The sequence below is a fragment of the Syzygium oleosum genome, unplaced genomic scaffold (assembly GCF_021117445.2).
Source record: "Syzygium oleosum isolate NSW1041296 unplaced genomic scaffold, Sole_v2.1 Sole_v2.05, whole genome shotgun sequence".
NCBI lineage: Eukaryota > Viridiplantae > Streptophyta > Magnoliopsida > Myrtales > Myrtaceae > Syzygium > Syzygium oleosum.
Genome location: NW_026607489.1, coordinates 6,982,795 through 7,120,027, shown reverse-complemented (window position 1 = coordinate 7,120,027; position 137,233 = coordinate 6,982,795). Strand labels below are relative to the sequence as shown.

The 137,233-nt window shown below is 40.4% G+C and overlaps 13 protein-coding genes, 3 long non-coding RNA genes, 1 other non-coding gene and 1 pseudogene across 23 annotated transcripts; 10 read left to right on the top strand and 8 right to left on the bottom strand.

The window, feature by feature from the left end:
- Window positions 1-1,201: 1,201 nt before the first annotated feature.
- LOC115676427 (probable calcium-binding protein CML29) lies at window positions 1,202-1,826 on the bottom strand (annotated as a pseudogene).
- A 3,525-nt stretch (window positions 1,827-5,351) lies between these two features.
- Window positions 5,352-7,918, bottom strand: LOC115676426 (uncharacterized). The gene is made up of 2 exons (XM_056311374.1): window positions 7,691-7,918; window positions 5,352-6,516 (listed from the first exon to the last, which is right to left on the bottom strand). The coding sequence occupies exon 2, from the start codon at window positions 6,494-6,496 to the stop codon at window positions 5,558-5,560; it is 939 nt and encodes a 312-aa protein (XP_056167349.1). The 5' UTR covers window positions 6,497-6,516; window positions 7,691-7,918; the 3' UTR covers window positions 5,352-5,557.
- A 9,977-nt stretch (window positions 7,919-17,895) lies between these two features.
- On the top strand, window positions 17,896-23,527 carry LOC115676459 (exosome complex component RRP41 homolog). Of its 3 annotated transcripts, none has more exons than XM_030599386.2 (11): window positions 17,899-18,259; window positions 18,397-18,443; window positions 18,557-18,617; window positions 19,063-19,101; window positions 19,225-19,292; window positions 21,870-21,948; window positions 22,032-22,068; window positions 22,534-22,650; window positions 22,780-22,865; window positions 22,961-23,050; window positions 23,213-23,527. In XM_030599386.2, the coding sequence occupies exons 1-11, from the start codon at window positions 18,206-18,208 to the stop codon at window positions 23,258-23,260; spliced, it is 726 nt and encodes a 241-aa protein (XP_030455246.2). In that variant the 5' UTR covers window positions 17,899-18,205; the 3' UTR covers window positions 23,261-23,527. The 3 variants fall into 3 exon arrangements, with proteins under 3 accessions (XP_056167350.1, XP_030455246.2, XP_030455253.2); XM_030599393.2 differs by having other exon boundaries at window positions 17,901-18,259; window positions 18,397-18,463; XM_056311375.1 differs by lacking the exon at window positions 18,397-18,443 and having other exon boundaries at window positions 17,896-18,259.
- Window positions 23,528-32,105: 8,578 nt separating this feature from the next.
- LOC115676291 (uncharacterized) lies at window positions 32,106-37,563 on the top strand. Its single transcript, XM_030599174.2, has 5 exons — window positions 32,106-33,100; window positions 33,305-34,053; window positions 34,137-34,226; window positions 35,137-35,910; window positions 37,055-37,563. Exons 1-5 carry the CDS (start codon window positions 32,998-33,000, stop codon window positions 37,190-37,192), a joined length of 1,854 nt encoding a protein of 617 aa, XP_030455034.1. The 5' UTR covers window positions 32,106-32,997; the 3' UTR covers window positions 37,193-37,563.
- Window positions 37,564-40,497: 2,934 nt separating this feature from the next.
- Window positions 40,498-44,005, bottom strand: LOC115676293 (uncharacterized). The gene is made up of 4 exons (XM_030599176.2): window positions 43,688-44,005; window positions 43,450-43,537; window positions 41,145-41,297; window positions 40,498-40,784 (listed from the first exon to the last, which is right to left on the bottom strand). The coding sequence occupies exons 1-4, from the start codon at window positions 43,818-43,820 to the stop codon at window positions 40,751-40,753; spliced, it is 408 nt and encodes a 135-aa protein (XP_030455036.1). The 5' UTR covers window positions 43,821-44,005; the 3' UTR covers window positions 40,498-40,750.
- Window positions 44,006-45,248: 1,243 nt separating this feature from the next.
- On the top strand, window positions 45,249-51,133 carry LOC115676292 (histone acetyltransferase of the MYST family 1-like). 2 transcript variants are annotated; one of them, XM_056311773.1, is made up of 10 exons: window positions 45,249-45,611; window positions 46,269-46,357; window positions 46,436-46,495; window positions 46,915-47,124; window positions 47,965-48,033; window positions 48,448-48,609; window positions 49,391-49,484; window positions 49,704-49,846; window positions 50,636-50,864; window positions 50,977-51,133. In XM_056311773.1, the coding sequence occupies exons 1-9, from the start codon at window positions 45,302-45,304 to the stop codon at window positions 50,837-50,839; spliced, it is 1,341 nt and encodes a 446-aa protein (XP_056167748.1). In that variant the 5' UTR covers window positions 45,249-45,301; the 3' UTR covers window positions 50,840-50,864; window positions 50,977-51,133. The 2 variants fall into 2 exon arrangements, with proteins under 2 accessions (XP_056167748.1, XP_030455035.1); XM_030599175.2 differs by having other exon boundaries at window positions 50,636-51,133.
- A 3,971-nt stretch (window positions 51,134-55,104) lies between these two features.
- Window positions 55,105-59,113, top strand: LOC115664656 (auxin response factor 17). The gene is made up of 3 exons (XM_056311854.1): window positions 55,105-56,338; window positions 57,313-58,058; window positions 58,810-59,113. The coding sequence occupies exons 1-2, from the start codon at window positions 55,253-55,255 to the stop codon at window positions 57,970-57,972; spliced, it is 1,746 nt and encodes a 581-aa protein (XP_056167829.1). The 5' UTR covers window positions 55,105-55,252; the 3' UTR covers window positions 57,973-58,058; window positions 58,810-59,113.
- A 1,483-nt stretch (window positions 59,114-60,596) lies between these two features.
- On the top strand, window positions 60,597-66,181 carry LOC115664655 (uncharacterized protein At4g37920). Of its 3 annotated transcripts, none has more exons than XR_004003613.2 (7): window positions 60,597-60,910; window positions 62,447-62,851; window positions 63,332-63,500; window positions 63,924-64,168; window positions 64,777-64,964; window positions 65,282-65,499; window positions 65,792-66,181. XR_004003613.2 is itself a non-coding variant. In XM_030586554.2 (6 exons), the coding sequence occupies exons 1-6, from the start codon at window positions 60,647-60,649 to the stop codon at window positions 65,439-65,441; spliced, it is 1,431 nt and encodes a 476-aa protein (XP_030442414.1). In that variant the 5' UTR covers window positions 60,597-60,646; the 3' UTR covers window positions 65,442-65,755. The 3 variants fall into 3 exon arrangements, 1 of the variants encoding a protein (XP_030442414.1); XR_004003614.2 differs by having other exon boundaries at window positions 65,654-66,181; XM_030586554.2 differs by lacking the exon at window positions 65,792-66,181 and having other exon boundaries at window positions 65,282-65,755.
- A 3,522-nt stretch (window positions 66,182-69,703) lies between these two features.
- On the bottom strand, window positions 69,704-74,820 carry LOC115676485 (phosphopantothenate--cysteine ligase 2-like). The gene is made up of 10 exons (XM_030599431.2): window positions 74,756-74,820; window positions 74,177-74,336; window positions 73,961-74,084; window positions 73,829-73,873; window positions 73,631-73,716; window positions 73,194-73,246; window positions 72,977-73,036; window positions 71,866-71,967; window positions 71,085-71,204; window positions 69,704-70,225 (listed from the first exon to the last, which is right to left on the bottom strand). The coding sequence occupies exons 2-10, from the start codon at window positions 74,325-74,327 to the stop codon at window positions 69,986-69,988; spliced, it is 981 nt and encodes a 326-aa protein (XP_030455291.1). The 5' UTR covers window positions 74,328-74,336; window positions 74,756-74,820; the 3' UTR covers window positions 69,704-69,985.
- A 2,903-nt stretch (window positions 74,821-77,723) lies between these two features.
- LOC115676448 (uncharacterized) lies at window positions 77,724-83,335 on the top strand. The gene is made up of 3 exons (XM_030599372.2): window positions 77,724-78,120; window positions 81,077-81,589; window positions 82,860-83,335. Exons 1-3 carry the CDS (start codon window positions 77,893-77,895, stop codon window positions 83,067-83,069), a joined length of 951 nt encoding a protein of 316 aa, XP_030455232.1. The 5' UTR covers window positions 77,724-77,892; the 3' UTR covers window positions 83,070-83,335.
- A 2,507-nt stretch (window positions 83,336-85,842) lies between these two features.
- Window positions 85,843-87,638, bottom strand: LOC115676290 (uncharacterized). The gene is made up of 2 exons (XM_030599173.2): window positions 86,886-87,638; window positions 85,843-86,754 (listed from the first exon to the last, which is right to left on the bottom strand). Exons 1-2 carry the CDS (start codon window positions 87,243-87,245, stop codon window positions 86,128-86,130), a joined length of 987 nt encoding a protein of 328 aa, XP_030455033.1. The 5' UTR covers window positions 87,246-87,638; the 3' UTR covers window positions 85,843-86,127.
- Window positions 87,639-92,381: 4,743 nt separating this feature from the next.
- Window positions 92,382-92,454, bottom strand: TRNAR-UCU (transfer RNA arginine (anticodon UCU)). The gene has a single exon. It is a non-coding gene; the product is annotated as a tRNA-Arg (tRNA).
- A 563-nt stretch (window positions 92,455-93,017) lies between these two features.
- On the bottom strand, window positions 93,018-96,751 carry LOC115676504 (RHOMBOID-like protein 8). Of its 2 annotated transcripts, none has more exons than XM_030599453.2 (6): window positions 96,301-96,751; window positions 94,679-94,839; window positions 94,404-94,567; window positions 94,026-94,291; window positions 93,806-93,932; window positions 93,018-93,365 (listed from the first exon to the last, which is right to left on the bottom strand). In XM_030599453.2, the coding sequence occupies exons 1-6, from the start codon at window positions 96,633-96,635 to the stop codon at window positions 93,234-93,236; spliced, it is 1,185 nt and encodes a 394-aa protein (XP_030455313.1). In that variant the 5' UTR covers window positions 96,636-96,751; the 3' UTR covers window positions 93,018-93,233. The 2 variants fall into 2 exon arrangements, 1 of the variants encoding a protein (XP_030455313.1); XR_008816648.1 differs by having other exon boundaries at window positions 93,227-93,365; window positions 93,806-93,924.
- Window positions 96,752-99,520: 2,769 nt separating this feature from the next.
- On the top strand, window positions 99,521-104,921 carry LOC115676503 (uncharacterized). The gene is made up of 7 exons (XM_030599452.2): window positions 99,521-99,888; window positions 101,052-102,546; window positions 102,673-102,728; window positions 102,824-103,057; window positions 103,148-103,439; window positions 104,065-104,261; window positions 104,514-104,921. The coding sequence occupies exons 2-7, from the start codon at window positions 101,119-101,121 to the stop codon at window positions 104,665-104,667; spliced, it is 2,361 nt and encodes a 786-aa protein (XP_030455312.1). The 5' UTR covers window positions 99,521-99,888; window positions 101,052-101,118; the 3' UTR covers window positions 104,668-104,921.
- Window positions 104,922-105,438: 517 nt separating this feature from the next.
- LOC115676307 (uncharacterized) lies at window positions 105,439-112,543 on the bottom strand. Its single transcript, XM_030599189.2, has 2 exons — window positions 112,041-112,543; window positions 105,439-105,501 (listed from the first exon to the last, which is right to left on the bottom strand). The coding sequence occupies exons 1-2, from the start codon at window positions 112,470-112,472 to the stop codon at window positions 105,439-105,441; spliced, it is 495 nt and encodes a 164-aa protein (XP_030455049.1). The 5' UTR covers window positions 112,473-112,543.
- A 361-nt stretch (window positions 112,544-112,904) lies between these two features.
- LOC130138284 (uncharacterized) lies at window positions 112,905-114,844 on the top strand. The gene is made up of 3 exons (XR_008816689.1): window positions 112,905-113,074; window positions 114,320-114,364; window positions 114,471-114,844. It is a non-coding gene; the product is annotated as an uncharacterized LOC130138284 (long non-coding RNA).
- A 2,502-nt stretch (window positions 114,845-117,346) lies between these two features.
- On the top strand, window positions 117,347-118,238 carry LOC115676505 (uncharacterized). The gene is made up of 3 exons (XR_004005151.2): window positions 117,347-117,566; window positions 117,738-117,782; window positions 117,920-118,238. It is a non-coding gene; the product is annotated as an uncharacterized LOC115676505 (long non-coding RNA).
- Window positions 118,239-133,153: 14,915 nt separating this feature from the next.
- Window positions 133,154-133,878, top strand: LOC115676484 (uncharacterized). The gene is made up of 3 exons (XR_004005147.2): window positions 133,154-133,334; window positions 133,468-133,512; window positions 133,656-133,878. It is a non-coding gene; the product is annotated as an uncharacterized LOC115676484 (long non-coding RNA).
- Window positions 133,879-137,233: the final 3,355 nt, after the last annotated feature.

Sequence of the window (137,233 nt, the reverse complement as noted above, 5' to 3'; positions counted from 1 at the left end):
CCTTTCTCTGCTGTTCATTATCGAATCGGATCTTCGAGCTTTGGATTTTTGTGAAAAGTGATCCTCTGAATTATCAAAAGAACAACCTACCAGTGTCCTTTTTATTAGGACTTTCAATGCTCATGGGGTTAGCTGATATGGACATCAGACATTTGCCGTTAGTTTTAGAATCGGCGTCCACATGGCAACCACGTAGACTTCAGGTCACGGATCTATCTATCGCCGACACTATCTCCCCCCCGTTAGACATTGCCTCCACCCTCAAAAAGATTGATCACCACCAGCGCAGCGCCGCCGCCGCTACTATCCTCACCATCCCAAGAACCAATGTTTCGAATTGCGGAATTTAATATTTGCTAGAATTTACTTTCTTTTTTTAAATAATTAAGTGATGTTCGAGTCAGCTTTCGCGTATCTCTATTAGTCCATCTTTCTGAGCGATTTTAAAGGCGCACTCTCCCACATCAACTTGGTGTATTCAAGATTTTACTTTTAAAGTGCTCACAACAAGACTTGAACCTAAGACGGGAACAAAAGAAGCAAATTCTTTTACCGTCTAAGCCAACCCATTAATGGCTTGTGCAAGTAAAAAAAAAAAGCCAACCCGTTAATGGTGAATTACTTCCTGCTTTTGGCTAAAGAAAGGAAAGTCGTTTGTCATCGTCTTGCCATTTAGGACGGAGCCGTACTTCTTGCTTTTTTCTTAGCAGGATGGACCAGAGTCTTTTGTGAAAAGATGTATATCATCTCAAAGTACATATGGTCCTCTGTTTATAAAAAAAATAAGTCCATGGGGCTATACCCAATCAATGAGTCTACCAGAGAAACCATTCAACAAGCTCTAGAAGAATACAAAATGAGTCTACCAGAACCTATGGATTTCTCTCTAGACCCTTCGTATTCATTCTTTGTTAAATTGACGAGATGAATTTGATTCAGTACTCGAACATAGACGGGTCGATGAATCGATCGAAACTTTGAAGCATGTCATTTGATTCGGTACTTGAAAGCAGTCGGGTCGATGAATTGATCGAAATTTTGTGCCGGAGGAAGCATAGATCTTAGCGTACGCTTTCTACATGGTGTAATCTCACGAGACTCGTTCTCGAAGTAATTCCTCGCGGATCTCTACAGCGTCTCTATCCGCTTCTTTTTGGACACGAAATGTTCATGTGAGCTTAGGGGAATAGTACCAAGCGTGTTAACTGCAAAACCCATTATTCATTATCATTGCCATCAAGGATGTTATTATCATCACCTATTCACCACATACGACATTTCACCTTAAGCTATATTCCCTCATAGCTGATAATATTCGCGAACGTGAGGTCCCTCGAACGTCTAAGGTCTAGGACATACCCTAAAGAGCTCGCATGGCTATTGCTTCTTCTATGGGTCTTTCGGAGCTCATTCCCGTGTCTAAAGAAGACACTGGGCTATCAATCTCAAGTCCTCAACATCGATAGCAATGTCCACATCCGCAATCGTCGTCACGGTCCCGAGGAAGCCTGCGAGCTCCCCGAGATCCATGTCCTTGGTGTTCATCTCCAGGAACTCGGCCACGCTCAGCAGCCCGTCCCTATTGGAGTCTGCCTCCCGCATCATAGCGTCGACCTCTTGCTCCGAGATGTTGTAGCCCAGCGACCTCAAGATCCCGCCGAGCTCGGCGCCGGTGATTTGCCCATCGTCGTCGCTGTCGAATGCTCTGAACGCCTCAACAAGCGTGAGGACTTGGCTTAGAGTCTCGTTTTCCAAAGGGAGAGATGATCCGGAGTGAGCCATTGTATTTTAGAGGCACAAAAATTATACTTGCAGAGTCCGGAGTCACGTCCACATCTATATATACTGAAGGCAGGACGGTGGTTTGGTTTGGTTCATTCCTTTGTGCTGTCATAAAGCAAGAAGAAGATGAAGCTAAGATTCTGGATTCTAGTTTATCCCTATACTCATCAACAGCAAAAGCATATATCCAAGTCCTGTGAAACTAGTAGCTACGCTTGGTTCTTCTGTCCTTTTCTTGACGAATCTGAATCTAAGGTAGCTACTTGAACGAATCGAATCTAAACGTCTTTGCACTTGGCCAGCTTTTATACGTGATGCTTTTGAACTCTGGTCCTGCCTCAAGATTCTACAGCTCCATTGGAGGACAATCATGAGGGGGCATATGTGCTTGATTGAGCTTCCTCTAGTTTTCTTCGGAATCTCCGATTTGTTACTCCAAATTTAAGGCTGCGGTGTCTCTGTAGTGACTCCCTCTTCATCAATTCTATGTCATCTGAGAACATTGAGGTTGCACACAATTTCCTCTTCAAAATCTCATATGTCTTACTGACAAAATAAGATGAATGAATTGCGACTTGAGAATTTCGGTGTCATGATCGCGAAACATTAAAGACAACCGATAGACAAAAGATGATTTCCTAAAATAGTTGAATTCTTCGACTAGGAAAAGATGCAGCAAAGTAAATGCAAAGACTATGCATTTTGTAGTCCCACTCGAAGTCAGTCTCACTTGATACGTGCCTCCTCTGCTTCTCTTAAACACCACCAATTGATCCTTGAGATCACACTTCATATTCCCGAATTTGGCTGCACAACGAACTGGATTATCATTGGCGGCAGGCCACAAGCCAACGCGAGGGCGTCGTCTGATTCTCCGGGGATGCGATCCCTGAGGACGCTCTTGGTGATGAACCCCAAACTGTATTGCCACCCTCCTCTGACCACCTCACGCACCACATACTACACCTTCAATCTCTCATGCCTCTTGGCCCAAGCATCAAGCTCATCCCTCAGCAAAATGTCGTCCCCGGTCTGGTTGGCGTACACCACGTACATCTTGATTTCGTCTCCAGGATCCTTCCGGATCGCCCGCATCATTTGATAGATCAGGGTGATCCCATTGCCTCCGGCTAACATCGCCAATCTCTTGGCAAATTCGAAATAAGAAGAAATAAGAAGAGAAAATGACTTAATCAAAGATAAGAGAATTTTTATGAAATAAGAACGACACCCAAAAACCAAGGTGACTCCCTGCTTCTCCTAAAGGCCATTGTCTCCTCTCTTTCCCCATTCGCCACCCCCAAGTCGTGAACTTTGTGACCCTCTCTCTCTCTCTCTCTCTCTCTCTCTCTCTCTCTCTCTCTCTCAATAGAAATCCAGATTGCGGAAGAATTAAGCTTGTGTCGTGCCTGAAGCGAGCTGCAAAACGTTTCCTCTGGAGATCCACCAACCCATATCCTCCCGCTCAAAACTCCAGGACAGAGAGGTATCTTTCCCAAAGCAACAACATAAGTCCACAGATTGAGGGAGCAACTTAGCCATCTCTTCTTGCAGTCAAAGTACAAGACTACGTGATGACGCGTGGCTGGCTCCAAAACGTCATGGATTTATAGATAAATAACTCATTCCAAACGATGTCAATCCCACCCAAATAGCAGAGAAGCTACTAGCCTCTCTCTTTCCAGTTCTTGCTGGGGAACCTTACTTGGACAAAAGCCAGATTTCAATTTGGCCCTCATGAAGTTTTTTGGACCTGTGGCTTCTAGTTCTGAGGATCACTAGATTTGCCCATATGAGTAGCATTCATTCATGTCATGATCCTGTCCGGTCGAGAGTACATAGGAGAACGAGACCGTCCGTGTTTTGTGTGTATACTGACATTACTCTTCTAGTTAGGTATTACTAAAATTTAGTCACAAACTTGATTTATAAATTGAGATGGTTGATTCCAATCGGCGAATGTACATTTTGCTCCATATAGCTTAACACAATCAATCGTCTCAAGCTCATTAATGTGGAAGCTTGCACGACATCGGGGTTTCTCTCTATCCTTTTTTCGGTTTGTGTATCGTGACCGGTGAGACCACTTCGTACATTTTCACAGACATCACTAGCTTTTTCTCGTAATCCCGTGTGTTAGACTAATCATAGAAAGCTAGTTATTCGATCTTTGTATAGTTTTAAGAGCATGCAATAGCTAGCATGCCAGATATAGGCAAATCGCAAAGACAAAAATCATTACACTTTCTATACGCCCATCAATTTTACCTTAACTAACTGATCTGATCGGCCAATGCCACCAATAGACCAACTGTACGACATAGAGAAAGCCTAATAACCTGTACTAAGAACACAACATGAGTTGGCAGACTTCGAGAACCGACCAGATCAATGTGGAACTAGTGTGCCAAAAACAAGCTTGGTATAGAGATGAGCAATCTCTCTGAGCTTTTGTTAGCACAAATTCTTCTCACACCTGCCGTTGCAATAGAACTTGAATGAAACCTGGTTCAAACAAGTAGGAAAACTATGAAGAAAGTACTTCAGAGCACATGACCGATGGCCATCCATCCAGGTTTCTTTGTTTTTTGCCTTGTCAGCTATCCTATTAAGGTGACCGTGAACGGATCTTAGAGGAAACCCTGCAGTTCCAGTTGAGAGCCAGATCACTGGTTCACTACCCCAAAGAGAAACAAGTTCACAAGCTCTTTCCGTGGATAATGCAATAATCAGCTTCGGCAATGCGATTCGATCACTCCCTTTTGCAGAGAATGAGAAGTAAGAAGCCATATGTGTGAACCAGCCCAACCAAAGAACAAGAAAAGAAAAACTAAAGTTTTAATCCAAGCATGACTACTAGCACTTGTTCCATTCAGGCAAGTACGGACTATGACTAAGCACTTTGCGCTACAATGTGCAATGTAAGCAACAAAACTTCGACAATAAACAGATTATAAACAGCCACTCATCTAAGTACAACTGTGTTGAAACCCGTCAGATCATGGCGGTTTTACATGTAAAAGGTACCGTACCATACCACGCTAGAAGGAACGTATCAACTATAAGAAAATGCCACAAAGTTATCTTGGCATAATAAATTGCCAGCATTGACCCATCTTTCTCGGTATACAGAACGAGTTCGCATTCAAGAGTTAGTCTCACAAGTCAATCATATGAACAGCATTGCTGATCATATGTTTTCCCTGCCCAATGTCTCTTCTGATTGACTTAGATACTATAACAAAGATCCTCGCAAGTACGATGTCAATATCTACCTCCAAAACAAACTTGGAGCTGTAAATTATCCAAGTCCATAGACCAAAAAAAATAGACTAATACGAAAGAACCTCTGTGTCCAAGGACCACCTATAATAAATGACCATATAGCATAAATGACCAGAATAGTTGTAGTCATCTAGCAGATCTAGGTTCCAAGGAGAAATAATTACAGCTTCAAATCACGTATTAACAATAGAATATCTCTTAGGAAGGGGAAAACACAAACCTTTTAAATAAATCTGTTAGTTGGCCACGGACTATGCAAATGAACAAGCACCACACACTATCTGTACTGATAAAAAATGGTTTTCTCCTTCAGATAAAAAAAAATTGGTTTCTTGGCTGTCCCACCTATCCAATGATATGAACAATACCAAAATGAATAAGACCCTATCCGATGGCGCAAAAAAGCATTGGCAGCAAGGAAGTAACTAGAGAAAAGCTTAGATCATGCCACTTCTCACCACTCTACTCTAATATACTTCACCTACTTCAGTTAAAACATTCTATTCCTTCGCTGCCTTCTTGATCGACTTGTCAATACTACCCCCCGGGAAATACGACCGGACCGAAAGGAAGAAATACCGTTCCCTCTCGATGAGTCATAATCATTCCCATACATTCTATGAGCTTGCGAGATATAATTTCTTCCAAAAGACTCCAAAGGAAACATATCACGATCTGAATATTCTTCTGAGTCATAATCAGAGAAAGAGTCCTGATGGTTTGGCTCCAGCACATAATCCCCAAGCATTATTGCACCTGGTGTTGATGACATAATTGTACTAATCACATCGTTCCTCTCTCTTTGCTGCTCAAGCATCTTCCACTTCTCCTTAAGTAAAGGGTCCACAGCCCGTGGTCGTGCTGATGGATGCTCCTTCTTGACATGCTTACATAGTTGCTTATAGCTGCCAAGAAACGTGCACTTATCATGCATGCAGGTCCTTTTCTTTGTGTTGAAATACATGCGTGCCTGTTCCACCACTGTCCAGCCTTTCACCTGTCCCCGGCAAAGTGGGCACAAAAGCTCAGAGATTTCTATCTTTTCATTGGTCGGCTCACAACTGAAACTAGCACATGGGGTCGATCCATTCCCCTCATGTGTGCTTGGTACTTCTGTCACTTTTGTGTAAGCCTTCTTGTATTGCTCAAGACAATTCGAATAGCGACGCCCAGTTGCACACATGTATGGTCGACAACCTTTGTCATAGGAAGAACATAGCAGTAGTACAGCATTGTGAGGGTACTCCATACACACTGAGCAGGTAGCTTGGTCCCACGCCTTCTTTTCAAATGCATTGCAATGCTGCTTCTTCTTCTTCTTAGATTGTCTAACTTGGGATGCCTTTAATGTGCCAGATCCCAATATGCACAACGAATCCTGGGTAGCCGGGAACTGGGTTCCCTCCACAGTGTTCTTGATTTTTGCCATTTTGAACCTGGACGAAAAGGCTAAGCGAGCACATGATTTAGAAATTGCTAGATACAATCTCCCATGGCATAAGTTTCACTTATTGCGCAACAATCAATTGACAGCTTTCTAAAGTAAAAATGGAGCAATTTTTATGGTATTAAAATTGTATCAAAAGCGAAAAGAGAATCCACTCCTACTAGACTATAAGCAGTAGCAGAAACGCGCCCTTAGGGAAGAAAAGATCAACTCGATGGGTATCTTAACAAGTAGCCTTTTTCAAGGAGGTTCCTTAAGGTCCTGTTTCACGTAAGAGAATGATACACGACAAGGACGTGAAACCTCATGATCACGAATAACCTATAGACCAACCCCACCGAAAGAGACCAAATAACGAAATTCGTACACGAGAACAAGGCTCAACAGTCAAGGAACTTCTACTATCAGGGGCAATTAAGGGGGTAACCAGGAGTAATTTCGTTGAAACCACTAGGGAACCCTAAAACCAAGAATAGAAAAGATCAGGATTCTAGTTAAGATCCTCTAACGCCTTGGAAGACGGGGAAAGAGCGACAAAGGATCACAGGACGTAAAGTACGGATATGCCCAATCACGTAATTCACTATTTTCAATGACACTACCCAAATATTAACCTTAAGAAGCAATCAAGATGGCTCATTGTCCCCGGTCCTCCTCTCAAACATCATAAAAGTTTAGCCTTTTACATATCTAAAACAAGAAGACATGCACTCGAGCTTAAAAACACAGAGAGATCAACCAGAGATGCCAGCACACATCGTCAGAATTCTCGCGTAACTGATCAAAGCAATCCGATCGCGCCAAAAAATCTTAACACCTCAGCCCAGCCCAAAAAAAAATGCGCATCCCGATCGCGTTCCGCACTCGGTACTCAGCAGAGACGAAGCTCTAAAAAAACAGGAAACCGAGGATCGCCCTTCACAAAAAAAATCAAAACTTCGCGCGGGAAATCACTGGGAGAAAAGAGACGAAGACGCCAAAACCAACCGCGAAGAGATTGGATCCGAAAGAAAAGAAACGGGTTACTCCGACAAAGCAAGAAAGCGGGCGGAACGAGGCCCTCGACGACGAAAAGCGAAGTGCCGACGCTCACGATCAGCATCGACCTCAATCGAAAGGCCGAACTCGAGCTTCAACATGAATCGAGCAATTAGTAAACGAGAAAGAGGAACTCACCGGGGAGGAAGCCGGCGAATTCGATCGAGACGGCGGCGGAGGAGGCGGGGGGGGGAGAGGCCGAACCAAGCGCACCGATTCGGAGGGCCTCCCGGGAATTCGAAATCCCTCCACCCGAAAATGGAGCCGAGCGATTCTGGATTTCTTGTGCCCTAGCAGCTAGCTCTGCAAATTTTTTGAAGCAGGAAGGAGGAGGAGAAGGAGGAAGACGAAGAGCTCCTTGGTTTCTTCGCCCGGTGGGGATATGTTGGGCCTTGTGGAGTTATTGGGCTTGGGCCTGATTTCGGGCGATTCGACCCATTTACATACTCGAATAGAATTTACATAATGCCTTAATTAATCAATATTAAACTTGCTAATAAGATATATCATTAGAGTGGAAATTTATCCGATTAATGGTATAAGCTATACTTGAGAGTTGTGACTATAAGTGAATGTTTCTGGTGATGACATGTATTTTTTCTTTTCTTTTTAATTTCGTGAGTTTAATTTTTGTAACCGATATGATTATAATTTATTATAATTCATGATAATCGATTCATGTAGTATATTGAGCTGTACTACGTCATTTTCCATGGTGTACGTAGAATAAATGAATTTTTAAATTAAGCGAGATTCATTGGTGTAATGGAGTAGGTTGTGCTCCAAACTGCAAATTTTATATTTATTAACGAGGCATTTTACTATTCTTTAAGTGATGTTCATTTTATAATAACCCAAGTTACATATTCAAATGACTAAGATATATCTATAAGTGGGGCATGTGCCTTCATGTCTTTGCTTGGGCATGTGCCTTCATGTCAATTTTTCTTAACACTCTCGATGTTCACGCCACCGCTGTTGTTCAAATTAATAATCGCTGCTACCTACCGGGAACTTCATTATGCCTGAATATATACACCACATGCACGACATCCGGTCCTCGCTGGCGAAGAATTAAGTCGCAGCCGAGCTCGAGCAACGCCTCACCGTGCAAGTCTCTCTCTGTCTCTCTCTCTCTCTCTCTCTCTCGGTGATGATGATGATGATCAAGTGTTGATGATGATAATAATGATGATGATGATAAAGTGTTGATAATGATAATGATCAAGTGTGGATGATGATGATGATGATCAAGTGTTGATGATGATGATTATGATGATCTAGTGTTTGAAGTTTTCTGGTTTGCTCTCAAAGATGATGCAGGGAAGTTTGTATGCAGATTTTTTTTTGTTCAATTTCTCTTTTTGGTCGGAATTTTTTTTATTCAATTGAAGTTTTTACATTGAACACATGTAATAGAATTAAAGAAATTTGGTCAGTTTCCTCTTATACCCTCACAAACTTAATAGAAGCCCAATTTTGCATGATGATAATGATGATGATAATGATAATTACGACGACGATGATGATGATGATAATGATCAAGTATTTGAAGTTTTTAGGTTTACTTTCAAAGATGATGCAAGGAAGTTTGTATGCAGATTGTTTTTATTGTTAGAATTTTTTATTTTTGATCAATTAAAGTTTTTACATTGAACACATTCAAGAGAATCAAAGAAATTTAGTCAATTTCCTCTTATGCCCTCAAAAACTTAATAAAAGCCCAATTTTGCCCATTTTAAAAAACAAACCTTACTGCTCGCTCGTCTACTCTACTCGACTGCCAAATCTCTCGACTATTCTCGCTGCCTCGCGACTGCTCCTTTGCAGGTTCAATCTCTCTCTCTTCGTGAATGACTCTAGTCCCATTTCCGTCAATGTAATATGTGTTTCGTGTGTTGGCTGGCATGTTTCTGCGTCTTGTCTGAGACCAAGAGAGCTGTGAGATTTTTAGTTCTTTGGTTTTTCATTGTTGTTTATGTCTGATTTTTGTTTAAGTCGACAATAGTCGTCTGGATTTACGACTCGGTCGACCTTTTAAAGCAAATGCCCTAATCTAACATCCCAATTTGTGTCTTCATGGTTGGAAGGAAATGGTGATGCTCTTACATTGGTAATTTCCTGGTCAGGGTTAAGAGAGCGCTTTGTTAGTTGTGTATTCCCTTTGTGACATCCCGAACTTTGGTATGGCCAAAACAATGAGGGACCCTAATGGATTAGGGCGCTCGTCAACGGAAATTAGGAAAAATGAAATTAGAAGTTTGGGTGTCGCACTAATGTTGCCTTCGTTGTTTTTTTTTCTTTTGAATAGCAAATTTAATTCTCAGGTCCATTTACACTGGATCGTTTATTTTCGACGTCACGTCATTCGCGTGAACCGACTCCTTGCCGAACCCAACACTTTCATTTTTCCTTCCCTCCTATTTTCTCTCTTACTCACCGCCGGATAACTCCACCACCATCACCAACCCTTCATCTCTCTTTATCCCTTTATTTCTTTTTTTTTTGTTTTTCCCTTTACCACTTATTGAAGAAGTGGTGCTAGGTGGCGCCCATGCATGCCCATGCATGCAGGGAAGGTGAACAGCCACCGGATTATCATTTCCCCCAGCTCGCTCTCTCTCGCTCTCCGACCAGTTCACTCTCTCACCCGCTCTCTCTCTCTCTCTCTCTCGTTCGTCTCTTCGGCGGAGCGCCGCCTGCTGCTCGAGTCCACGGCTGACCATCCACCGCTCGACGCCGTCCAATCAGTAGCTATCCATTCCGTCGTCCCGTTTCACCGGTGCCACCAGCAGTAACCACACGAGCTCGAAAAACCACCGCCGTCATGCCCTCTTCTCTCCGCCTAAGCCGCACGCCATGACCGTCGCACTCGTCGTTGAAGTAAGTGTGCTCCCTCACTCTATACTAACCATGATAATGTTTGCATGTTGATTTCGGGTATTGGATAGGGCATTGAGTTGGCTGGTTAGGGGTGGGAGAGAATGGTTTGGTCTCATAGTTGCTGTTTATAATGGTTTGAACCCCTAGGAATGAGTTTTGTGAGTATAGAACACTAGATTAAGTTGGAAACGGATGTTTCGTGTTGAATTGAACTCTTGGTTTGGTATTTTCTTGGCTAAAAAGTAGTGGACCTCAAGTTGAAAGTGTTTCCTGGAGTTTTGTCTCCATTCCAGAACTGATTTTACTGGACACTCCTGGCTTTCCATATTTAGAGGACATTTTGTGGTCTGAATCTTGCGAAATGTTCCTCATTAAAGTTGTTTAGAAGATCTTAGACTATAACATACTTAAATTTCAGATTTTTCTGAGTTCAAATGGGTTACACGAAGGTCCAACTTCTTACCGAATCAAAGCTGTTTTATACCATGGAACCCGTGACCTCTGTGCCTTCTCGAATTTTTATAAAAAATTTCACTTCGAATTTGGTCACACGTCCTTCACAAAATTTGTTAAGGAAACCCTTGTCTATAACATATAAAAATTTCAAAGTGTTTTAAAGGAGTTTGGTTTGTGAAACGAGCCTTCTTTATGACTCGGCTTTCCTGTTTCAGCGGATCAGTTTTGGTCTATTTTCGAGCCATTAAAAGTGGCCTTTACTTAAAGATTTTGGGATTGTGTTCTCATGAAAAATATTTCTTAGGGTCCTTTCTACGACATATTCAAATTTCATAGTTTTTCGAGGTCATTTACTATATTATTGGTCTTGGTTTCTCAAAATGCTCAAAACTGCCGTATTTTACTCATTGTCAGAAAATCTCGAATTTCTATTGGAAGATGATGGCTTTTGATTTCTGGTCTACTGGAGACAGTAACCACACTATCTAGCTTTTCAATTATGCCTATTTGGCCTTGATCTGATGTTAAATGCTTATGTAAATTGGGTAATATTTGAGAGCACAGAATCTGAAAATTTTGATTGTGAAAGATGTGTCGAATAAAATGAAAAGAATGTTTGTGCATGTGATTGTGAGACTAAGAAATGATTGATGCCGTCGGTCTGCGGAAGACGATGCCCCAAGGAGCCTGTCGGCAAAGTGGGATGCCATGGACAGGTGCTTCATGTTGCCTAGGAAGAGTCATGCCCTAGATGCCCTAGGAATATGAATGGGATGTCGTGGTCAGTGGACCGACGAAGCCCGCGCGAGCTGTTGAGTAATCCGGCGTACACTGCAGTAGATCGGTCTAGGCACACCAGACCCTATTAGTCGGGATGTTCTTCTATGCGTGGCCAGGGAGCACACCTAACACATGTTCTTGGAGTGGTGATTAAAGTTTGATGAATGTCACACAATGTGTACTCATGTGATGGCTATTCATTGATTGATAATCTTTTTGCCTAGTGATTACTGCCCGAATGAAAAATGGAGTTTATGTATGCTATGGCTGGTTGTGGATTAGTTTAGTTGCCTATCTAATTGACCTTGTTAAGGTGCATGATATTATCTTATTAGTATGGCATGATAGAGCTTACTTTGCTAAGTTTTCGCTCACTGTTTGTTGTTGACACATTTTTATAGATCCTTAGCTATGCCAATACTCCCCACTTCGTCCTCTATTAGCTACGAAGTGCCCATTGATTTTGAGGGCCACATGTATGAATTTGTGGATCCACATTTCCCTTAGCTTGTTTTTGTGAAATGCATCTCTATCTTGATTGTAGACATTGGGACCCATCTTTTGGGATTTGCCGCCATCTACGTTTGTGCTGGTGGACAGTTGGTGGGGCCACTCCCATACCAGGGCCAGATGGAGCTAATAATAATGCTAGTAGCGGGGTTGAGTGAGGACAATATCGAGGAGGAGGAGGAAGGAGCAAATTTTTGAAAAATACACAACTGTCATTTTTTTTATAGATAAAGTCGTATAGTGTTGGGTGATAACTTTGTTTGTTTTTGGTTAGGGCTAGTGGGTCACAGTGTTTAGCCGGGTTGGAGTAGTTATGTAGTCCCCCCGTTTTTTGAACTCACCTTTGTATTATCTATATTATTATATGAGATTGATGATATTTTCATAGCTTGCATGTCCTTACATTTATATATGTCTATATTTCTATGTCACATTCATGTTATAAATGCTGACCTTTAGAAAGAAGCATCTTCGGCCTGCGAATAATCTAATAACTATTGAGAATTAGAGGATTTATCTTGAAAAGGGGTAGGCCTAGGACGCTACAGCCCCCGAGATGGTATCAGAGCCTAAGTTATTTTGAAGTGATAAGGTGCACTAGTGATTGAAGAGTTAGGACACGCATAATGTAAAATATCTTATGCATGTGCTTATTAGTTCTGTGTTAGGGAGATATAAGTAACCTTGGTTATTCATGTGATGTCAATAACGTCTGTTAGTTACTAAATATTGTGATGGTTGATCATTTGAAATAATTGGTGAACAATGTGTAGAAAACTTGTGAGACAAAATGAGGAAGAATGGTGGACCCTCTTCTAATTCTGCACATAGAAGAGATCCTCGAGTGGATGGAATTCTCGAGGCTTTGGCTAATTCGGGGCGTTGTTTGAACAACAAGTCCAACAACAATCATCTTCAACACTTGATCATTATCATCATCATCTTCAACACTTGATCATTATCATCATCATCATCGACACTTGATCATTATCATCATCATCATCGACACTTGATCATCATCATCATCATCATCAACACTTTATCATCACCATCATCATTATCATCATCAACACTTGATCATCATCATCATCATCACCGAGAGAGAGAGAGAGAGAGAGAGAGAGAGAGAGAGAGAGAGAGAGAGAGACCTGAACGATGAGGTGTCGCTCGAGCTCAGCCGTGACTTGATGCTCTGCCGGCGAGAACTGGATGTCGTGCTTGACCCACGATTGATTTCAGATGGCGAGTGGGGCTTAAGCCGGCGACTCACTCCTCTCAGATGACAACGTATAATGAGGAGGGTTTAATGTTCGTTCTTTCTGATTGGAGGTGCTTGTTCAGTTTTGCTCGAACTTGGCTGCGACTTGATTCTCCGCCAGCGAGAACCGGATGTCGTGTTTGACCCACGATTGATTTTGGACGGCGAGTGAAGCTCAAGCCGGCGACTCGCTCCTCTCAAATGACAACATACAATAAGGATTTAGTGTTCGTTCTTTTTTATTGGAGGTGCTTGTTCATTTTTGCTTATAATAGTTTGGAAAAATATAAAAATAAATAAATAATATTGTAATTTATTACCAATGAAATGGTGAGTTGTCCTAAAAAAGTTCAATATTTTTTTTTTCAATTAAACGAAATAAGTAATCCGTTTCTTACTCGATATAGCAAGTGAATACTTTAATTTAATATTTTCATTTAAAGTAAACTAGAATTATTAGATACGATTAATCTCATTAAGTGTCGAGTTTTTAAATTCCTGCATTTGATTGGATTATCAAACTAGGCCCTAGGGTTCGCACTACATAAACAACGAGAAAAGAAAATAAAGAGCAAAAAATTTAGCCGAACATTTAAATCAATTCATAATGTCACAAAATAAGATCTTGCTAACGAGTGCCTCGAGATACTTATAAAATATAATTAATTTGAAATTATTCAAATTTTTATGGCACTAATCTTGCCTAGTTCGAGGACGGTGAATGCACTATGAACTATAAATTTTCCTTAATTGATTACTTAGTAGTATTCATGGGGCATTAATCAATAAAATCCTCTAAAATACTAGAACTTGCTTTTTTTTTAATCAAGAGTGCATCTCACCGACTTACCGAAAGTTTTTACTACTTTCGGCTGTCGCAACTTTGTTTAGTTTTTTCTTCCAAATAACAAAAGATTATAATTGATAATTTAGGTTCAATCTAGACTTGTGATATGCATGTGAAGATACTCTGGATTAAAAACAAACTAAATTGCAAGAACTCATTTTCTCCATATATTTTCATTCGGTGCATAAAAATAACTAAGCAAATGAAGAATGCCTTTATTTTAACAATTAAAAAAAACGGATAAGGACAAAGCTCACGAACTCTATGATCTGTAATACAATTTCTGCCTTTTTTTATTTATAATTTAAAAGGTTGAGTTTAAAGATAGATAAAGAAATATACCTTCAACTATATTCTCAAGCGACATAACTTATTTTAAAAGTATTACACTAGAAAAATTAAGAAATCCATTTAATTTAAAATACATGCCCCACTTATAGATATATCTTTGTCATTTGAATCTGTAACTGGGGTCATTATAGAATGAACATCACTTAAAGAATAGTAAAATGCCTCGTTAATAAATATACAATTTGCAGTTTGGAGCACAACCTACTCCATTACACAAATGAATCTCGCTTAATTTAAAAATTCATTTATTCTACATACACCATGGAAAATTGCGTAGTACAGCTCAATATACTACACGAATCGATTATCATGAATTATAATAAATTATAATCATATCAGTTACAGAAATTAAACTCACGAAATCAAAAAGAAAAGAAAAAATACATGTCATCACCAGAAACATTCGCTTATAGTCACAACTCTCAAGCATAGCTTATACCATTAACCGGATAAATTTCCGCTCTAATGATATATCTTATTAGCAAGTTTAATATTGATTAATTAAGGCATTATGTAAATTCTATTTGATTATGTAAATGGGTCGAATCGCCCGAAATCAGGCCCAAGCCCAATAACTCCACAAGGCCCAACATATCCCCACCGGGCGAAGAAACCGAAGAGCTCTTCGTCTTCCTCCTCCTTCCTGCATCAAAAAAGTTGCAGAGCTAGCAGCTAGGGCACAAGAAATCCAGAATCGCTCGGCTCGGCTCCGCTCCGCTCAATTTTCGGGTGGAGGGATTTCGAATTCTCGGGAGGCCCCCCGAATCGGAGCGCTTGGTTCGGCCTCTCGCCCCGCCTCCTCCGCCGCCGTCTCGATCGAATTCCCGCCTTCCTCCCGGTGAGTTCCTCTTTCTCGTTTACTAATTTTTACTGTCCCTTGCTCTGTAAAGATTATATCCATCTCTAATTGAACATTGGGTCGCGTTTGATCATCAAACGGGGTGTGCCACCGGACCGGCCCACCCGAAAAACAGGTTCGGGAACCGGTTCTTCTTTTTTTTTGCGAACCGGTTGGAACCGGTCCGGTTCCCGGTTCCGAGTGAAAATCCACCCGGGTACCGGACCGGTTTTAGAACCGGTTTTAAGCTAACGTAAAAAAAAACCTTAGCACCAGTTTAGTGGAGATTCGCGAGCGCCTCCTCTGTCTCTCTTGGTCTCTCTCTTCGAGTTCGCGAGTCGCCTTCTGGCCCTTCTCAGTCGCCGCAGGAACACGTCGCATCTGGTCGCCTCTCGTCGCCGCTCGTCGCCGCGGCCCGCAAGAACACAACTTTTTCCGTTTCAAGAGCTGTGGAGCAGGTAGCGTCAAGGCATTTGCGGTTCCTAGAGCTCCTCTCGAGCTCTCGCTTCCGTCAAGTTCGTTCCCCCGCCTCTTTTTCAGTCCCATCGCAGGTACTTTCGTCGTTTCTGCTGTTTCCCCTTGTTTCTTGGCTGTGTCGGAAGTGGCAAAGATGGCTTCTTTTTGAAAAGTTGGGGGGTAGAAGCATGATGGTCCTTAGAAATCCATTTAATTGGGTTGTTTCTCGTATTGTAGGGCTTCACTGAAGAAGCGTGTTGCTCTGTCCTGAGCTGAGACTTCAAGAAATGTATGTTGTTTGCTTTACCATTTCAATTCGCCGAGGCAAATTTTTCCCATTGCAGAGTCAATAGCATTTATCTTGGGTTGTGGGAATCCTGTCTTTTGCTCAAGCTGTAGATTGTAGTCTCTTGCTTTTCTCGGGTGTTGGAAATTTTGGTTATGATATTGGAATCTGGCAGATCTGTTCTGTTCTAGTGTAAATGTCTCGCCTTTCGAGTCATATATGTGTGTGTTTTTGGAAAAAATGGAACCAGAAAAAGGAAAAAAAAAAAAAGAGTTCTCGGGCAGATCCTGGAACCGGATCGGAAAAACGGGGTAGGTTTCAAAACAGGATCCGGGGAAAACAAGGTAGGTTCCAGGTTTCAAAAACTAGGAATCGGTTATAACAGGGTAAGTTCCAGCTTCCAGGCCCGGACCCTATCCACCCAGGAACCGATCACCCCTATTAATTAATCAATACTAAACTTACTCATAAAATGTATCATTAGAGTGGAAATTTATCCGGTTAATGGTATTATAAGCTATGCTTCAGAGTCAAGACTATAAGTCTATAAGTGAATGTTTTTGGTGATGACGTGTATTGTATTTTTTTTGTTCTTTTTGATTTGGCGAGTTTAATTTCCATAACTGATACGATTATAATTTATTAATTATAATCTTTTGACATTTGGAAAGAAAAAGAAAAACAGCCTGTTCATTGAACAAAGGGCAAGCCATGATTAGAAGACGGTAGGATATGATGGTACCTAAATAACCAAACAAAGTCCTGACGGCCGAAAATTGTAAGAACTTTTAGTAAGTCAGTGAGAGACTCTCTTAATTAAAAAAAAAAAAAAGCAAGCTCTAGCATTTTAGAGAATTTTATTGAGAAATGGCCCATGAATACTAATAAGTAATCAATTAAGGAAAATTTATAGTTTACGGTGCATTGACCGTCCTTGAACTAAGCACAATTAATGCTGTAAAAATTCGAATAATTTCAAATTGATTATATTTAATAAGTATCTCGAGACACTCTTTAACAAGACTTTACTTCATAATATTATGAATTGATTTAAATATTCGGTTAAATTTTTGCTCTTTATTTTCTTTTCTCTCTGTTTATGTGATGCGAACCCTAGGGCCTAGTTTGATAATTCAATCAAATGCGGGAATTTAAAAACTCGACACTTAATGAGATGAAGTGTATCTAATAATTCCAGTTTAATTTAAATGAGAATATTGAATTAAAATATCCACTTGCTCTATCAAGTAAGAAAAGGATTACTTATTTCGTTTAATTATAAAAAAAGTGAACTTTTTGCAGACAAACTCACCATTTCATTGGTAATAATTTGTAATATTATTTTTTTTCCTTTTTTTTCAAACTATTTTAGGCAAAACTGACCCCAAAATCCAATCAGAAAGAACGACGCTAAACCCTGATCATACGTTGTCGCTTGAGAGAGGAGCGAGTCGCTGGGTCTCCCCTCGCCGTCCTAAATCAACCGTGGGTCAAGCACGGCGTCCCTTCCTCGCCGGCGTCGCAGCGCAGCTCAAGCGAAGCCTCACTGTTCAGGTCTCTCTCTCTCTCTCTCTCTCTCTCTCTCGATCTCTCGATGATACTCAAGACGTTTGAAGTTTCTAGTTTGCTGTCAAGAATGATACTGGGAAGTTTGTATGCAGATTTTTTTTTGTTCGACTGAAGTTTTTGCTACCCATCTGTATGCTGTTGAAGTTTTGAGGTGCTTTCACATTTCTGTTTGAGGGCTTAGTGGAAATTGTTTAAAGTTGAAATCTTTTGTGAGTTGCATCGATTTAGGATCTGGGACTTCGTCTTTGCGTCTCCAGTGCTTGCCCAACGCTAGTTTTACCACCCTCTGTCTTACTTTGTCGATGACTGCAACTTACATTGCCTTGCTGATACTGAACCAATCAAGACATGGGCTTACCTTTGGTTGTTAAGACAGTGATTGAAGCAGCTTTTTAAGAATTCTGGTGCTTTTACAAGAGATGGAGTACGTTAGCCCTGAAGGACTCCGCATCGATGGTCGGCGGCCCATGGAAGTAATCTCTCTCTCTCTCTCTCTCTCTCATGGGCCTGTTGTGCGCCAGCATACAAGGGTTCGCGATACACAAATAAATCCATGAACCAGTTTGGGTTTTAATTTTGTTGCTTCCTTTTCCATCTCTTTTGACCTTAGATGAGGAAACTTCAAGCAGAAATTGGGGTTGTCACCAAGGCTGACGGGTATGCCAAACAATAGTTTGGTAGTAATTTTCTTCTTTACTGATTATCTCTCTATATTCAACCAAATCAACATTGGCATTCCATATGGATTGACTGAACTGACTTTGCTACAGATCTGCTGTTTTTGAGATGGGCAACACCAAAGTCATTGCTGCTGTTTATGGTCCGAGAGAGGTAGCCATCAGAAGATAATTTGTTTTTGCACGGCATTTGCCTTGAAGTTTTAAGCATGGCTTTTTTATCTGCTTCAGTCCACACATCAGAGCACTTGTGAAGCCTAAGGCATGAGTCTGTTCATTTGGATAGCGCTGACCAGCTTTAATTTTTTCGTGCACTGACTTGTTTACGGGTGCTGAAGTTAAAGCTGACAAAATATTATGTTGAGAATTATAAACGGAAATTATCTGCTGTAATTAAATGGCTTATATCTCAAGGAAGGAATTCTTGTATGTAAAATGCATGAGTGAGGATGCATGGTTCCTTTTTGTAGAGATTTTAATTAGTTCTGTTTATGCCTTGTCAACTAGAATAATGAATATATTTTATTGTTATATTAAAAAAATTTCTTAGATAATCTGAATGTAATACACAATTGAATGGATCTTCTGCTCTTATTCAGGTGCAAAACAGGAGCCAACAACTGAGTGATCAGGCTCTGGTAAAATTCATTCATTTGCGTATCTTGTGTATTCGATAGCAACTTTGGTTCATCCACCTGCTCCATGCTAAATAGCAAGGAAGAGAAGTTTTTGATTATATCGATCGTTTTTATATCTTGTAGGTACGCTGTGAGTACAGCATGGCTAATTTTAGTACTGGAGATCGAATGAGAAAACCTAAGGGTGACAGGTTGGTTCTTCTCTTGATGATTGTTGTTTTGATTAGTAGGAAAAATTTGATGCAGTTTTAATTTTGTATATTTCATGGATGTATTATCACATGCATGATCACAGGTGTCAAAAAATGTTTTTTCCTTGGGTCAAAGGGTATAAAGATAATTTTTAACATTCTGATTTGGTGAGGTGGTTTTGCTTTGCATGTAGACCTTTTCTTGAAAGTTGAACAAACCTTCATTGTAAAGGTATGAAAGGTGTATAGCCCTAGTACCACCACTCCCTTTTGTTTAGAAGTTCTGGACCATTATCCAGTTTCTGCCAATCTGTATGTCTTTCTTCGGCTACTTAAACTTAATTTGATAGAGATTTTTGTCATTTGTTCACTTGGTTGAACAATTTACAAGTGAAAAAAATCGAATGGCTAAAAGATCCTTTGGTCCATGAGTTTCTTTTCTTCTTTTTTTTTTAACTTCACTCTAATATTTGGTTGGGAAGGGGAGCCTTGGCTCGATAGTTAAGTTGTTGCGACCTGGAGGTCATGGATTTGAGTCACAGAAACGGTCTCTTGCAAAATTGCAAGTGACGCTGCGTACATTAGACCCAAAGAGGTCCAACCCTTCCGCGGACCTCACGCATATCGGGAGCATCATGCATCGGGTTGCCTTTTACTCTAATATTTGTTTGTGAGTCTCTCTTTCCTTTTCTCCCTTGTGCTAAATGTGAAATTGTGGTGGTGTTAGGATCACCTTCTTCCATACTCCACATGGATTGTGCTTGCTAGACTGATTGTGCACTGCTCTTATGCATCCAATATAGAATAAGCAGTGAAATGTGCTAAGTAGGTGCTTCTTGGGGCTCTTTCAAATGCTAGAGGCGTCTCATACCTGGATAACTAATAATTAGAGCAGTCTCCTCGGTAATTATTTATGACATCGACCAACTATATACTTAATTTAAACCATCTTAAATCACAGAACACGATAGCTCATGCACTTAGCAATGCCTCTTTTACTCTCTAGCCGGTGCTCAAAAGAAAGAAACAAGGAAGAAGGGTAATCTCCTGATTGGCTCAACAGTTAATGTGCCAATTGGTCTTCGCGATATGCGCATCAAAGAGTTGCATGATTACATAGTTAGGCGTGGGTCATTCCAATGTCTTGATGAATGCTAAATGCCTTACTACAGAAATGTGGTCGTGACTAATAACATGCCTATGAAACACATGAATATTGAGGGCCATATTTTGCTCCTGTGTCCTGCAAATCACAGATGGCTGAATGTGGGAAATTCTGGATTTTATGCCAGAGGGTTCTTTTTTTTCCCTTTGAAGTAAATAGGAAGCTAAATTCCTCTGCCAATCGCTTAAAAGATCATCCAAAGATATTTGATCTGACATAACTTGAGCTTTCAAGATATTACTTAAGTGGAATTCAGGAAAGCTTAAGAAACCCTAGAACTAGAAGTCAAGAGAATATAGTTCAGCACTGGATATACAAAATGCTACCAAGTACCAACAGAAATGTTTAGTGAAAATAGCGGTTGAAAGCTTATATTGATGCTGAGGAAATTTTCAAAAGAACAATCGTAGGTCTACTGCATCAGACTTTTTTAATTTTGGGGAGTCTAACTATGTGAACATCTTTAGGTGATTTGACATTGAAACCTGTCGCCATGGCCACAGGTTATTGTAACCCATTATAGCCAAGGCTCGAAAATCCTGCCTCGAAACTTCTCTTCCCAAACTCAGATTGTTATTCATGTTTGCAAAGTTCCAAAATTTCCTGCAATATCCTTGTGGGAGGGAGACGTGTGTCAGGATCCAGCCATAATAGTTGTTCTCTCTTTGCTTGGGCATGTGCCTTCATGTCAATTTTTCTTAAGGCACTCGATGTTCACGCCACTGCTGTTGTTCAAATTAATAATCGCTGCTACTTACTGGGAACTTCATTATGCCTGAATATATACACCACATGCGTCGTCTTTGCTCATTGATTATGAATTGTTAAGAGAAGTAAACAATCCTAGCTGGTGTATGGTATTGTTATGCCGCTATCTCCAAAGGCATGTGGGGGTAAAAATAAGCTGGTGAGAGAGACGTGTCATTTAAAACGTTGATTCTGGTCATTGAGATATGTCAAACAAGGCCAAAAATGAAAAAAGAAGATATGTCGATCACTCCCAAAGCAGGTCATGTCCTTTACTTTTCTGGTGTTTGCAATAAGTTGGTTGCCGATTTCTGTCTCTTTTCAGTGAGCCAGGCCAAGCTTTGATATTGTGGGTGCTGAGACATTTGGTTAATATATTTGGAAGTTAATCCTGAAAGTTCTACAATCTCCTTATTCATTATCTCGTGAATGTCTTAAACGAATATTATTTTGATAATGTCTGTTGTGAGCTGTGGAGCGCTATCTCTGTTCAGTGCTCTCATGATTGTAACTGGTTTCAGTTAGAGCACACATTGATTAGGTTACCTGCTTGAGAATGGGTGTTCTCTTGCCTTATTATTTCCAATATCTATGAATACGCTTTATTGTGACTAGTAATTGCTACCGATGTTTCTTGTCTGATTTCCGCCTACTTTTGTGTTCAGACGGTCAACAGAGATATCTCTTGTTATTCGACAGACAATGGAAGCATGCATATTGACTCAGCTTATGCCTCGTTCTCAGGTTACTTAACAGCATTTTCATATTCTATTTGGTATTTGAATGCTTTATTTTTTTTCTAAATGCTTTTCTTTTAAATGTCACAGATAGATATATATGTCCAAGTTCTTCAAGCAGATGGAGGTAAGTACAACCAAATAGTAAACTAGATGCATTGTCCTTCATGTTTTCTACTGTTCTCATAAGTTCTCAGATGCTTTCTTTCTTTTCTCCATGAGGCTGGTCACTGCCCCATGATGTCTTTGATTTCCTCAGTTCACTGCTAAATAATACATATGCCTTTGTCCAGATAAGTGTCAATTATTATTGATAATCCTTCGGTAAACTGATTGTAGTACACATTTCATTCATCCTCATAATCTGCATCCATCATGCCATGCCATGCCATGCAATGGCAGCTATAAGGGTCATGAAATCTTGAGAGAAGTGAGTGGCATTGGCGAGCACTCAACAGCCCTTCTCTTCTTGCTTATGGGATATGCATATTCGCACTACAGTGTTAACAATGGAACACTGAGATTGTCTTTATCTGTCATGTATTTTTTTTTACCAATAAAACTGTCATTTGACTGTGGCAGTTTTACACAGGAACTCGGTCTGCGTGCATCAATGCTGCCACTTTGGCCCTTGCCGATGCTGGGATCCCAATGCGCGATTTTGTTACATCGTGCAGTGCTGGATATCTTAATAGTACGCCACTTCTTGGTTAGTGTATATATAAGTTGTGTCGCTTCCTTAACTTCAACTGTTTGGTGAATCAAAGGACGACATAATAAGCTAATGTTGCTGATTATACTTCGGAGCTAATTTTGTCTCTTCTTGTAACCTGGATAGATTTGAATTATGTAGAAGATAGTGCAGGAGGCCCTGATGTTACAGTTGGAATTCTACCAAAACTGGACAAAGTGACTATTCTGCAGGTACCGAGTGATCATATTATTTGTCAAGCTTTTTTCATGTCTTAGCAATCTTGTGATATCTGCAATTCACTTTGGAATTGATGTTTCTGCTGCAGATGGACGCTAAATTACCTCTTGATATATTTGAAAATGTCATGCAACTTGCGGCAGAAGGCTGCAAAGCAATTGCAGATTACATTCGAGAAGTAAGATGTTACTTCACCTTTGAAATTCGAAGAAAGACTAACTTCTGATATTTTGGTTTGGGGAAATGTCAGGGTCATTGACTTTTGATGTGAAATTTCCCCATGATTTGCTTGTCTCCTAAGTCATGCTTCCTGAGCTTCACATGCACAATTTGGTTGCAGGTTTTGAGTGAGAATACCAAACAGCTAGAGTTCCGGCGGGGTGTGTAGTGTTTGCGCGTGGTCATAGTTAGATCTTCCGAGAGATGCCTGCCATGGGAGGGATGGAGATGGGCAAAGGATTGGATGTAAATTTTGGATTCGACACCTCCGAAAAAGGCGGGACGTGAACAAAGGAGAAGGAACCCTTTCGGTTTCATTGCGTAATCTGATTAACGCCATTGTCTGTGGCAACGTTTGTGCGGACTGATGGTGTACCCTAAAAAGTTGTGGGGAGGCACAATGTTGCTACAAAGTTCTGCAGAAAGTACATCAAAATTTTGTGCTAAAGCTCCCTCATTTCTGCCATGCCTGTCCATTTGCTCTCTCTGGGGACGGAGTTTAATGCCAATTTGACAATGTCATGTCACCTGTTAAAAGAATGAATCTCCATACGATTACATGCAGCTTGTAATTCTGCAGTGCAAAGAAAAGTAGGTTACGACGAGGGCCGGCAAGGGCGTTGCGGCCCTCACCCAGAGCCAGCGAGGGCTGGGATGCCCTTGCCAGTGCTGGGGAGGGTCGCCGGCCCTCAGGCCAGAGGAAAGTTCATCAAAATTTTGTGCTAAAGCTCCGCCATTTCTGCCATCCCTGTCCATTTGCTCTCTGGGGAGGGAGTTTTATGCCAATTTGACAATGTCGTGTCACCTGTTAAAAGAATGAATCTCCATACGAACATGCAGCTTGTAATTCTGCAGTGCAAAGAAAAGTAGGTTATTAGCTAGCTACTTTCGATGAGGGCCGGGATGTTCTCGCTAGTGCTGGGGAGGGTCGCCGGCCCTCAGGCCAAAGGAGAAAAAAAAGTAAAGAAAAGAAAAGGAAAGGAAAAAAGAAAAAAATTTGTTAAAAACTCAAAAAATTATTTTTAAAATGTCCATGTCAGCATCGGTCATGTCGCGTAGGATGACTGGCATTCACGTTAGCAATTTCCGGGCAAAATTGGCCGGATAAACTCAATTGGCAGAAATGTTGTTTTAGGATTTAATTAGCATAATTGAAAGATTTAGAACTAAATTGGCACAAATACAATGGGTTAACGTAGTCATGGCCACGGTTCGGAACCAGCGGTTCTGGTTCGTGGCCATGTATGAACTGGAACCGGAACCGCTTCGTGGCCATGTATGAACCGGAACCGGAACCGCCCCTGGCGGTTTCGGGCCGGTTCCGGTTCATAATTTAAAATTTTAAAAAATAAATTATGAAATAAAAAAATTATGAATTATAAAATTATGAAATAATAAATTATTCAATATAAATTGTAATCAAAATGTAAATTGTAATCAAATTTGGGGACAAAAAGAGAGAGGGGGCTTGAACTTAATAAATTACCATTAAGCGCCTTACAATTCGTTACAATGATCTATAAAAAAAAAAAAAGGAGCGCCCTAAAATGACCCCAAAACCTAAGCCTATCCGAACCCCCGCATTCCGTGCGCAGGGATCACATGTCGTCGGATTATACTTCGGTTTCCCTAAGCTCACCTGGGCGTGCCCAGTTTAAGAAACAAGGGTTCCCGAAATATTTGCCAACTCCAACAGTTCTTTTACCCTCAATCGTTGCTACCCGTTCCGGTACCGATACCGGTTCCGGTACTGGTACCGGTAGCGATGGTATCTCCGTCGTTAAAGAATTAGGATTCATTATTCCGATCTATCTCTTGTTGTCGGTATTGAGCCTTCGTCCAATTATCGACACAAGCTTGAGCCTCCACTGATTCTGGAACTAATCTTGAACGATGTTTGTCCAAAATATTACCTCCGGCACTAAATGCTTGTTCGACCTCTACTGTAGAACAAGGGGTTGCAAAAATTTGTTTTGCAATAAGAGAAAGGATTGGGTTTTGGCTCTGTACTACCTTCGGATTCAGTAAACTCAAAGGAAACGGTTAGATAAATCTCTAATTCAAAAATATTTCCTATTACTTCCTTTTGCTTTTTTTGTCTATGTAATAAAAGTTGATACCCTCTACTAATTTTATCTCTACTCTCACTTTGTGTCTCTGTAGATTGAGAAGATCCAATATCACCTAAATTATATTTAGTATAAAATTTATTATATAATTCTATTACTACGTTTTTAACATCACTTAGTATGGTTGTAACATTTACCGTATCATAATGTAAACATTGATAATACATATGCAAATAATCACTTAAACCATCTAATTTGCAACGCGGATCAAAAACACAAGCAACTAAATAAATAATGGGAATTTCGTTATAATAATGTAGCCACTTCATTTTCATTGTTACTATAGTATTTTGTAATTCAACATCATTTTCATATCCCTCAAAAACTCCAACAATATTAATACACTCTACTAAAAATAAATGCGTAGTAGGATAATAAACACCGGAAAAGTATAAGTTGCATCATTAAAAACCTTTAAAATATCTAAAAAAATTTTGCAAATATCCCACTCTTGTGGGTATAAATTAATCTGAGGTATATTATTAGAAATGAATGAACATAATAAATCTTTATATGCAAAAGATTCACTAAGCAAGTGGAAAGTAGAATTCCAACGAGTTGGAACATCTCTTGGAAATCTTTTTGGCTTTTTGTCATTTGCTTTACAAAATCTACCCCATTCTTTCATTTTTTGGGATGTTTTTCATAAAAATTGAATCGCCGTTTTTATTGGTTCAAGAAAAATATCAAGAGTTTTCAAACCATCTTGTACACATAAATTTAAAACATGACAAGCACATCTAACGTGAAAAAATTTTCCGCCAAAAGCGAGTTTACAAATATTTTCTAAATTGGCAATTGAAGCGGTATTTGCCGCGGCATTATCAAAACCAATTGAAAAAATTTTGTTAAGCAAATAATATTCTTCTAAAATTTGCCTAATTATTCTATAAATATTATTTGCCGTATGCTTACCATCGAAAACTCTAAATGCAATAACTCTTTTTTGAATATTCCAATGACATGTTATGCCCATGTAAGAATGAATTTGCCAATGATCACTCCAAATATCACTATCTATATGCACACATCCATTAAATTGCATAAAAAAGTTTTGTAAATCTTTTTTTTCCATTTTTGTAAAGATTTTTAATTACTCGTTTAAGTGAATTTCTAGGAACATATTTTGCTTGTGGAGCACATGCTTTTTGTACAAATTGATTAAAACCAAATCTTTCTCCAAAATTAAATGATAAATGCTCAACGGAAACAAATTTACCTAATTCTTCCTTATAAGTTTTTTCATTAAAACGAAATAAAGGAGAAGTGTTAGGATTGACGTACCCAAAAATTTGTTGTTGCCTGATATCGATTCCCGCTTGGGTTGGATGTTTGCTCCTAAGATGTCGTTTGAATGTTCCATATCCTTGTCCACCTGTATATTTATATATTTTCCCACAATGTTTACAAATTATATCATAACTTTTTTGACTAATATCAAACCTTTCCGTTTTCGTAAAGTGGTCCCAAATGTCATATGTAAGTTCCCGCTCCGCCTCCTTTGTTGTAGATATTTCGGCATGAGGATGAAGACTTTCTTGCGTCGGGACGCGCTCCACATCGGGAAAAATGTTGATTTCATCATCTTGAAATTCTGCATAATCACGAGGATCAAAAGAATGATGGGATTCCGTCATGATATTCTTACCTTTGCCAGTTGGCACTTGCCTTCCACCTGCCATTTTTCGAGTGGATTGAGAGAATTGAGCGGATTGATTAGGAGAATTAAGAGAGAATTGCGCGGATTAAGAAAATTGAGAGAATTTAAGAGAATTTGAGAGAATTTAGAGTATTGAGAAAGTTTGAGAGAAGAGAATTTGAGAGAATTGAGAGAATTTGAGAGAATTTATAAGAAAAAAATGAGAAGAAAATTTAGGTTAAAAAAAAAGGCTAAATAACCGTTGCAATTTGCAACGGTTATCTTTTTATTTTATTTTATTTTTTATTTTATTTTTGCCCGTTGCCAAGGCAGCCTGCTGGCAACGGGCCGCAGCAAGGCCTGCAGACATGCAGGCCGTGCTGCAGGTTTTCTGTTTTTATTTATTTATTTAAATTATTTAATTTTTTTTTTGGAACCGGGTTTCTGTTTTTATTTATTTATTTAAATTTTTTAATTTTTTTTTTGGAACCGGGCCCAGTTCCGAGCCGGTTCCAAAATTGCTGGAACCAGAACTGGGCCCATAGGCCACGGGCCGGTTCCGGTTCCGAACCGCGGGCCTGGTCAACGGACCAGGCCCGGGTTTGACCGGGCCTGTTCCGGACCGAAATCGGCCCGTGGCCATGACTAGGTTAACGACTCTTTTGACACTTTTTCCCTTTGCAATGAGTCATGGACTACCATACACCAAAGTACATAGCACCGTACACCAAAGTACATTGAAGTTGGCAAGTTGACTTTTTCTTGACCAAATACGAGAGAGAGTAGCATTTCAAGCTTCTTTAGAAAAAAAAAGAACCTTTTTTTATGCATATTTCCTTTATTTTTATTCAATTGACTAAAGACTTTTTTAATTTAATTATTCCATGACAAAATTGGATATGAGAAAATACGGGGCATTGCAGTTCACTGTATACGGTTCTACAACTTCATTTCAACCCAAAAAATTAATGGATTTCGATTTGCGTTAATTAGTATTAGTGAATTTTTACTCTTACCGGATGTACATATAATGTTAATTTCTTGATGTGTAACTAACGAAATATGTTCTATGATAATTGTATTGGTATCAAAATCATATCGGCTAATTTTATGGTTATTTTGAATTTTTCAAGTCATTTATATCTTTCCAAACTTGTCACATAAAAAATGATTTTTCTTTATGAAAAGTAGGTTATCAGCTAGCTAATTTTCGATATTGTAGATTATCATTTTAAGCAAGTGGTGTTTTCTAACTTCAATTTCGAGGTCTCGTATTTAAGAGATTTTCTTCAAAAGATTCAAGAAAACGAACGAATGCTCAATGTATATCCATTCATCTCGCCAATGGAGACAAGAAGTACGTCAAGTTTCAATAATAGGTTTTTGCAAAGTACCAAATATTTGCGGACGGATAATATAAGAATTTGATCGCATTATATATCACTCATTTTCACCATCTTAGATGCATATTTAATGATTATATATGATGCAACTGTTAATCTTAAGGAAATGTGGCTGAGATGATTTTATCACTAATTATTAAGAACTTCATAAAATTGGATAAATATATATTTTTTTGGGTCAAAATTGGATAAATATTTTATTTAAAAAGTAGTTTTTTTGTGAATTTTTTGGGAAGCACCAATTTCAAAAAAATAAATAAATCACATTCCATTGATGGGATGGTCCGAGGTCACCCCAAGCGAAACAATTTACATCATGCACCATCCACATGAAGCAATCTGTCACTCCAAGAAAAAGGGATTCCATTCGACCCGATAATACATTTTATCGCACCAAATGAGGTTTAAAGAGATAAGTGTCAATAATATATTTATGTTAGATTAGCGAACGAAAACCTCATTGAAATCGCTATAATGGTGCGAAAGTCATACTAAATTGCAAAGTTTCGTATAAGATCATATACGAACGATCACAAAATGGTCCCGAGATTAAGTTTCGCCGAATTTTACCAAAATACATATATATAGTGTCAATGGGTCGGATCGGGTCGAGTCGGGTCTTCATGATACCCGACCCAATCCAAGACCCGAATAGTATATAGCCACACGATTGGGTCGGGTCGGGTCGTGTCTATCTTGATCAGGCTTCATGTTTCAGGATTTTTATTTTAAAATAAGGTTAAATCACACTTCCGGAGAAGAAGGAACGGGAGATAAAAAAAAAAAAAAAGCATTCTTTCTAAATAACGAGATTATATATGTACAGAAGCAATTTTCAAAATAGATTTTTTCCCAAAGTCATTTGCCACACTAGGACTTCGCCCTACCACACTGTGCCTAAAGGTTACCTAATCATCACCCCTCCACACATGTAATATCTTTATAGAATTGGCGTTCGAAATATGGATAAGAAAATATTTGAATATATTTCGAAATTATTTGTGTGTGGAAGTATTTGCTTATTAATTTTTAAGTTTATCAATGGCTAAAAACAAATGTATATTTAAACTAGGTTTTCAATCCATTTTGTTTACAAGTTAGACTAGGATTTAAAAATTGATAACTACTACTACATCTAGCTATAGGATAAAAATTCTATAATTAGCCTCTGTCTGTTTCACGGGAAATGAGTAATTTGAAAAATATTTTTTAAAAATTGATCGCCTGCGTTGCATACAAAAGAACAAATGAACGATATTTTCATTGTCCGTAAAAATTTCGAGACATAAATAATTATCGATAATGAAAAATTTCTCGTTAGCTAACTATTTCAATAGATACAAACGACTGTTTTTAGGAAAATATTTTTCAAATCGTTCATTTTTCGCGAAACAAACAGGGCTTTAAGTTAATTAGTGTCATTCGGCTAAATCCCTCTTAAACTATCAATTTACTCAATTGAAAGATTACAATAAAATTAAAAAACTAAAAATAGGAAAAACACATATCTATTTATATGTAAAATATTCTAGAAATTGTATAGCTTTATACTCCCTTCAAAAAAATTGGAGACATGGAAAAAAAATATCTAAGAAAATTAAATTTGATATTAGAGTAAACTAACAGATCAATCAAACCATCAAATAGAAAAGTTAGACCACTTATTTTTTTTTAAATATTTTTTCCTAATTATAAGATAAAATGGCGTCAATAAAGAAAAAGAATGAATGACAAACTTTTTTTTTGTCCCTATTACATTCTACACTTCAATTTTCTTCAGGGAAGGATTTCTCGATCAACCACAACAACTAAATATTAAAAGAACGGTTAGGAAAAAAATTTCATTTTACTATTGAAAAGATTTCATTTTATATTCTTCCCTCAAAATTTATTTTGCTTTATCTTTGCCATTTAATTTTTATTATACGCGCTTGCTAGTTTATTTCTTCCATAACGAAACACGTAACCGGTAAATCGTCATCCTGGTGAACTACAAAAACACTATGTTATAATATCTTTGTTTTTCTTCTGTTTTTCATTTTGAGTTGGTGCATTAACATGTTAACAAAATGGATATTAATTAGAAAGCGAAAAAAAATGGCCACGATGTAATATTATATAACGATATAATTGCTCGAAGTAAAAAGAATGTCAACACGAAATAAAAAATTCAAAAAAAAAACTGAAATAAAAATGAAAACATAGTACTTAATAAATTATTGGATTGTAGAGATCTTTTTGGCGTAGATTTTCTAAATATGATAATGAAAAATTAAAATTTGTCAAAAATGTCAAAAATTATTAACTTTAGGAGAGATAAGAAAGTGAATAGGATGATTATGTGATAACTAGGAAATCTTTAGACATGACGTGGCATGGAAGTCAAATTTGGAAAATTATTTTAGGAGATATTTATCTCGGGAATCTCCTTTTTTTAAAAATCTATTCTGGGAAAAAAAAAAACAAGTCAAGTTTGGCCGTTCTTATGGCCGAGAATGGCAATTTTTTTCCTTAAATGGGAAAATTATTTTGACCAATAATTTTTAATTAAATTACAAAGAGATCCAAATTTGATATTGGGGAAAAAAAAACTCGAATCCCCCTTCCAATGGGTGCACAGCTAACGATACGATAAGACATGATATGACTTGGCCTTTGTATCTCCTTTTATTTAAGGATTATTGGTAGGTCCAATGCCAATGCAACCAAAAAAAAAAGAAAAAAAACTTATGCATTGGTCGTCGAACGATTTACATGCTTGCTTGAACTTAATTATGTAACCAGTACGTCTATAATTCGATTGTAATTGTAGAAGGTAATTCTTACACCGATAGCAGAACTGACGATTCATCTATCGAAATTGTGCGTATAAATAATTTTCTCGATCATGTATTTTCTCAATCTTTGATTTTGACATGTTGTTGATCATTGGCCATGCCCGGAATTAGGGTCCAATGACATAATGGGTGACGGTGGGTAAACATATGGTAAATGCCCGAAATAATCTCCGGTAAGAGTCTAGTTCGGGTCACAGCTTTTTCGACCCTGAACCTGGACCTAGCTCAAAAACCGAACACCTATTAGTTTAATCCAAAACGATCCCAATTTGGGGTTCCAGCTTGGCACTATGCTTAGAACGACTCGACGGTTCGCGGATTTAATACGGTAGCGCTGCCGATTCGGATCATTCTGTCCTCATTCGAAAGGAGACCGATTCACCGGATCTTGCGAAATTCCTGATAGATTCGAGAGGAGTTAATGCACCGGCGGTTATATTTCGACTCTGTTGTCGGGTAGTTTCTCTCGGGGGGGGGGGTGGGGTGGGGTGGGGTGGGGGAAACGGAAAACGGCATAACTTACGGGCCCGCAACTCATGCCCATGGAAAAAGGCCGGGTCGCCTCGCCTCGCCTCGCATCGCGGCAGGAGGCGGGCGGGCGGCAACGCCCTCACCTCCTCCAACCCCCTCCCCACCCAACCTCCTGGCACGCGCAGGGCACGTGCCATCCATCTCGAGGTATAAAACCGAAAATCAAAGCTAGAGAGAGAGAGAGAGAGAGAGGGGGAGGGAGAGAGAAATTGGGCGTGGTGATTTTTTTTCTGCAGAGTGGAAAGAAGGAGAGAAAGAGAGAGAGAGAGTCTTCCTTCCTTCCTTCCTTCCTGTCTTTTCTGTTCTTCTCATACGTTTCATTCAAAGTGTCCCTCAAAAGAAAACAACAACAACAGCAACAACAACGTAGAAGAAGGAGAAGGAGAAGGAGAAGGAGGAGAAGAAAGAAACTGAACGCCCAAAACTTAATATTAGCAATTCACCCACACCCCCGCCCACGCCCCACACACACAATCTCATCTCCATCTCCCTCTCTCGCCACTGCGAAACCCTAATCTCCGTCCTCCCTCTTCCCGTTCCGTCACCGCTCCCGCAATCGCTCCGTCTCCCTCCCGGATTGCGCCCGCCCTCCCGTTCCGCCGCCGCGACTCGCCGGAGGACCCCGGCTTCTCGGCCTCCGCGCTCTTGCGGGAGCTCCGGCTTTCTGCCGCTTCCGGAATCGATTGCTGCTGAGGCGGCGGCGGCGGCGGCGGGTGCTGGGGGTTCCCTTTTCCCCTAATCCCTCCGGACGGGGATTTCGCGCCGCCCCTTTCGAACCCTAGGCGCCGGGAGTTGTCGGAGTTCCTCACGTCCTTAGGGTTGGGGGGGGTTAAATTTCGGCCATTGGACCCGTGCGGGAGTTTCTGATTTGAGGCGCCCCTCATTGGATTTTTTGATTTCGGGACTTTGGGATATTGTCGGAATTCCGGGCTGTCGTGGGGAAGTGGCTCGCTTGCGGTGCGCGCGCTTGTGCGTAATGAGGGTCGGCTGACCTTGCCTTGCTGCGCCCGCGAAATCCATCTCTTCATTGGGATGGAGGTGTAGAGGGGAGCCCCTCTTCTCATCATTGTGCTTATTTCCGGGGGGGTTAATGCGTGTTCTGGTTGTCATTGCCTTCGTACTCGCGCTTGCGTTAGGATTTTGTTCTTCTGATAGACTTGCCTAGTTAATTGCCGGTGCTTTGCTCGTCGGGAGCGGCGGAAGGTGCTTTGAGGGGATCGCGACGACACGGCATCTTTTGACTAGGAAGGGACATTGGTTTTCAGGATAAGGTTTCCGGGACTCTGAACAGATGGGAAAGGGCGGCAAAGTATAGTAGTTGTTCGATTTAGGCTCTTAATATTCTCTGAGGATGTGCATCGCTCCCCATGGAAAGAAGTGAACCCACTTTAGTTCCAGAGTGGCTGAGGAATTCTGGCGGCGGAGGTGCTTCGGGAGTCAGCAGCTCAGCCAACCACTCTTCACATTCAGGTAGTTTGCCCTTGCCAATTTCCGCTCCATTCTAACTTTTGCAATGCCATATTTATTTTGGCCAACACATTAGTCATCCTGAGCTTTGCATTGCCAATAATGCACACTGACGTACACGATTGATATGCGCTTGTAGCAGGTATTAGTGCTGCTGTAATCATGACGTTTTATATTTTTGTTAACTTGAGTGCTTTTATTCTCTAGAATCTCCTTCTTCGGGATCTCGTAGGAGAAGTAAAACTTCCAAGGGCGGGAATGACTTTGATGGCCGCCACTCGACATTAGACCGCACGTCTTCACTTAATTTACGGGGGAGTTCTGGTAATAATGGTCTTGTAAAGAATGCATACAGTAGTTTCAGTAGGAGTCACCGCGACAGGGAACGCGACAGGGAAAGAGGACGGTTGAGCTATGATGAGTCTTGGGACCTCGATGGTTCTGATTCACTGGGATGTGTCTTAAATAATAGGATTGAGAAAGATCCACTGAGGCATTCCCATTCAATGATTCCAAGAAGGCACGGTGAACTGTTGCCTCGTCGTGTGGTTCCAGAGGTAAAAAATGGAAGCAATGATGCACAAGATAACATTGCTAAGAATGGTCCAATTTCTGGGGTTAGTACCATTCACCATGCTGTATCTGAGAAGGATTTCCCATTGCTTGGAGCGGAAGAAAGGCAAGGGATGGCAGATAAAGGAAGAGCCATGTCCCCTGGTTTGCCTGCCAACATCAATTGTTTGCCAGGTGCTAGTTCAGCTTTAGCTAGCAGTGAAGGATGGACATCGGCTCTGGCGCAGGTGCCGAGCATCTCTCCAACTAATGGCGTACAATCCTCATCTCATCAACAAAATGCAGTTGCTGCTCCGGTATGTGGGACTGCAACGGCAACGACTGGTCTTAAAATGGCTGAAGCTTTAGCACAGGCTCCGTTGCGAGCAAAAACTGCTCCCCCGGTAAGAGCACTTGATGTGGTATCTTCCCGAATCTTCTATAATTTCCGTGGCGAATCTAATCGTTCCTTCCTTCTCTCTTGCAGTTGTCAGTGAAGACACTGAGGCTTGAGGAGTTGGCCATTAAGCAATCTAGGCAGCTTATACCGGTGACCCCGTCAGGTTCTAAGACTTCAGTAAGAAGATTTATGAGCTTGTTCTGCTGTTCCGCACCTTCATTTTGGGTTTTTATTTTTCCCTGATGTATGGCTTCATGTGTTTAAATCAACATTCTTCGCTCCGAAAGTTTCTGTTATTTTTGCTCGTGAACAACACTGTAACAATGAAGTAATGCTTTTTTCCAAGTATGAATGTCAATAATCATATAGCTGATTGGGCACAGATTGGATTATGTGGTTGCATAAATCTGAGATTGGTTGCACGAAGGCAATTACTCTTTGAAGGAAAGGATAGTGGAGCTTCCAATGTTTGGGATTTACCAGAGTATCATGTCTTAGCAGTTTCTGAAATTATTTGTTTTGGATATTTCCGGTGGTTTTGAATACATCTTTCTGTTGCGGTCGTGCCTGTGTGTGGATAACTATAGTTTTATTTAGATAATAGAGTGGACAGTACTTTGGAGTGGTCTTATACGCCTTTTGAGGTTGTTTTCCTTAGAGCAATTTGTCTTCTCGAGTAGCTGCATGGACTAGTTTGGATTTCCAGGTTTTCTTTTTTCATTTTTTTCCTGCTTCTTTTGTTCAATATCACAATCAGTTTGGCGTGTTGGGGGATTTGTATCCTTTAATGTGCTCATTTCCAAAAATCAGTCCTCATTCGAGAAATGGTGAGCCGTACCAAGATTTTTCTTAATGGCTGTATGATTGCTAGTTGTTTTCCAGCTTATTCTTGAGCATGTAGTTCACTTTGCTGCTACTTGATTTATTTTACAAAGAACTAAAATATATGGTGTTTTTTTTTTCTGGGTGAAGGAGGATGGTAGGATGCTGTTAAACTGTATATAGGTGCTGATTTTGAAGAAACTTGTTTTCGTCTTTTTGTCTAGGAAATACGATGTGATAATAGCTTATTGTATTTTGTTTTAAGGTGCTTAATTCGTCTGAAAAATCCAAGTCGAAAGCAGCTGTAAGAAATGGGGAGAGAATATCTGCTGTCAGGAGTGGGCAACAGCAACTCTCTTTATCTGCTAATCAGTTTCTTCGAGGTGGACATACTAAATTGGATTCACCACAGACACCTCATGCTGGGAAGTTTTTAGTTCTCAAGTCCACCAGGGAGAATGGTGTTTCTCATGCTCCAAAGGATATGGGAAGTCCAACCAGTGTTAGTAGCAGCAAATCATTGAGCAGCCAGCCTAATGTTGCTAGTTCTGTGGCTCCTGCTCCTTTAAAAATTGTGAACAACCCGACGCATTCCTCTCTGGAAGACAAGTCTGCTGTCTCCTTTTTGAACCCTGTTACAGTTTTGGAGAAGAGACCTTCCTCGTCTCATGCACAAAGCCGAAGTGAGTTTTTCAATCTCATTAAAAGGAAAAACTCAACAAAGGGTTCTTCTGTTCTCTTAGAGTCGGGCCCTGTAATCTCATCTCCAAGCAAAGAAAGTTCTTGTCAAATAATTGAGGAATCAGTCAATGCCCCTGGAAGTCCTGTGGCTGACAATGGTGGTGAGATGTGCAGCAGTGGTGGCAGCTCTTTAGAAGCTCTGAGACTTCCTAATGATGAAGATGATGGTATGAGTCTCACAGCAGCAGTTTATCCGAATGAGGAAGAGGCTGCTTTTCTTCGTTCCCTTGGATGGGATGAGAATGCTGGTGAAGATGAAGGTCTCACAGAAGAGGAGATCAATGCTTTTTATCAAGAGGTAAATTGCTGTGTGCTCAAATGCTGTCAGAATTGGTTTGAATTCTTGATGTCTTGTTAGGTTAGCGTGATGATGATTCCATATTCTACCCTTGTTGGTAGCCTTTCCCAAATGGGAAAATTATGCTTTTTACCTTGCATCATTGATGTTGTTACGCGTTACATCTCCACTTTTCCAACTTTTCACTTTTAATCTTCATGTTTCATTTTAACAACAAACGACCTCATCTTTAGCAATAGTTCAAAGTCCAAATAAGGTGGCACATGTTTATGAAGATACATTAGAATAATTGTAAGTACATTATGCCCTTGTGGCTGCTAAACCCCATTATGCTATCTCCTCTTCTTACTCACAAGGAAAAAGGAAAGAAAGGAAGAACTTGAGCTAGCTGTCATAAGCCCTAATCAGGCCCCCCAGATCAGATGCATGCCAAGACCCACCTGAAGTGCTTTCCACTGGTGCCAGTGAGCAAATCTGATACCAGTGGAATTTTCTTCTTTTGGCGGGCATTTTGCCAAGACTCGCCTTGAATAGTAGTCATGTGTGGAACTTAAAGTGGGAGATTTTAGAGGATGCATATATACGGTTGGTAACATAGTATACTGTGGCTAGCTTTGGCTGGAATGGGTTTTGCTCATATGGTTATCTGGGGTGGGTTGATCCGGTTGGAACTTGAAAGAGCCCTAATTTTTTGCTTCAACTCTTTCTCTCATGAGTTACACAAGCACTTATACTGAGGTGGTCCTTCTGGACTGATGTCCAAAGTGTTCAATGAATACTCACGCAAAAGAGGGACGAGAAGAGTTGTGGATAAATGATAAACAAGATAAGGGAGGGGGGCTTTGGATCTGTTGAATATAGAGGACCTTTGTTGTCATTTCATTTTTTCAATTAAACTAAGAGCATCATCTGTTGAGGATGTAAATTATAAGTTTTCATAGGAGTGGGGATACAGAGTATAAGTGTGCCTACAATTGAGGATTGAGAACTCGGTTTTACTTAATGCTTTCTGGTTATTTCTTGGAGGATGAGAGAAGATGCTTCATTAGGAATTATTCTTATTGTGGTTCGCATTAAATGGATCAATTTCACTTTAACAATTTGGTGGAAATTATTCAACATGTGGATATTATTTGTGGTGCAGTACACAAAACTGAGGCCATCTCCGAATGTCTGCCGGGGAGTGGAGCCAATCCTCTCGAAACTGTCTGAAACTCGCATTGGTAGTATTGGCGGAGCCTCTGCGGAGATCATTCCATCTGATTCAGGATTCAAAGCTTGATTTACCAGCTCTGGAAGTCCAAATTTTGCTGGCTGGATGGTCCTTTGTTTTTGAAGGGACACCAATCTTGGGGTATGCAGGAGGATAGGTTCCTGTGGGGATTCAACAAATAGTTCAATAAGTTGGAGCTTTCATGTTTGCTTGTGGAAAAAAAAAATGAGGATTTTAGGGAATTTTGTTTCAGGATAGATAGAGGGTTTACCGTTTCGGAGGAGGTGCTGAGGGAGTTAGCATCTTTTGGGGTATTTTGGTCCTTTATTTTCCATCTCCTTGAAGAGGGTTCTGATCTTTAGGAAGAAATGCTTCTGGTGTTTCTTTTCATTTTACAACTGAAAAAGGAAAAAGAAAGAGGAAGTTCAACGCTTTGGTTCCTTTGTTCCTTCTTCTGCAGGTTCATTTTGGGAGTTATCTCCGGCTCCGGCGACTTAGGCCAAAGTAGAGTATATGTTGAAATACAGAAGGAGGTGATGTTACCTTTTTTTTTTGCTTGTTTATGAGCCAATGTGGTCTTTCCCGTCTTGCGAATGTTCCTTGCCCGTCGAGAGCAGGTTTTAGTCAGGGGCGTTAGTTTCTGACATGTCAGGATAATGCGCTCAAAACACAGCACAGGGAGAGAAACTCGAATTTGACACGGGACATACAGTGGACTCGAAATTGACATGATTTGACCCATGTTTCTCGTTTGTGTACATGATATGCCATGGTAGTTCATTTGGGTGTGAAAATAGTTTGATCAAATTAACGAAAACTTATTCCACTCGATCATTTGTTTTCCATGCTATGCTCATCGTACATTGTTTCAATCAAATGTTGGAATATCACGTAGGTTTTTACCAAGTGAGAGCGATTTTCGACATAAAAGGTGAGGACTTCTATTGCAAATACTCTCGGTGAATACTAATTGAACTATCCTCGGTTAATGAAGCGTTAATGGTGGTGAAGGTCTCATATGGAGGTATTCCTCTTCACTGGCTATGTCTCGAGACAATAATCCCTAAAGCAGTGTGTATAATTGAAAGTCACCGACTGGGTTATAAATTTTTTGCTCCTTTCCATCTCTCTGTGTTCTAGATCGATTTTTCCGTTGAACTTGTTGAACATCTCAATTTGCAAGCTCTTTGTACGATGGATTTGAGGGGGATTGGCTCGACCAACAATGTCCTTCTTGTCCTTCTACTCAAGGGTCCCAGCAAAGAGAGGCTGCTTTTGATCTTGAGGTCGCGAACGGTTAGCGCAATGACTAAAGTGCAGAGGCCACCGGTTGCAAATAGGACGATGTCTGGGTCAAGAACAAGAGTTAGCAATTGTTCGATTTGGTCGTTTTCTCTGCTCGTTGCCGGTACCGGTGAGATGTAGCCCGGGATATCCGGACTAACTCCTAGCAAGCTCGGAGTGCAGACACTTAGCCATCTGCTTCTTCAATACCCTTAACTTAGTTGATTCCATATGGGTTTAAGTCGCTAAGAGACTGTTGCCTCGAGGTAACTGGTTAACTGCTCGAGGACTAATTTGATGAGTAATCTACCCCTTGATTTGGAAGGACCACCCACCGACAACAAAGAGACTTATTCCAAGTCACTTTCCTCTCACCTTCTTTTTCTCGTATTTCGGCCATGGTTTTTGGTGTATCTCCCTAGCTAGACAATATTGAATCGGGCGTGGACTAGTGCAAAGTTTCTCATCGTCGGCATAAAGGACGAACCTTAACCGAACGGGAGACAAAATCTCTGACTAAATCATAAGACAGCTTCACATTCTATCTGTTCCGTCGAGCCGACCCGATGTCTTCTCTTCGATGCTTCCGCTCACGTCTTTTTGTGAGGGACCGCATCGGACGACGAAGTGCGCCCAACGTGGGTTAGCGAATGAGCGAATGCACGCTTAGCCAACCAGCAGCAGTGAGTTCCTCGGAGCCTCTCGACCGCTGTAGAAGAAGAGCTCGGCATGGCTGTCCCAATAATACCGAGTGGTGAGATTAACGATGCCATGTGATGAGGATAATGAAGATTAAAGATTAAAATTTGCAATAATTACTATTCTCTCTTATAAACGGAACAAACGGCTGAAAGCAACTCCTCTGCTTGGAAGTTGGAATCGCAGTGCGGTTGAGACATAAAATCTCAGGAAAAATTATCCAAAAAATCCTAAATCTATTATACGGCGGCCAATTCAGTCTTAAACCTTTCAATTTTGTCAATTCAGTCCTAAATCTTTTAAAAAGTTGCCAATTCAGTCCTAAACCTTTCAATCATGCCAATTTAGTCCTAAACCTATTGACTATTTGCCAATTTAGTATTAAACCTTTTAATAAATTGCTAATTTAGTCCTTCTGGCTAATTTTGTCAGGAGATCGTTGACGTGGCGGTCCAGTTGGTACCGGCAGTCCTACGTGGCGCTGACGTGGAGATCGCCGCAGCCGGCGAGGGCCGCGACGCCCTCACTCACAGCCGGGAAGGGCTTCACGGCCCTTGCCCATTGGCTAGCCACCTCCGCCTGCCCTCAACCAGCGAGCTCAACGAAGAAGAAGAAAGGAAAAAAAAAAAAAAGAGAAGAAAAGAATAAAAGTAAAATAATCAATAAAAAAATTCAATTTTTTTTAAATAGAAAATTATCCATGTCAATGTCACGTAGGATAACCGACGCCGACTGGACTGCCACATCAGCAATTTCTAGCCAAAATTAGTTAGAATGACTAAATTAGTAATTTGTTAAATGGTTTATGACTAAATTGGCAAATAGTCAATAGATTTATGACTAAATTAACACGATTAAAATATTTATAACTGAATTGATAACTTTTTAAAATGTTTATGACTAAATTAGCAAAATTGAAAATATTAGAACTGAATTAACAGCCGTACAATATGTTTAGAACTTTTTGGACAATTTTCTCTAAAATCTCATTTTGAAACATTTGAAAGGTTAGCTAGCATAGGCGCAAAAGATCATATTGTATTCTAGGACTAAATTGACCAAATTAAAAAATTTAGGATTAAATCAGCATAAGTACCATAGGTTTATGAGTTTTTTGGTAGTATTACTGAGGACATGTTTTGCTAATTCTCTCACACAGGAATTTGATCCGCATCTCAGCTCTTTTCGACGCGACGGTGAGAAGCAGCAGCCCAATCACGAAAAAGAATAAACATACTCATTTTCCGATTTGTAAAATTTCTTATTTACGAGAGATATTGCTAAGTTTGTAATGCACGACCGCATTAGCTCGGTGCCGGTTATGATGTATCGATGGTTTGCCGGCTGAACACCGGCAGCAGAGTGGAAAAGGTTCCTTTACACCATCAAACTCAGTTGAACACTCACACCACCGCAAATAGACCGAGTCGAATGGGTTCTCCCCCACAAAAGCTAATTGCTTTGAGTTAAAGAGCCCCTCCTTTTCATACTCAGAAAACAATAAAAATTCAGATATACATAGTCACCTTCTCCGCGATGACGAAGCTGGCTCCGTGCATCCAAATGATCATATCACGATTTAGTCACTCTACAGAGTCCTCCATCTCGATATGTTCACAAAGTACATCGTTACAGACCAAGGCCTCACTCTGAGTGCGATGTCCAATAAATTAGTCCACTGCAAAAAGGCCAATTTTGTTTAAATTAGACTTGCGATGCTGTACCACTCTTAAATTTAGCAAATAATGATAACATCTTAGTCACTCATTTCTAATAATCATGCGTCCACGTGCTACTGTTGTACATGTATGTGGAGGTAGTGCACAAATTGAATTTTTCTGATTCTGAGAGAGATTTAGGTTAAAAGTAGCCCGAGTATAAAAAGCTTTGCCTGATCATGAACAGATTCCAAGTAAAATTGTGCTTCTTCTTTAATAGAACAAACACCATTCTTACATCACGAATACACAAGTCAATGAGACCAAGAGAGAGAAACATCATATATCCAAGAAAATTCAGTGTCGAATGCATAAGGTACCTGATCAACACAAACACGCATTGCAAGACACCAGCAACTCCTGTCCAAACTGGAGGTCCAGAGGTCTCGAGTGAATCTTGAATTAACAGGCCCACAGATGCTGCCAGAGAGACGAATGAAACAACATAGGCAAAGAAAAGCCAAAGCTTCAACCTGTACATTGAAAAGAAAATTATCAATCATTGCCCAAGAGGATCAGCGAGGAACCCCCTCATCTATCTCAATTTTAAGGAGAACAAGCAAATACTGCAGCTACTTAAAGCATCAAACGCATGCAAAGTGTCATCCTCAAGGAAAACACAAGCAAGTGCAGGCTGGCGAAGTTCCATAGTCACTATCACGACAGCTGCAGAAAGGCCAATTTTTGCCCCAATCATTTGGTATCATCATCACTGGAAGCAGTAGAACATGGTATAGAAAGAATAAAAAAATTAGAGCATAAGATCATAACTACAGAATCAGGATCCTATTTTAAGAACAGCACAATGCACCATTCACATTGCTTATAGCGATAAAAGCAATCAGTGACAGGACAAGCATTGGATGTGCAAGCATAAACCACATGATAATACATCCTAAGCAAGTGTATCGAGGGAAATCAATAGAGTAATTCCACTGGACGCCCAGATAGCTGATGTAAAGGGGCATGCCAGCATTCTCTTAAAGGTTACCACATGTTTTCAAAGCTCAACACGGTTTACGTGATAAATCTGTGATTGCTCTAGAAAATGAGCATGTATCATGCCTGACAGAAATCCATCCAACTGCTGTTGATAAAGGAATAGCAATATGGTTATATCTGTGAACATGTGTCTTGACAGAATATCAGTAGTCTCCTTTTCCCCTTTCCCAACCCCACTACAACACCCCCAGCCCCCCCGGAAATGTCACCAAGCACTTATCCCTCAGGAAATCATACAGCCAAATGACTCCAACCGGTCTAGTTACTCATCAGAAAAATACAAGAAATTACTGCTCAAAAAAAGCATAACAACAACATTCCAAGTCGAGAGATTATAAAGTCCAATTGGATTCCACAAGCATGAATACAACCTAGCATCAATAAATAAATGAATATGTGATTTGTTACGTAAACACCTTAAACCAATCTTTAGAGCCTTTAAATGGTAACAAGATGGCAGTAGTGACATCTTATCCAGAAAAATTCAATGTAATGGCTCAGAAAGTCATTCTCATATTGCTCAGAAAAAGTTCCCTCTCATGTTGTTCTTGTATATTTTTCATCTGCTGATAAATACTCCAAGAAGATAACTAAAGCCAACCTTTGCAAGCCTATACTAACAGCAAAACAAAAGCTCCATCCGCTCTCTTTAAGTATGGCACAGAGACCTCACTATCCTGATGATCAAAACGGAGAATACACAAGATTGACCAGTAAATGGAGCCAATTTTGGTACTTCAACCTGGACTATCATATAGTATTTTGAACCTCTTAAGTTTGACCTGTGTAAACTCCTCCATTATCACAGACAAACACTCTCCAGTCCATTTATTGTTTCAAGCAAGTATTGTAAATTCAAAAAGACTGATCATCCAGAGGCAACAACGGCACTGCACCAAGGAAAAGGAAATTGCTTTTGTTGTGTGCTTAGTCTCCTAGTAACACTATCTCATGCATCATGAGAAGACTAGATCTTTGAAAGAAGCAATAAAATGGGTGTTGCCTTTCAGTCATGGATACAAATAAATAGTGTAGGCATGCCTCTTCAAAAAGCACAAATAGCAAACACCCGATTTGAGATGGGAAGAATAGCGTCCAAAACAGTGACCCTCGAGGACGAAAGCTGCTCTTGCTCTTTAAAAACTGGTTCTCGTGAACAAGGAAGAAGGGCTACTTCACTCAAGCTCGAATGAAACCGGACATTTTTCTTTCGCAGCTCTAAAGGGAGGGAAGTCAACAGTCAAGAGAGGGTTTCAATCAACAAGAAAGTCACGAAAGAGAGAAGATGGTGCTTTTCGCTTCTTGATCCCCTCCTCTCCTTTCAGTCAAGCTGTCAGTCAGCGCCCTCACTCTATTTCTGAGATCCAAAGGTAGTCAAGTAGCATCACATTCCTGTACCCCATTTGTTCTAGTTCTCAAACCGAGAAAGTTCAATATTTGGGCCGTTTAATACACTACACAAGCACCAACTCAGTCTAAAAGGTAATCCTGCATATTAGAAGTTTCGGGCATTCTCCAACAAGTCCTAATTTCCCATCAGAAGCTCAAGCAGATCACTTCCACTGAGCAAAACAACACATCGGAGAAGCAAACAAAAGGTGGAAGAACAGAAGGCTAACCAACCTCCACTCGCCTTCATCGTAAGGAGAGTAGTCGATGTCTTCCTTCCTCACGCAATTGAACATCAGCGCAGCCAAAGAGGCGAAGATACCTTTCAAGAGGCGAATCGAAAACCCGTCAATCGCCGCCCTCTACCACGCAACACGTGCACAGCGGAGAGCAAAACCTCAACCATCGAAATCAAATCCCCGAACCTCGTACACGCACACACACGTGGAGAGATCGAAGCGAGCGCACGTACCGGGGAGGTAGTGGACGAAGGAGACCGTGACGGAGCTGCACACGACGGCGTCGACCCAGAACCACCACCCGGCGCCGAACACGGCGCCGGCGACGCCCGGCCCGAAGATCGCCCACAGTTCGGCCAAATCCATGGGAAGGCTACAGGGGGTTTCGGGAGATCGAACGCGAAATCGGATCGACTCCGATTGGGGAAGAGGGAAGCAGAGAAATCGAGAGAGATGGTAGCGTCGCGTGTTCGTCTTCTGAGCACACGAAGGAGGAAGACGAACGCGAGCTCGTGTGTACAACTTCCGGTCTGCAACTTTACTGCTGGCGGAAATTGTTTTTGTTTTATAATAAGTCTCTTTTATCTTTAATTGGCAAGACCGAGAAAAGCGAATTTAATTACGAAAAATCCCAAATCCGTACGCCTGTCACAAATTTGTCGCAAACTGATTTTTTTATCACTAAAAATTTCAAACTAGTATACCTAACCCCAAACTGATACATTTGTGATAAATTTACCCTCTGTTAGTTTTCCATTAAATTTGATTAGTATCGCGAAAAACCACAAGCCGGTACACGTGCGACAAACAGATAATAAAACTCCAAACTGGTACACTCGTCGACTGCCACGTGTCATACAACTCAGCAACTTGATAGTAAAATTTAACGGAAATTAATGCAGGGTAAATTTGTCACATGTGCACTAGTTTGGGGTTTTTGGTTAGTTTGGTGTAAATTTGTCATAAACGTATCAATTTAGGATTTTTCGTGATATAAATCGTTAATTTTATGATAAGATGTTTGAATTTATATTTAAAATACATTTTTTCGCGAAAAATGAATAACTTGAGAAATATTTTTTCCTAAATAATGGTATCGCTTACGAAAATGAATTGGCAAAAAATATTTTCATTGTCAAATTATTGTCAATGATGAAAACATTTTCCGTTCACTAATTAACTATTTCTTTTCTCTTTTGAGGAAAAAATCCGCAAGTTTAAATGTCCGTAATTAGAGATTACCATTGAGGGAGTCTAAAAGTCAAAGTTAATGTTTTGTCCACTCTCACGAGACGTGGTAAATGGCATAATCAAAGTGAAGTGTTGTACTTGTAAACTATTAGGGATTACATGAAGATTTTTTCGAGAATTTCCCAAGAAATTGAGCGCTTGACGATGTGGAAATCAAACCTTAATCGATACAAATCAGTCCATTCCTTAATTACTAAGTAAGCTAATTCTACAGGCTCAAAATTAGTCATTAATGGGGGTAAAAACGCGATAAGAATGTTTTTCAATGTCTTATTGGTGAATCTTTTATTTTTCACGTGATCTTTCTAGTCAATTTCCATATCAATGAATGGTAAAAAACCCTCTCAAATAATTTCAGCGGGGTATGTAAAATTATTGAAATTCGGTCTTAAAAAACACCAAGAAGGGGGGGGGGGGGCTATTTGCAATAAAACTCAATAGTTCTGGGGTACGTGAAAATAATGAAATTATTGGGGCCTACTCGCAAATTGCAAAGTGACCCCAAAACTTCGAGGGTAAAAGCGGTTCCTGAATTATTTATTCCATTTTCTTCCCCATCCAGACCCGACCGTGTCGGAGCGCTCTCGGCCAAGCCCATGGGTTCGATTGACCCGCCAAAAGCCGAGCAAAACGGCACCGCGGCCGCCGCCGACCCCGACCGGAAGCCCGCCGCGGGAGACGCCATGCCGCCGCCGCCGTCGGCCGTCAAGCACTCCAACGGCACCGCGGCGGAGCCCGACGCCGCGACGAAGAGGAGGCGGATGAGCGTGCTCCCCCTCGAGGTGGGCACGCGCGTGATGTGTCGCTGGCGGGACGGGAAGTATCACCCCGTGAAGGTCATCGAGCGACGGAAGTTGAGTTTTGGAGATTACAACGACTACGAGTACTATGTTCATTACACGGAATGTGAGAATTCCCGGTCTCCTCTCCGATTTTAGGGTTTCTGCTGTGAATTGGCGGTTCTAATTCTGTGTTTTGAGTTTGATATTCGTGTTCGGAGCAGCGTAGCGCGAAATTGTGGTCGTGGAAGGACGAGAGTCGTGGAGCAATTCAGAATTAGGGTTTGCTAGTGTTTCGTCTGTTGCGGTTCAATCTTCTTTGGTCCTGTTGTATCTAATAATGCTGAAAAAGTTCGATCCTTGTATTAAGAAGTCCTTTCTAAGGTACTCAGACAGCCTAGGAGTGACAATTAACGAGGAAAGTGTGGCTGTGGCCATGTGACTACTAGTTGAGAGCAGCATACGCAATGACGGAGATGAATCATTTTAAGAGAATTCTTTCTCAGGTTTTAGTTGTATGGGTGGTTGTGGATACTGAAGTGAACAACACCTTAAAATTGTGGAAGAAACTGTTTCTTTGTTAAAAGGTTGTGTTAATCCAGGTTTTTCTTGCATGCCAATCTTGTTTTGAAATAACTATCGTATGAACATTAGTAGAAAGGTAATGGAGGACTGAGACCTTATGGTTGTGATTTTGGGGCAAGCTATTTTAAAAATTTATGTAACTTTGCGGCTGCTTGTCGACTTATTGCTTCTTTAATCTATTTGTTATTCTTTCTGACAGTCAACAGGAGGCTTGATGAATGGGTGAAACTTGAACAGCTTGATCTTGATTCTGTAGAGACTGTTGTTGATGAGAAAGTGGAGGACAAGGTAATGTCTAGGTTGCTTAAATTGGGAGAGGTTTCCCTTCTACTTTCACTGACAACCTTACTTCTTATGATTTACCAGGTGACAGGATTAAAAATGACACGTCACCAAAAGCGGAAGATTGATGAGACGCACGTGGAGGTAAGCTTGATCTGGCCTTTCTTATCATGTTTTTTTGATATAGGCTTATTTCTTCAAATGGGGACTGGAAAGGAAGAAGGTACTGCAGGGCAGCGTGTCAGTATAGATACCCTGCTGAGTTAGCAGCGGATTGTTTTAGCTGTCAGTAGGGGATATTTTATAATACAACAGGAGAGTCAATCTATTGTATGTCAAGATGGAGCCTACTGTCTGATACAAATAATAGATTTCTTACAAAGTAAGTTAAATAAATAGTGCAACGGAAATGATAGAGGATTAATGTCTGCTTTTAAATGTGAAAGAAGCAATTGAAGTTAAAAAATGCATTTGATGGGCTCTTGGCAAATCTCCAAAGGGCCGAATACATAAATAACTACCTCACTATTGTATTATAACCCAAAGATATTTACAACGAATAGGGGCATGAGGAGCTTGACGCTGCCAGTCTGCGTGAACATGAAGAATTCACCAAAGTGAAGAATATCGCAACCATAGAGCTTGGAAGATACGAGATTGAGACATGGTACTTCTCTCCCTTTCCACCAGAATACAATGATTGTTCGAAGCTCTACTTTTGTGAGTTTTGCCTCAATTTTATGAAGCGCAAGGAACAGCTTCAAAGGCACATGGTGAGCATTTTTTTGATTGTAGTGCTTCGTTTCTGTAACTTTCTTTGCATTTTTGTACCCTGAGGTAGTTATCCAAGGAAGGCCTGATATTGGTTTCGTATCTGCTGAATTCATTTATGAGCAGGTACTTCAGAGCTGTAGTTGTTGAATCTGTTGTAATCTGTAATCTATATGCTTATAGCAATTAAAAGAAGCCCCTTTAGTCTGTGCTTGAACTAGCGAGGAGAGTAAAGTAATGTTAGTTATGTGATATTGGGATAGAAAATTAGGTGTAATGGTGGGTGGGGAACAATTGTTTTTAGTTCTCAACCCCATCCTCCATTCTCTATTTTCCCTTCTCCCTCCTCCTTCCTCCTTTTCTCCGCTCCCAGCAAAAAGAAATCAGAAATATTTGAAAAAGGAGGTGAGAAGAAATAAAAGAAAGAAAAGGATGTCACAAAGAAATAAAAGAAGGAAAGTGAAAAAATTAAATATCTGTGCTGGAGCTTTATTGATGTGACTGCAGTTTAGAAGCAGCTGTAATTGTGTATAGGACTGGATCACTTGCTGATATATTGTCGTTGCATTGTTTGGAAGTTAGTTTCTCAGTTGAATCAACTCTACAGTATGTGTTGAGCTCATTGTTTGGATAGCTTAGTTCTCTTCAGAAGACTCTGTTTAACTTTGTCTTTAATCACTCTAGAAGTGTAAACATCGCCTGGGCCTCTGCTTTTACATTTTTAATAGATTTATGTCTTTGCAAGTTTAATCGTTTGAGGTTGTAGCTTTATGGCTCTCTCTAATGTCCAAGATTAGTTAACTCTCTGAGTGATTTTGTTTCTACATTTGAACTATTTGCAGAAGAAGTGTGATCTGAAACATCCACCTGGAGATGAGATATACAGGAGCGGTACATTGTCAATGTTTGAGGTACACATCATTGTTCAATCATTGGAAATTATTTCAACGTAGTTGTATATGTTTGATTCTTCTTTTCGTTCACCTATCTGTTGTTCGAGGCATATTATCATCCGGCGGATTCTGTTGGATTTTCTGTTTAGTTTACCCTTTTAATTTTCTTTTGGTTTTTTGAAACAGTTTTGCCATAATTTGTTTTATTTTAAAGAGTTTTTTTCTTTTGTGGTCATAGTTCTTATGAAAAGAAATTGTTTTCACGATCTTATTGATTGTTTAAAATCCCCAATTGCCTTTCATGATGGCAGTTTATTAAAGAATGCTTTCTTGTTTAGATGCGATCGTTATTCTAAGTCTTCTCTTTCTTTCTTCTCTGTGCATCTTAGGTATAATTACTCACCCTACCTTGACTATATGTTTTCGATGCAGGTTGATGGCAAGAAGAATAAGGTTTATGGGCAGAATCTTTGCTATTTGGCAAAACTCTTTCTAGATCACAAGACTCTCTATTATGATGTAGATCTTTTTCTATTTTATGTCTTGTGCGAATGTGATGATCGAGGTTGCCACATGGTTGGATATTTCTCCAAGGTACTAGTTAGAGTTTAGCCAGCTAACTTGGTATTGCAATGCAAGAATATGATGTTCGAAGCTGATTTAATATTTATGTTACTTATCTGTGGATGTACGTGACTGTGATGTTAGTTGTATGTGGGGTTGTTAATTGTTGTAGGGATTTTGGTACGTTGGCGCATATACTTGATGAAAGGACTGACGGTATATAGTGCATGTAACCGCGTGGTGGTCCTTCAAGTGATTTAAGAATTACTTTAATGCATCTAAAAGCTACTGTTCTGGTAAAAAGTAGAAATTTGGGTAGCTGGGGTCTCTTGGAGCAAAACAGATTGACAGTGATCACTACATGGTGGAAAAATTTAGCTTTTCCATTAATTTATGGAGTTGTGATGAGTGAACTTATGTTTAGCTATTTCCTAAATCAACTTGATGCTGACTTTCTTAATTTATAGTTTCTAATGAATGCCTCGGGGTAGTATGAGTGTTGGGAAAGTGCTCGACAGAGAATGTCTCTTCAATGTTGAAGAGAGAGTTCATTCAAAGGGTACAAAGAGTTTAGCATCCATGTACGAAACTGGACACAATAGACAGAGTCTATCAAATATGAGAACTCTTACCAAGCAGTTTCGCGGCTCCTGGATAACTATTGCAGCATCGAGTGTTTATCCTCGCTTTTACTTCTTTCACTTGTACTTGTCTTGATTATAAGTGTCGTATAGCTTTTGAGTTCTGCACTTTTTGGCATACTTAGCTTGGATTTATTCACAGTGGTATTTGACTATGTTTCCGTATTCAGGAAAAGCATTCTGAGGAATCCTACAATTTGGCATGCATCCTCACACTCCCACCGTATCAGAGGAAAGGCTATGGAAAGTTCTTAATAGCTTTTTGTAAGTTGTTCGTTAGTTGATGTGCTTTTCATATCATGGTTTACATATTTTCACTGGGCCTAGTATTTTGCTTTTGTTACCTTCTCTTTTGAGTTTTTCTATTTGATAGAAAAGAAGAGGGAGGGGTGTGGTTGTTGTTAGGGAAAGTTGATCTTTGCGCATTATTGATTGTGATATTTAAGAACGATATTTTATAATGTAATTTTCATCGTGGAACAGCATATGAACTTTCCAAAAAAGAAGGTAAAGTCGGCACGCCAGAGAGGCCTCTCTCTGATCTTGGGCTGTTGAGCTACAAAGGATACTGGACAAGGGTTCTGTTGGACATTTTGAAAAAGCATAAAGGAAATATTTCTATCAAGGTAAGGTTCGGTGTTCTGGTCAGGGCATTTATTGTTTAGTTTTGGGATGGAACATCCATTGCAATCATGAGATGTCACCAGAGAAATGCTACAGTTGGATATTTGTATCAACACTAGGCGTATGCCTGCACATCGCGCAGGGTTTTCTGCAAAATATAATAAAAAGATGACAATATATAATATAGATTTACCGCTTAGTATTTAGAGAAACTAATGTATATATGAATATTAGATGATATTTCATTTTGTTGGTTTTTTCTACAGCAATATTTTGAGTACTCTTTTGTATCTCGAGTATGTTTACTTCTTACACTATATCAATCCTGTATAGTTTTTACATAAAAGAAAATTGTTAAATGAGGAGTTACAAATAAAGTAATGAAATAATGAAGATAGTTAAAGGAGGAAAAGATAATAATGTACTCATTAATTTGAAAGGAGAAAAGAACTCTAATATTGCCATCTTAGCGAAATGGCCAGAAAGTTGCGTAGAGCTCTCATAGTACTCCATATGCTTCCTTTTTCATGTTATATATAGTTTCACTACATAATACCCTTTATTTTGCAATTTCTATTCTTCTTCTTATTAGGCTTTTATGGAAATTTGAGATAGTCTTTTAATGTTCTTTAAAACTCCTGAAGACGGGGATAGTAGGTATTGGAATACTCGGTCAGTCTTTCCTGCTATTTCATGTAAGGTAGGAGTAGCCGTTAGGATCTAAGTGCCAAATGCTCCAGTTGGGTGGACTAATAGTCTTCGATTCTTCTCTGTTTAACCTTCTTCTGCAGGAGCTCAGTGACATGACAGCGATAAAGGCTGATGACATTTTGAACACCCTTCAGAGCCTAGATTTGATTCAGTATAGAAAAGGGCAGCACGTCATATGCGCGGATCCGAAAGTCTTGGATCGTCATCTGAAAGCTGCAGGACGAGGTGGCCTCGAGGTTGATGTCAGCAAACTGATCTGGACTCCATACAGAGAACAGGGTTGATAATATAACTGGCGAGTTAGGATAGGTATTTCCTTTGGCTTGTACAAAATGCAGTTTTCAGTATCTAAGGCAAATAAGCTCATGTTTGTAAAGTCGCCGACCTCACGGTCCAATACATCTGGCGTTTGATTTTGTAGCTTTGTGGAGAATCATCGACTGGACTGATGGTTGAAGCGGTAATCATTTAATTGAGCGCTTTTGTCCTGCTCCCAACTGTTCATGAGGTCAAATCTTCTGTTTGATAGAAATGCACTCAGATTTAACTCTAAGTTACATGTAAGCTGTTGCATCTCATTGCATTCGTCTTGTCAGCTTCATTATGTACCAGAGACCTTGCTGGAACTTGTGCAAACTGAGGCTAGGGGCTTGACTACGAGTATAATCTTGTCTATCGGTACGTTGCGGAGGCGTCGATTAGTTTAATGTGCTCGGAATTTGTATATTTTGGTAATTCAAAAGCCGGCTTAATTTTCCTAGTATCGTTGGTTTTCCCCCTTTTCTTTCTCTTTTTCGTTTCTAATCTTTGATTTGGTTCCTTCCTTTTGATCCATCCTTCTTCCCTAGTGGTCATGAACGGTCTGGGCTTGGCTGCCAACACCCCAGCTACAGAAGTTTAGGGGCCACTTCAATTGTACGTGAATTAAGGGTTACCATCAAATCATCAAGGACATCATTGAGGACGATCAAAAGATATTATGACTCGATCTGATTGCGACAAAGTGTGATTGCTTTTACTGATGAAGTTCGGAAGCAGATCGGCGCCTGTATCACGTCCGAGACCCCAAAGTAATTCAATGTCTTGGCTATTCCTAAATCATGCACGACACATTTACCTGAGAAATTGCAGAACGAGTTCGGTATTCTTTGAGCCGTGTCGAGCCTTGCTAATGCGAAGCCATGATCGGACACAACATTTTAGTAACTTCCAGTTATAATTCAGAAAAACAAAATCCCAGGTAGGATCGTGTCGTAAAATTAATTCTGGAATGCTTTGATGATATTTAACAATCGAATTTTTCGAAAGCGAGTTTTGAACTCGAAAGGTAAGACATAAATATCAAGTATATTCCGTTTTCTTGGCCAAGCATTTCAAAACATTCTTCACATCCACAAACACTCAGCCAAAATATCATTCCCATACGTTTCGTTTGCTTAAAATCCTAATGACAAAAGTGATTTCTTGCCCAAACCCTTTTTTATCCACAATTCAAAATACTGCGCGATATATCTGCAAATAAGGTAAGAGCAATAAATCTAAATGATTCGAAAATGGTGGGAAGGATACTCATCTAACTTTTTTTCTTATCCATTTACTGATCAAAAAACCTCTCGTAATCGACCAAAACTTTAGCGATACTTTTACTATAGTAATTTGTATCTAGTTATCTAAATTCGCGATTGTAATATCAAGCGAGGATTGCTAAACCATCTCTAATCTTTTCAAATTGAATCCCCACGTCCTCTCTTTTTCCCGACCCCCCCCCACAGAAAAAAAAAATCAAAACAAATGTCGCTTTTTTTATTTTATTTCGTTATAATATTTTCTTTTCTGGGTGGGGTTTTTGTATCGAGTGAATTGACCCGTCGTCAGTCAATCATTTTGAACGAGACTTAACTTTTTTTTCTTTTTTGGGGGGGAGGGGGGGTGGGGCCCTTTTTTGATTTTCTTAAAAAAAATGATGAAAGCGAGTGATGAAAACAGACCAGACCATGTAACCAAAAAAAAACACACCAAACAGAGAAAGAGCAGCAGAAGAAGATAGTCGTTGTCTGCACTCGACCGATCCCGACACTAGCTCCACTCCCAAAGCTTTATTATTATTATTATTCCTCTTTTCTAGAAATTCGCGCTGAACAAATTCCCTTTTCCCTTTTTTATTTATTTTCCGATTTTCTTTATCCTCTTTTCCACGCCAGAAAATTCACCGTCCCTCCCGTCTTATCTTTAATAATAAAAAAAAAAGGGGGGGGGGGAGAACTCGCGAGAAACGGCGACACGTGTACGCTTCCCACGGATCGCCCTTCGCGGCTTGAGAGCTGCGGATCATATGCGCAAAGAGTTAAGTGCGGCGAAAGATTCGAAATTTATCGGAAAGCGAAATTGAGTCGTGAAACTTGCAAAAAGTGCAATCGAGTCTTACAACTTATCGAAATTGAATGATCGAATCCTTCTGTCAGCTCCGTCCAACTTTGGCTAACGGAAAATGTTAACATGGCTTTTTTTTATTGTAAATTTTTTTCTTTCAAATTACGTAGCGATCGCATGGCTAACACATCAAGCATAAGGCTAAAACGATGCCGTTTCGATCCAAGTCTGGTTTTCAATACAAATTTTATATAAATTAAATTAAAAACAAGTCCGATTTTAAAAAATAAATTTAAGACAGAACGATGTCGTTTTAACCATGTCATCCCCAAGTACGATAAAAAAATAATAATTTTCGAGAAAAAAGCTGCGTGAGCATTTTCCATCAACCCAGCTAGACAGAGTTAACGGAAGGAGCCAGATCGCACAAATTCGATAAATTTTAAGACTCGGATTACAAATTTTTTTGTAACACGTTCACGGCTCGATTTCATTTTCGCGAGATCTTTTAAAACTTTCCGTCCGTGCGCTCATTTCCATACTTAAAATAACACCTGAAATTACTACAAAATTTCTCGAAAGAGAAAGTGGGGGGGCGTCGTCGGGTTCGCGCGCGTGGACCTCGGGGGAGGATCAATTCCCCGTAACCGTCCGATCGCTCCTGAACTGCGAGGGGCGATTGGGTCATTTCCCGGGGGGTTTTGCTCCCTCGAAGGTAGGCAGTCAAAACCTGACTCTTTTACCCCTGGGGGAAGGGACAGTTATATGGTTTGGTTTTCGGGCGCAGTGCCCGCCACGGGTCCGTCATGCCTCCCCTCGCTCCCTCCATCTCTCTCTCTCTCGTGCTTCGATTAATTAAAAAAAAATTGTAATTATTATTAATCGACGGTTAATTAAAAAAATAAAGAAATATATACACTTGATTTAGAAAACCTGCTGTTTTTCTCTAGTTTTTTTGTTCCGTTCGTCGCGTTGGCGGATTGAATTTGTAGTGTTTATCTCGGGGATAAAAATGACAGTAATATCGGCGATTCAAAAAAAATATTTTCGAAAGTAATACTCCCAGTCTTTGGATAGTTTGTATGTAGACGGTGAAATTTGAAGAGATAACTTCCGATTTCTGAACCGGAACTCTTTCGATTCTCCGTGCTTGTGTCGTAAAAAAGGAGGAGGATTTAGATAAGTTTTGAATTCCAATTATTACCACATCCATTAGGTAGTTACCGTATGAGTTTATTTAGGGTTTTGCCGAGAAGTGTCTTATTAGCTAGATTCATGCTCATCTTGGTTGTAACGATCGTTTAGATCATTTGAACACGTGGATTTGTACCCGTTTGTGTTCAGTCGACGCTCGATCGATGCAAAAGAGGCGGTTCGAAATTTTTTATCGTGTCGAGGCCACTCGTGAACGGGATATGTTCGGTAAGCGCGATTTCGCTCCCATAAATTTTCAGACATTCTCAGTCGGCTAGAAATTTGGACATAAAAGATCCCCCGGAAGTAAGGAAAACACGTCAACCCCAATAGATAGGCTCGGCTTTCTCCAGCCATTTGCCGGGTACATTGTTTCTTACGAGTCACGACGGCACTGAATTCATACTACAAGTGACGCTTTTTTCTTCGCGATAGACACAATGCTCGATTGTGGACAAAGGAAAAAAAAAAAACACGACAAATATACGGAATAAAAACTCATCAAGAGAAATGTCAAAGTTTCTAGACATTTTTCAGCAATCGGATGTAGATCATTTTTCTTTTTTCTTTTTTTCAAATTCCAGATCGGATGACGTGTCATGATCTCGAACGGATACGATACAAGAGAGAGAGAGAGGAAAAAGCTCAAAACGAAAAGTATTTGGTTAGGCGAGCGAAATTCGAGGTGGGGCGGGGGGGGGGGGGGGAGGGCGGTTGTACCGCACGCGCCGTAATCCCGCAAGTAGCCCTCCCCCTCCCCTTGAGGGAGTTATACGGCGCCGGTGGCAAATGATGTAATTACCGGTAAAATCTGAGGGCACTTATCAATCCCCGCTTCGCTTCGCCTTTTCTCCTCCGACCCCCATACGTCTCTCTCTCTCTCTCTCTCTCTCTCTCTCTCTCTCTCTCCCTCTTTTCTGTTTCTCTCACTAACCGAGCAGCAGCAGTGTCCGATTGAGCTCGGCTAGAGAGAGAGAAAGAACGATAGAGAGAGAGAGAGAGAGAGAGAGAGACCTTCGAATTCGAAGCTTTTCTCCCTCTTACATGTCAAACCGCGCCCTCGCCCTCGCCCTCTCCCTCTCCCTCTCCTCCCCGAATCCTCCTCCCCCTCGCTCCCCGCCGGAACCCTAGGGATGTCCTCCTCCTCCTCCTCCTCCTCCGCCGCCGCCGCCCCCGCCGCGGCGGCGGCGGGGCGCGCGCTCCGCCCCGTGGACCCGAGCGTCTGGCGCGCGTGCGCCGGCGCGTGCGTCCAGATCCCCGCCGCCGGCTCCCGGGTGTACTACTTTCCCCAGGGCCACCTCGAGCAGTCGCCCGCCCATCCACCGCCGGTCCTCTCCCCGCTCGCCGTGTCCCGGACCTTCGTGCCCTGCCTCGTGGGGGCGGTCCACTACTTCGCCGATCCCCTCACCGACGAGGTCATCGCCAAGTTCCTCCTCCGGCCCGTGGTGAGCCCCGGCGCCCCCCTGCGGCCGGAGGGCCTGGTCGGCGCCGGCAATGAGCCGGAGGAGAAGATCGTGTCCTTCGCCAAGACGCTGACGCCGTCGGACGCGAACAACGGGGGAGGCTTCTCCGTCCCTCGGTTCTGCGCGGATACGATATTTCCTCCGTTGGATTTCAACGCGGATACTCCGGTGCAGCAGCTGTCGGTGAGGGACGTCCACGGCGGCGTGTGGAACTTCCGGCACATCTACCGGGGCACGCCGCGGCGGCATTTGCTGACCACCGGGTGGAGCAAATTCGTCAACAATAAGAAGCTCGTGGCCGGCGATTCGGTGGTGTTCATGAAGAACACGACGGGAGACATGTTCGTCGGGATACGGAGGGCGGTGAGGAACAGCGGCGTGGACTGCGCCAGGTGGAGGGAGCAGATTGGCGGCGGGAGGCTGAAGGCAGAGGAAGAGAGTGCTCTGAGGGATGGATTCTCGAGGAACGGCCGGGGGAGGGTGCCGATGGAGGTGGTGGTGAATGCAGTGGAGACGGCGGCGCGGGGGTTGCCGTTCGAGGTGGTTTACTATCCGAAGACCGAGTGCTCGGACTTTGTCGTGAAGGCGGAGCGGGTGGAGGAGGCGCTGAAGTCGCTTTGGACGGCAGGGATGAGAATCAAGATGGCGGTGGAGGCCGAGGACTGCTCTAGGATGACGTGGCACCACGGGGTGGTTTCCTCCGTCGGTGTTGCTGAGAATGGACTGTGGCGGGGCTCGCCATGGCGAATGCTTCAGGTATGTATAGTCGTCATCCCTGTTGTTTTCATTCACGTATTTGTCGGTATAATCTTGTGCTTTTCAGGCCATTTGTCCGCATGAACTACCTTGCTTTTGAGTCGTGCCATGATATGCCTTAAGATTGTTAAGGCATTTAATGTACATATCTGAACCTCTCATTGAAACATGACGTGTTAATTTCTGAGATTGGAATTCATTAAAGCATGATGTGATCTTTTCTAGATTGGAATCTACGACTTTAAGGCTCTGGAGATTGGTCTCTTATAGTCATGACTTTGCCTTCTTTGAACTCCAGACTCTTCTGTAGCTCTTACCTTAACAATCTACTTAATTAGGGCATCCTTGATTCTGCATTATCATCATCTGCAGCCAAATTACGACGGCTGTAGTCTGTAGATTTTTTTCCCCACGAAATGTGTATGTTGAAATAGGTATGTTTTGTTAAAGTAGTGCGATAGTTTAATTGCTAGCATTCCCTTGAATGAGCCATTGTATGATTAGTTGTCTTTTTTCCAGTGCATGGATGTTATATTTCTGTTTTGTGGTACTATTGGATCTTCTTTGAAACTGGTCAAGACCACTTAAACTATTTGTCACTGAGTTGCATATCTGGTTTGACCTCTTGTTGTCCTCCAGTCTCTAGTTTGTCTTAAATCGAGCAGATATTAACAACATAAAGTTAAAAAGAATTTGGGGTCAGAAAACTCTGTTACCCAAAAAATGTTAAAACATAGATATGGTCTAATGCTTAAAGCATGTAGGTTCTTAAGCTTTCAGTCTTTTGTATGTGGAAATGTAGTTAAGTATTGGTGTCAGTGGTTAATAAAGCTCTGTAGTGGTTTATCTGCTATTGCTGATGACCATCATAGTAGAAACAGTAGCACTAGACACAAGTGTTATACTTTTTCAACAAAATATGGAGGTGCTATCCAGAAAACAAATCTGTAAACTTACCGATTGGTCTGTTACAGGTTACATGGGATGAACCTGAAGCTATGCAGGATAAGAGGTCTGTGAACCCTTGGCAGGTTGAATCCATTGGACCTGGATCGCCCCTTGATTCGGTGTATCCTCCAGTGAAGAAATTGAGAGTTCCTCTCAGATCTGCTTTGGGAACCGAAGGAGAAACCGGTCACTTTTTCGATATGGCTGGATTTACTAATTCTATGGTGCCCTACAGTTCATCATTTTTCAACTATAACACTCCCATTGGCATGCAGGGAGCCAGGCAAGATGCGTCTAGAGCATTTGGTTTAGTGAACTACGTGGATGAAAATTTCCCTATGTACACCTGTAATATCTTTGGCAACAATGTGGTGCCAAAGCCAAAAGCTATCTGCACTGATCTCAATATTGGCAGTTCAGCCTCTGAAACCTTATCAACTGATAGCCCGAGTAGCGGGCATTCCTTTGGCCTAGAAATTTCTGGAAATCTGCACTCCAATACTTCAAAGATTGGCGGTGGTTCTTCAATCCAGCTATTTGGTAAGACTATTCATGCACAGGAGCCTGCTGAAAGCAATTTAGACGGTGTTGTTAGCCCACCAGATGATGGCTCCAAAAGGCCTGGTGAAGCTGGATATGTGAGCATACCACCGGATCTTTCTTTGACCTGCCTGCAGGCACAGTGACCAGTGTCAAAGAGCCTCAGTTGTTTAAACTTTTCTTCTGTGAGTGTGAGGTTCAGGCTGTGGGTTGCAGATATATAGGTGTACAGGTACGTTCTCTCCAATATGTACACCCTGTTTATTTTCCTTCAGCAACAGAGAAATTTATGTGACTGAATGATTGATATGGTACCTCCTCCGATTGTTAACAGATTTAGAGTTCTTATGTTAATTTTCCCAGTATCTTAAGAGGAGATAGGAAATGAACTGAAAGTTTAGCTAGAGCTGCTAGCTATTTTCTTTTTTGGCGGCAAAGTTCACTTTGGCGACCGTACTATTCCACATCTGATGAGCTAAGAAAGCGTATCTTTTTTAACAAATTGTGATATCACTGGATGCTGGATTTAAACTAGTACTGTTTATTGGTGATTAGTCCTTTGCCTTTACACCCTAGATGTGATTTTGCACGAAGCCCACGGTGAACTATCACAGTGAAATTACCAGAACTGCATTCGAAATGCACGTTGACCACAAGCATGACATATTTGGCTTCTTATTCTGTAGCTTGGTAATGGCAAAAAGGGAAAAATGTAATAAAAAAGAATCTGGATCCTGGTGTCACGTTTATCGGGACGGCTAGTATACAATGGATCGAATATGCCAGTAGCATCAAATTAATTCAAAGTGTGTAGGTTTTTTGACCTCGAGCATATGCCCTTCATTTTGTGCGGGAAAACGGTTGTTGAACTAACAATTTCATGTGATAGGCCTCGTATATTTCTCTGTGTCATTATTGTGAGGTTTCAATTAATCATCTCCACTTCATGCAAGTTTCTGTGACTCCTTTTTGCTCGTTGGCAGGTGGATAGCTTTTCAGGAACTTTGACTCGACTGACGAGTTTTGTCGCGGGGGAAGCAGAAGCCCATCCTCTTGCTTTAGGTAGTTAGGAAAAAGTCCACGGCGCTCTCATCCGACGAGCGCAAAGTATTAGTGTAAAGCCCCAGTGCGGTTATGTCGGTTTTCAGACATTTTAGAACTGCTGATAGACTGTTGTTTGATGTTTTTTTCCAATCAACTGTTCAAAGCTGCCATTGCATTGTTTGCTACTATAATCTCCTTTTTTGCTGTCCTCTCTAAGAAAGTTGTCGAACACGGATTCGCAAACTGACCTTGCCGTGTGCACGGGCATTTCTATGGTCTCTCGAGGGACCAATCTCCGGTCATTACTTGTATGTTTTCATTTGGGTGGCAACCCCTTATATCGTAATACCGAAAGAATGAACATGGGTTACGGTGCATTGCGACAGGGAATCGGTTCCTTGAGGATCTACAAAGAAACACCTGCCATGCAAATTTCGTTTGCTGTACGAGCTTTTTACCAAGAAAAAGTAGATGTGGCTTGTTCTTCCTCTATACACATTAATTTAGATCTGCCTTTGGGGATTCTCGTGAAAAAATATATAGACCTAAGTTTGGGGGATGAGGGTAAAAGAAAATTATTAAATAAAACCTATATATATAAATCCTAATGTCGGGGTGAGTTTCCTCGGCAAGACCTACCAATCCGGTTTTAGTAAACTCGTTAATGACGGGTCCACAGTCGGGTTAATCTCGGAGCGCAGGTCTGAAGTTCGAAAGTTAGTTGGTAAGGGAGAGAAGGTAAAACCACCAAAAAATTCCAACTATGTTTATTGCGACATAGCGACTCATTTATCCAAATTGAATAGTAACATAACAATTGAATAAACTAGAGTGGGAGAGTTTTTGAACGTTTAGCCTATTTTCAACCACCCTGAAAACAATCCACGTGAAATTAGTGTTTTGAAAATCGAATTCAAGATTGAACATGATTTCGAGGTGTACGCAATGGATTGATTCGGAAACCGAACCACAGAAGTTAAATGATATGGCTCCGTTTGGTTCGGCAATTGGAATGAATTTTGGGTTTTTGAAGTCCTTTTAGCAAATGCAAATAGCATATGATTCGTTTTTTTGGAGAACTTTGGAAAATGCAATTGAATTTCCAAAAGCCTCTAAAGGCTTTTAACCCAAGATAGATTCGGTGATACTTTCGAAAGTAACATTATCGGAATGCAAGTATTGACGCGATTCACTATTCATCTTTCCAGCGGTTTGCATAGAAGAGTTGGATGGATGGAGGTTGGCGACCGGGTTCTCGCAACCCAAGCGATGCTTGAGGTTGCGCTACCTCAAGCAAGGTTGGTGGGCCGCTGAGTTTCACCATTTGATAGTTTTTTTTTTAAAAAAAAATTTGCAAAAGCCCTTTACGATATGCAATTTTTACCAAACGTCATTTAGGTCAAAGTTACATCCTAATGTGTTTTTAAAATGCGCTTTACCAAACACAACTTGGGTTTCGAAAAATACCTTCAGCCCAAAAGTCTTTACATTTTCTTAAAGGCACTGCTTCAAACCTAACCATACGCACCCATAGCTAGTTATTAAAATCGATTCGACCAGCCGGTCTGATGTGGTGTCCGAGACGCTGCCTGAAAAAACCGAAGCGGTCCAACGGCTAACCAAAAATGACCGGGCCGGTTCGACGAGGCCGGTTCGGGTTATTGGGGGGCCTCCGGTCTATTTTTTGAGCCCCTCTTCCTAGCTTCTCTTCCATTGAACGACTGCGGAGCAGCGTTTTTTTTCTGGGGTCGAAGAAGCCTTTCGAGAGAGCAATCCATGGCGGCTTCCATCTCCGGCTACTGCAACCACGCTCTCTTCCTTCCTCTTCCCCCTCGCCTCTCTGCTTCGAAACCCTCCGGAGCTATGGATTCCGTCTCCCTGTCCGCGTTCCGGGGCGGCTGCTCCGCCCTCGCCGGAGGGCGCGCGCGCGCAGCGGGTCCCCTTTGGTTCCCCGAGCCGCGCCCGACTCGAGCGAGCAAGGGCCGGCGGCGGCGCCTCGGACTTTCTCCCGCTTCTTCCCGCGACGCCCCGAAATCTATCGTACGCTTTCTTCTCCCTTGCCCTGCTTCGTACGGCGGGGCTAGTCGTGATTGACGCGTTGCTGTTCTGTTTCGCGGTGGAACTTTCGGCTCCAGTACATATGAATCGCTGTCAATTCTGTTGGTTTGTTGTCCCTCGGCATTTGCATATCTGGTTTGCGATGTTTTAAGTCTCGAGAAGTGTCGTGGTGGTTCGAGTAAACAGCACAGGGGTTTATAGAAGGGCGCTCTGTTCCTTTGAAAAGTCTTTTGGGTTATGGTATGGGATATTGGGGATGTCTGACCATGGTGTCTCGAAAATCATCGAAACTAGCGGGCAGTAGCTTTAGTTGGCCTCCTCCGGGTACAAGGTTTGAGCGTCGTCCGATAAGGGTTTGCATTTCTGTTTTTTATGCTGAAAAATGTTCGAGACATGAGTTCTGATACACTATGGGGGTGCCGGAAATCAGAATATGTGGTGAGGACGTGCAATGGCTCCTCCATGACCAATCGTTCCACCGACAGGTTTACGATATTGAATGCTGAAGCTGCGTCTGCTCCTTGTATGTTATGCTGCCATACTCATTTGAGATTATATTGTAGTTGTTTAGTCCACCTAACAAAAGAATTTGTTAATACTTTAACTTACTAGCACAAGAATAACATTGAATAGTCAGGGTTCTCTTATATTAAATCAACAATATGGTGCTTTATTTTAGCTCTAGTTTGTGAAACATGCAGGAGCCAAACAAACTAAAAAATTAGAATAACATTGTTCTAAATTTTGATCAACTTATAGTTGCTTCAAGGTGGAATTAGTATCTCTTTGAAGGAACTTGATATAAAATGGTCCGTGCCTGTATGGAAATATAAGTTTTTCTAATATAGGATTTCGCTGTAGAGAATTTTCTCGAATAGGCCAATTTTTGGGATGGTTTCCTACATTTACAGTTCTTGTTTTCTTCTCTTTAATTTGATATATCTGCAAGTGGCTATCAGTCTACCTATGAACTAGCTGCTTTGGTTGTGTACTTCTCCTTCCAGTTTGACACTCACACATCACTTGAGATGCCTAAAATTCTCAACTTTTAATGCGAAATTGCTTTTTAGATGTAGGGAAACGGATGGTAGTTGGAGGGAAGTACTTACTTCATGACTAATTTTATATTTGTATCTTAAAGTGAGAGCATTTGAAGCGAAATAAAATTGTAACACTCCCAAAGTATAAGTGCCATTTCTAAAGCTTTAGTTCTCTTCATTCATATCTTCTTTTGATGCATGTCTTCACTTATAGCTAGCCAACAAACAGCAGATGAAAGCTCTGCTTTCCCATCAACAGCTGTTTCCCTATGATTAATTTCCTTGATAATGTAGAGAAAGTTTGAGTCACCTCGTTTGTCCTTTCTCTTTAGTGCCTCGTTGTTTTTTCATGTTATATATATTTTTCCAGTTGATTAGCTGTGATTGTTCTCTTTTTAAGTTGCAACAGAGATTCAGTTGCAGATTGAGAAAAAGGAAGAATGATTTACTATTTTGTGACTAAAAGTTTTTGGAAAAGTTCTCAGGAAGCCAAATGCTGGCTAATCCCGTCAGATGCCAGAACTTCTTTCTTGCTGCTATGACTGATGATACAACTGTTGTACCGGAAAGATCAACAGCACATGATATGCCTGAATCTGAACATAGTCACAATAATCCCCCTGCTACTGAGCGAAACGAAAAGGATAATAGTAGTGACCTGAGCTTGGATGAGAATAAAATGGTTCGCGTATGCGACAAGCTGATAGAGGTTTTCTTGGTTGATAAGCCCACTCCAACTGACTGGAGAAGATTATTAGCTTTTAGTAAGGAATGGAGCCATATCCGTCCTCATTTCTTCAGGCGTTGTCAAGAGCGAGCCGACAACGAAGACAATCCGGGGATGAAACATAAGCTGCTTCGGCTTGGTCGGAAGCTCAAAGAGGTGGCCTTTGCCATTCATTATCTTTTTTTTTGGTCGATATTTCATTATCTGAAGATATGAGATTTTGCATTTCAATCTGTTATACAGCTTCACTAGATTTACAATTTTCAAGGAATGAAAGTTAGCCTGCACCTGGTATCCTTTGTATTGCAGCTTCAAATGTCATACCAATGAATTGTTGCGTCTCTTTAAATTATAGCCTTTCTCTAAAAATTTGGCATCTTGTTTGTTTGGACTTCTCAAAAGTCAAAGGCAACCGTTTGCTTTCTCGCCAAAATTTAGAATTGCTCAAATTATAAGAAATTATGAAAATCTTATATGTCAATCTGTATGTCCCTATCATATATTGTGAAATTTCAGGTGCTTAAGATTGAAAGAAAAGTTTGAGGAAAGCAAAATGTAAAAAGTAAACGTCACTTAATCAGACCATCAATTATTTCTGACTTTATTTGGTGGGTTCCCTTGGTTTTTTCTCTGCAGGTAGATGAAGATGTGCAAAGACACAACGAGCTGCTTGAAGTGATAAGAACTGCTCCATCAGAGATAAATGAGGTTGTTGCGAGACGCCGGAAAGATTTTACTAAAGAATTTTTCGTACATGTTCACACTGTAGCTGAATCCTACTATGACAACCCATCAGAGCAAAATGGTGAGACTTAGTACTTTTTATCTAACCTTCTTGTGATTGATTAATGTGGTGGATTATAATTTCTATTACAACCCATCTGAGCATAATGGTGAGACTTAACACTTCTTATCTAACCTGCTTGTGATTGATTAATGTGGTGGATTATAATCTCCGTTGCTCAATGTATCCAATAAGAAGCAATGGTGGTCAGTTTCAGCTAACTGCCAACAAGGCATCCCTGATATTATGCATGCCAAGTTGTTTTATGTGCTTTTGTGATGCAGCTGCTGATGGCAAATTTAGTAATTGGTGTACACTGTGCTATGTAAACTAAGTACCTTCGTGGTGACTGAATCATATGGAAATTTCATGATTTTAAGCCCTGGAGCAGACCTGTGTTCCACTTTGAGCATGACGAGATCTCTTTTGCTTTCTGTATTATAGCTGTTGCGAAGCTTGGGAACATGTGTTTGGCTGCGGTACAAGCTTATGATACGGCAACTGAAAGCATTGAAGCACTCAATACAGCAGAGTTGAAGTTTCAAGATATTATCAACTCTCCCTCATTAGATGCGGCTTGTAAAAAAATAGACAATCTAGCAGCAAAAAATGAACTTGATTCGGCATTGGTGTTGATGATTACAAAAGCATGGTCAGCAGCCAAGGAATCAAACATGATGAAAGATGAGGTAAAACTGTTCTTAATCTAACTTTTTATTTACTATCGCTTGATTGGGAATGCGTTTGTGTGTCAAAAGTGGCATTTAGGAGGAAAGGATGGGGAATAGAAATTTGATTCTGGGAACTGGGGGAATTCAGAGGATCTATTCCATGATGAGTTCACTCATTGTAGTTCTTTTCATCTATTTTACTAAAACCTAATGGTAATTAATAATATACTAAATTCGACTGTCTTGAGCCTATCTCAATCTCAATGTAGCAGTTTTTTAGTGAACACTTCACGGTACTAGGCTAATGGCAGTTGATATACTTTTTCATAATGTTCTTTTAATATGCATTTTGATGGGTCAATGCATTCCTCATTTTTTGGGGGAAAACCAGGGAAATTTTTTTTTTCGTTTTCCTGCTATATTTCATTGATTTTAATATGCAAATGGGCGTCCCACAGTTGAATTTACTTTTCCATATTTTGCTATGGATTAAAGCTGCAGTCCCTCAGCTTCAAGTTTATGCAACGCTACCTCCAAATCCTGTCTCGTCAAACGGATTGGGAATGAGTTTGTGGAATTTTCTAAAATGCTTGTTTTAGTTGGTCATGGTTTCTTCTTCTTTCCAGGTCAAGGATATACTGTATCATTTGTACATGACTGCAAGAGGCAACCTTCAAAGACTGATGCCAAAAGAGATAAGGATTTTGAAGTATCTCCTCACCATTGAGGATCCTGAGGAGAAAGTTTCTGCCTTGAAAGATGCATTTACCCCGGGAGAAGAACTTGAAGGGAATGATATAGACTGCCTCTACACGTACGTATGGGGAGTATTCCTTGTCTATTGGTCAAGTCGCGAATTGCATGTCTGTCAATTGCATTGCACGGGCATTGTGAGTTTAAATAGGAAAATGCATCAGGCGAGAGTAATACCAACAGAAACATCTAGGAAAAGGAGTGGAAGCTATACAAAAGAAATCATTGAGGGATGGATCATTGTAAACTCCTTGAGTTCCATTTTGCTGTGGCATATTCCAACTAATTGAAGAGCTGCCCCCGATTCTTATATTGTAGTAATAGAAGGCTAGTTATTTTCGTTAGATATGTCATAATTGTTTCGTTTCCAATCCGCAGGACTCCAGAGAAGCTTCACACATGGATAAGGACAGTGATAGATGCATACCATTTCAGTCAAGAAGGTACTCTTATAAAGGAAGCTAGGGATTTGATGAACCCGAAAATTATTGAAAAGTTAGAGGAACTGAAGAAGGTAGTCGAAGACCAATACTTGTGAATATCAACGACGAGTCTTTCTGCAGATGCTGATCCAGCGGTGGCCATATTGAACCAAGGTCACTTAGTTTCTCAGACTGTATGCTTTATCTTTTGAATTGTTTTCGGGTGTATGATCACATGTCCTATCCTGAAAAAATCATGTCCATTAAGCTTCACCGTAGTAGATGCTGATAGGTTCGACATTTTGTTCTACAATTTTGTCGTATGCAGTGTATGCGGATTTGTATCCTCTGTATCTGTACAGTCGGCCACCGCATAATTTGCAAGCTAGGGGGTGTAGAAGTGTTTGGAATTGTTCCCGCTTCACTCTCACCCGAGGAAAATGATCGTTTGCTTCTCTATCTGTAGATGCTACTGCCCTCGAAGCGACGGAGGCTCCTCTTCACTAAGATGAAGCAATATTCAGTCAACAAAGGGTGTTTTGAGATGCACAGAAAGCGGTGCTTCTCGATTTTGCAGGTGAAGTGTTATCTTAATGAATTGGAACAGAAGGAACTCTCAGAAGTCCATTGTTTAGCTTCTAAATCAGTTTGTCAGACACCGGAAGCATATCTCTTGTGCTGGGGCGTCGCAGTCGGCTTGTGGTTGTGCAATCATTGTGATAGTGGCTCCGCCACTGTTACTTCGTCTTCCTAAGTTCTCGCGCTATCATGTTTGAAAAGAGAATTATGCGGGGAATTAGTTTCTTTCCAAACTTTTCATTGCAAAATATATATGGCAAAAGAATGATTTGTTCGAGTTATCAATGTTCTTGATTTTGTTAACAAGGAAGAATTGTAGTTAAAACCTAAACCCAAACTCAAACTAAGGGCGTTTTTGTTTTTGGGAAAACTTAATTATAAAATAAAAGCTTTTTGAGAGATCATTTTGTTTCATTTCCTCTAACTTCAATGTATGCATGCTTTTTTTAAACCGCAAGTAGTTTTTTGTCAACTGACCTGACCATTTTCAGCAAGCCAAACGCGAAAGTCCAGTTCGAAACGGAAGACTTCAGAAATGATTTACGTGAATTGTATGCGCCCTGCTCCTCGTTGCACATAGTGTGCATTAAATTTTCTAGTTCCAGGACTTAGCGGAATCAATTCTGCCGTGCCTTGATAAAAACATATGGACATATATCTTCGCAACGATAGAATTCATTTAATATTGGTAAGTATAAAAAATTTGTTGGAAAGAAAAGGAAACCGGTGACTTCTTCGCTTCTATAAAAACAATAACTCTATTCATAATTTACAAATAAGCGACTTAACTCTGATTAAGTTATGAACTATTGGATTAACAACTCTCATCGAATCACTTCTTCGATAAAAAGAGAGATCTTAAACAGGAAGGAGAAACAACTCCACCTATATATCTAATATCATAGATGTCAAAATGTGAAAATTCTCATTTTGAAAATTACATACAAAAGGCGACGTATCCAGTTAATTAGGGAACAGTAACCAAGATAAATACTAAAAATCTTCGCATTATCATTCTTACATCCGCAGCTTATCATAAAAAGAAGGGATAAGTGCACTACAAGTCCTAAAACTTATCACAAAAGTGTATTTGAGTCCTAAAACTTACAAAAAGTGCAATTGAGTCATAAAACTTGTCAAATTGATTCAATCGAGTCCTAAACTTTAACACCGTTAAATTTACTAACGGAAAACGTTGACGTGGCACTGACGTGTCATATTTTATTACTTTTATTGGGACACGTGGCAATGATGTGGCATCCAATAAGCGCCACGTCAGCAAAAATAAAAATTAAATTAGAAAAAAGCTATAAAAAAAAAAAGAGACCCCAATCGGCAGTTGCGGCAGTGGCCGCGCCCTCGCCGGTGGCCGCGGCCACAGCCGCCGGGAAGGGCCGGCGGAGGTCGCCTGGGCTTTCCCAAAGCCCGGCGACCCTCGCCGGCCTCGGGCGAGGCCCCACCGGTCCCCGGTGATGGCATGAAACCCCCGGTCTGGGGGGAGGGCGCGACCCTCGCCTCAGATCTGAGTGAGGGCCGGCGAGGTCTCGCCTGGGGTCGCCCACCCTGGGCGAGGCCTCGCCGGTCCGCGTTGGCCCCAGGCGAGGGCCGCCGACCCTTGCTCAGATCTAGGGCGAGGGTCACGCCCTCCCCCAGATCGGGGGCTGCAGGCCCTCGCTGGGACTCGCCCGGGGCCGGCGAGGGTCGCCGGGCTTCGGGAAGGCCCAAGCGATCTCCGCCGGTCCTTCCCGGCAGCTGTGGCGGCAGCCACCGGCGAGGGCTTGGCCACCGCCGCTGCTGGTTTAGGGTTTTTTTTTTCTTTTTTTTGTTTTTTTTTATAGCTTTTTCTAATTTAATTTACATTTTTTTTAACTTTTTCTGACGTGGTGCTTGTTGGACGCCACGCATCTCAATAAAAGTATTAAAATATGACACATCAGCGCCACGTCAATGTTTTTCGTTAGTAAATTTAACGGTGTTAAGTTTAGGACTCGATTGAATCAATTTGACAAATTTTAGGACTCAATTACACTTTTTGTAAGTTTTAGGACTCAAATACACTTTTGTGACAAATTTTAGGACTTGTAGTGCACTTATCCCTAAAAAGAAAAACACATGTTTAGAAAGAATGTGCAGCATAAGACCGGGAATGAAGTATCTTTTTACATACGTCTTGCCGAAAAACTGCAAATTCTAAAGGATTCAGAGTCACCTTATTCTAGCAAAATAGAAGGGATTCCAAATCTCCTCAAGAAAAGTAGAGTGTAGCAAGAAAGAAACGAAATGCAGAGCAGAGGACACTACGTTTTGTGGGACAAAAGCCAAACTAGATCACCTGCACAAGAAGGTTTAGTTTAAGACTGCGGATTTTCCTCGCACGCCATTGCCTACTGGGCAAAAACTTGTCATCCCCACCCCCACCACGATGCAAGTGGGAAGCCCAAGATCGGCGACACACCGAGCCTAAGTTCCTTCTTCGTAGACTAACCGAGGTTTCCCGCGATCGATGATAGATTGGGAAATTGAACCTGTGACCTTGTCTTGCAAAACGAGTCTTGAGCCACTCGACCAACCACCAAGGTGATGGGATAAGACACCACACGTGAAAAGGTTATGGCAAGAAAAACTAAATAAACCATCAACACGGTTTTCCATTTACTAACAAATTGTACTGTCATAACTAAGGATCTGTTCAATAAAATGTCTCTCCAAGTGAAATCACTAATGGGCAATATGCTCTAAGAATGAGTGCCTTTTATACATAAAATCAAGTATTGATCATATATATCGACTTCAATACTTATAGTCCATAATGTCAGAATATCTCCATTCTTCACCAATTTATCTCAATTTACAGAAACAACCATATAACACCAAAATTCAGCTGATGTTAAAAGGCAAAGTTAAAAGGTTTTTATTTTTCACAAGCAAGTTTTTCCTTGAAAAAGATAGAAGTAAATAAAAAAAATAGCAACTTCCAAACCATAAGTTGGCTTGTGGGAATAGAAAATTTTGAACAGCACGCGGCACAAGAATTTGCTAAAGCAGCAGAAAAACAACCGGATAAATATTGCATAGCCATAGGACAAGAAGCATATTGATGTTCCTTAACTTTCACTTTTCTCCACTCACTGAAAATGAAATACAAATTATTAGTAAATTACTTACCTGCCTTGAGAGGGGCAGTGCTCTCTTGCCAAACAAAATTCATGAGCGGCAATGTCCCATCCTTCATTCTGTTGGAGCAGAATAAAGCGTCGAGCTACATGATATACTTCAGACACATCTAGAAATCATGTAACGTTATATAGACAATCAACTCCCATCTCACATAATGGAATAAAAACTTTCAGCCTATGCCATACTTCCCTTGAAATTATGTGCTTGCTTTTGTTCATCTCTTTATTCTTTCCTGGGGAACCAAAATCTAGGGCTTTGAACTGAAAGTGTATCTCTTGCCATCGTCTGCCAATGGACATTGAAATAACACCTATCATTTTTAAAAGGAAACAGCCCTGCACAATCATCATCATCAAACATTCTGACCATTGAATAAAACCATATTGAAAATGTAAGATCTGCTAACAGTTATACCACAGATAGAGATGTTTAGCCATGACCAGTAAAAAAGACACTCACATCTCCGCTGGTCTCATGGAAACTGTGGACTGGGAATTTCTAGAACTGTAACTAGAATCAACAGTGATGCTGATATTATAAACTGCAAGTGAGCCACATATATAAAGGCAAACATGGACTCCAATGGAAAACGTAATCCGTCTCCAACAAACACTGAAATGGGTAACACTCAAAAAACTTCAAGAACTATAATATTTCTTTCCGTTACTCTCTTTTAGAAAGTATTACAGCTACAAGAATTAATATTATAGTTGCCTCAAGAGCACCAACAATGTCGTTTTGTACTCAAAGAAACTGGAATAGATAACATAAATGCTAAGGCAAAGAGGTATTGCCAAACACTACAAAAACACCTGCCCTAAGCAGTCATTATGTAACAGAAATTGATCAATCGTGACAATTAGTAGTATCTATGACAGGTTGAACTTCTCAACAATTTATATTTTCATGAGCGAGAATCTTCTACATGAATCGAATGTTTCTCAACTAGCAGTTTGATGAGGGGATCCTCCACATCACTGCCAACCTGGGTCTTGTCCCGGAAAACTGAAACCTTTTCATCACCTGTGACGACAACGACCTCCTCTTTCCGAGTTAAAAGCTCATTGGCCACTACAACATGCATGTTGTACTTACTAAGAGCCATATCTGCCTTCTTGAGCAGGATGTTCTTATCAGTCTCTAGCTGTCATTTAGCAATAGAAAAATATCTGTATCAGGGATTCGTATTAAGTCTCAAGTCAAAGATAAGCTGGGTAATACCTTTTGCAAAAATCTTAGACAGGAGAAGAAAGTAATGTCCAAATAAAGAGTTCACATTGCTGCCAGGGAAAATTTGCAGCTGGCTCAGGCGAGCAGCAGCTGAGGTGCCAACTTCTACTTGTTGCTATGACAAGGAAAGGGAGGTTGTGTAATTACTCCAGCATGCATTTGTTAAACTATTTTCTATATTTCTAGGACCTTCACTATCTATTCAATCTTCTTGCTGGCACGTTACAATTTAGTCGCAAATGCTACAATTGTAGAAGCTATGCTGTAAGCAATTCTATTTCCCTGAATCAGTAAAGAATTCAAATAATGATACAGCTAAAATATTTTCCAAGGATGGTAAATCAGTCACTATGTTTAACATATTTAACTTTAACTGGACTATGAGAAAACCTTACAGGACAGATATTTTTACAGGGTAAGTGGCAAAGAAACGGTTTTCATTGTGGACAAACACGACATTGTTTTCACTTTTACCGCAAATTTAGACATTTATCTTCATTAAACTGCAAGGACAATAATGTTTGATGCTGTTTTACTCAACGTCAATAACAATCATCCATGAAATGTAAAAGGATCCTCCATGGAGAGGGTTCTTTGTTAAATGGATGAGTATCCTCCATGGATTGGGTTTTTTGGTCACTAGAATTGGACGATTTGTCCCTCCTGACATACATGCTATTAAATTTATTTTAATGATATATGGACAGTAAACTTCAATAACTTCTAATGAAGCTTGTCATTGCATCAGAATGGATAGATGGCAAGTAGCTGACCTTAAATGAAATGCAATATGCAAATGGAGCCCACTCTTTTCTCAAGACAGCTAGCATTTTTGGAACTTGAACCAGACTCATATCAAGCGGACCTGATCCTGACTGGATCTTGTGTTCTGCCTGTACAAACATACAAGTTCCCAAGTTAAGAGAAGGGAGTACAATATCAAGATTAAGAATACTCTAATTATGTTTTTAGCTATCTATACACTTAAATGAACTAAGATTACAGTTGGTAAGCAAATGTGAATTTAGCCAGCCAAAGTGACAGAGGAATCCAATTTACTGGCTTAAAGCTAGCCAGGCTAATCTTAAAACATTGCGATGATGACTAAAAGTATACTTGCTAGTAACTAATGCTAATGCATAGTGTAAGAAGAACCGGTTCTTCTGACTTTACCTCCCATGAGAGAGAATTGTCTAGGTATTCCTATTCACTTCAGGAAGCATTCAGGGACACAAAGATTTTGCAAAGATAACCCTCGGACAGCTTTGACTCCTCAGAGGATGTCATTCAAACATGAAAGTAGCCAAATGACAAGTAATGATTACTTAATTCACTTGGGACTATAAAACAGGGACATTATCATCTATAGATATGGCAAAAGGGGGGACACCAATGTAACTTCCCAATTTAAGCAACAGAACTCCACAACGAGGGCATCCATTTACTTGACATTAACACATGGAAGCAGGAAAAGCTCTAGTCCAAGTTTTTTTTCCAAGAAACCGCTACTGCAAAATGAATTGAAAGAGTTTCGGCAAAGTCCTAAACAATTACCATGCTTTTCCAAGGGACATAAAAATCAGATACTGCAGCTGCGAGATAAAACATTGCATGTGGCCCAAGAACCTTAAGTGATGTTGCAACCATCTGTAGCATCTGCACAAACCAAATCCTTGTTATGGAGAGCAAATTCTTTCAGTATGCTTGAACAACCAGATCAAAGAGCAATGAATTTTCATAGTGGAATAAAGGCTGCACCAATGAGTAAGCAGCAAATGTTCTAAACCTTCATTGTAAAGAGAAAGGTCCTCTAACGGATACAACAAGACCGGGGAAATGAATCAAGTTGTAGGAATTTTACATTAGAAACAGAGAGACGCCTTATGCAAAACTTCTCATGTCAATCATAATTTTATAATGCAGGGTCAGTGTTAATTTCTTTGCAATCTAAAATCTACATCTAACATTAATGAGATGCTCTGAATGAGAGTAAACAACCATTCTAGTTTGTTTCATATTGAGGAAACATATTTGGATTCTTAGAATTAATAACCTACCTTATATATCAGTCCTTGCCATGTTAATTTTTTCATATTATTCTTGCTTAGTCCAAGCAGACAAGGGAAGAAAAAAGGAGGGGGCTGGGGCCTATGAAGCATCAAAATATTAATAAGCTAATCATTGAATTCACTGCACAAGCAACGAAAATGCATCGAACTAATAATTTACATTTGTTGAAGGAACTTGTGGGTTAAGCCGACTATATAGAGAACATACATGTCTTCAACCTATCGAAAATAGGTAAAGCGCAGCAATTTTATGCATCATAGGACATTCGAAAATGCATACCTAAAACCATATCAAATGTAGCTAAATCAATGTTCAAAGGACACTCATTAACAATTTTCGAAAAGAAGGTGGTATGTCAAACATTAGAAAAGTTCATAAGCTATGTAATGAAATCACCAATCAAGAGATCAAAGTGCATTTAACATTTTTTAAAAGAAACATCAATGGAAGCAGTCTGCTGACGCAGCGCACCACATAAAGTTGCTAAGATGGCATTGTGCATAATTAACTGAGAATAAAAGTCTAAGAGGAACTTTCTCGATGTTGCTCAAGTAAATTTCATCTTACTAAGAACATAAAAATTAGTGATGCAAACCTGAAGATATTCAAAAATCGTTGTGAAGGTAAGTTTCAGCAATTGTCCTTTTTCAACCGCCTAAAATTGGATATAGCCACATAGTGAATCAATATCAAAATGAACCAATGTACACCAGTACACAAGAAGCTAGTAAAGTCAAACATCATAGGATAGATATAATGTGAAAGAAAGTTTAGAAAACTCAATTTAAGAAGCATGTATGAGTGTTCCATACATTGTGATGATCGCTGATAGCCATCTTCACAGCTTCAGAATGTGGCTCCCTCGCTATAGTTTGAGAGAAAATGATTAAATTGATCATATAATGGGATGAGCATAATTTTTGTAGTTAATATTAAATAGATCACATAAACAAAATGATGGGATGACCATAATTTGAGTGAATATGGAATTATCTGCACAGAAAAGATACATTTTCTTAATGAAGTGCATCATCCTTCTACAGATATAGCAAGACTGAATTCAAGAGGAAGCATATGTCGCAAGTTTATTCACTAAGGGCTAAATAACCTCTGAGTGTTTGTTTGACCACTGCTATCAGAACAAGGTTCTTCCACAGATACCTCAATTAATAGATATAAGAACCAAGGGAAAAGGTCATATTGTAGACTGTTCTTTCCACTTTTATCACCTGAATGAAGTAGCACCAACCTTTAATGTGTGACTCGTCTATATACTCGAAACATTCAAGGAACGGATCATCTGGCAAAGATCTGCAATAAGGCTGGCAGGTTCCCCTGGTTCAAAAGTGGGGAGAAGAGGAAATAAATATTTGACATTTCATCATACAATACCCTCGACTCTTGGACAGAATGATAGTAATCAAGAATCACATGATTAAGTATTTACCTTCGATACAGAAAGATAACCGCATATCCTGCCTTCAAAAAGTACCTGCGACATGTCAGTTGGATTTATTAGTTAAATACTGACTTCGAACAATAGGCAGCGATCTCTCCATTACAGGTGAAGCTGTCATACTCAGTGGAAGCTGCTCCTCGATGGCCTGAGCTGAAGTTATCAATGTAGCGCACGCAGCGTTGCTCTAGAGGGACAGTCGTCCCCCCCGAGGTCACGCAAACAATTCGGCTAGCTCTTCCATCTCCTGCATATAAAAACAAAAAAAAAGAACAGCTCAACAAAAAAGCAAGCGAAGCATCAAAGTGAAGAAGCATAAAGCCCATAAAAGCAACTCACCAGTCGACGACGAATTCTTGTCAAGAAACTCCTTCAACTTGTCTCTGATTTCGAGACTACTTTTCAGCGGGGGAGCCGAGTCGAAAAACGACTGTATCTCCGCGCTAGATGTATGCTCCTCTGCTGCTTCCGAACCATCCTTTGCAGCCATTACAAATTCCTACAGCGCCCAAATCATCGGACAACATCAATTCCCAGAAAACATACAGAAGGAAAAGGAAAAAGGCATTCCTGAACCGACGGGACTCCCCCCAGAAATCCCCAACAGCTAAAAACAAAGACCCAAATGAAAATCCTCCAAAAACACATCAATCCAGCAAAGAGGTTTGCGACCCTGGATGCGTCTACCCATTCTCCAACAAAAACCCAGCAAAATTCTTGCTGATCACTCCGCACCCAATAAGCAAAAGACGATCTTTCCAGCAAAAAGCCAACCAACCGAACAAAAAGAACACCTCAAGACCCAAAAAAGTACCGGAGAAAACCCGAGCCAGAATCTAGCAAATCACCCTCGAAGTCTCCGGAAAAACCGAAACCATTCCGGAGAAAGAAGAGAGCGAACGAATCGGACTCAAGTACCTGAAGAAGGGTGGCGAACGCAGCGCTGGAGTTCGCAAAGAGAGAGAGAGAGAGAGAGAGCGAGAGAGAGAAGTAGAAGAAGAGAAGAAGGAACGGGATGGATGTGAAATTAAAGAAGAGGGGAAAGAGAGTTAGGTAAAAAAAAAAACCAAAATAAAAAATAAAGATAGTCCGGTCAATTCCCGCCAGAATAGACCCGACTAACTGCGCCGTCAATCTTCCACATCCGTTGACTTTCTTCTTCTGCTTTATTCTCTTTCTCATTTTTCTACATTTTCTTCCTATTAATAAGGAAGAACCTAATTAAAAAGGGAATTACTTTGGACCCACACGAAAAGAACCTAACTTGCTTACATCGTTTCGCAACTTGGGATAGATCGAAATACACTTAATTGATCGAATTTTTCTCTTAAAATAAGTTAGGTTTTTATCGGTGTCTGAGGATCTGGTACGTAGATACTACCAGCATACCGTATATGTGTACGTACTTATGTATGAATGTGAGTCGAATTATCAAAAAATATTTCTAAATATCTTGTTGATGTTCAAAATATTCAGCATATCAATTCTATAAAAGTTATTTTCATTAGTCTCAAGCGTCATTAAAGGTATTTTATTTTGAAAATTTGAAAATTATGTACACTAATTTCTCGTTATTTAGGTTTACCACAGTTCCGGTGTAAGAGAGTTAGTTTCTTTTTTATTGAGCGAGTAAGAGATTTATCGAATACTAAAGCTAATGGATTACCAAGCCCAATGACTTAGCATGAACTCTCCCAAATCCTACAAATTGCAACTTTCGAATCAATTTTAATTTAATTATGAGTTATCATTAATCTATTGTGGGATGATTGGTAATCAAGTAAGGTAAATTTAATGCCTTTTCAGTGACTTTTCTTTTTATATTCAAAAATATTTTGCGAACAATCTCAGTTAAATTCGAAATAAACTAAATTAGATAATTAAATGTTTGAATTGAACTTAGTTGCAAAAATTACTTAATTTAGTGGATTTATTTCCAAAAAAAAAAAGACTGGCGGTGAGAGGGCTCTCCGGTGGTAGTGAGCAAGGACCGGCGGTGGGGGGTTTCACGATGATCGACAATGGGCGTTCACCGGCGGCGATGGCGACAAAGAATGGAGCTCACGATAACGGTGAGGGGGTATTCACTAGTATTGATCACAACGGCTGGCCACCGTTGGTGGTGGTGCTCGGAGGTCACCAGGAAAGGAAACCTGCATGGGGAAAATCCAAGAACGGTAGCAAGGTAGCTACGTCCCGGCTCGCGGTGGTTGGCGAAGGCCGTGTGCGGCTTTACTATCCGTCACGGCAAGTTATCGGCGTAGCAAACGACTCGGATGTAGCCCGGCCAGAGTTGTAATCCGCTCGAAGGGCATCTTAGGAATCTGTTGTCGGAAGGCTCGCCAAACGCAAGGATTTGCTGAAGATGCCGCAGGGACCGATGAGGCTAAATGATCGCCGCAAGAACTCACCTGAAAAACGAAGGACCGGAGCTGAGTTTACTCGTTGACGATAGTTTCCTGTTAGAATAGAATTCCTATCCTTCCTATATTGAATTTTGGGAAAATTTCAAATAAGTACATAAAGTGCTATTATTTTCTCAAATAAGGGCATAAAGTTGAATTTGTTTCAAATAAGGGTCTAAGGTAGTTATATCAGTATCAAATAAGGGCCAAACTTATCGGACCGAAGGGCATTTTTGTCAATTACATTTTTTTTTTCCCTTTTTCCCTTTTTCTCTTTCTTTTTTATGTTTTTTCTTTTCCTTTTCTTTTTCCTTTTTTGTTTTTTGTCTCTTTCCTTCGCCGGCCATCACCAATGGCCGGCAGAGGTCACCGAATTCAGGCAAGGGCCACCCTCGCCCAACGCCGGCGAGAGTCGCCCTCGCCCTCACCGGGGCTGGCGAAACCTGGCGAGAGTTGCCCTCGCCGAATCTGTAGTAAACCTAATTAACAAGAAATTAAAGACTAATTAACATTTTTGTTTAGGGGCTGGGATGGATCCCTAACTTTCTACGCAATTAAAGACTAAATAGGTTATCAAAATTTATATGTGAACACTTTTTATTTCAAATTAGTTAGCTGTACAATATTCTTTTGAATGACAAAATGTATACCGATTTATGATTAGATTATTACATATAAAATATTCATATTTAGTCAAATTAAATCAATCACGAAATATTACACATACTTATTTCATAAAACTAAAGAGCTGAGAATATCAAGTAATGATCATTTTCAAATTTATTCGAAAAAGCAAATCTTCACTTCTAACATTTGATAATTTAGGTGCAACAACATTCACAGACTATATTATACATAATTGATTTCTTTTTAATATAAGATTGACAAAAAATACAATACCAAGATGTCATTCCCTCATATTGATGAAAAAAATTTTTTTGGATACAAAGATGGTCTTAAAAATCGCCTATCAACTCTAATACCAAAAATTCGACCCAAAAAAAAAACTCTAATATCAAAAAGAAAACAAAATGTAAACACAACAAATAGAACTTACCCACCAACTCTCCACCAAAATCAAAACAGACAAAGAATGAAAAAAAAGAAAAAAGAAAAAATTGTGGGTTATAATATGTGGATTTGAAATTACAAAAAAGTAAGAACGATAGCAAGAGTTAGATTGCCAAATTGCTAATATCGTTCAAGGATTTGGACATATGAAAATAATCTTGAAAAATCAGCCAAACTTCTAATATTAAAAAGAAAAAAGAAACGAAACGACAAACGCTATGAAAAAAAATTCATCTGCCAACTCTCAACCTAAATGGAAAAGAAAAACGAAAAAAAAAAAAGCACGAAAAATGCAGGACAACATGATAAGCATGGGTCAAAGCCGTTGACCCAACCATTGCCCATGGTCCTCCTCCTCGGGGACACTGGCGACACAAGACACGAAAAGTTCATTCCTTTGACGTTTCTGGCGTTCTTCTTCGAGACGTCTCCAGCCTAAATCCTTGCCCAGATCTTCCTCCACCGCTTCCATCTTCAACCGTTGCGGAGAACCGCCGCCGCCGCCCTCCGCTCCGCCCGGCGCCGCAAGCGGCGAGCTTTCTTTGCTCCGTTAGCCCCCGCGCTTCTCTCGAGAGGGGAATGGCCGTTTTCATCTCCAACCACGCCGTCTTCGTCCCTCGGCTCTCCCCTTCTCCTCCTTGTCCCGTTTCGAGGCGACCCATTTCGCCGCTTCGAAGCTGCGGCCGATGGGAGGCGAGCGCAGGGTTCTCCGCCTCGCTCCCCGGTTTCCGGGCGGTTCGAGCGTGCAGGAGCAGGCCTTCTCCCGGATGCCCTCTCGCTTCTGCTCCTCGCTCTGCCCATTCTTCGGTATGCTTCCTATAATTCGGCTGATTTTTGGGCAGGATGCGCGATGGACGCGTGCATCTGGGGAAATTTTTCGGCTCAATACGAGAACTTTTCGTCTGAATTAGCTTATTTTAGATTCTTGTTTCCATAATTTAGCAGCTTATCTGTCTATACTGTTGGCGTTGGAGTTGCTTTGCTTTAAGTATTTGTTGTGGGTCCTGTTCGGTGAAGTGTGCGGTTTACCCGGATTCTGGTTCCTCTTGCTTATAGTTTCCGCGGTTCATAAATGTATAATAAACTGGGTTTGCATCACTTTCTTGGGATGATCTTGGATATACCAGCGGAGCTGGTGAGCTCTAGTTGGCCTCTTCCTTATAGAAGATATAGTGTGCTCTGGTCATACGGCTCTCCTGCCGTCATATTTTGTTCATAGCTGATAAAACTATTTCTCGAGGAGTTCTAGATAATTTAGGTTGGTCGGTTGATGGAATATCGTGACGAGGAGTGCCAACGGCATCTTCTCCTCCATGACCATCCCGATTCCCTACGACATCAAGTTTTGTCTTTTGGAGATACTGAGGCTGACTTGGTCTCTCGTAGCTGCATAGCTCATGATATGTATTTTTCTGGATCACGTTAGGCTATAAATGAAGGTTCTGGAAATACGACATATGAAGTGGCACATTATCATGCCTTGAATGTTTCAGAATATACTGGTAGAGTAGTAACCACTAATTCCTAGCTTACCAGGATGGACATAGAGTCGGCACATTGCATTTATCAGTACTAAGCTGCCCTTTTTTAAGTGTTGCTTTATGGGCATCATAACTTAAAACTAATCCTTCCATTATATGTTCTTTGAAGTTTGGGATACCAATAGCGACAGCTAATGTGGTCAGACATTTACTTTACATTAATCAGTAACAGTGCCTTCTTGTTCAATTCAAAACTTTGAACAGGGCTGTGCCTTCTAAAATACTTAATCGTTTAAATTACAGTTACCACGGCTCATATAAAAGATTAGTCAAGCACTGTACCGATTATCATACTGTTGCACTATTGGAGCTTTGAACTGGTCCCATCAACAGTGCAAGAGAATGGCTGTGTCATTTAAGAGTGTAGGTTTCACTGGCAATGATACTGATATTTGCAAGGGCCAATTAATGAGTTGCCAAATTTGTTTATATTGGTTGGGAGAAAGGGACGAAGGATATTTTTCATATGTAACTTATCCGTGGATGGTAGATGCTTAGAGAAACGAATCTAGAACTTACTTTGATGCCCGGCAAGCTGTTTGAGGAATCTCTATCATACATTAGGTGAGAATATGTGAGTCTTATGTTAAGCTCAATGGCTCATACTTAAAAAGCCCATGGGTAAACAGTTGATATTGCCAGGAGTTTGAGTAGTTCGATCTCGCAACATACTTTCAGAAATGCCAAAAGTTTTCAGTATGGAATGAGCATGGGATTAGAGGAAATTCTCTTTTCCAGCTGGAATCCTAGTGACACCCACTCTCGAAAGCTCACTTCATGCAGCTGTACAACAAATTATATAGAATTGCAGTTCCCATCTCGAATTTCCAAAGAGGGGAAGTTGAGGCTTACGTGCACACTTTAGACTAAAGCCTTCTAGTATGAGCAGACATCATAAAAAAAACTCTCTTTTCTGGTTTTTTTTTGCTTGTCCAAGCTAGTTGTAGATCAGATTATGCCCAAAAAAAAAAAAAAAAGGTCCTCCTACTAATGAATTTTTAAGGTTAACTATTTTTAAATTGGTTTTACTATCAAAATAGAGAGTATTTAAATCGTATGATTTAACTAGAGTGGTTTGCAAGTTTTGAATGCTTCAAGGGATGATATAGAGTTTTTTCATGAAACCTCAACTTATTACGATGTCCCCTCTAAATCTTACAACCGTTTGGATTGTGGTCTTCAAAGGTCAGTTATGCGATTTCAACCCTATTACTTGAGTGTTTCCTAGTTGCACATGTCACTACCCTGTCCTGATTGAGCAAAATTACTGTAAACTGCCTCTCCCCCTTTTCCTGAATTATAATTTTTCGTTGGATTTACCCTTCTCTCTTTTCCTGAGCAATAAAAATTTTGGTTAGATTTACCAATTGTATTAAGAAATGTACAAGAAAATGGAAAATATTTGGGAAAAGAAAATACGAAACACCTAGTAACAGGATATTCTAATCCAGAAGACCAAAGGTCTATATGAACATTAGATAGCCAAAACAAAACTTTCAGATCCGTCGAATGTTTTTTGTTGTATTCTCTTAAACCGCATAAGACAAAGGACTAAGCGGTATAGTACTGTGAGATTATCTATTTTTAGATAGAGTCAATCACAGAGACATTCTAGCAACCAAATTGCTGTGGATTGCTTTCAGTCTTCACCCAACATAGAGCTGAAAATATAAATCACAACTTGGAAGCAAAGTCATGGAAGGAAAATTTATCAACTACATTATAATGTCTGCACATACAATACCAATTGGTTATGATTAATAATGTTTCCAAGATTCATAGTAGGAAGAATTTTAGTCCAAGCTGTTGTCCAACCGAAGAAGGAAAATTTTGAATGGAAAATGAGAAAGCCCCAATGTTTGAGAGGAGAAACATCGAGGAGAGAAGTTTTCCCAGACCAAATAAGAAGACAAAGTAATTTTACTCTAGAAAAATGTCCTGAACCTGCCAGTGTTTCAGAATGTTTCCTGTGTATCCGGTTTTCAGTGTGTGCGCTTCAGTGTGATCTGGATGTGCAGACTGCCAATCATATGGGATTTGGGTCTACCTATGAGCTATCTGTATTCTGTTTTTGGTTCTCAGTTCTTAAAGTTTGATACTTGCACATAGTAGAAATATCTAACCTTTCTGAGCTTGAAATTAAATCTTGCATTCATAAGTAAAGAGTCTTGCCTTTTCTTCTAAATGTATCAGCCAACTAATTAAATTATTATTTGGTTTAGAAAACTGGTGGGACAGAGACTTCTTCAGATGGTATGAAACCATCTGGGCCTTCAGAGAATATACAGGAGTCAGTCAGCTTGAATAAACTCTTTGAAGTTTTCAGGGAGGCTTTCCTTTCTGGAGATGAGAAGACAGTTTATGAGGTTGAGGCTAGGATGTGCAATATAGAAGTATTGAGAAAGCAACTAGTTGAGCAAGTATCTACTTTATCAGAAGAGATGACTTCTGGTAAAGAGAATTATATCCGACTGCAAGCAAATTTTGATAACTATAGAAAGAGAGCAGAAAAGGAAAGACTTACAATAAGGAGTGACGCCCAGAGGGAGGTAATCGAGAGTCTTCTGCCCATGGTGGATAATTTTGAAAGAGCCAAGCAACAGATTAAACCTGAGACAGATAAGGAAAAGAAGATTGATGCTAGTTACCAAGGTATATACAAGCAATTTGTAGAGGTCATGAGGAGCTTGCATGTATCTGCTATTGCATCTCTTGGAAAGCCTTTTGATCCATTGGTAAGTTTTTGGTCCTTTTATGTAATTGTTTAATTGATGATAATATTTTTTATTAGTCTTTTACATGATTCTATCTATCTCTTGGGTTTGCTTAAGTTTGGAAAGTCCGACGTGAAAGAAAATGGTGTTTCTGTCATTTATCGGCATTGGTTTTTTTCGTCTACTCTAGAAAGATGTCCAAGTATTATGGGTGATAAGGATGTCCTTTTCCATTTGCGTAATGGTCCATTCTGATAACAACTTATGGGATTACAAAAACTGAGGTTGAGAAGATTAAGTTGGCAACGTAATTCGTGTAGCTGTCCAAATATTCCACGATCATCTAGACCCTGGCAGGATGATGTCTTATTCTTTTAGTATAACTGAGTTTCTTACAACTGAAAAGTGTGCTTATTTATTTTACATGAATCTGGGGATTCCGATTCTTTTATGGCAAGATGGTTTTGCGGAATGGAATTATTTGATAACTTAGGCTAAAATAGAATAATTATCTCACATGAATAGGATAGAGCCAGAATAGTTACTCTGAAGGTTTGTTCTCACATAAGCATTCCATGGGCATGATACAGAGAATTATTTGACCTCTAATGCTAAAATAGAATAATTATCTCACATGAATAGGATAGAGCCAGAATAGTTACTCTGAAGGTTTGTTCTCACACAAGCATTCCACGGACATGATACATAGAACAAATCATGAATAACATCAGTACATCGTAGATTCTTACATTATTTTGTTATCACTAGAATAGGATAACTTGGGTGACCTCCCTCCACTGCTTCTCAGCTACCAATCCCACAACCACTGTTTACCACCACCTTTATCACAGTTCCACCACATTTGCCTTGTCCACTACCATCACCACAACTTTCACGTTCATCAGTCCAGGATGTTAACCATCACCGCTGCCACATGTTGAAGGAGTGATTGTGTGGCAGATGCGGTGATGCTGTCAATGGAGAAATTATGACGAGGTGGAGTGTTCGCCCTGGGGGAGGGGGGCCAGGTGTTGGGTTTCAGTCATTCTCCACTTTAGTAATTTTCATTATGCAGCGTGGCAGGAGAATAATAGATCTGTTGATGCAATGTGAGCCCACTTCATATACTATCTCTGATTCCTCTGCCTTGTTTTTCTTGAAAGGAGTCATCAGTCAGTTCTGATCTGCAATGGATTTCATTTAACATACAAGCAGGATCGTACCGTCACATTTTCCACTTGTTTAAGTTTAATTAAATTTTTTATCAGTTGCTTAAGTTCAACTATTGCAGCTACATGAGGCCATTGGACGTGAGGAGTCTCAAGAATTTCGGGAAGGCATTGTAATTCGAGAGATTCGCCGTGGCTTTCGTCTTGGTGATAGAGTTCTGAGGCCTGCAAAGGTTAAAGTTTCAGCTGGATCTGGAAGCAAGAAAGCCAAAGCACTTGCTGTGGACTCTGCTGGACAAACTGCAGCAACAGCTGGAGTGGATGAGCGATAGTGATTCACGGACAAGAACCAATTTCTTCTGGAAAAGATTTCAACGTCCTTCATCCACTCCAGCTCGTGAAACTTTTTGGCGTAGCATGCGGCTTTAATTGAACCGGGCAAAGTTAGTTTCTTCTTGTCCAAGCTTCGCAAGTTATAGTTGAATCCATGAGGATAATTTTCTCAGTTCTTTCCCTTCTAAAGGGTCTGATATATGTAAAAGGATTTGATGTAAAAAAATTTATGGGCATCATATTTGAAAGTTTCTAATTGTTATAATTTCCTTGTGATTTTAACATAGCTGGTGGGCCCCATTCGAGTTTCATGCTTGGATGAAGTGAACTTCAATGTTGTGGGTGACTCCTGATGTACTCGGCCCTCAATTGTTACTCTCTCGTTTCGCTTCAAGAGCTGCTATAGTTAAAATGCATTTTGTATCTTAAGATTCGTGTCTAAAGAAACCTATCTTTTATTGAATTCCTTCCAACTTGGCTGTATATATTCAAAACTTAGTAAGTACCTTAAGGATCAGAGAGAAGCTTTCTCGTAAGCAACCATGCAAGAAATGAAGGGGATGATGGACAAGAACATTTCTGCTGACGGTCGAGAAAAGACTGTGAAGGTAAAGTTAATTTGCATCGTCCTCTACGATACATATGAAGTTTTAATTTTGCAGTCTCTCTTTCCGGATTACCAGTGTATCTCAATTCCCATTTTGGAAGATGTGCAGTTCTTTTGGTTCTTCATCGTGAATAATTGTAGCATTTCTTGGTTTCATATGGTAATGTTTGGGTATTATTCACATTCTACTTGTCAATTAGGACTCAAAGTATGAAGAATCAGTCGGCTAACAAAAGTTTCTTTTCTCAGTCACTTGCTATCCCTGTCATTACTTGGTAGGATGTTCAGAGGCTTACAATGGCAGATATTCTTCAAAAGGCAGCACGGATTAAGACGGTGGTGACTATGGAAAATGTAAATTTGCAGGCAGATTATTTTAAGATTTTCTCAAGAATAAATGAACAGAAGATTTGACATGTAATCTTTCATAGACGTGTTGGAAGTAATGTCTTTCATTTCATATGACCTGTGCCTCAAGTAGAACACGGTTGGTTTGCTTCAAGGTTGCCTCTAGCATCCCTTTTTTTTAGCCACTGCTTTAGCATCCTTATCTACTTGTAAGGCATTAAGTTTGGTAGCCTTGTGCAATGGATTTTCTGATCCCACATAAATGACCTAGAGGCATTGTGGTTGACCTATATCCAGGCGTCCGGAGAGGTTTTTTCTATTGGAACATTTGCATGAAGTGAGGGGGTTCTGGAGGAAAACAGGAAGAGAAAATGCCCCGGACTTCTACAATCCCTGAACATTACATTGATTGCACATGAGACTTGATGTTAGTTTGTAATGTGCCTTTTTGCTTGAACTTGTTAAGAAAATGACCCCCCACAGAACACCGATCAGGCTGTAGTCAGGCGGCTTAGAGTTTAGGACCACCAGCACATTCGGAGGATCTTCATGACACTTACTCGGAGAATATGTCTGTTTCATTTCTTGGTGGGGTAAGGCCTCAAGTTCAAGTTCCCTCGACCTGTATGCTGGTTTTGTGCTTGGAGTACCAGGCTGTCTTAGCCTGAAAACTTGGGGGGCAATCTCCTCTGCTTTTGCAAAGGTAAAATTCAAGTTGTTCATCCTTTATCTTTTCTTCTGAGAGAGGACAATATGACAGTTTTGACAACTAAAGTTCTGGGTTTATCCCCGGACAACGCATCATTCATGTCATAGTTTGGACAGAACAGAACATAATTTGGCCCCGTATGTATTCCTTTTTGTTTTTTGGCCTCCCTCTTGTTCCTCCCTTGTCTTGGCATTTCTTCTTTCCTTTTTCTTTTGCTCACTCTCTGACTTCTCCAGCAGTCGCTTTAATGGAGGCTAAGGCATGAATTTCCGGCGGCGACAAAAAGCATCTGTGAAAGTGGTGGGCATTCCAATTTTTTTTTTTCACTTTAGCCTTTACTACAGCTGGAAATTCGGCAAGAAAAGAAATAGACAGCAACTGAAACAGTCTCAGAGATCTTCAGACAAGAATAGAGAGAAACTGTATATGGAGAGAGAGAGAGAGAGAGACAACCCTACTAGGTTCAAGTGAATCAGACAAAAAAGCTTCCTAAGAGCAAAAGAAGCTGCTCTTTAGGACAGTGCAAGGAGTGGCCCAGGAATCTCACAGACCCCACCTTCACCTACCTACAGTCTCATTAAGCGAGCCGTTGCTATCATTCTTTTATTTTTTTTCAAAGCTATGATGATTAGTGATTTACTATGACACCAAACTGGACGAAAGGGCACTCAAAACAGAACTGAACAGAGCAAAGAGGGGAAAAAATCTCAGTTCTTTTGGTCTTGAATACAATCATTTCCTAACATAAAATAGAATGCATAATAAGCAAAGCGCGAGCATATGATCAAGTGAGGTCGTTCCGTGAAAGGCAAAAGGGGAAGCTTCCATGCCCTTGTCCCGCCATTATTTTGTTAACCAAAAAAGAAACAGACCTGGCCCTGCTTGTTCATCATTAGTCCTGGGTCTCTCTCTCTCTTTTGATTCCTTTCTTTTTCGTTCTTTTCTTCCTTTTTTCTTTAACCCCCTTTCTCCTTCCCCTCTAACGAGGGTATTTTCAGTCGGGTAACTGCAAGAATGTGCAATGATTCCGTTGATTTATCGCTCCCATTTATGATGCTTTTTGCTCTGGTTTTTTCTTTGTGGTGGTTTTGAATGATCAAGGAGAGGCTTCTCCAAAAGTTCTCATGGTATACTTACTAACCGTAGGAAACAGAATGACCACGAAAGAGAGACTCCGGAGAGGAGGAAACCTAAGAAAAAGAAGTAATAAAATAAGGCAAAAGGTACAACCAACATCAAGAAATTTCTCTACATGTGGTTTTTCCCTGAACACGAAGCTAGTGAACTCTCTCTCTCTCTCTCTCTCTCTCTCTCTCTTTCCCTCTCTTTCTCGTTCTTTTCGATTTTAGCCCACCGTAACTGATCTCTGTTTTGCGCTTTGTTTGCCCCTTCACTACCTGTGGCTGCAAAAGTCCAAAAGCTTCTTCCTCCCTTCAACTATCTCATCAAAGAAATCATCAAGCTGGCCCACGATATTCTCAGCACCTGATCTCAACACCCCAAAACACCCTCTCAAGTGTTCCACCCTCTCCCTGACCCTCACCTGCGACTCAAAATCCGCCCCTCCCACCGAGCAAATCTTCTCCAGCTCGCCTCTCAGCTCATCCATGGCCGTCCTCGACCTCCTGTACTCCTGAGCCAAAATCCCTGTCCCACCCCCGCCGCTCACCTGGTCAATCTCAGAGGCCACCCTCTGCTTCAGCCTCGCCGTGGACACCATGAAAGATGACCCGTAGAACAAGCACCCTTCCATCTCATACTCTTTCCCAAGGATATTCGATCCCTCTGGCCAGTAATAGACCAGCCCGTATAGCAGGATCATTATGAGCAGAGAGCTCACGTTCTTCATCGCGTACAGAGCTCCCCTGAAGCCATTGAACCCGTGGAGCTTCGATTCGAAAGCGCCGCCCATCTCTTCGAATCTCAGCGAGAGTGGCCTGAACTTCATCTCCATGAGTGCCCTGTTTTCCTCCTCCAGGCCCACGGCTTCTCTCCTGCACCCATTGATCGCCCTAATAACCTGTTTCGAATCAGAACACACGCGAAAAACAGAGAGAAAAAAATGAACTCTGTTATTGAAAGAAGAAATAAAAGCATATGATCTTAAAAAGAAAGTCTAAATTTTTTATTAGGAAGGAAGTCGTGACAGACCTGTCTAGAGACTTGTGGGCTCAGGTGATGATGGTGAGCATCGAACAAGGAGATCACATTCAATCCAGCAGAGCAGCAATTCTCCAAGCCAGAGACTCCAGACTTGAGGACATGGCATGCGTCCCACAGCTTGGAGCTCTCGTCCATGTACTCGTTCAGCCACTTGTCTCCCACAGGCAAGTGAAGTTTCTGGACAAGCAGGGACAAGCTGGTGTGGAAGGACCTAAGGACCGAGAGCACCCTCTGGAGGAATTGGACCGACATGAAGCTGTGAGACAGAGAGATGCGCTCAAGATCATCAATCCCTCTTGTGAGCAGGCTATAGAAGCCATTGACAGAGTTGGTGGAAGAAGGATCCATCTCTTCTGGCTCTTTCTCTGCTGGAAACTCAATGAGAAAAAGAAAGCTCAGGAGAAGAGAAAGATGGTGAGATTGGAGGAGGAAGGGAGGTGAGCAAGCATAGGGTATTTAAATTCAAGGAAGAAGGAGGAGCTCAGGTTCCTAGGGTTGAAAGGAATTGTGGGAACTGGGAAGCAATGATGATTGTTTCCTACAAAGAGGAAACGATGATTGTGAGCTGCCATTTTTTTGATTGTCTGATGGGGGAAGAGGAGAAAGAAAAGTGGCAAACCCCAAAGATTAAAACAAAGAGGGGAAGAAATAGAAAAGGTTGGCCCAAAAAGAAATTATCTATTCCTTGAAAAAATTCTCCAAGGACAAGGAATTATTCACCATTATACACAAAGAATTATAAAGATTGGCCCAAAAGGAAAAACAGAGAAATACCCTTTTGAGCAATAAGAAAAGAGAAAGTGGGGAGGGGGATTTGTATTATAATGTTGCTGGCAATGGCATGTCATGATGTTAGATTGAGGTCATGGGTGCGTGGGGAAGTTTGACTGGGATTGACCCATTTTTCTGCAAGATTTTTCTTTGATTTTTCGTCTCTTTGATTATTGTTCAACCCTCCCCCTCCACCTCCCACTTCGTCAAGAGCCTGTTGGTGATTGGAGCTTTGTTTCCTCCTTTTCTTCCTCGAGCAACTGACTTGGCCCCCTCTTATCCCCTCACCCATATTGAAATCTGCGGCTCGTGTCTCCTTGGACACCCAATCTCTTCAAGAAACGAAATCATGCATGGCGTTCGTTCTTTGAATCTATTCCTTCGACTGTGCAGAAGAAAGAAAATAAAAATGAAGTCTTTTCATGCAAATCTAGCTTTTTCCTCGATATCCTCCTTCCCCTTTTGTCCTCGAGAAACCATGAAAGCTCACTCTCTCGTTGATACCAAACAAATCTTTGATACCGTAGTTGCATGCAAGAGTTTTCTTGCATAGCGCGTGCACCTGAGTTGACCGGTCGCGTCATCCCTACTTAACATATCCGAAACGTCGTTTTCCTTTTTATAAAAAACAGTCGGTGTTTCGCGATTGATTGAATGAATAGACGTAGACATGGAGATTTCCCGAAATAAGCCTTTAATCAAGGAGTAAAGGGGCCATGATAGGATGAAATTGCTCCTTCTAACTTTATATTTGAAGGCTGTGAATTTTCTTTTCTAGATGGTGGGGACCGGAAAATCTTGTGCATTACCGATTTGCGCAATCGTGTCTTTGGTTTTTGTATAATAGTGTTTAATTAATGGAGTGCTCGTGAGGTTTTGGGGAGCGGGACACTTGAGAGGATGTTGGTCTTCTAGGATTTTCCTCGGGAAGTGGAGTGGAGAGGAGAGGAGAGGGAGGAGGAAGGAGGAGCGCATTTCAAAGGGCACACACCAACGTGGATTGCCTCCATCTTTTGGTATTAGGTGTGCCCTTTAAGTCCAACTAGCCATACTCATAGCAATGCACCTCTATATTCTCAATTGAATATTGGTAGGTGTTAAGGGAAGAAAATACTTAGCAAATATTTAAGAAATATTTGCCATTTTATTACCTTTTGTATCTTATCTGTTAGGGGAAAAAAATATTTATGGAATATTTGTTATTCTGTTACCTTGTGTATCTTATCTCTTAGAGTCATTTATGTACATTATATTTGCAACACAATCATGTACAGAAAAAAGAAGAATAAAATTTTCTTCTCTAAAACCTAATTCTTCACTGAGCCTCACAGCTCCCTCATGTATCTACTGCAATTGCAATAGCTTCCTTTACGTATATTGAAATTAATTCTTTTCAAGTGTAGGTTCATTGCAACAAACATGATGGATCTTATGTCAAGAGGTAAATTTCCGATACGTAAGTCGCGTGTGGTGCGAACTTCGTGAGAATATGCATTTTGAAATTCGAAAGTTCTTTTTATTTTTAATTGCTTCGCTGGTGTTTGTGAAGATGATACCGAACGAATCCATTTGATCGTCGTGGCATTTCCACTACCCCTGGACATTTTGCGAGTCTTTTGAATTGCAATAGAATTTGTTCGTATGGATAAAGAGTTAGGGGTGAGCAAGATGGATTGCCCAAACCGAGACCGGACCGGACTGACCGGTTGGGTCCGGTTCTCGGGAATATCGGTCCGGTTCCCGATTTTTAAAAGTGGAACCGGTTTCCGGGCGGTCCGGTTCCCGGTTCTGGGTTGGGAACCAGACCGGACCGATAAATATATATTTAATTTTTTCATATATATATATTTATTTGATTTTTAAATTTTGAAAAAAATAGAAAATTTAATCTAATTTCCCCAATTCCCTCTTGTCTTTACCAATAAGTGATTGGTCCAATTGGAACCGGATCAATGGTCCGGTCCGGTCCATGGTCTCAAGACTAGCCGGTCCGGTCCCCGGTCCTAGAAACTGGGAACCGGTCCTCCCGGTTCAGTTCCCGGTTCTTGGATTGGACCGGACCGGACCAGGAACCGCTCACCCCTAGCGCGAGTAATGAGCCGGAAGTGTCCATCTAAAAAGCACATAAATAAATGGAAAACATAGATGAGAGACGGAGAGAGTAGGTCGTCATGGAAAAAGGCAAAGGGGACTATCGTCTGTCATTTTCACCCGTGAATGGAGACCGTCATTGTCGGTTCCCATTCACGACGACCACAAATGCGCCTCAACCCGACTCTGTCTCTCTCTCTCAAAAGTTGGATATCCAGACCATATCCAATTTACACTGATAAGATCAAATGGAATGTACTAGTGCCACCAAACTCTAATAAGACAAATTAATCCTATTCGGCCTTTATGTATGATCAACCAAACAAAGCATTAGTGGAGGTGCCATTTGTTCATTTCAAACACTTTTAGTGTCAATGAAAGCATGCCGTGATTTTCAAACACTGGTGTAAAGTGTAGAATCTTTTCAGCCACCGAGGTCATTCGGTCTTTTGTCTTTGCAGGCCAAAAAGGAGAGAAAAATTCAGTCTTCAAATCAATATCCTAGGTTTGAACTCAAGCGGATGAAAAAACCGGTTGTGAACAAAAAAACCGAGAGGATATTCCCTCATCGTGACGTATCTCTATTACCTTAGTTAAATCTAGGAATTTCGAGAGAATTAGTGAGACGAGTCTCGTGGACTCGAAATACAGTTGGATCCCCCATTCACTCAAAAGTTTAAGCTAATGAATTATGAGCAAATTAAGATATATTAACTGTTTCACACCACACCAATTCTCCGACATGAGATTTTCCAACACAATTCACACGTGCATCTCAACAGCTTCATTAATCACAGCATAGTCCATGCTCGACGACCCTTTATGCCCTAGAATCAATAATAGCATATGGATGATGAGATTGGCAAGATGCTCCAACTCTGCTTCGATTGCTTTGTGGTCAGTCCTAGTGCTCTAGGCTTTTTAAAGATGATATGCGAAAACCATCATGAGTTTTAGTGCTAACCTTCCAACATCCGTCCTAAAAAAATTCGGAGAAATTCATGCCAGCTGAATCGACTCGATTTTCATTCAATATTAGTTATGAAGGATGTTTGCTCATATGCTCGCAACGTGGTATTTCACTCTGGCTCCGTACTCGTCACGTAGCGTAATAAGTTTAATGATTATTGCTCTGTGATCCAATGCTTATCACTCATCGAGTTCAAACTTCGAAAATCGACCGATCGAAGGTTTTTCAATATATTCACTTCATTATCTCGTGTTCGAACAATTGATAAACTAAAATTTTTTGACAAAATAGAAAAAAATGATGGTGTGCTAATTGTATTTTTCATAATTATTTCTACTACAGCTTTCATTTTTTATTTTTAAAATTAAAATAAATATTAATAGATTGTTAAAGAGAGACGATCCTAACATTTTTTTCTAGTTTTGGTTTATTATACAAAAAATTATATTCTATTTCCCCTTAATTTAGGCTTATTTTTTGGTCATACACTTAATTTAGACTGATAAGTAAAAGCATGATAAGGATTAGTTTTTTCTTTTTACTTTTACAGTAAGGATAAGTTCACGAGCCTTAGTTTGTTCTACAACAACTTTTATCTTTTATCTTGTATCTCATAGCATGAAAAGTAAAAAGTAATTAATGGATAAAGAGATATGATCTTGACCATAGATATTACTTAGCCATCATTTCCTCCCTCATTTTTTTTTTTACATTTTGACTTTCATTTCACTAAATTTATGTCAATTCACTTTTGCCCTTTCGTTTCTCCTCCTCCTTTCTGTCACTTCTTCTCTTATCGAATTTCTTTTACTTTAATATTCAAGCTGTTTTATTTAATTCCTTTTCTTCCATCAAATATTTGTACGATCACAAGGTCACATAACTTAAAGTGTAGCCACGAATTTTGACGTTGTTAATTTATAAGTGTTAGAATTTCTATTTAAGTTCCCGAATGAAATAAGTTTACACCGTCAGTACACACTTTTGAAATTTTAATAATAATAATAATAATAATAATAATAATAATAATAATAATAATAATAATAGTGATTTATGATCTTAAATCGCTATTTACAAATGAGACACATAATTTATTAACTGTCTATCTTTTAATTAATTGAGTTATTGAAATATTTAGAGTTAACATAGGATATCACTTTAAAAACTGTCGATTTTGTTTTATTGGGACAAAACATTGATGACTACGGAATGGATTGTTTTAATAAGTCTCGCAACTCTAAAGTCGAAATACAAAGGTTAATTTTGAAGTTAGTTTTTCGCGGGTTGATAGAAGGGTCTTTAAATTATCGCCGATATAGGTGTATACAACCATATAAAATTTAATTCGAAAGATTATGTAGATAAATGGAGACTTATAGAGAGCTACAAATGTTGAATAATTACAAGATGATTAAGCAAGCTATAAAATTAGATTTTTTGCATAACAATAAGTTTGATTATATTGAGAATGTTAAAGTTTTTTGATATCGCGGCAACACCGAGTTTAATATTTTAGTGATATTTTTTTTTATCTGTTCTACGCTAACTCTCAACTTACTCTCAAACTTTTGCCCTTGCTTTGGCCACCGGGGATACAAAAAGCAAAAACATACATGAAAAAAGACATAAAGCCAAAAAGAGAAAGGTCAAAGCACGCCCAGTGGGACTCGAACCCACAATCGCCTGATTAGAAGTCAGGCGCCTTATCCATTAGGCCATGGGCGCTCTCATGTGTGTTATGGGATTAAATAAATTATTTTAAATCCTGTTACTGGTCCCTTCCATAATCCATATCTAGTTCCGTTCAATTTGTAAGAAGTGTCTGTATCCCACCAACACCGGAGGATACATTTTGATGACATGGACCAACTACAATTTGTGCTTGTGCAGCGGTGCTTCTACATTGAAACTTTGTAAATCGGCAATCAGTCCTCGAGAATTTTAGATTACTTTTTTTGGCTCAAAAATGGTCGAGAGAGCTTGTCGAGTGAACGAGCAATAGCAACGACGGTACTTGAAATTGCTTGAACTCAGACCAATACAGCGACGACTGAGATTGGAATCAATGCCCTGAGATTTAGGGTGGGTGATACTGCCTCTCAACATCTATGCTTCCATGTGAAAAGTTACAATTGCGTACGTGCATTGTGTATTCATGTGTATTTGACCCAATCGTAGCAGCAAAAATTTGAATACTCCGATTCAAGAAAAGAAACCAATCCTCGGCGTCGGAGCAGTTTGGAGAACGCGTCAGCACAGTATATCAAAAGGCGGAGCAACAAACATCAAAATCGAAAAGAACCTCAAGCCATCGCATTTTTAAGGTCAGAACAGATTCGAAAACTTAGTCTGACCTTCAAGCTTTTTCTGGAAATTAGGCCTTCTACAGTCGATGTAGTCTCTACAAAAGAATACCAAAATTCACCGCAAGACTGAAGTACAAGTCATAAACCGTGCTTGAGACCGTCAGAGAATGCGAAGCTAATTTGTCCGAGACAGAAGATCTACGAGCATAGCAGAGTGCACAAATCCCCCATTCTAGCTGGCGAAATGTTGGTGAAAGGAAACACCCTGAATTTGCCATTAGCCATGCAGGTCAAAGTTAACTCGGCATTGCGCTCCACAGACTGCAAGATCTGTTAGAAGCACAAGAAATTGCAAAACCACAATGGTAAATGTGTCCTCGAGAATATCAAGTTTCTAGTATGATGTCGAAATACTATGCCAAGATCTACTGTGTGAATTCAACTTAATGTTTCCTGGAAGAAACTGAGAGAAAGATAGTCGTATTGAAAGCATAAAGTAAAGGACCCAGGGACTAGGCAAGCTGTAGCAACACTGGTTGGACTCCAAAAAGCTATATATATTTTTTCGTCATAGACTCTGAGATGAACATCAAATTCATTCCGAGGGAAAAAGAAAGAAAAGGTACAGCTCCAGCTTCCGACAAGCAAGGTATAAATTTGTCAAATCAAACACAATGTCAAAATGCATTATATGCTCCATTTCAGAGGAGTGCTAATTAACTGTCATAAATCTATGTTGTAGGACTGCAAATTCTCAATAATCTCGATACCTCGCAAGAAGTCGTCATGTCGTTGCAGCTCCATCTTTTTGAAGGGATGCAATTGAGAAAATAACACCAACTGCAGTACTGGTTAAAGTCGATTCTCCTTAGTGCTGCGACAAGACACCCTGAGAATCTAGACAACAAAGAAGATCAATTTATGAGATCTCATCCAACAACAGAGTGAGGGTAGACAATTAATCCAAAGAACAGAAAAACTCCAACTTACACGAGAGCAAAGAGAAGAAGAGCCACAATCCTCAGCACTGGTTCATCCAGCATCTGCTTCAACTTGATGGAACTCTGAACACCATAGTCAAAGAGACCAACCTTATTAGGAGGAAGTTCTCTACGTTGAGGTTTATATAGAGCCACAAAACCAAGTAGAAATCCCGATATGAAGCCTCCCATGCTCGAAAAGTTGTCGATATAGGGCAACAGGCCAAGAGCGAAATTGATTGTGAAGATTGAGAAAATGAAAACCAGAGCAGCAAACTGCAACACATAAAGGAGAGAGATTTATATGATGATCAAGGAATCCAGAATGGTAGAATAGATGAACACAGTGAAATAACGGTTAAAACACGAAAATACATGCGGAATCAACCTTATCATTGAAATGTCTCCAATAGCGTATTAAAACAGCAAGCATAGCTCCCAATAGTCCAAAAAGAGCAGCAGATGAACCGACTTGTGGACTGTCTTGGACAAAAAGCGCAGAAACCAGGCTACCAACCAAGGCAGAGAGTATATAGATCATCCCCGACCTTACTGCAAATCAAGTAAAATAAATGAGCCAACGAATAATAGCAATAAAGAGTAGTCTAACAGAGCTTAATACCTATTAAACTTCAAAGGTTATCATGAAGCTAAAATACCTACATGGTCCAAACTCCTGCTCTAGATGAATCCCCAAGTACGTGACACTGAGCAGATTGATCAATAGGTGGAAAATCCCAGCATGCAACCATGGTGCAGTGAAGAGTCGCCAAGTCTGGTGCTCAGTCAGCAATGTTCGTCGGACAGCCCCCACTGCATCCAGCCTGATAAAACACAATAATTAGTGATCTTCCTCTCCTCTGACGAGACTTGCAAGACCAAAAAAATGTTGCTCATGTTCCATGTTCACATATGTATTGCTGTTACGAGAGGGAAAAAACAACCTAACACAATAAAACAGGACGGTCAAGCATCCCTTTTCACAATACTTGAAAAAACACGGCATATGTGATAGATGCCACCAAAGTACTAGACATAAAATAGGATCACAGCTTTGGTGTATATCGTGAGAGCATTAGTGGTTCGACACCTGCTGCTTCCGGGAACATTCTATCAGAATTCTTACACCCATTTTTTCTGCTTCCAACGACACTGCACCTGTGTCTATGTGGTCTGGCAAGAAGGCACAGAACAGCAGAGACTTAAAATTCATCTAAATTATTGGATTCAAGTCATTTTAGAGAAAAAAATTACGAGGCTACAGAACAGAGGGTGTAGCATCAACTTTCCTATTCTGTAGGGGATCTTGCCATTCTCATGTCTCCGCCACTGTTGTTGCCAACCCCACCTCCACCACTATCACTCTTGTTGCTGCTGCCGCCGTCATGGCCATGGAACTGTGTCATTGCTGCCTCTAACTACCATGACCTCACCATTATCATAGCTATCTGATCCTCTACAATACACAACCACTCTGTGGTTGTTCCCCCACCACCATACACCACTACTTCATCACCATCATTGCCAATTCGCCAAAATGTTTTCACCAAAACTTCCTTCCTACACCAGCATCACCACCAGCTCCGCCACTCCGCCACCACAGCCGCCACTGCTGTTATCCCCGACTTCTTCACCTACTAGAAGTTATGATCTTATTTGATCTGAATGACTCGTCATTTCCATAAAATGAGATCCAACCACATCCTCCAATTTTGACGGTACAGTTCTAGATGCAATCTTTGTGAACCATGGGAGAGCAACTAGAGGCACTGGGGCACTCGGTACAGCTAGGAGCTCAAAATGCATGTAAGCCTTTAATCCTGTCTAATTTCATCATGATGACCATGAAATGTACATTAAAAAAAAAAAACCTAATAACTGCGCAATTTGACGGTCAGTTCGTTATATGCTGGCCAGCACTACTGAGAAAAAAATTAGTTCTCGTTGATTTGATGAAAAACTAAATCCTTAACGACATAGCTTGAAGCAAAAGTCCGAATTACAAGTACCTGGACAAGAAAAATGCTATCTTTCTTCTGGTTATCACTAAAATAACATTTTTTTTGGTGATCCAGAGTTCCAGAAACAACTCTAATAAGAGGAACTGATCGATGGAGCCTGATATTCCAACCGAAGCAGAGCAGCGTATGTTCACTAACCGGAAAGCAAGCTATTCGGTAGCAAATGGGACTATCTCAAAGACGTAATCGATCGTTTCGCAGCAAAACCGATAAGTCCTTTGAAAAAAATCGCCGAGTAATGCGAGGAGAAACGAGGAATCTCACGTCGAAGCGGAAGGTCCGAGCAGGGGGTTCTCGGGGAGCGGCTGGAACGAGAACCGGCCAAGGGCCTTGAGCGCGCAATCGCCGTGGGAGCTCTCGCCGCAGTTGTTGACGGCCATGGTGGCGACGAAGGCGAAGACGTGGAGGAGCACGAAGAGGGAGACGATCCACGTGTCGCCCCGCCGGCGAGAGGCCGACCTGAAGAAAGGCACCCGGTCCTCGTCGCCGCCGCCGCCGCCGCCGCCGCCGCAGGGGTAGTCGCCGAAGTCGAACGACGGCCGCGGTGGCTGGCGGGGCTTGAGGCCGAGCTCCGCGCCGAGCTTGGCGGAGGCGGCCATTCCGATGCTGCAAGCGAAGCTCGAGCTCGAGCTCGCTCGAGAATGGAGAGGAGGAGGAAGGTCGGTGATGGAGGGAAATCGATTCAACTGCTCCGTAGCAAATGGGATTCGGTTATAAAGACTGTCAAGTCTCCACAGCTTGCTTAACTGCTTTATTTATTTATAATAATAATAATAATAATTATTATTATTATAACTGCTTATTATTATTATTATTATTATTGTAATAATAATAGTAATTACTATTATCTTCATTTTTGATAGAGAAAATTGCGCATGTGAAATTCCCTAAGCGCCCCCCAGGCTCCCCCTCCCTTTTGCCAATAAAAATAAATAAATCTGTCATACAAATCATTTATATAGAAACCAACATATCATGCATAATTATACAAATCCATAGTACCAATGAAAATAAATAAATCTATTGTACAAATCGGTTATATGAAAACAAACATATCGTGCATAATTATGCAAATATACTATTAATCTATCGTTGCATGCTTATAAAATAAAGAGATAAACGGGCTACACAATAGTGTGGAGGCACGCATAGTGTTGAATGGTTATTAACGATGATAAAATGGGTGATTACTGATTACACGACGGAAGTCATACGAGATGTGCTAATTGCACCCCTTTTCGTAATTTTGTTATTTTACCCAAGATGTGAGATTAAATTTCACCTTTTTGATTGTATATTAGATTAGATATATATAGTAAAAACAATTTCAAAAAAGATGTATCAACTTATGTTAAACACATGCTTCATTTCAACACGCTCGTTGTGCTCGGCGATAATTGAAGTGCGTGCGTTCAGGCACTTCCTTGCAGCACACAACTCCGTGCAGCGTTCGTCGCTAACCAAAGGGTCACTCCTATGATTATGCGATGATGCCGACTAAATCCAATCGTAAAGTAGGCATTTTGTTTTTGGCTTAATATACTATGAAAAACTCTAAACTAATATACATGTGACAAATTTATCCCGTACTAATTTTTTTTACCACAAAAAACTCTAAACTGGTACACTTGTGACAATTTTACCCTTCATTAAATTGGATCAATACCACGAAAAACTACAAATTGGTAAGCTTGAGACAAGCAGAGAGGTAAAACCCCAAGCTGGTACACTCGTCAACTGTCACGTGTCATTTAATTTAGAAATTTGATAGCAAAATTTAATGAAAACTAAATGAGGGTAAATTTGACATAGATGTATAAGTTTAGGTTTTTGTTGGTCAAAAAATTAATTTAGGATAAATTTATTGCAGGCATACTAGTTTGAGGATTTTCATGGTACTAACCCTTGCTTTTTGCCTTAGACTCTATTTAAACAAAGCAAAGGAGGAGGTAGAATGGACAAAGGGAAGGGACAAGGGCGGTCTTGCTTGGCGCGAAGGCTGCCGGTTGGCTAGGGGTGATCGGTTCCCGGTCCAACCCAAGAACTGGGAACCGGACCGGGAGGACCGGTTCCCAATTTCTAGGACCGGGGACCAGACCAGCTAGTCCCGGGACCTTGAACTGGTTCCAATGGAATCAATCACTTATTGGTAAAGGCGAGAGGGAATTGGGGAAATTAGATTAGGTTTTTTTTTTTTCAAAAATTTTAAAAAGTAAATAAACATATATGAAAAAAATTAGAAAATATATATATTTATTGGTCCGGTCCGGTTCCCACCCTAGAACCAGGAACCGGACTGCCTGAAAATCAGTTCCACTTTTAGGAATCGGGAACCGAATTGATATTTCCTAGAACCGGACCACACCGGTCGGTTCGGTCTGGTCTGATCCAGTTCAATCCCGATTTAGGCGATCCATCTTGCTCACCCCTACGATTGGGTGGTGGGGCATGATACTTAAGGTCCTTGGACTTTGAGGCGGTTTTTCTTTTGCGTAATTTGCACCGATGGGACACTAAAATTTAAGTGGAATTCGTAATCTTGTTACTACACTTTGATTTCGACCCACCCAATACTCTTAAACTTTTCAATCTTAGTTTTAGAGGCTCTATTCTTCTGCTGCTCTAGCTTCTATGTTCTTCATCTCTGCTAGAACTTGTTCTGCTCAAATCTTGGTTAAATTCTCCTTCCCTCTTTTGTCGTGCTACGATTGGTATTGCCTTCATTTCAGTTACTTGAACAGACTCTTCATTACATGACATCACTATTTCATAATCTAAAATGCTAATGAACCGTCACGTTCGTTCGTTCTCATTCTTGATACCATTTTTAAGGAAAATTGTTCGCAATCAATCCTAAATCTACGGTATAAATATTAGTTCAGTCTTAAATTTTTTAATTTCTTCAATTTAGTTCTAAATCTCAGCGCAATATTTCATCATTTCGACTAATTTTCACTTGAAAATTGTGAATATTGTGAAATCAAACTTCACAATGATACGGTTTTTTGGAGAGGCTAATGCCGTATGGTTTATTCGTCGCCTCAATATGACATGTCCCATGACATGTCGACACTTATCTATGCCTGTAGAAAGATGTGCTAACAAATGGTGGATATGTCCAACGAGCAAAAATTCACGTGCCCAGCCATCATATATTTTAACATACGGCAGTCACACATATATATATTTTTCAAAAATACTTACGAAGCCGAATTGGGCTTCTCGGGATTTTTTGGGTTTAAAGCTCACAACCCGTGCTTGATCCAAAACGAAAAGTAATCGACGGGTCCCGAAACCGAACCGGTCTCTTTGAGCGGGCCCGAAAAGATCAGGCCGAGCTGAGCCGAGCCGACCGGGCCCGGTTCGCCCGTTCGTGCAAGCAAAGCAAAGCAAAGCAAAGATGCTTCGAAACAGCCGCGGATCGAAGAAGACGAGATCGCTCTTTGCCTTTTTTGGAGACTTCCGAAGGGGTCCGAATTCCGTAACGCGCAGGTCAAATCCAAAGATAGGCAAAACGGAAAACGACGTACGGAAAGGGCAGAAGAAACGCAAGACAAAAAAAACAGAGCATTGAAGCCAAAGCCCACGAGAGTTCCCGCTTCTCGCGCTCGCTCGTCCCCCTCCCCTCCCTCCATTTCTACGGTTTTCAAGTTCTCCACTTTCATATCTTTCCTTCCCCCATTTTCGGTCTTGAATTATTGGGGCTCCCCCAGAAACCAAGAAAAGTCCACCGTTTACCATATTCAAACCCCTTCTCTCCCCTGCCTCCTCCTCCTCTGTTTCTTCTACGCCTTCATCGGTTTTTTCTTCACGACCCTCTTCCATCTGAATCGACGCTCGTCTCTCAGATCTGTAAGCATTCTCCCTTACCCATTTGTTCGTTCGCGATGGTTGATGAATACCCTTCGGTTATTCGTGCTGTTGTCTCTGATTTGAGCCTAGAACGTGCTTGTTCCTCTTTTGCTCTGTGGATGTACGCCCGTTGCAACTGGCCTTGCTTTGCATGTGATTCCGTCTGCTTTGGGCTTTTTTTCTCATTGGGTTTTCCGTTTCAATCTTGCCGTTTGTCTGGAAGTTGAGGAAGAAGATTTTTGGGGATATTTGTGTTCCCCTTAGTTCCATGAATTGAAGATCGATTTGGATATTTTGACAAATGGCGGTGCCGGATTTTGACCTATGCCGCTTGTCCTGACATGGATTAGATGAGAATGGAGATTTAATGATGGTTTGCACTGGCTTTTTATTCAGGTTTTAGTTCTTGATGTGTAGGATCGAATCGGCAGATCGATCGAGATTTTTTGAATTCTTGCTAGCTTCCCCTTCTTAGATTAGTTCTTTGTTCAGGCCTTTCTTAATCTGAAGAGCGCGCTTGTTGATGTAAAAGATTATCTTGATTTTGACCCGTTAACAACAGTACCTGCTCGTTCAAAAGTAATGTTTCAGATGGTTACTTTGGTAAGGCCCAACTACGTGTTCCGCTTATAAAACGTTTACTGTGGATTTGGTATGATTTTAGTGTTGGTGCACGGTATTACGTCACAATGCCTGCTAGCAGGCATGCTATGATTTTTGGCAGAAAGAAATCATATGGTAATGGAATGACGTTTGTTGTATTTGGCGTGGTTTCTGATTAGATTTGTTGTCTGCTATGCCAATACAGAAATAGTTTGGAAATTTTTGTTCATTCTTACTTATTTCTCAAGCTTGTGAAATCAGAATCTTACAATTTGCTTTGGTAAAAGTGGCTTAATGCTACTCAATGTCGTTGAAGCCTTAAAAAGTACCTCGCTTTCTTTATCAGTTCATCATCTATCTGTATGTGGACTACTTAATTCTTTAACCTGCATCGCCTTCTACTCAGTGATAAAGCTACTTTGGTTCTACCGGCTGGCTAAATAACCTCATCCTTGTCAGTCATAAGTAAATGCACTTTCATTAGTTTCTGCAGGAAATCTTCATTCAAAAGGTCAGGCTTGTGTTTGAATTAGACTTTTTATATTGATTATATGGTGCAGGAAAATGAAATTCTGAAAACTTGGTTTGAATTAGTCACTATTCAGTAAGTTTGATTGTGCTGGGATCATGGACAAGGAACATTCTAGTCAAGATGCTAACTGTCCACAAGCTGAGAAGGCAAGGGAAAATGCAACTGGTGCTCCCATTAATAATGATCAAGATAAAAGATTGGATGATGAAGGAGTCATGCACAAGGAAGACACTAATAGGGAAGAAAATACCTCCTCAGAAACCGAGAAGGTAGAGCAAGGTGGGGTTGATAATGTTGACAAGATGGTTCAAGATGAACCATCAGAGAACCTAGAAGCTCTGAATGATGTCAGGGCCAGTGCAAAGCAAGATGATCAAGATGAACTGTCAAAAAACCTAGATGCTCTGAATGATGTCAAGACCAGTGCCAAGCCAGAAAATGACAGTGGAAAAGACTTGGCTGACAAGATGAATGGACAAATGGATGTAGAATCTAAAGGTCAAACGGAAAAGGCAGATAATGCCAATAAACAAGATGACGCTGGTGATGAAAAGAATGACGATGGGAACTTGGATCACAGGGCTAAAGAAGAAGTAAACCAATCTACGAAGGAAACTGAAAATATCTCCGAGGAAAAGGAAGCTGAGCCCGTTTTTGATGGAACGGAAGTTCCAGGAATGGAAAGTATTAGGTCTACATCTGTCCGCTCTTTGGATCTTGATCCAGAAACTCAAGGAAGCAATTGGCCTGAGAAGGCAGTGGCCATCAAGAACTTTGTCATGGACAAGAGTGCAGGCGCAGTCTCCACCGTCTTGCGTCGCCTTTCTGGAAAAACAGGTGATGATGAAGAAGTCGCTACTCAGGAAAATAAAGAGGATGTAGAGTCCCGCCAAGAAGTTGAAACTGAAGAAGCTTCTCAAAAAGCATCCGAAAAATCCGTGTGGAACCCTCTTGGCTATTTCAAGTTCACTAGAGATGCTGATGAAGAAAACAAAGCGGAGCAGCAGGAGGTCGTAAATGACTTGCTACAACCTATCGTAGTAAAAGGAAGAATCATTCTTTATACAAGATTAGGTTGCCAGGAATGCAAAGAGGCTAGGCTGTTCTTGTACAGAAAGCGGCTTAGGTATGTTGAAATTAATATTGACGTTTATCCGAGTAGAAAGATGGAGCTGGAAAAGATTAGTGGTTCTTCAGCTGTTCCAAAGGTCTTCTTCAATGAGGTACTTATTGGAGGTTTGAGTGAGATGAAAAACTTGGATGAGTCTGGCAAGCTCAAGGACAAGATTGATTATCTAATCGCTGAGGTGCCATCGCCAGAAGCTCCTTTACCGCCTCTTTCAGGGGAGGATGACGAGTCTAACAGTGGGGCTATTGATGAGCTGGCCCTTGTTGTTCGCAAGATGAAAGAATCCGTTCCTATCAAGGATCGATTCTATAAAATGCGCAGGTTCACTAGCTGTTTTCTTGGTTCGGAAGCTGTAGATTTCATATCAGAGGACCAATACCTGGAAAGGGAAGAGGTCAGTTGATTTTAAGTTCAGCTTGTAAAATCTTTTTTTATTATTGGTTAATGTGTCCATATCATGTAATTTGGCTTGATTAATCGTGTTCAGTTGCACTAATAATCCTTTTCCCTTGTGGGTCAGGCTATTCAATTTGGCAGAAAGCTTGCCAGCAAACTCTTCTTTTATCATGTTCTTGAGTGAGTATTTTCTTGTTCTCTTGCTACCTTACAATCATCTCGTTCCATGCAGTAAATTTGTAGTTGACTCATCTTAATGCCCTCTGTGATTCTAGTGAGAATGAATTTGAGGACGGTAATCACTTGTATCGATTTCTGGACCATGACCCGATTGTATCAACACAATGCTACAACATTCCTAGAGGTATCATAGATGTGAAGCCAAAGCCCATAATTGAAATAGCATCGCGATTGAGATTTCTGTCCTATGCGATCTTTGATGCTTACACCTCAGATGATGGAAAGCATGTGGACTATAGAAGTATTCATGGAAGCGAGGAGTTTGCAAGGTGAGTTGTCTTTGAATAGGTCGATGATGTTGATACTCTGAACTCTATCTGTTGTATGCACCGGTATTCAGTAAGGTCTTATTCATTTAGGTATTTGAGAACTGTAGAGGAACTCCAAAGGGTAGAATTGCAGGGCATGCCTAGGGAGGAGAAGCTTGCTTTTTTTATTAACCTCTACAACTTGATGGCAATCCATGCTATACTGGTGTGGGGTCATCCAGCTGGAGCACTGGAACGAAGGAAGTTGTTTGGAGATTTCAAGTATGTTGTTGGTGGATGCACCTATTCACTTTCGGCCATCCAAAATGGTATTCTTCGGGGCAATCAGCGACCGCCTTACAATCTCATGAAGCCATTTGGTGCCAAAGATAACCGTTCCAAGGTAAGGTGCTGATGCTATTGTTAGTTAACTTTTCTTTTCAATCTGCTATTGCTTATTTGTAGAGTAGAGCATTATGATAACTGGAATAAGTTTTATGGTTGTGTATTACCCATTCTTCAGCCTTTTCTTGTCCACAATATAAGAACAAGACTGCAAACATATCTGCATCTTAACAGTACTATGCTGGACATTATGTCAAGTACAGTAACCCACTTAGTTTGAGGTTTTCGTTTCCTTTTCCTCCTCCTATAGCCGAAAAGTTGTAAAGTTTGCCACATGAAGGCTTTTTTCTCCTAGCATGGTGCTCTACGTAAGCAGAACACTGAAAGAGGAGCTAACTCTAGATTTTTCCGTAGATTCATTTGGGTTATTATATGTCTTTTTCTATCCTTCTACTATACAGTTTGATACATATGTGTTTAAGTATTTTCTTTTCCAGTCATTGATTTGGGGAGAGTGGTTTGTTTGATGCATATCGTCGTGTTGTAAGATGACGGGAGACTCCAGACTTACCAGTCTTGGACACTTCATATGTTAGGGTGCATTTTTTCTCTCAATATCCAATATTTTATGAAGAAAGTTGTATTCTACTCTCCTGAAGAAATTTTCATTTATTTGGAAATAGGTGGCTCTTCCATATCCCGAGCCTCTTATTTACTTTGCACTGGTATGTGGCACTCGGTCTGGACCAGCTCTTCGATGTTATTCACCTGGGAATATTGACAAAGAGTTGACGGAGGCAGCTCGTCTTTTCTTAAGAAGTGGAGGATTTTATTACGATGCGAATACCAAGGTTGCCTCTGTCAGCAAGATCCTTAAGTGGTAAGTTATTGTAGAGGCCTTTAAATGCAGCGCATGCTTTCAATTGGCCCAGATATCCATGTTGATAGATTGGCTAAACCATGTCATTCTGTCTTTTCTTGCGTGCCCTCATGTTGATGAACTTGACAAATCCTTCGTGACTCAAAGCCGGAGACACTTTCAAACAATTTATTGTGCGGTGCCCGAGTTTCTCTTTCTATTTTTCTAGTTGAAGAAGCTCATGCATTTTCGTATCTGATTGGGTGATGACAGGTTCCGTGTAGATTTCGGGAAAAACGAGGTGGAAGTGCTTAAGCATGCATCGAACTATCTAGACTCGAAGGACTCGGAGGCGCTACTGGAGATGCTTTCGAGCAATCAATTGAAGGTGACCTACCAGCCATATGACTGGGGAGTGAATTGCTAAGCTTCATTTTTTGAGTTCTTTTTATCTAAACGCACAGCTTCCCCTGTTATGAAACTCAGCAGAGTGGAAGAGCTTTTTTCTTCATCTTTTTTTTGTGTTATACATAGCTTCCCCTGCTGTCAAATTGCAGCGGCGAAGAGCTCATGTTTTTAGTTTTTGCCGAGATAGGAATAGAAACATGTTTGGTGAGTTTTGCTGCTCAAAAACATCGGCACTTTAGGACAATGGAAGTTCAATTTCAAACTCTTTCGTTATGTTCTGTTCGCAATCCCTGTCGCACATTCTTTGTACCATGGATCGGCTATCTTGTTATCAAGCCCATGAGAATAATCGGTGTATGAAACTCTATGGCCTGGTCTGGCTTTATAATTAGATTGCCTCGTACAAACCCGCCAAGTAACCTTTAGGCCCATGATCGGGTCCAGTGTTTGCCAAAGGATAAGACTACTACACCCATTTTCAGAAATGCAGTTGTTTTCTGTTCTAGGGGTGAGCACCGGTCCCGGTCCAATTTGAGAACCAGACCGAACTGTCTGGGCGGTTCCCAGGGGAATCGGTCCGGTTTCCGATTCCTTACGTGGAACCGAATTGACTGGACCGGCAATTTTTTCTCCCTTCTAAACTGAAGAGTAAAGCTGGTAGAGGCAAAAAGTAAAACCCTAGGCTTCTCAGTCTCACAACTCTGGACTCTCTCGCCTTCCTCTCTTGCTCTCGCCTCAGCTCGCCTCTCAGCCCTCCCTCTTGCCTCACCCTCTAAGCTTGCCTCAGGCCTCAGCACTCGCTCTTGCGTCGCCTCTCAGCTCTTGCCTCAATCGCGTCACCGCCGACCCTATACTTTGACAAAAGCGCACAAGTGAAATCAAGTAAAGATAGCATTTTTTTTTGGGCCCAATTCCCTAAAAAGCCCTTAACTTTAGCCTTTGTCCCAATTATATCCCAAACTTTTTTTTGTCTCATAAAAAACTCCAAACTTTTACTTTTGTCCCAAATCTACCCAGTTAACTTTTTCGTCCAATTTTTTAATATTATTTTTTATTTTTTCGAATTTTTTTATTTTTTCTTTTCTTTACTTTTTCCTTTCCTTTTCTTTTTTTTTTGTTTTACATTCTGGCCGGTCGCCGGTCCGGCGACCGGCCAGAGGCGGGGGCCGACGAGGCTCGGCCCCTCCTGCGGCCAGGTGAGGCTCGGCCTCGCCGGCGTTAGGGCGAGGCCGACGAGGCTCGGCCCCACCGGCCGTTAGCGAGGCTCGGCCTCGCCGGCGTTGGGCGAGCCGAGCCTCGTCGGCCTCGCCCAACGCCCAGTGAGGCTCGGCCTCGCCGGCGTTAAGCGAGGCCGACGAGGCTCGGCCCCACCGGCCGCCGGGCGCGAGGCTCGGCCTCGCCGGCGTTGGCGAGGCCGACGAGGCTCGGCCCACCGGCCCGCAGCGAGTCGGCGAGGCTTGGCCTCGCCGTAGCCGGCGAGGCTCGGCCCGCCGTGGTGGCGAGGCTTGGCCTCGCCTAGCAAAGGCGAGGTTCGGCCTCGGCCGACCTCGCCGTCTTGGGCGAGCCGACCTCGCCGGTTGCCGGCGGGCCGAGCCTCGCGGAGACCGGCGAGAACTCGGCCACGCCGGCCGCTGGCAAGGCCGACCTCGCCAATAGCCGGCGGGGCCGAGCCTCGCCGGCCCCCGCCTCTGGCCGGTCGCCAGACCGGCGACTGGCCAGAATGTGAAACAAAAAAAAAAAAGAAAAGGAAAGGAAAAAAAAAAAAGAAAAGAAAAAATAAAAAAATTCGAAAAAATAAAAAATAATATTAAAAAATTGGACGAAAAGTTAACTGGATAGATTTGGGACAAAAGTAAAAGTTTGAGGTTTTTTATGAGACAAAAAAAAGTTTGGGATATAATTGGGACAAAGGTTAAAGTTGGGGGTTTTTTAGGAAATTGGGCCTTTTTTTTTGTGAAAGAACACAATTTTTATGCTTGTGAAGAATGTCATGGAGGATGTAGTGGAGGAGAAAGGCGAGACTGAAGAAGAGGAACGCCAAGCTGAAAATTATGAAAGAAGAATCGGGTAGGTCTACACGTTAGACTTTGCCCAGAACAATTCTCAATTTTCCACTTGATTTTTCATTTATTTAAATTTATTTTGTAGTTGACAATGTACTTTCCGTCCAAGTAAAGCCCTTGATGCCGAGAAAATATTCAGTACTTTCAAATCACCACGTCAGCTGCTAATGGGGAAAATTATAAAAAAAGTCTTAAACCTATTACACTTTTGCCAATTCAGTTCTAAACCTTTTAATTGTGCCAATTGAATAATCAATCTTTTCACGTTTTGTTAATTGAGTCCATCTGACCAATTTTGGTCGGAAATGCTGATGTGGACACTAGCTACCCTATTTAACACGGTCGGTAGTGACGCGAACAAATTTTTTTAAATATATTTTTTAATTATTTATTTATTTTTTTCTTTTCTACTCTTTTTATATTGTAGTCAGCTAGGGTGTCGTGTTTGGGATTGCGTAGCAGAAGCCCGATACCTTCACCTAGGAAGATCATCAAGAAGGAGCCCAAGTTTGAGTTTGTTAACATATCTAATTGGATTCATTTTCAATCAAAAGCTTAAACAAATAAGTTATGGGCCAATTTGGATATATTAACTGCTTAGCACTATATCAATTCTCCGATGTGAGACTTTCTAACACAACTCACACATGCATTTCAACAATCTCTCCTTCATATGCGAGCTTAGTGTTAGCTTTGCTACAGCTTTAATTTAGGTATCCTTCTGCATCAACTTATTTCAATTTGAATATGCATCAACGCTCAATTTCACCCCCGGTCTCTTTTTCTAAACTAAACCATGAAGTTCGCCATTGGGCTCGTGTTGCTACACCACAATGTAACTGCTCGGAAATTGCGTTGGTCACTAGATTCCTTTCTTGAGATATTCACCAAATATCGAAATAGATTGGTGATCCGCCAATCTACCATCGGCTCCGATACTATTGTTAAATATGTCTCGAGTTCGAACTCAATTAAAACTAAGCCTTGATTGAAGGGGTTAAAATAAGCGACCACGTGAAAATGAAGTACACGAGTTCTTGATCGTGAAAATTGAAAAGAAAATAAGGGGGCACACAAAGTTTATTTTCACGTTGCTTCGAATATGCGATGGAGTCGGCCAAAGAAAAGGTGAAGAGGAAAGTCCAAAATTAGATTTGGTTGACCGAATCCCACTTGGATTTTGTTTCCTTCTCCAATACCCGTGGCTATCTTTGATGATCAAATTTTGCACTTGTTCTTGGCTGGCTTTTATATAAATTCTCCAGGGCTGCTCTGTGGTTTATGAAGAACTGGTCCTGAAGCGTCGTTTTTGAGTGAGTGCTTGGCGTGGGTTTTCTTTGCGGAATTACACCAACAATATAAGTATTAAAGAGAATTAAATCTTGTGGTAAGGTGACTGCAAGGTTGGCCTCGCCTTTGCTAGGCGAGGCGAGACCTCGCCGTCGTGACCCAGGCGACGGCGAGGTCGGCCTCGCCAGATCTGGCGAAGCTTGTCGGTGGCCAGCGGGGCGAGCTTCGCCAGATTTGGCGAGGCCGACCTCGCCATTGCCTGGGTCGCAACGGCGAGGTCTCGCTTCGCCAGCAAAGGCGATCGCTTCCTCTCGGCGAGGTCTCGCTTCGCCAGCAAAGGCGATCGCTTCCTCTCGGCGAGGGTCGCCGGGCCCTGGCCAGGGGCCAACGACTCTCGCCGACCACTCCGCCCACCACTGCCGGCCCTTCCCTGCGGTGGTGGGGTGGCAGCAGCAGCGGCGAGGGAGCCCTCGCCGCTACTGCAAGCCTGCAATGTTTGATGTTTTTTTTTTAAATATAAATAAATATAATATAAATTTTATTTTTCTAAAAAAGTACACGTCAGCGGACTAAACGGCGTTGTTTTTGGTTTTTAATGTTGACTGGACCTCTCCAGCGAGCCATTGACCTCTCTGGCGAGCCATGTCAGCGCCACGTAGGGTTTCCGACAAGCCATGTTAGCATTGGTACTACAGTGATCGTTTTTCAAAAAAGTTGGCACCAAAGTGATCCGAAAAAAAGTTATGGCACTAATAGTGTCCTTTTGCCGAATTTTAAAGGAGGTGTCATCTAGGAAATTGCTGTTCAATTTCGCGGATGACATTGAAATGTGGATGCACCTCTTGATTTACTATACTTTTTATTCTTAAAATGTCACGGACCGCTCTTCTCCTCTTTTATTACTTTTCCCCGGTCAGCATAGATTTTGTTGCACTTCATCAATTTGATGTATACATTAATTATCTTGGGAAATGGTCTAATAAGTCTTAAACCTATTTTACGGACTATTTATATTTTGTCAATTTAGTCCTATACCTTTGAGCGAAATTTCAATATAATCATTCCGATTAATTTTTGGGTTAATACCACGAAAAACCCTAAACTGGTACACTTGTGACACATTTACCCCAAACTATTTTTTTGACCATAAAAAACCCCAAACTGGTACACCTGTGATAATTTTACCCCGAACTATTTTTTTGGCCACCAAAAACCCCAAACTGGTACACCTGTGACAATTTTACCCCGAACTAATTTTTAATATTATTTATTTATTTTTTTTTAAATTTTTTCTTTTCTTTTTTTTTTTCATTTTCAAACTCTGGCCGGTCGCCGGTCCGACCAGAGGCGGAAGCCGGCGAGGGCGACCCTCGCCGGTATCGGGTGAGGGCCGCTCGCCCGACGCAGCGAGGGTCGCCCGACGCAGGCGAGGGTCGCCCTCGCCGGATCGCGAGGCGACCCTCGCTGCGTCGGCGGAGTCAGTCCTCCTTTGCCTAGGCGGGCGGCATCCTCGCCCGAGCTCGAGCGACGGCGACCTCGCTGCGTCAGGCGAGGGTCGCCCTTGCCCTGGGCGGGCGAGGACGGCCCTCGCCGGCTTCCGCCTCTGGCCGGTCGCCGGACCGGCGACCGGCCAGAGTTTGAAAATGAAAATAAAAGAAAAGAAAAGAATAAAAAATAAATAAAAATTCGAAAAAAATAAAAATAAAAATATTAAAATTTTAATTCAGGGTAAAATTGTCACATATGTACCAGTTTGGGATTTTTTGTGGTAAGTTCAGGGTAAAATTATCACAGGTGTACCAGTTTGGGGTTTTTGGTGGTCAAAAAAATAGTTAGGGGTAAAATTGTCACAGGTGTACCAGTTTGGGGTTTTTTATGGTCAAAAAAATAGTTTGGGGTAAATGTGTCATAAGTGTACCAGTTTAGGGTTTTTCGTGGTATTAACCCTTAATTTTTACTGAAAATCGCCGACTTAGCGATGCGTCCACATAAGATAACTGAAGATGACTGGATTGTCATGTCAGCGTCTTTTGACGAAAATTAACTAGAAAGACTATATTGAAATTTTACCAGAAGGGTTTGGATTGAATCAGCAAAATTAAAAAATTTATGACTGAATTGCCGTATGTTCAATCGGTTTAGAAGTGATTAAGTAATTTTCGCAGTTTTTCTCAAGTGGAGGGGATTGACGTGGACGCAGCTGTTGAAGATTTTTTGGGCTGTTCGGACAAGTGGAAATCCAGTAGGTGGGCTATTAACAACGAGAATTCTTGCAGCTAGTGAAAGAACGATCATAGGTGCGCTTCGAGGCTCTTTTTTATTATTTTTATGTCTATTTTCCAGTTATTCTAGGATTTATTTATTTTTCCAAACTTTTTTGGTTAATTTCGGTTTTTCTTATGTCACCTAGGGTTTGCATAGTATTTATTTATTCTTTTCACCGTATTTAGACAGTTTTACCTCTTGTTTAGAAATACAAAAAATTGAGAGATTTCTCTCTGTATGGTTTATGAGTGCACATTTCGAGTGTTCGTTTGCAAGTGTACTAGTGTTTATCGCATCCTCTGTGCCAATATTCCACCAAAACTATAAGCCACGCGTTTCTAATATTCTAGTTAATACTCGATTATATCCGTAGTAATTGGAACAAGGGTTGGGTGTTTTGGGTCGCTTGTAATCCTTTGCCATATACTGTGACCACTTCGGACGTCTACTTCTTGACGTGACAACGTGAATGGCGAATCGGTCAGACAAATCGTTCATCCAGTCTTGGACGGCAAATTCGACTAGGGTTTATAATGGTCAGACAATCTTTAATTGTCCTGGTTGCGGTCATACACGTTCACTAGACCGTTGACAAGATTGGCACTTCCATATTTCAATATCGGCAAGCGCAATACACTTAGAAAAAGAAAACTCAGGAGGATCACATCACTTCACACATCCTCAACCCTTGCAAATCTCTAAAATACACGGGACTTGTCATTCTACTTCTAAACCTACCTCCATCGTGCAATAAGAACCTGTTTGGTAATCATCCCGTTTCCCTATCTTTTTATTCTATCGTTCCTTAGAACAGAAAAAGAATAGAAATCCGTTTGTTAATGTCAGCAAATTTTTCGATTTCCCGGAATAGAAAATTGGCCAGCGAATAGATTTGGAACAGAAACAAGAAGTAAAAAAACCCTTCTTCTTTATTCTTGGAAATAATTTTTGAAAGAAGTCATTTTTTTACTTCCTTCTTCTTCCTCCTCTAGTCGGTCGCCGGGCCTCGCCCAACCATGGTGAGGCCGACCTCGCCCAACCACCATGATGTTGGCTTCGCTTGGCCATGGCGAGGCCGACCTCGCTAACCATCGCCGAGGCCCGGCAACCAGCTAGAAGAGGAAGAAGAGGGAGGAAAAAAAGAAAAGAAAAAAAATTTAACTATTGGAATAATCTCAGAAAATTATTAAAAAACTAAGAAAATTTCACATCATAAAATTTTTTTAGGGTCGTACTAAATGCTTTTTTCTTCTTTTTCTATTCCGAGAATAGAAATTTTGTACAGTTACCAAACACGTTTTTCTGCTCAGAAACTCATATAGGGAATAGAAATAGAAAAAAATTATTTAAAAAAAGTTATTTTCATGAACAGAAATGTTACCAAACACACCCTAAGCTGCGACCATACATTGCATTGCTATACTTATCTTTGCCATCGCCAAACTTTTGGAAATGGAAATGTCACTGTCTATTGCTCAACAAAATTCAACATGTTTGATTTTCTATGGGTATTATTCAATGAACAAGAGTCCATAGGTACTAGGGGTGTAAACGGTTCGGTTCGGTTCGATTTTCTTGAAAAACCGAACCGAACCGAACCGTTAAGGGTGCCTCCTTGAACCGAACCAAATAGGAACCGAACCGAATTAGAACCGAACCGATAAGCCGATTTGGTTCGGTTTGGTTTGGTTTGGTTCGGTTTGCTTTTCGGTTTCTTCTTCTTTTATCTTTTTTCGCACTTCTTCCCTTCCCCCTCCTCGTCTTCTTCTTCCGCTCTCTCTCTTCCCTCCAGCTCCCAGAGCTCGCCGATCCCGGACTCCTCCGACGCGACCCGGACCAGCTCGGCCTCGCGCCGCGCCGCCTCGCCGCCCGAAGTGGGGGTGGTCGAGGGCGGGAGGCCGAGCTCGTCGTCCGAGGCGCCCAGGAGGTACCCGAGCTCCGACTTCGAGTCCCCGGACTCCGCCGTGAGGTCAACCACCTCCACCGCAGCCGGCGACTGCAGCGAGGACGCCGAGGCCGCCGAGATCTCGTCCTGGAAGCTCCGCATGAGGGAGTCCAGATCCGGGGCTCCCGGCTCGGGGTCGGAGTCGTCGAGGAAGCCGAGGAGATCGTCCCTCAGCCTCTTCACCTCGGCCGACTGGAACTCCAGCTCCTCCGCGCCGTCGTCGCCTCTGAACCGCTTCCTACTGCTGCTCTGATCTTCCATCGGAATAAAACCAAAGAAAACGCTGAACTTCTGTGCTACGGGCTCGACCCAGATGCCGCCGAGGAGAAATGATTGAGGAGAGAGAGCGCGCTTCTTCCAAGAAAACCACATTAAAAAACCGAAATCCGAACCGATTTGAACCGAACTGAACCGAACCATTGTGTTAACCAAATTCATTTATTTATTATCCGAACCGAAACCGAACTGAACCGAAAATACATGAATTTTCGGTTCAGTTCGGTTCGGTTCGTATCTCGGTTCGGTTTTTCGGTTCGGTTCTGACACCTCTAATAGGTACGACTTCGCGTCAACTGATTTGCGTACGCGTTGGTCGGGTCGTATCCACGAACAAAAAAGATTGCTGTCTTGACTGCTTATATAAGTAGCCATGGAGCTCATCAGAAGCTCGAGCTGTCTTACGACCCTAAATAAAAAAGAAGGAGAAGAGCAGGGTACGTGAAAAAAGTAGGAAAAAATGGCATCCAAGGATTTGAGTTCGTCTGATTGGGCTGTGAAATTTCTGTGCTTTTTCATGGTTGTGATCCTTCATTCAGTCATCGTCTCTGCAGCACGCCGAGGACCAGGAGGGCGTTGTGGGCTGGGTTAGCTGCTCATTCTCTTCACTTCTTCCGTATTATCAGATGGATTGATCTCAACTACATAGCTCGTGTAATTTTTGTTGATGCGTCTCACGTTCTGCACCATCGATACTGGTGAAAACAACTTGTACCGATTTTCTACGAAATTTGCATCATCGCTCTATTACCAAATGTCGGGCAAAATGGTAATTCGAAACGATCGATATACCTGTCATCTTATCCCACAACATGTTTCATGGATTCCGAAGATATGTTAAATTCAGACAAATACTAAAATCATTTTCAAGAAGGGAAAATTTCCAAAGAGTCCTAAACCTATTGTACGGCAGTTAATTTAGTCATAAACCTTTCAATTGTGCCAATTTATTCTCAATCTTTTAAGGATTTTCCTATTTAGTCCTAAACCTTTTAGTGCATTATTCTGGTTAATTTTGGTTAGAAATCGCTAACGTGGCATAGTCGGTGCTAATGTAGACAATTGTTAAAATTTTTTCCGAATTTTATTTTGATTTTATATTTCTTTCTTCTTCTTCTTCTTCTTTTCATAGGGCCGATGGGGCCACCGTCCACTATGCGAGGGCCGTGAAGCCCTTGCCGGATCTAGGTGATGATGTCGCGAGCCCTCGCCCAGTCCCTTGTGGGCCACAGCGAGGGCGTTACAGCCCTCGCCCGCCCTCACTATGGTCGGTGAGGGCCTGGGCGAGGGCCGCAACACCCTCGCCTCACAAGATTTGGCAAGGGTGTCGTAGCCCTTGGAAAATTTTTTAAATATAAAAAAATTATCCACGTCAATGTTGGCCGCGCCACATAGGACGTCTGACGCTGATTGACTGCCATGTCAGCAATTTCCCACCAAAATTAGCTAGAAGAACTAAATTAGTAATTCGTTAAAAGGTTTAGGACTAAATGAACAAATTCTCAAAAGGTTTAGGACTAAATTGGCACAATTAAAAGGTTGGGGACTGAATTGACAATTCGTCAAAAGATTTAGGACTAAATTGACACGATTGAAAATTTAGGACTGAATTAGCTACCATACAATATGTTTATGACTTTTTGGATAATTTTTCCTTTTTTTAGAATATCCCAAATCCACTCTATTTATACTATAATTCTCTACTTTGCTTGCCCCCCCAGATGTGTCATGCGTGAGCAACTTTCGCTAGTAATCCGTAAACGTTTCTCTTGCAGTTTTGACGATGTACATCGATCCATCCAATTAAATCCTTCATTTGCAATGGTTTGCAGGTGGAGCAGATCCAAGCAACCCAAACCCGTCCCCCGGATGTATATGTATGTTTTTACTAACATATCCTCCATATTCGAATGAGATTTTTGACATGCCCCTAATTCAAAACGACTATTCAGTATAATTAGTAAATATTTACTGTCACTGCAGGAGGTGGTTGTACTCCAACAATGAAGTGATCGACTTGAAGTGTCCCACAACAGGACAAGTGGAGGTTCCGGATTTTGGGTTGACTTTAATTTTACTGTTCGTTTTCCTTTTGGAAGATGGGAAAGTGTTAAGTCGTTCTTCGATTACGTGTTTTTATTTTTATTTTTTACAGAGCGCAGCTAAAAAATTATGGTTAGTGAACTTTATAGGTCATGGTTGATCAAAGATTGACGAGTTGGAATATAGGTTGTCAGTGATCGAAGAGTCGGGTGTGTATGTTTTCTTTCATGATGGATGTCCTACTCGATATGTTGTATCGAAAATATACGAAATCATTAAGTAAATGGGTAATCTGCCCGCAATTTTCTCGAACAGATGTTAAATGGAAGGGATGCGACAATCGAATACCAAAGTGAAGGGATGAACTGAACGTGAATACGAGGAATTGGTCCTCTTCACGTCTCCCTCTCTCATTCTCGATATAAGCTTAAGCTATTGAATTAAAACTTAACAGCTATCCTATGATCCAAAAAAAACGGAATAGACCCAAATCCAGTGCAAGAACTCAGCACCATTTGTCATCACATCTTCAGGGATCAGTGCCCCTAATTACTCGTATATATGCGATTAAAATCACAAAAGGCACGACCAAATAGATTCAACAAGTTCATCCTGAGCTATCTTGAATCATAGTCACACTTAAGATTCAAGTGCATATGCAAAAATTACACTAAAAGCGAACTTGCAGGTGACACAATCCTTGAGAGATTGTTAGATCCGCCCTGCGTCAGCTCATTAGGAGTACCATTTTCTTCGGATCCGCGACTTTTCTCTAACGATCATCGGGGCTAGAAAATCTGCTGGATGCAGCCGGGAAAGAATTAAGAGTTTAAGGAATGTTGTGGGTGAAAGGAGCTGCGGATCTCTGATTGGAAGTTTTGCACATGATTTATGGAGCTCATTGGGACCATCGCAAAAAAGCAAGTCGATTGAGGATGGGATGGTGATTTGCATGGAGGTAGTGTTGAATCTCTCCATGTAATTTAATCGCCTCGGGGAACTGTGGGGAAAGAAATAACCATTGAAACAATTACGGATGGAGGTAGTGTTGAATCTCTCGAGGCAATTTGAAATGTGTCTTTTGGACAAAGAAAACGCGGCCGTATCATCCATAAACCTCCCCGCTATCTGACGGCTGTCCTTAGAAAACGACCATGCACTTTCTTTTCAGATTGAGGGAGGTCAACGGGTGTTCATGAGCGAAATGCCAGGGCACCCAGTTGATACAATGGAAGGTCGTCGTGGATGCACAGCCGACATGCAGATTGATGTCGCACGGTTCGTGGCTGGAGGTCGAGCGTCTGTCGCCACGGCAAACGTCGGCAAGAGGAGCGGATCTCATGCATTTGGAGCGCGAGGACATGTTGTGGATGAAAAGGGTGTTGACTTGGGAGGGAAACATTTGCATTTTTGGGAAACACGGACTTTATCTTCATCACAAACCCGGCATCGGAAGGTACATTAGAATTTTCGCTCAAGGTCTCAGCAGGTTTAGGGCATTAGGATGAAAAGAATATGGGAGATCCACCCCATTTCAAGAAGACTGCACAATCTGCAAGACTGCTAGTAAATGCAATGGTTGTTCATATAAGCATCAAAGAATGGTTTTTTTTTTTTTATACAAGGTGTCATCTAGGAAACTGCTGTTCAATTTCGTAGATGACATTGAAAGGTGGCATAACAACCATGAGCATGCACCTCTTGATTTACTATACTTTTTCATTTTAAAGATGTCGCGGACCCATCTTCTTCCCTTTGATCATTTTTCCCCGGTAGGCACAAACTTTGGTGCACTCCTTCAATTTCAATATATACTTTAACTGCCTTGAAAAACGTGTGCATGTCTTCAGAGTCAACACGAAATCGTTTTTAATGTAAAAGGACTATCTTAATGAGTGTCCAACACGCTTATGAAGTGTATTGAATTCAATTTAATATAACTCAACTTCTAAATCATTAATGACATGTATAACACGAGGACAAACAACGGTTTATGAAATACAAAGTTTAGTTTGATGGATTACTTAGAAAGTGTTCTTTGAACCTAAGGTAACAAAATCTAATATAATAACCGTTGAGATTTGTTGCATCAGTCTGATGAGGATAGGAAAAATTATCCAAAAAGTCCAAAACTTATTGCTTTTTGCTAATTCAATCGTAAACTTTTTAATTTTGTCAATTGAGTTACAAACCTTGTCAAGTTTTGCCAATTGAGTCTATCTGGCCAATTTTAGCCAAGTATCGCTAATGTGGACGTCAACCGTCTTACGTGCTATAGCTAGCACTGATGTGAACAATTTTTATAATTTTTTTTGTAATTTTTTTATTGTCATTGACACTATGATAGCTCCAAAAAGAAAATGGTATATTTCCATACAGCACGAATGTGCAATATTAGAGAAGGATCTTTTTAGTAATACAGATATGTTAATTATTGTCAAAGATAAATCCAGTGCGAAGCGTGGATATGAACACAAGTATTGACTAAACTGAACTTACATCGGAGCTAACTACAACGTGCATGGTGAATAGAGGCCATACCGTGTGGTCCAAGTTCTAGTCCATTGAAAACTCGGACTACGAAACCAGACATCGGACAGCAACTTCTCATGAAAATTCGTGAATTTTAGTCATAGACGGCAGCTGAAACTCCAGAAATACAAAGAGCATATATCATCGTCAGATGCATCATTTCATAGGGCAAAAAGACTTTTGGCACAAACCCCTAATTTCTACGTCCCGCTTTTACACGTTAATCAAGCAAACTCCATATACCAAACGCATATCATTTGCTTATATAAGTGGCTATGGAGCTCTGCAGAAACCGAGCTCATAACACATCTTGAGAGAAAAGAAGAGGGTACATGAAAAAGGGAAGAAAACAGGAAGAAGAAAAAAGAGGGAAAGTAAAGAAAAAGAAGGGGAAAGAAATGGCGCCCAAGACTATTGCTTCGTCTCCTTCGATTGCGCAACTTTTGTGCATGTTCATGGTTCTGGTCCTTCATTTCATGATCATCTCGGCAGGCCGATGCCCGGGTGAGAACGTTTTTCTTTCTTTCTTTTCATCTCTTCCACATAATCTCTTTATTTCTTATAGTATTAATTTTTAATACTGTAAGAAAACAAATCTTTAAGTTTTTCATTGTTTACATCAAGGAAAAAGAACAGGAAATCTGTAATTTTTCATGGTTTGCACTTTGCATGCAGGTGAATCGGTTCCAAGCGACCCGCGGCCTTCCCCTGGATGTAAATGTATGCGCTTATGTTACAGTTTACACACCCAATAATATGAGATTTCGACGGAATTCAAATTACTGCATCCATCTTGCTTATATTGACATATTTTCAGGCAAAATCGTGCTAATATGAGCTGTTCAATGGTGTTGCAGGAGGTACTTACATGACAAAGTGGTCGACTTCTTGTATTTTGCTTCAGAAGAAAAGTGGTGGTCCCTAAACTTGACTGTAATGTTATGGGAAGGGATGTAAAAAATGTTAATTAGTCTCTGTATCACGTATCTTTAAGTGGTCTCTATATCTTCAGGCAACTCTTGGAAGGTTGTCACTATGAGAAGAAAGAGTCCGCATATCTTTCGGGTTAAGGACACCATTTTCATATAGCTCTCACTTGAGAGCCATAACTTTTTTTCGGTCACATGAGTGACATAACTTTTAATCGATCACTTTAGTGTCATATCATTCAGAAAATGTTCACCAAAGTGTCGGAAATTTGGCATGGCATGGCACGGCACTGGTAGTGAACATTTTTTAAAAGTTATGGCACTCAAGTGATTCATTAAAACGATATATAACACTCAAGTGATCCAATAAAAAAAGTTATAGCACTCAATAGAGCACTTGACAAAAGTTATGACATTCAAATGATTGAAAAAAAGAAGTTATGGCCCTCAAATGAAAGCCATACAAAAGTTATAGACACTTTCGGTGTCCTTTTCCCTGTATTTTTCTTTACTATTAGTCTCCAAAGCTTGTCTCGATTACAACTTTAGACTTAATTGAAGAATCGATGATATTTCTGATCGACACAGCTTTTATGATTTTGAGAGAGATTTACAATTGATTATGAACGTGAAGTCATGAACAGGATGTGAATATGTAGAATGGATGCTCTCCGTGATAATGGGTGACATTTCTTAAGATCCATTGGATATCGATGGCCCTTGACGAAAGTCAGGTAAGATGAACCGTGGCCCCATAGAATTATTATGCGACAATCATTTTGGGCAAAGTACAATTGCAATTTGCATCTGGGAAGGGATTTGCCACGTGAGAAGCAAGCTAAATTAGAAATGAGAGATTAAAATGTTCAAAATCAAAGTTGATGGGGAGGAATTGTATGTAGATAATATGAACGATCGTTTATACCGGTCAGCCATATAATCTGACACATAATACTAAAACGTTACAACAATGAAGTTGCACTCGTAAGTTGAGCAACAATCTCAGGCTCAAATGGCCAAGGACGTAAACTAAGTTAAAAAGCATTGAGTGGACTCTCCTTTGTTTGCAAAAACAAAATCATTGAGGCGTACCTGCACATTGATTGGCTTTGCACAATAAAATCAGAGGACTATTCTAGTCATGCAAACGGACTTTTTTCCCATGTTAATGTTGAAGAAGCATCGCCTCCTCTGTCTCTCTCTCTCTCTCTCGTTCTCTAGATTTTTCTTCAAGCTCCACCTCTATATATTTCCAAAGAAAAATCAGTCAACAACTTGTTACCTTGTATGCCACCTCTAGAATTCTTTGGAGGAAAATCTGCCAGAGCAAGTTGGCAAGTAATAAATGCTTGCAGGGAGTCCCATCGGTATTAGCTCCTATTTATAGGGAGCTAATGCTCCATGTGATGCGTGTAGAGTGTTGTGTAGAGAGTGGTGTTGTGTAGTGAGTGGCGTGTGTTCTGAGTAATGAGTGCACTGAGTAGAGTTGTGAAAAGAGTGAAGTATGTATTATAAGTATAGTTCTAGGGTCTATCTTGAAACTTGAGAACTTATAAATTTCAGGTTTCAACATATGTATGGTAGGTTTCAGATTCCAAAATTTAGGGAACGTGTTTCGACGGATAGGTTTTATACTTTAGGTAGGTGGAACCTTAAACAAGTTTTTGTATTTTTTCTTGATCTATGTCTTACTGTGATCCTACGGTATTCCATGGCCTAGAATCTGAAACCTTAAATAAGTTTTTGTGTTTTTTCTTGGTCTATGTTTTCGTGTGATCTTGCGATGTTTTATGGCGTTAAATGATGAGTACATAATCTAGAACCATTAGTTTGAGTTTTCATTTTATGACTTGTTAATATTTCATACTCTTTGTATCTCTAAATATAAGTTATGGTCAGTGGATCGTAGTAGTAAGTGGTGGTCATTAAAAGTGATGAATGACTATAATTATTCAATTAATAATACTGATGGAACTTGAGTAGACCTTGGAATTGACCCTGGAACCTGTGATAGGGTAGGTTCCAGATTCCAAAAAATAAGGAACCTATTCCCATGGGTAAGTTTCAAGTTTCAGGTAGAACTTATACGGATTTGGAACCGCTTACCCCTAATTATAAGGTCGTGGGTATTAGTGTGTGAGTGGTGTTGAGTATATGTTCTTGTAATATTAAGAGAGTTTTTATTATAGTCATGCTTCCGCATCTCAACAAGTGGTATCAGAGCTGCCTCTCATAAACTCTACAAGTGATATTAGGGCCTAGGTTTTTTGGGACTATGTCAAAGCTCAAGTTACGAGGGACGTTTAAGAGCTAAGGCGCCAGGGACCGTATTGGAGTAGGTAGTTAGAGCCCAGGGGTCGGGGACCATATGAGAATAAGGTGGTAACGCATCTCAAAAGGTTTTGAAAAGAAATGTAAGAACAATGTTGGGTTATTGGAGTATAATGCATTGGAACTAGTGCTTGTTAGGTTAAGAACCAGACCTATAAAGAATGAAATGTAATTCAGGTAATCATTGGTGAAGTTCCTATGAACCAAGAATTTCTTTTTGTAAATTATAATTTTCATCAATCACATTACACTCCCACAAATTTTGTTGTTCAATGCGGTTTTGCACTAATAGGCCATGCATATGCTTGGTTTATTCATAAGTGCTCTAGAGATTATTCCCAATAATTTTCATAGGGGCGGCCTCACTCCAAACTTATATAAGTGATTCCATCAAGTGTATTCTGAAGTTTAACACACCACCAATAATGGCTATGTACTTCATTAAGAGCTTAGCTAAGCCTTTTTTCATTGCAGTCTTGCATTAATCTCACCTTAGGAGGGACATAAATTTTTGGGAAAATTTTAAATAGGGGCCTGAAGTGGAGTTGTTTTCTCAAATAAGGGCCCAAAGTGGACATTGTCTCAAATAGGGGTCTAAAGTTGTCCACTTAGTCTCAAATAAGGGCCCCAACTCGTGCATCGGCCAAATTTTTGCCGGTCGACTTATTCCGGCGATTAAAGCATGGACAATTTTGTCCAAAAATTGTAACTGGTAAAAAAGAAAAAAACGGTGAATCCTAAGAACGAAATATCCCAAATTGAATTTTAGGGCTCTTTGTGGATTTTCTTTCTCACGTTGGTCTTTCATTTTCAATGCTAGTTCTCTCTATAGATTTTTCTCTCAAACAAATCAAAGAGAATCCTCTCTGCTCTTGAATTCTCTCTATAAAATTTTTTGGCAACCAAATCAGAAAGATCCCAAATTGATTTTGTCAAAAAAAATTTCTGTTTTGACCTAATAGAGAAGTCAAGTTTGTCTGACTTGAATCTTCCTTCAAAAAGTTAACCCTTTTGTGTCGCAAGCTTCTCATCGAGCCTCTCGTTAGCCTCTTTGCTACACCCCCAAGCTTCTCAGGTTGATAGCAGTAACAGTTTCTCCAGAAAATAAGGTGAAAAGAGGATCAAAGGGAAAACTTTTAAGGAAGAGAAGGGTGTGTTTGACACTGGGCAAATTGATTTTGGTATTTGCTTTGAATCAATTCAGTTTATAACTTGAATTGAGGAATTCGTTTGCTGTCCGAGGCGAACGAAAACCAATTATTTTTTGCAAAGTCTCCTGTTGAAGAATTTTTTTGCTATCCGAAGCAACCTAAATTGAAGAATTTGTTTGCTGCAGTTAGTTCACTCAAAAACACGTGGTGCACCACTTTGAAGAAGCCCTAGAGGAGCGTCGATTCCATCAAATTTTAGCGTCCTCTAATTTGCTTCGTTTTGACCAAGGTCAGTTTACTAAATTGGTGCATCTAATCGTTTGTTTGTCCAAGAAAAGGCCATTACAGCTTGTTCAAGCAACATGTCCACAAGGTATACGGATATTGTGGAATACCACACCGATGGCAGCAACGACAGTGATGGTAAGAGATATTTTTTAGTGTTTGCTTGTTTCGTCCGATTTATGGGTGCATTTTGTCTCTTTTTCAATTAATGCACGTGAGAGTTGCATTTTGTAATGGCGGTGATATTCATCGTGAATTTTCTAATTCGATGCTCTGCCATCGTGGTCCCTACGTGCCGGTTATGGTACTTAATTTGTAACTTTACAGTTTTTGTTTTGCCTTTTCTGATATATATTTTGTTATTAACAACCAATCTATTAATTCGTGGGAGTTGTGAATTTTCTGTTTTTATCTCCACCAAGTAAAGACCTAAAGGAATTGTCATAATTAATTGTATTTGATCTACCCATCCGCTCATTTGGCATATGGTTTATTTTTATTTATGAGTAGGGAAGAAGGATTGGATGATTGCATTGATGGCTTTTAAGGATTGGATGATTGCATATGTACTAAACTTGTGGACAAACATAAAGCTTTTTTGCTAAGTTAGGCAGTCTCTACAGTGGATCATGTCGATTTATCTACCTGATTTATAGCCATCATTAACTAGCAAGAATTAGGACAATAATCCATTTCTTTTCCATAGAATTAGTAAATGAGCTTTTGTTTACTGGAAGCTTAGAAGAGACCAGTTAGTACTAGTATTGTTGATATGTTTTCGTTGTGCTTCCTTCACTAGTTAAGGCTATAACAATTACTATATTAAACTTCTTCCTTTAGTGATTCTATTGAGTAACTCATCAATCTAACAGACTTAACTGTGTTTGTAGCAAGAAACTTAGCTTTATCTTCTTGGATTTGCATAACTGTAGGTATACTTGTCAAGGGAATATATGAACTGGGAAGTAGGGAAACATATTAACATTATTTTTTTTATCTATTTTGCACTAGGTGAGGGATGTGAAGAAGTGAATAATTCTATGCTTGATATTAGGTGTATTGAGGGTGTTGAAGAAGATCGGTTTACCATTATTGATCTTGATGACTTATACAGAAGAAACGTAAGATGTGCTCGGAGTGATCGTTCAATGGAGAAGGATATGGATGCTGGAGATAACAGCTTGTATGTTGATGTATTAGCTGATAATGTAGATTTCTTAAACATGACTAGCCAAAATGAGTATACACATCCTAAGTTCAATGCTGAGGTTGATATGGAGAATCATATCTTCAAGTTGGGGATGTGCTTTAGTAACGCTGAAGAGTTTAGAGAGGCTATTTGGAACTATGCCATTAAAAATGGGAGACAAGTGAGGTTCAATAAGAATGCACGAAATAAGTTGAGGGCAGTGTGTTCTGAGGGTTATGATTGGCTCATATATGCTTCCAAAGTGCAAAAGGAGCATACTTTATAAGTCAAAACCTTCAACCCCGTACACACTTGTAATAGAGCGCTACATATTCCTCAAGTACGCACTAAATGGCTAGCAAACAAGTATTGTGATAGATTGAGGAATAATCCTACATGGCCAGGTGCTTCAATGAAGAAAACAATAGAATTCGAGAATGTTTTGAAGTTGTCAAGGTCAATGGTCTACAGAGCTAGGGCTTCAGCAATGACTATGATCATAGGGCATGAGGAGGAGCAATTTGGGATGCTTAGGAGCTATTGTCAAGCACTTCTTGATGCCAATCTAAGATCCACATGTATGATCAAGACTGAGTAATGTCAAGACAAATTCAAATTTAAAGGAGTCTACATTTGTCTAGATGCATTGAGGAGGGGCTTTCTAGAAGGATGTAGGCGCTTTGTGGGGTTTGATGGTTGTCATTTGTTATCAGGTTACAAGGTAATTCTTCTGGCAGCTGTGGGCATAAATGCCAACAATTGAATGTATCCCTTTGCATGGACAGTCGTGGGACAAGAAACATACAAGACATGGCACTGGTTTATTAGTATGGTTGCAAAAGACCTAGGAATTACAGGCTTAGCAAATTCAAAATACTGGACTTTTTTGTGTGACAAGCAGAAAGGGTTGGTGCAGGCACTAGCAAATCTAATGCTTGAAGCTGAACATAGATTTTGCTTCAGGCATCTTTATGAGAACTTCAGGCTGCATGTGACATTATGAAATTCGACTCATTTTTCGGGATTTATGAAATGATTGTATTTTCGATGCACTTTAGTTAAATCCCACTCGGAATTGATCACTCTTGAGAAGACTAACTATTAGGGAATGGCTAGCTAGGAATCAAGTATGTAGACCTAAGAACTTGGCCGTGGATCGACACTTCGACTATAAGGATTGACGAGGGGATATTTTGGGTCATTATAGGTTGATCCAAGGATGGTTATGGAACGATTAGCAAATGTCGTATAATTGGATCGTGGGTGATTCCGCTTGACCATTGTACGAATTTCGAACGATTCCAAACCTAATCCGGACGATCGCGTCAAATGAAACTGGTGATTGACCTTCGCAATTACATGACAACCGAGGTCGCTATGGCTTGAGTAAACTTAGATGTGGCCCGATATTGAATCGGCCACGAGTCGATACGCATAACTCCTAAAAGCCGTTCGTTAGCTTGAGACACACTAAAGTTGCATTTAATCAAATTTGACCATTACTTGAAATCCGAACTTGGGAATCGAATTTCTCGAAAGCCACGACTAATTCATAGGACGACGTCACATTTGGCGTGGCCAACCTTGGGGCCACTCGGATTTGTCGGAAAAGTGAAATTTGGATCGGGAGTGGAAAATGACCATTTTGCCCTTGGGATTATTTTAATTCATTTGAAAGGTTGAAAGGCAATTTGTACTTTTGGACTTTTCCTCCTTTGGCCGAAATTCATGGACAAGTATGCCCCTCCCCATCTTGCTTATTTATTTTGGTTGCCGTTTGTAAATTTTGGGGAAATTCATGTGAGAAAAATTAGGAACTCTTGGATCTTGGCTTGAGGAAGAGGGTAGATTTTGAGCCCTTGGATGTGTGAGTGGGGTGGGTGATGGGGTTTTTAGTGGGCGTTAGCAGAAAATCTGATCAAGTCTTCTCTCTCTCTCATTCATTCTCTCTTGCTCACTCTCTCTCCTCCCTCATCCTCCATTTTCAACCAAGCTTCACTCCCCTCTCACCTGGCCCGACCAGCAGCTATTCCAGCCACCGCCAGCCACCGTGACGCCGCCGTGAAGCCGTCGGAACAGCCACCAGTCGCCGGTCCTACTGCACACCACCACCACTCTCTTTTTCCCTCTCTTTCCTTGCCATTTTCTGGCCTCACCAGCCACTACCAAAGCCAACACCACCCCTCACCGTGACCACTAGCCTGTGCTCGCCTCAGTCATGAACCTTCGTGACCGGAGCCGCCGCCATCCTTCCCGTCTGGCCACCGGAACAACAGCTGCTTGTTGGACTGATCTTGCTAATCTCAAGCTTAGGCTCTTAGTAAGTGGCTTCCTAACCCTTGACTAGGCTAAGGGATTACTAATGGACATGTTAGGGGCTGATTCACGGCTATGGATAGTTGGTTTAGTGGTTAGATGAACTTGAATTGCTGAATGGTTCATGTTGGTTGATTCTCGGATTCGTTGCTGCTATGCGTCTGTGTTTTTCTATTTTTGTGGAGATCAATGTGGACCGAATTTGAGGAAGTGTTCTTCATGGAAGTTGACCCTAACATCTTTAAGTATTTCATATACTAAATATAGAATTTTTAGAGATCGTTTTGGGGTATTCGGGAGTCCATTTTCGGACCGTCACCACTTTGCCGGATTTACTGTTCACCTGACCGGCGGGTCTTTCTAAATTTTTATAAAATTTTCCAGATATCTTTTCAACAAACTTCCTTCATGAAAGTTGTCAATGATGCTCGTGTATTTGACTTATAAAAATTTCAAGGTTTTACAAGGAGATTTGGGTACTGATTGAAAGGGATTTCTAAGGCCAAATGGTCTGCCCTGGTGGGCTAATTTTCGATCTGACTTTGGATGACAAAAAGAGCTATTTTGAGCCGGAATTGGATTTTTTTTCCTTCATAAAAAATGTTTATCAAGATGTTTTCAATGACATATCCAAAATTCAGAATTTTTGGAGTTTAATTATTATTTATTTCAAAAGAGTTTCGATTACTGTGCAATTGCCAATTTTAAGCCCGATTTTGTGCAAATTTGATTTTTCTCTCTCGGGAACTTTTCGATGTGGTTGTTGCTTGTTTAGTGGACTGATTTAATGCTCGATTTGTATGTTAGATGTGACAAATTGATGGCTGGTTGTTGTTATAGGTGACTGATTGTGAATGTGTGTTCATGGCTTTAAATGGTGGAATTGTGGCCGATTTGGTGGGCGTGTAAACTGATTTGCATTGCTGGTGATTGAGCACATTTGAGTGATGTTTGAGAGCGTGAATGACATGGAATTGAATGGGTCATGTGGCGTGAGTGATCACCCAAGTGTCCTGATGTGTCTTTATGCGGGGAAAAGATAATAAATTATGTGATGGATTGTACGTGTGATCACTTAAGCCCTGATGCATCTTTACGCGGGGTTTGAACCCGTCTTGAGGCGTGTTACGCGGGATGATGCCCGGTTAAGCCAGAAAACCGCTAGCCTGATGCGTTTTATGCGGGTTATGCCATGGGCCTAATGTGTGTTACGCGGGTCGTGAATAATCTGAACGGAAGAGCGGGTGTGTGTTGTGCATTGATGTATGTGGTGTATCGAGATTGAGATGTGATCATGTTTGGATTATTGCTGGCACACGTGCATGTGTAAGTCATATCGGGATTGTAAGTGTCCGTGAGTTATTGCTGCATTATTGCGATTTGATTAACATGCAGGGCTTGTGCATGTTCCGAGATGAGGTAGGGATCTCTGTGTTTGTCACGGCATGTTGATCGTTTGAATCTCGTGCTTAGACTTGTCCGGTAGTACGTGTTGGCCTATGCGGGGCTTAGGTTGTTCACTTATTGAGACTCATTTTCATAGTTGATTGTGAACTATTTCAGAACCTCGAGCCTTATGATAATATGGAAGATCCGAGGATGCTGCCAGGGTACCATGGGGATGATTAGTAGATTTAGCGATCCCGTCTTTCGGAGTACTTATTGTGGTAGAGAAGCTAGGCTAATCAACCACCGCCCCCTTTTTGATGAACGTGGTTTGATGTTAGTGGCCTAGTGTAAGGTTGTGTAAATAAATGTTGTAAGTATGCCAAGTGTATAAACATGTTTGTTGTTATGTGTTCAAGCGAGTTCCCTACTATCCCGTGTAATTGAATTGTTGTATGGGGTGCTTGATTTCGTTTCCGCTGGTGCATGATCATTAGTGTTTCTCTGGGTCAGCGACGAGTCCTGGGACGTCGCAGTATTATCGACCTAAGTGGGATGTTGCGTGCACGCCGGGTTTGGAGCGTGACACTGCATCACAAAGGACTGGAACTTAAAGTGTTGGTTTGGAAGACTGCGATGGCAACTCGGGTATGTGATTTTGACTTGGCAATGGAAGAGCTAAAGTCAGTTAATGAGAAAGCATATGATTGGTTGTCCCAGAGGCATCCAGTGTAATGGAGCAAGCCTTACTTCAGAACAAGCTCAAAATGCGACATTTCCTTAAATAACTGGTGCGAGAGCTTCAACAAAAGCATTATTGATGCCATGAACAAACCTATCATCACAATGTTTTAAGCTATAAGAGTGCAGCTCATGAAGAAGATTCATAAACAAAGAGATGGGCTGGCTCAGTACACTGGTGTGATCTGTCCCAACATATGAAGGCTGATTTCATCATTAGATTATATTATCTCCGTTCCTGTGGATATTGTTCAGATATAAATACCCCCTCTAATATCATCTAAAGTTAAGCCAATAGTATAAAGATGTAGTCTTTATTGGTTATCTTTTCCTCTCTCTTGAAGATCCTAGAATATTTACATGCTATCAGAGCAGGAAGTCCTTAGTGCAAATCTTTCCAGATCCTATATGCCTCCACAAATTCTCACATGGTATCAAAACTAGAAGTCCTGATTTCAAATCTTTCCAGCCCCATTTACCTCCCTAATTAAATATGTCCACGCTTAGTACTAGGCAAAAAGACTAGACTAAACATGAGAGAAAGTGTTAGAATATTTATATATTAAACTACGCCTTTATTTAACAGCCTAAATTTTTAGAACAGTTAACAATGGTCCTACCAAATCTCACAAAAACAAAGCAAGGTGCAAAGGACAGGTTCAAAATGAATCGAAATCAATTCTGAAATTTAATTTGAAAGGAAGGACCTGATAGGTGTGGCTCATGGTTGACAAATTTCATCACTATTGGGATGCTGCTTGATGGCGGTTCTTATCCGGTCAAGCTTTATAGTTTTCTTCTTCTCGGTTGTGACTTGTGCAGATCTCTCGGCCAGGAACTCTAGGAAGCATTGCGTATAGCCTATGATCAAAAGTAACGTTTTCGAGTTCCCTTGTTGATGTCTCTATCAAGCTTCATAATCCTCTAGGCGCAACCGGTCGTGAATTGAGACCTAATCATTGAAATCGTGTTTTTTACGGCTAAGAACAAGAGAATAACTCTTATGGCATTATCCTTACTGAAGGATAATGCCATAAGAGTTATTCTATTGTTCTTGGGCAAGCACTGTACTTAAGGATAATTTTGCCTCTTGAAGTACGAAACTCGATACGATAGGCTCTAGCGGCTATACTCCCAAAATACAACAAACCTTACTTCTTTATTCCGCACAGAATACCTAGCAAAGAAAGGAAATGTATATAATCAGAAATAAGAATATTCTATATCAATTTTCAATTATGTTCGGAGTAGCAATTAATAGGTAAAAGAAAGAGAGCCGTTACAACTCTATTGCAAATTTATAGCAGTCAAACCATTATAAAACCTTTATAAAACATTACAAAACCGTTATAGATTAATTGCGGACAAAAGCTGTTACAAGAACAATAACTTTCAATAATTCAAAACTTATTGAAATATATATAGGGATCACAACAGATAATCACAAATTTGTGAATGTGTGTTAAGAAAAAGATAGTGCTTATCTCTAGTGAGTTGACCAACCTTGACACCATCGAAATCTGACCAATCTGCTTTGACTTGGTGTCGACTTGGTTAAGGAAAAATTACCAAAAAAGTTCTAAACATATTGCAATTGTATTAATTCAGTATTAAACCTTTTTCTTTTGCCAATCGAGTCATAAACATTTTGCATATGTGCCAATTCAACCCATCTAGCCAATTTTGGCTAGTTGGCACTGATATGAACGCCAGTTGTCCTACGTGGCGTGACCGATGGCGCTGACGCCGCGGCGCTGACGCCGCGGGGCTGACGTGTTACAATTTTTAATAATATTTTAATATATATTTTTTCGAATTATTTATTTATTTTTCTTTTCTTTTCCTTTTTTTTTCTTTTCTTTCTTTTTAGTTTTTTTTTTCCCTCTTCCTCTGGTTGGTTGCCGAGGTTTGGAGATCGGCTTGAGGCTAGACCGGCGAGCTCGACCTCGCAGTCACTGGGCAAGGCTTGCCTTCGCTGTCGTGGGTGAGGTCAAGCCTCGTTGTTGCTAGGCGAGGTCGAGCTCGCCCAGCTTTGGCGAGGCTAGCACTCACTATTGCTAGAGAGGTCGAGCTCGCCCTCGCCGTCGTGGGTGAGGAGCCACGCCTAGCCATGGCAAGGATTGAATTGCCGTCGGTGGGTGAGGTCGAGCCTCACTAGCCCTAGCCTTTGGTCGGTCGCCAAGGTCCAACGATTAACCAGGAGAAGAAGGGACAAAAAAAAGAGAGAAAGAAAAGAAAAAATTAAAAAAATTAATAAAAATTCGAAAAAATATAAAATTGTTCACTTCAGTGTTGGCCGGCCAAAATTGGCTAGATGGACTGAATTGTCATAAATGTAAAATGTTTAGGACTGAATTGGCAAAAAAAAGGTTTAGGACTGAATCGGTATAATTGCAATAGATTTATTACTTTATTGTAATTTTCCCATCTCTCCGGCCTCTACCAAAATCTATTTCTATTCCAAATTTCTCTCAATTGATCACAATTCAAGTGTTCAAGAAGAAACAAACTCTACTTTGCCAATCACGGTGGAATTTCTCTCCTTCAAGTGTTTTTATATCCAAAACCAACAAAACCCACCTTCAGATTTTTAATCAAATTCAAACACCCAATCTCTTATTTGACTGAGTCATCCAAATCCAAAAGTCACCTTCTCCTCTTGAAAAATAATTCACGGCCACTTATTCAAACCATATTGTTAATCTCAATTCTTGCTTTTGACTTGTCCCTCTTTGACCAAATTCAAACCAGATTGTTGTTGGTCCTCATCTTCTCGCAGCTTCCTTCAATTTATGCTCTGCCCACTCATCAAATTCAAACTTCCATCATAATCCCACCGATCGCAGGTCCCCCTTTGACGTTTTTTATACGAAAGCCCACCGAAAATCCACTTGAATCTCCATCGGTCCTTATTTAACATTTTTTTCTAGATCTCTCCGATCATTATCTGCCTTTTCAATATCCTCCAATTTTCAATATCCAATCTCGGTCGGCTTCGTTCACTATCAATCAAATGCTTCCAGAAAATGTGTATGTGCAAAGAAAATGCAATATGGATTTTACCACGTAAATGATATTTTTTGTTTAAGAGTCGGGGGATGATGAAGAATTCAATATGGTAATTAAAATTTAGGTGTTAACAATATTAGAGAAGAACTTTAGTAATACAAATATCTTAAATATCATAAAAAATGAAACCAGTGCGAAGCATGTATACGAACACAAGCATTGACTACGCTGAATATACACTGGAGCTCACCAACGATGCGCATGATGAAACCATTGAAATGTGTTCCAAGTTTGAGTCCATGAAAACTCGTTGTCAAAGGAATTTAGGCGCAAACCTCTAATTTCTACGTCCCCTTTTACACGTTACTCAAGCAAATTCGACGCACAAAACGTATATCATTGGCCTATATAAGCAGCGATGGAGCTCTTCAGAAACCAAGCTTACTGCACATCGTAAGAAAAAACAAGAGGGTAACACCAAAAAAAGGAAAAAAAAGAAGAAGAGGGAAAATAAAGAAAAAGAAGGAGAAAGAGATGGCACCCAAGACTATTGCTTTGTCTCCTTCGATCGCGAGATTTTTGTGCATTTTCATGGTTCTGGTCCTTCATTTCAAAATCGTCTCAGCAGGCCGATGCCCGGGTGAAGAACTTTTTTTTTTTTGTCCTCTTCTGAATAATCTCTTTAATTTTTTTATAGCATTAATCTTTTTTAATGTATTTTTCGCGATTTACACTGGCGGATGTGCTGTTCTTCATTTGCTTTTCATAAAGGAAAGAGAAAAGCAAAATCTTAAATCATTTGCATTTTGCATGCAGATGCATTAAATCCAAGCAAACCGAAGCATTCCCCGGGATGTAGATGTATGTACTTTCATTACAGTCGATACACCCGATAATATGATATTTTAACAGGACTCCAAATTCGAAAAAGTATATCCAACTTGCTTATACTGACATATTTTCAGGCAAATCCCTCCTAATTTGAACTGTTCATTGGCGTTGCAGAAGGTGCTTACTCGCATAATAACGTGGTCGACTTCATGTATCTTGCTTCAGAAGAAAAAATGGAAGGCCCTCAAGTTTGATCTTAACTTTACATTTTTATGGAAAGGGATCGCAATATGTAATGATCTTGTTATGGTCCATTAGTCACCTAAAATATGGGCTCCAAGGTCCAAGATTCAATCAAATCTTGGTCCAGGTTCAGTTGGTGGGTTGCAAAACTTGCAATTAGACTGTCAGTGCCAGAAGAAAAAGTCGGCATTTCTTTCTTTGTGATTAGTCTCTGAAGCTTGTAATGATTACAACACTAGACTTGATAGATGAATCAATTATATTTCAATGGACACGGCTTTTATAGTTTAGAGAGAGATTCACAATTGATTATGAATGTAAAGTCATTCATATGATAGCACTTGTGAAACTTTACAATTGATTATGAAAAGGACTTATGAAAATGTACATTTCCGCCCACTCTCCTAGGGCTGGGAAGAATCGCATGGATCTATTGAAATCCCAGGCTTTTTGAAGACTCGTACTCGGCCACGGAAAAAAAAAGAAAAAAGGAAAAAAATTAATAAATAAGTTCAAAAACTTATTAAAATATTATTATAAATTGTCAATGCCAGTACCGGCCATACTATGCAAAACTACTGGCATCCACGTCAATGAATTTCGGCCAAAATTGGCCAAATAGACTCAATTAGCAAAATGCAAAAATATTTAGAACTTAATTAGCAAAATCAAAAGATTTATGACTGAATTATTGAAAGTGCAATAGGTTTATACTTTTTGGATAATTTTCCCAGACAAAGAGCAATCTGAATGGTAGGTATTGAGCGCATTTGTGGACCTTGAAGCACCTTCGGACCAAGTCTTGACGACCTTGAGTTGACCTAATGTTGGAAAAACCGTTGAAAAGATGAAAAAAAAACGAAATTCACTCTTTTCTTTCCATTTATTTAATGTGTTTTACATATAACGTTGATAATCATGTTCCCTCTATTTATTTTATGCGGAATAAAGAGGAAGATATGTTGTATAGTGATTTTCGCACCGAGTTTCGTACTCCGAGTAGGCGGAATTATCTTAATAGATAGCAAAATAGGACATATATAAAATTTATATACATTGTAAAGTGAACTTATATGAAAGATGATTCACTTTATGATAAATACCACAATATTATATATATCAATTTTTTGCGATATTTTTTTTCCAGTGATTTTATCTCTACATCAGATCGAGTGATTATTGTCACTATGACAACTCCAAAAATATCGTATTCCCATACAAGACGAATGCGCAATGTTAGAGAAGCAACTATAGTTAATACAAATATCTTAAACATTAGAAAAGATAAAACCAGTACGAAGCATGGGTGTGTACCATAGTGTAGACTAAACTGAACTTACACTAGAGCTATGACTACAATGTGAATGATGAATTAGAGGCCACACCATGTGGACCAAGTTTGAGTCCATTAAAAACTCGGACTACGAAACTAGACACCGGACAGCAACTTCTCATGAATTTCTTGAACAGTGGTCATAGATGGCAGCTGAAACTCCGGAAATACAAAGTGCATATCATTGTCAATTGGGAAAGTTCATAGGCGGCAGGACTTTTGGCACAGACCTCTAATTTCTCCGTCCCGCTTCACACGTTAATCAAGCAAACTCCATGCATCAAGCAGGTATCGTTTGCTTATATAAGCAGCGACGGAGCTCTTGAGAAACCAAGCCCACTGCACTGCACATCGCAGAAGAACGAGAGGGTACGTAGAAAAGGGGAAAAAAGAAAGGAGAGGGAAAAGAAATGGCACTCAAGACTATTGCTTCTTCTCCTTCGATGGCGATATTCTTGCGCAATCTCGTGGTTCTGGTCCTTCATTTCATAATCCTCGCTTCAGGCCCAGCACCCAACTGCGGGCGTGGTAACGACGTTTTTCTTTCGTTTTTTCCTTTATTTCCTCCTTGGAATAATCTCTGTCATTTTTATAGCTTTAATTGTTTCTCATGCATTTCTTGTGATTTACACTAGTGCACTGGTTTGCATTTTGCGCGCAGGTTTAGCGGAACCAGGCATACCGAAGCCTTCCCCTGGATGCAAATGTACGTACTTACGCTCCAGTTTATAACCCAATAATATGAGATCTTAACAGAATTCAAACTCCAAGCAACTCTATCCATTTTGCTTATATTGACGTAATCTCAGGCAAAATCGTGCTAATATGAACTGTTTATTGGTATTGCAGGAGGTACGTACTCGCATAATAAAGCGCTCGATTTCTTGTATCTTGCTACAGTAGAAATGTGAAGTCCCTATGTTTTGTGTAGTGGTCTACTTCTTGTATCTTGCTCCACAGGCAAGCGCTGCTGTGTCACATATGAATATCGTTCGCCTAAAAATGCGAGTGGGCAAGCATTGATGTAAGCTTTCAAAATTTTCTCCATATCAACAGTTTTGATTTTCAAAAACATTGCGATGACAGGGGGTCTAACGAGCTAAGTGATGGGATAAATTCCTATGGCGATGTTGTCGTGGAAGTTAAATGATCGAACAATAATACGACAGAATAAGAAAAAAAAATCGGATACCAAATTTACGTTGTTCGATCGTTGTAACCTACGTTCACAGGGAGAGCGGTAATGAATTCTACTATAGATCAAGTTATACAATGGAGATTACAACCACACTCGAGTCATTCAAACACTCTCAGTGTTTCCTAACCCTCAATTACACTTACTAACTCACGCAGTGTTTAACCTCACAATTCCTCATAAAATAATCTTTCTATCTCATGAAGGAATTGACACAAATTCTTATTAAAAGAATTTAATTGGCTACAACATATTCGGATATCTTCAAAGTGTAATTCATAAGCAGAAGCTCCTCTTTGATGATCTTCATAAGAAGTCACACTTCTTATATATAGACAAGAGCATGATCCAACATAGTAAACCTCTTTTTAGGAAACCTTCTACAACTAAGAAATCATTTAATTAGGAAACCTATTCAAAATAAGAAACCTACATGAATTATGAAACTTTTCTTTTTAGGCTCAAAATTGAGATATATTTTAATAGATATTATATTCCTCTATGGTCGTGACTAATTCACTTTTAATGAAAAAAAATGTGGATGTTGTTGGGTTCCAAAAGTGATTAAACCAACATGGAGTCAACGTGTAACCAGGATATGAGCTTTTCGATCTTACTCTCGACATAATCAAGGATTTGTCTAATCTAGTTTGCCCTACCATCCTGACAACGTTGTTCAGAGCGGAGATGTCGGATTGTGAGCGGCGTGTGAAATTTTGACTACGCACATTCACATGGAATTTTGACCACGCATATTCACGAAAGGGATAACACTAGCTCTAATACCATGTTAGATAGTCAAAAAATTAAACTAAATGCTTAGTTAGGTCAATGTGACCCTAAGTTGTCTATTTATAATAAAGCCAAAAGGCCAAAATTATAATATTATCCTTATTACCATGTTAGATAGTATAAGCATTTGATTGATTAGAGACTTGCAAAGAATAATTTTCAAGTGCAGGGAAGAAAAAGATAATGGACAAAGCACAAGCTAGTGTTAAAAAAGCAGATTAGTGCATGAACTTTGAGAGGTTGGACACTTATGGACTTTTTACTTTGCAGAGCGAAAGAGTCGAACCCCGCACCTATGATACTAGTATCCCCACCCCACATTCCCTTTACTAGTAGGGCCGCATGCCTACCGACGATGCCTATGGACTTCACAGGTCATGTCTTCCCATGAAATGAGCAGAGTTGAGTTGGCTTGATACTACTCGCAACTTGCAAATATGACCCACCGTCCAAAACGATGAGCGGTCTGAACAATAGGTATTGATCCCACTTCGTGGACCTTGAAGCACCTTCGGACCACGTCTTGACGACCTTAAGTGGCTGCCGAAGGAATTGCATTATCTTGCTTTAAGAAAATTTTTTGCACTTAAATAAAAATTAATTGCGAGATAAGATTTCCACAACCAAAAATATTCTTCTATAAATTTTTTGAAATCTCAATTTTTATTGGACTAATTTGCCCTTATAGCTCATGCCCATTTTTCATAAAAGATTCTTGAAAATTATAACGACAAAAATAGCCTATACAAAAACATGTTTCTGCAAGTTTTTATTGTTCATTTAACATTGTTGTGATCAAAAGAAATAAATAATTTCTACATAAATTATTCAAAGTAAATTACAAACTATCAATTAATATAAATATCTACATTTTATATTGATTTTTTTTATATCAAGTGACTATCTTTGTTAATTGCTATGCATTCACTTAATTAAATTAACATATTCATTGAATTATAAGTAAAGGTTTTTTGTGAATAACGTGTATCTGGTTTTTCCAATTTCCCATTTTTCCATTTAATGGTCCTTAAATTTATTTTTAATTGTATTTTCCTCATTGATAAGAATAACTTATTGAGTACAACTTGTTCAATTAGTAAAATAAGCCATTCTTAAAAGTATAGATAAACGTTTTAATTAGTAACAAGATAAGTTTTAAATTTTTTTTATTTTCAACTTTACTCTAGTAACATGCATATTTCTAACTTTTTCAATGATTAAATATTAATTAAACTTAAGGGAGATTTATGGTGATAACCTATATATACTTTTATTGTTTACTTTTTCATTTTACTGGAATATATATTAAATACATTTCCATAAGTTATTTGCTTTGATCACTTCGTGCTTGCCTAATAGTGTTACATGGCTGAGTGCAAAAAAGCACTACAATAAAGCAAAAAAGACAATTATATTAAGAAAAGAAGATACTTGGAATGGAAAAGGAAATATAAAATCCTAAAATAATCGGAAGTTCAAAGTATGCTTGGTATTCGCCTTCCTTTTTTTTAGTAAGTTTCTTTTACTTGGGGACAATGTCCACCTAATCTTTTCTTTGGCCAGAGAATAATATCCACTAATCTAAAAATTGCAATTGAATCTTTCATATATCGCTTTGATTTGTTTCTTTAAATAAAACAGAAAACTCTTCTTGGCTTTTTTAAATAATAAAAATATGAAAACGGTTAAAACTTGTGGCTGAGGTTAGACCAACCACTTATATTTTTTGGTTATGGAAGTAAGAAACAAACATAAGTGAATGTGTACTTCCTTTAAAGAATATTCGATTTGGTACAGGATATTTTTGTCTTTGTAATTATTAAAAAAAATTTCATGGAAATTAATTGCGAATGAGTTTAAAGATAAATCTATCTAAATCTATCTAATTATATAAGATTTCGCAAAAGTCAAGAAAAGATACTTTCTGTCATAAGAATATCATTTTCCTGATTATTAGCATATTTTTCTTCAATTTTGCATGTTATAAGATAAGTCCGAGGTTTTCAAAGGGAATTAGCTCTCACGAACCTCAACTGACTCATCGCTCACTGTGGCTCACTGAGCAAAATTTTGCGACCGATAGCAAGGAACCTTCACCCGGACTGGTCGACCACCGATTGGTCAACCAACTTGGGGCACATGGGGATGGCTTGGGGACCGCGTGGACCGGCTTGGGGACCGTGCGCATGCGGTGCAAGTCTGGCGAGGAAAAGTACCTCGGGCGCGACTCCTTCTTTTGCAAGGAGTGCTATGAGAAGGTGAGCAAGACCGCAGAAGAGTACAAGCAAGAGATTGAGGACTTGAAGGAGTCTTACGAGAAGGTTAGTAAGACCGCAGAAGAGTACAGGCAAGACATTGAGGACTTGAAGGCCAAGAACTTCTTCTTGAGTCTCTGGATTCAGACCGACCAAAAGGGTCGCTTCCATGGCCCTGGGTTCAG

Excerpts from the sequence above, each read along its gene's own strand:
- LOC115664655 (XM_030586554.2), top strand. The coding sequence starts at position 60,647 with ATGGCGGCTTCCATCTCCGGCTACTGCAACCACGCTCTCTTCCTTCCT. Across the intron at positions 62,852-63,331 it reads TTGGTCGGAAGCTCAAAGAG|GTAGATGAAGATGTGCAAAG; the intron begins GTGGCCTTTGCC and ends TTTTCTCTGCAG. Across the intron at positions 64,169-64,776 it reads CAAACATGATGAAAGATGAG|GTCAAGGATATACTGTATCA; the intron begins GTAAAACTGTTC and ends TCTTCTTTCCAG.
- LOC115676293 (XM_030599176.2), bottom strand. The coding sequence starts at position 43,820 with ATGGATTTGGCCGAACTGTGGGCGATCTTCGGGCCGGGCGTCGCCGGC. Across the intron at positions 43,538-43,687 it reads CTTCGTCCACTACCTCCCCG|GTATCTTCGCCTCTTTGGCT; the intron begins GTACGTGCGCTC and ends GCCTCTTGAAAG. Across the intron at positions 40,785-41,144 it reads TGCGTGTTTGTGTTGATCAG|TGGACTAATTTATTGGACAT; the intron begins GTACCTTATGCA and ends GCCTTTTTGCAG.
- LOC115676459 (XM_030599386.2), top strand. The coding sequence starts at position 18,206 with ATGGAGTACGTTAGCCCTGAAGGACTCCGCATCGATGGTCGGCGGCCC. Across the intron at positions 19,102-19,224 it reads AACTGAGTGATCAGGCTCTG|GTACGCTGTGAGTACAGCAT; the intron begins GTAAAATTCATT and ends TATATCTTGTAG. Across the intron at positions 19,293-21,869 it reads AGAAAACCTAAGGGTGACAG|ACGGTCAACAGAGATATCTC; the intron begins GTTGGTTCTTCT and ends TTTTGTGTTCAG.
- LOC115676426 (XM_056311374.1), bottom strand. The coding sequence starts at position 6,496 with ATGGCAAAAATCAAGAACACTGTGGAGGGAACCCAGTTCCCGGCTACC.
- LOC115676485 (XM_030599431.2), bottom strand. The coding sequence starts at position 74,327 with ATGGCTGCAAAGGATGGTTCGGAAGCAGCAGAGGAGCATACATCTAGC. Across the intron at positions 71,968-72,976 it reads CGATTTTTGAATATCTTCAG|ATGCTACAGATGGTTGCAAC; the intron begins GTTTGCATCACT and ends TGGTTTGTGCAG. Across the intron at positions 70,226-71,084 it reads CATATTGCATTTCATTTAAG|CTAGAGACTGATAAGAACAT; the intron begins GTCAGCTACTTG and ends GCTAAATGACAG.
- LOC115676292 (XM_056311773.1), top strand. The coding sequence starts at position 45,302 with ATGGGTTCGATTGACCCGCCAAAAGCCGAGCAAAACGGCACCGCGGCC. Across the intron at positions 46,496-46,914 it reads TTGATGAGACGCACGTGGAG|GGGCATGAGGAGCTTGACGC; the intron begins GTAAGCTTGATC and ends TACAACGAATAG. Across the intron at positions 48,034-48,447 it reads GTACATTGTCAATGTTTGAG|GTTGATGGCAAGAAGAATAA; the intron begins GTACACATCATT and ends TTTTCGATGCAG.
- LOC115676504 (XM_030599453.2), bottom strand. The coding sequence starts at position 96,635 with ATGGCCGCCTCCGCCAAGCTCGGCGCGGAGCTCGGCCTCAAGCCCCGC. Across the intron at positions 94,292-94,403 it reads GGAGACATTTCAATGATAAG|TTTGCTGCTCTGGTTTTCAT; the intron begins GTTGATTCCGCA and ends TATGTGTTGCAG. Across the intron at positions 93,366-93,805 it reads ACATGACGACTTCTTGCGAG|ATCTTGCAGTCTGTGGAGCG; the intron begins GTATCGAGATTA and ends TGCTTCTAACAG.
- LOC115676503 (XM_030599452.2), top strand. The coding sequence starts at position 101,119 with ATGGACAAGGAACATTCTAGTCAAGATGCTAACTGTCCACAAGCTGAG. Across the intron at positions 102,729-102,823 it reads TTCTTTTATCATGTTCTTGA|TGAGAATGAATTTGAGGACG; the intron begins GTGAGTATTTTC and ends CTGTGATTCTAG. Across the intron at positions 103,440-104,064 it reads CCAAAGATAACCGTTCCAAG|GTGGCTCTTCCATATCCCGA; the intron begins GTAAGGTGCTGA and ends ATTTGGAAATAG.
- LOC115676448 (XM_030599372.2), top strand. The coding sequence starts at position 77,893 with ATGGCCGTTTTCATCTCCAACCACGCCGTCTTCGTCCCTCGGCTCTCC. Across the intron at positions 78,121-81,076 it reads CTCGCTCTGCCCATTCTTCG|AAAACTGGTGGGACAGAGAC; the intron begins GTATGCTTCCTA and ends TATTTGGTTTAG. Across the intron at positions 81,590-82,859 it reads GAAAGCCTTTTGATCCATTG|CTACATGAGGCCATTGGACG; the intron begins GTAAGTTTTTGG and ends CAACTATTGCAG.
- LOC115676291 (XM_030599174.2), top strand. The coding sequence starts at position 32,998 with ATGGAAAGAAGTGAACCCACTTTAGTTCCAGAGTGGCTGAGGAATTCT. Across the intron at positions 33,101-33,304 it reads CAACCACTCTTCACATTCAG|AATCTCCTTCTTCGGGATCT; the intron begins GTAGTTTGCCCT and ends TTTATTCTCTAG. Across the intron at positions 35,911-37,054 it reads TCAATGCTTTTTATCAAGAG|TACACAAAACTGAGGCCATC; the intron begins GTAAATTGCTGT and ends TTTGTGGTGCAG.
- LOC115664656 (XM_056311854.1), top strand. The coding sequence starts at position 55,253 with ATGTCCTCCTCCTCCTCCTCCTCCTCCGCCGCCGCCGCCCCCGCCGCG. Across the intron at positions 56,339-57,312 it reads CGCCATGGCGAATGCTTCAG|GTTACATGGGATGAACCTGA; the intron begins GTATGTATAGTC and ends GGTCTGTTACAG.
- LOC115676307 (XM_030599189.2), bottom strand. The coding sequence starts at position 112,472 with ATGGAAGATCAGAGCAGCAGTAGGAAGCGGTTCAGAGGCGACGACGGC. Across the intron at positions 105,502-112,040 it reads AGCTGGAGGGAAGAGAGAGA|TATAGGGTCGGCGGTGACGC; the intron begins GCGGAAGAAGAA and ends CTTTTGTCAAAG.
- LOC115676290 (XM_030599173.2), bottom strand. The coding sequence starts at position 87,245 with ATGGATCCTTCTTCCACCAACTCTGTCAATGGCTTCTATAGCCTGCTC. Across the intron at positions 86,755-86,885 it reads GCCCACAAGTCTCTAGACAG|GTTATTAGGGCGATCAATGG; the intron begins GTCTGTCACGAC and ends GATTCGAAACAG.